Raw genomic sequence first — 122,159 nt, 5'->3', positions numbered from 1 at the left:
GACATTCAGTTCAGTCACTAGGTCGTGTCCGACTCTTTGCAACCCCATGAACCGCAGCAGGCCAGGCCTCCCTGTCCATCACCAATTGCCGGAGTTCACCCAAACTCATGTCCATCGAGTCGGTGATGCCATCCAACCATCTCACCCTCTGTCATCCCCTTCTCCTCCTGCCCTCAATCTTTCCCAGCATCAGGGTCTTTTCAAATGAGTCAGCTCTTCGCATCAGGTGGCCAAAGTATTGGAGTTTCAGCTTCAACATCAGTCCTTCCAATGAACACCCAGGACTGATCTCCTTTAGGATGGACTGGTTAGACCCCCTTGCAGTGGGGATTCTCAAGCGTCTTCTCCAACATCACAGTTCAAAAGCATCAATTCTTCGGTGCTCAGCTTTCTTTATAGTCCAACTCTCATGTCCATACATGACCACTGGAAAAACCATAGCCTTGACTAGACGGACCTTTGTTGGTAATGTCTCTGCTTTTTAATATGCTATCTAGGTTGGTAATAACTTTCCTTCCAAGGAGTAAGCGTCTTTTAATTTCATGGCTTCAGTCACCATCTGCAGTGATTTTGGAGCCCAGAAAAATAAAGTCAGCCACTGTTTTCACTGTTTTCCCATTATTTGCCATGAAGTAAGGTTTAGTAATAAAATGCTTGCGGAAGGATGAGATGATGAAATTAAGGGAATGTTGCTGTTTGGGGTGCCTTCCAGGAATATGAAAGGAAAATGTAAAAGCACAGTAATTCACACAAAATTTTTAAATTATTTTTCAGGATTTAAAAAAGGAGGGTGTTGCAAAAGGTAAAAGCATGCAACTCCTGAAGGCAATAGGATTCCTCCTTGGAAGCATTCTAGTGTTGAGTGCAACAACAGGAGCAGGAATCTTTGTACCTTCCAAACATGTATATGCCTCGCTGACTCAGCTCCATGCTCTATGCCAAGTTAGAGGGGTGGGTTGGAGGTGTGAATGGGAGGGAGACTTAAAGAAAGGGGATATATGTATACTTGTAGCTGATTCACATTGTTGCACAGCAGAAATCAGCACAGCATTGTAAAGCAATTAACTCCCATTTAAAAATTTTTAAATGGGGCTTCCCTCGTGGCTCAGTGGTAAAGAATCCGCCTGCCAAAGCAGAAGACACAATATTGATCCCTGATCTGGGAAGATCTCACATGCCATGTGGGAGTAATGAAGCCCATGCGCCACAACGATAGAACCTGTGCTCTGGAGCCCCGAAACCTCAACAAGAGAAGTCACCAGAGTCAGAACTCCACACACCGCGGGGAGGAGTCCACACACTGCGGGGAGGAGTCCACACACGGCGGGGAGGAGTCCACACACCGCGGGGAGGAGTCCACACACCCCGGGGAGGAGTCCACACACCCCGGGGAGGAGTCCACACACCGCGGGGAGGAGTCCACACACCCCGGGGAGGAGTCCACACACCACAGGGAGGAGTCCACACACCACAGGGGGAAGTCCACACACCGTGGGGAGGAGTCCACACACCGCGGGGAGGAGTCCACACACTGCGGGGAGGAGTCCACACACCGCGGGGAGGAGTCCACACACCGTGGGGAGGAGTCCACACACTGCGGGGAGGAGTCCACACACCATGGGGAGGAGTCCACACACCGCAGGGAGGAGTCCACACACCCCGGGGAGGAGTCCACACACCACGGGGAGGAGTCCACACACCACAGGGAGGAGTCCACACACCACAGGGGGAAGTCCACACACCGCGGGGAGGAGTCCACACACCGCGGGGAAGAGTCCACACACCGCGGGGAGGAGTCCACACACCGTGGGGAGGAGTCCACACACTGCGGGGAGGAGTCCACACACCGCGGGGAGGAGTCCACACACCGCGGGGAGGAGTCCACACACCACGGGGAGGAGTCCACACACCACGGGGGGGAAGTCCACACACCTGGGGGAGGAGTCCACACACCGCAGGGAGGAGTCCACACACCAGGGGGGAGGAGTCCACACAGCACGGGGAGGAGTCCACACACCGCGGGGAGGAGTCCACACACCGCGGGGAGGAGTCCACACACCGCGGGGAGGAGTCCACACACCCCGGGGAGGAGTCCACACACCCCGGGGAGGAGTCCACACACCGCGGGGAGGAGTCCACACACCACAGGGGGAAGTCCACACACCACGGGGAGGAGTCCACACACCGCGGGGAGGAGTCCACACACCGCAGGGAGGAGTCCACACACCGCGGGGAGGAGTCCACACACCGCGGGGAGGAGTCCACACACCACAGGGAGGAGTCCACACACCACAGGGGGAAGTCCACACACCTGGGGGAGGAGTCCACACACCACAGGGGGAAGTCCACACACCAAAGGGGAGGAGTCCACACACCGCGGGGAGGAGTCCACACACCACGGGGAGGAGTCCACACACCACAGGGAGGAGTCCACACACCACAGGGAGGAGTCCACACACCACGGGGAGGAGTCCACACACCACGGGGAGGAGTCCACACACCACAGGGGGAAGTCCACACACCACAGGGGGAAGTCCACACACCGCGGGGAGGAGTCCACACACCGCGGGGAGGAGTCCACACACCGCGGGGAGGAGTCCACACACCCCGGGGAGGAGTCCACACACCGCGGGGAGGAGTCCACACACCGCGGGGAGGAGTCCACACACCGCGGGGAGGAGTCCACACACCCCGGGGAGGAGTCCACACACCGCGGGGAGGAGTCCACACACCACAGGGGGAAGTCCACACACCACGGGGAGGAGTCCACACACCGCGGGGAGGAGTCCACACACCGCGGGGAGGAGTCCACACACCACGGGGAGGAGTCCACACACCGCGGGGAGGAGTCCACACACCGCGGGGAGGAGTCCACACACCGCAGGGAGGAGTCCACACACCACAGGGAGGAGTCCACACACCGCGGGGAGGAGTCCACACACCGCGGGGAGGAGTCCACACACTGCGGGGAGGAGTCCACACACCGCGGGGAGGAGTCCACACACCACAGGGGGAAGTCCACACACCGTGGGGAGGAGTCCACACACCGCAGGGAGGAGTCCACACACGGCGGGGAGGAGTCCACACACCGCGGGGAGGAGTCCACACACCACAGGGGGGGGAAGTCCACACACCGTGGGGGAGGAGTCCACACACCTGGGGGAGGAGTCCACACACCACGGGGGGGAGTCCACACACCGCGGGGAGGAGTCCACACACCGCGGGGAGGAGTCCACACACCACAGGGAGGAGTCCACACACCACAGGGGGAAGTCCACACACCTGGGGGAGGAGTCCACACACCACAGGGGAAGTCCACACACCAAAGGGGGAAGTCCACACACCGCGGGGAGGAGTCCACACACCACGGGGAGGAGTCCACACACCACGGGGAGGAGTCCACACACCACAGGGAGGAGTCCACACACCACGGGGGGAAGTCCACACACCCCGGGGAGGAGTCCACACACCACGGGGAGGAGTCCACACACCACAGGGGTTAGTCCACACACCAAAGGGGGAAGTCCACACACCGCGGGGAGGAGTCCACACACCACAGGGAAGAGTCCACACACCGCGGGGAGGAGTCCACACACCCCGGTGAGGAGTCCACACACCGCAGGGAGGAGTCCACACACCACAGGGAGGAGTCCACACACCGCGGGGAGGAGTCCACACACCGCGGGGAGGAGTCCACACACTGCGGGGAGGAGTCCACACACCCCGGGGAGGAGTCCACACACCGCGGGGAGGAGTCCACACACCACGGGGGGAAGTCCACACACCGTGGGGAGGAGTCCACACACCGCGGGGAGGAGTCCACACACGGCGGGGAGGAGTCCACACACCGCGGGGAGGAGTCCACACACCACAGGGGGGGGAGTCCACACACCGTGGGGGAGGAGTCCACACACCTGGGGGAGGAGTCCACACACCACGGGGGGGAGTCCACACACCGCAGGGGGGAGTCCACACACCGCGGGGAGGAGTCCACACACCCCGGGGAGGAGTCCACACACCGCAGGGAGGAGTCCACACACCACAGGGAGGAGTCCACACACCGCGGGGAGGAGTCCACACACCGCAGGGAGGAGTCCACACACCACAGGGAGGAGTCCACACACCGCGGGGAGGAGTCCACACACCGCAGGGAGGAGTCCACACACCACAGGGAGGAGTCCACACACCGCGGGGAGGAGTCCACACACCACGGGGAGGAGTCCACACACCACAGGGGGAAGTCCACACACCAAAGGGGGAGTCCACACACCGCGGGGAGGAGTCCACACACCTGGGGGAGGAGTCCACACACCACGGGGGGGAGTCCACACACCGCGGGGAGGAGTCCACACACCACAGGGGGGGGAAGTCCACACACCGTGGGGGAGGAGTCCACACACCTGGGGGAGGAGTCCACACACCACAGGGGGAAGTCCACACACCAAAGGGGGAAGTCCACACACCGCGGGGAGGAGTCCACACACCACGGGGAGGAGTCCACACACCACGGGGAGGAGTCCACACACCACAGGGAGGAGTCCACACACCACGGGGGGAAGTCCACACACCCCGGGCAGGAGTCCACACACCACGGGGAGGAGTCCACACACCACAGGGGTTAGTCCACACACCAAAGGGGGAAGTCCACACACCGCGGGGAGGAGTCCACACACCACAGGGAGGAGTCCACACACCACGGGGAGGAGTCCACACACCGCAGGGAGGAGTCCACACACCACAGGGAGGAGTCCACACACCGCGGGGAGGAGTCCACACACCGCGGGGAGGAGTCCACACACCGCGGGGAGGAGTCCACACACCGCGGGGAGGAGTCCACACACCCCGGGGAGGAGTCCACACACCGCGGGGAGGAGTCCACACACCACAGGGGGAAGTCCACACACCGTGGGGAGGAGTCCACACACCGCGGGGAGGAGTCCACACACGGCGGGGAGGAGTCCACACACCACGGGGAGGAGTCCACACACCACAGGGGGGGGAAGTCCACACACCGTGGGGGAGGAGTCCACACACCTGGGGGAGGAGTCCACACACCACGGGGGGGAGTCCACACACCGCGGGGAGGAGTCCACACACCGCGGGGAGGAGTCCACACACCACGGGGAGGAGTCCACACACCACAGGGGGAAGTCCACACACCTGGGGGAGGAGTCCACACACCACAGGGGGAAGTCCACACACCAAAGGGGGAAGTCCACACACCGCGGGGAGGAGTCCACACACCACGGGGAGGAGTCCACACACCACAGGGAGGAGTCCACACACCACAGGGAGGAGTCCACACACCACGGGGGGAAGTCCACACACCCCGGGGAGGAGTCCACACACCACGGGGAGGAGTCCACACACCACAGGGGTTAGTCCACACACCAAAGGGGGAAGTCCACACACCGCGGGGAGGAGTCCACACACCACAGGGAAGAGTCCACACACCGCGGGGAGGAGTCCACACACCCCGGTGAGGAGTCCACACACCGCAGGGAGGAGTCCACACACCACAGGGAGGAGTCCACACACCGCGGGGAGGAGTCCACACACCTCGGGGAGGAGTCCACACACTGCGGGGAGGAGTCCACACACCCCGGGGAGGAGTCCACACACCGCGGGGAGGAGTCCACACACCACGGGGGGAAGTCCACACACCGTGGGGAGGAGTCCACACACCGCGGGGAGGAGTCCACACACGGCGGGGAGGAGTCCACACACCGCGGGGAGGAGTCCACACACCACAGGGGGGGGAAGTCCACACACCGTGGGGGAGGAGTCCACACACCTGGGGGAGGAGTCCACACACCACGGGGGGGAGTCCACACACCGCAGGGGGGAGTCCACACACCGCGGGGAGGAGTCCACACACCCCGGGGAGGAGTCCACACACCGCAGGGAGGAGTCCACACACCACAGGGAGGAGTCCACACACCGCGGGGAGGAGTCCACACACCGCGGGGAGGAGTCCACACACCACAGGGAGGAGTCCACACACCGCGGGGAGGAGTCCACACACCGCAGGGAGGAGTTCACACACCAGGGGGGAGGAGTCCACACACCGCAGGGAGGAGTCCACACACCACAGGGAGGAGTCCACACACCACGGGGAGGAGTCCACACACCACAGGGGGAAGTCCACACACCAAAGGGGGAAGTCCACACACCGCGGGGAGGAGTCCACACACCACGGGGGGGAAGTCCACACACCTGGGGGAGGAGTCCACACACCTGGGGGAGGAGTTCACACACCAGGGGGGAGGAGTCCACACACCGCAGGGAGGAGTCCACACACCACAGGGAGGAGTCCACACACCGCGGGGAGGAGTCCACACACCACGGGGAGGAGTCCACACACCACGGGGGGAAGTCCACACACCTGGGGGAGGAGTCCACACACCACAGGAAGGAGTCCACACACGGTGGGGAGGAGTCCACACTCCGCCAGGAGGAGTCCACACACGGGGGCAGGGAATGAGTCCACACACCTCGGGGAGCAGTCCATCCACCACGGGGAGACGTCCACACACCATGGGGAGACGTGCACACACCATGGGGAGAAGTCTACACACCGTGGCGGGGAGTCCACACACCTCAGCGGGAGGAGTCCACACAGCGCAGTGGTAAGTCCACACACCACAACTAAAAAGTAGCCAGCACTCACCACGAGAGAAAAGCCCAAATAGCAACAAAGACCCAGCACAAAGTTAAATTAATTAATTAAAAATAAATAAAATTTAAATTAAATAAATAAAATTTTTTTAATTTTTTAAAAAGAAGGAAAGTGGAAGAGGAAGGGAAGCAAAACCATTTTTTTCTTTAGTGTACAGGTCTCCTATTCCTACGCCTGTGTGTGGGCTCAGTCGCTTTAGTCGTGTCTCTTTGAGATGCTTCGGATTGTAGCCCACCAGGCTCCTCTGTCCATGGGTATTCTTCAGGCAAGAATACTGGAGTGGGTTGCCAGACCCTCCTCCAGGGGACCTTCCCAATACAGGATTGAACTCGCATCTCCTGTACTGCAGGCAGATTCTTTACCCACTGAACCACCTGGGGAGCCCTCTATTCCTATAGGAACATAAAATACCCTTTTGTTATAGGTGAAAAGTGAAAGTGAAGTCGCTCAGTTGCCATTTCCTTCTCCAGGAGATCTTCCCAACCCAGGGATTGAACCCGGGTCTCCCACCTTATAGGCAGATAGATGCTTTACCATATGAGTCACCAGGGAAGTAAACTGCATTAAATCCAGGTTTCCCAAATTGGAAAAAAAAAAAAAAAAACTTAGTGAAGGTAGCTATCTCCCTGCTTGTGTAGTGTGACTTTGATCTCCACTCTCAGCCATGCAGAGCTGGGGATGGCTTGCCCTAGAAGGGGAACACAGTATTATTCCCTCAAAAGATCTTTTGGACCCTCTGTTACTTTCCTTGGTCATAGGATCAAACTTTTGTTTAGCCCTTAAGAATGGCTGCTCAAACCTTATTACTATCTGCCTATGTACTCCAGTGTCTGTGGCAGGTTCTAGGTGTCCATGGAGCACAGGTAGGGAAGCAGTGAAATGTATAGCAATGGAAGATGGGAAAAAAAATAATTTTGTAAAGTTATTTTATTGTTTCCTCACGTGAGCAAGGTTTCTCATTGATGGTCACTGTTAATAACTTGAAGAGATTACCATTAAACGTTTTTGAATTAAAATGTTAAGTGTGTGTGTTTTGTTGTTCACTTCCGTCCAACTCTTTGAGATCCTTTGGACTGTAGCCCACCAGGCTCCTCTCATGGGACTTCCCAGGCAAGAACACTGGGGTGGGTTGCCATTTCCTTTTCCAGGGGACCTTCCAGACCCAGGGATCGAACCCACATCTCCTGTTCTCCTGTATTGCAAGCAGATTCTTTGCCTGCTCATTTTCAATATGAAAATTCTTTTAGCTTCAAAATTAATTTTTGAAACCATGTCAGTTCAGTTCAGTTCAGTCACTCAGTCGTGTCCAACTCTTTGCGACCCCATGGACTGCAGCATGCTAGGCTTCCCTGTCCATCATCAACTCCCGGAGTTTACTCAAACTCATGTCCATCAAGTCGATGATGCCATCCAACGATCTGATCCTCTGTCGTCCCCTTCTCCTCCCACCTTCAATCCTTCCCAGCATCAGGGTCGTTTCAAATGAGTCAGTTCTTCTCATAAGGTGGCCAAAGTATTGGAGTTTCAGCTTCAGCATCAGTCCTTCCAATGAACATTCAGGACTGATTTCCTTCAGGATTGACTGGTTGGATCTCCTTGCAGTCCCAGGGACTCTCAAGAATCTTATCCAATGCTGCAATTCAAAAGCATCAATTCTTCGGTGCTCAGCTGTCTTTATAGTCCAACTCATGACTACTGGAAAAACCATAACTTTGACTAGACGGACCTTTGTCAGCAATGTCTTTGCTTTTTAATATACTGTCTAGGTTTGGAGAAGGCAATGGCACCCCACTCCAGTACTCTTGTCTGGAAAATCCCATGGATGGAGGAGTCTGGTGGGCTGCAGTCCACGGGGTCTCGAAGAGTCAGACACGACTGAGCGACTTCACTTTCCCTTTTCACTTTCAGGCATTGGAGAAGGAAATGGCAACCCACTCCAGTGTTCTTGCCTAGATAATCCCAGGGATGGGGGAGCCTGGTGGGCTGCCATCTATGGGGTCGCACAGAGTCGGACATGACTGAAGTGACTTAGCAGCAGCAGCTTAGCAGCTAGGTTGGTCATAGTGTTTCTTCTAAGGAGCAAGTGTCTTTTAATTTCATGGCTGCAGTCACCATCTTCAGTGATTTTGGAGCCCAAAAAAATAGTCTGTCACTGCTTCCACTGTTTCCCCATCTATTTTCCATGAAGTGATGGGACCAGATGCCACGATCTTAGTTTTCTGAATGTTGAGTTTTAAGCCAGTTTTTTTCACTCCCCTCTTCCACTTTCATCAAGAGGCTCTTTAGTTGAAACCATATGCATTTTAGAATAATTTTGTCAAATTCCATAAAAGATTCAGCTGGGACTCTCATAATGGAATTTCATTTGAAGTGTATTTAGGGAAAATTGACACCTTTATAGTAATAATTAAAGGTTTCTCTTGATTAAACTTTTTGAGGGAGCAGGGGGAAGCTTTTCTTTAAGCTTCAATTTCTTACACAAAACTTTGCATACTTCCTATTACTTATTTTACAGCTTACAATTTTAGTTGCTATGTTGATTTAGAAAATTCAAGAAAATTATATCTTATGCAAATAAAAGAAGCTTATCTCTTATTTTTAAATTCTTAAAACATATTTTTTTCTTACAGCATAAGTTCTAGTTCATTTCAAAAGAAAAACAGGAATCCTGAATTTGCTCACGACTTCAATGAAAATATTTCTATTGTTTCATATTAAGCATGATATTTGCTATAGGTGTTTAGAAAATGCTGTTTAGTTATCTATACCATTGTCTACTCTTCACTAGCTAAGATTCTAATTATGAAAAAAATATTGAATCTACTAAACAACCCTTGGCTTCCTTAAGATAACTATGGTTTCTTCTTCTTTTTTTTTTTTTTTTGCTTTGTAATCAGTATATTAAAGAGACATTCATACATTTCAAGAATTGCTTAAATTCTGATACCAGATTTAAGCTTGTGAACATATGACTTTAAACATACAATTAAAGCTATTCATCATAATCTGTTATACTACCAACATTAAATTACAGTTACTCTGGAGCATAAGTTAAATGGTTTAAAGTAAGCCTATAACATACCTACAGAAACACCTTCCTATCTCATACATGCAAATTGCTTCTCCATGTAAAGGTCTCATCACTCTAACCTCTAAGTTTCCCTGCTCCAGAAGTCACTACTCTAAGGCTTACTGTGGTCCAAAGGTGGGGGGGCGGGGGGCAAAAAAAGTAACCAGGACCAATAGCTATATTAATAAAAGATGGCACAGCAAAAGAAGGGAATGCAATTCTACAAGTGCAAGCCCTCAATAAGCAGCATATTATGATAAACCCCTTCTTTACAAAGGTATCATTTCTATCACTGATACCACAGGCTAAATTAAATTATACAGCATGCCATCTTCAAGTACAGTTGAGGCAATAGAATAAATGCAGAAGCATCACAATGAATCCCACTTACTACATACAGACCAACACTTCTCTACATTAATTTCTTTGTCTGACTGCCAGTTAAACACAGTTTTAATTTCATAGCTTAACAATTAAGGGTCATACACTGAAGTCAATACTTATACCTGGCATTTCAATCTAAGCTATTCCATGTACATAGCTGAAATCAATTACAAAGTATGGCCTAACAAATGCTAGGGGAAATTTTTTAAAGTCATTTTTACAAGTACTAAACTTATCTTGCACACTGAAGTCATCATACATACAGGGCAAAGTCAGAGCTTTTATATTTGAGTTTATTCTTCATTTAATTTTTAAACACTACTATAGTTGAATATTAAAACAAAAGCAAGTAGTGAGCATATGATTATAGTCCTTCACTCAATCACTACTGCAAATAAAACACCAGCAGTGAGTGTTATTCACAGGCCCTACTGGTTTCTTCTTAATCAACTAATGTAGGATACATTTTGCTCATTTTTGGCTTAATGAATCTTCCCTTTTTTTCTGTTACTCCAACAGTTTCTCCATTTTATCTTAAAAAAAAAAAAAAAAACCCTCTGTTTTGTAGAGTTTTCCTACAGTTTTTCTAGTCTCTAGCTCTCTTTCTTCAGGAGCCCATAGTCTCTTACTCCCTCTGGTGTACGACCTCTGTACTAACGGCCAGGATGGGAAGGCAGTTCCACAGTCCTTACTTTCCTGTAAGAAGCCTCAAGTCCGGGCTTTCTCCCAACCTAGCAGAATTGTGCCTGGATGCTCAACAAGCCTCTAGTCTCTTTTCTTTTGTTCTTAGCTCCCCACCCCATCCCCACCACCCCGCAAAGAATGCCAAAGCCAGCCCCTCTAGCACTCCGTCAAAGGCCAGGATGTTCTGGCACGCTCTGTCCGTTGTTTGGAGGGGTGATGTACACAACTAAGTATAACTGGAATTCATGAGTGATGCAGATTTTTTCAAGGCCACAAGTTACAAAGGAGACTGATCTTCTGTGCCCATGTCATGGACCTGATGTTCTGTACTGGGATCTGAAAGTATCACATCTTCATAACGTTTTGAAAACTTTGGGTTTTATTTTGCAAAAAGCATGTACACATTTTATGTGGTTAAAAAGAAAAATGGTTTTGTATCTTGTCTGAAAAAATTGTCATAAAAGTGCCAGTATAGTCTAACAGAAAAAGATAAATGTAAATTACAGGATGTATAATGCCACCATCACATTTTGGTCTCATAGGTATGGGTAAAACACAAGAGGATATTTTAAAAGTATCAAAATGAAGAAAAAGTCAACAACTATAGTTATCTTACACCCTGCATCCAAATCAGTCAACAAAGCTTGTAACATCTCAGGTATTTTTCTTTCCCATCAGTCCCACACCTAGTGCCTTCGTCCAGGTTTTCATTTTTCTCATCTGGTTTATGCAACTGTATCTTAATTTATGCACCCGCCACCAATATTTTCCCTCCAATCCAGCCTCCACTCAGTTTCTATACATATTATAAAACACAAATCTAATCCTGTCAGCTTCCTGCTTAACTATTCCTCCTTCTCATTTTCTTGCATCTTCTCCCGACCTCACTCTCACAACTGTGGGGCCAGCACAGCATCACCTCATCATCACCTTTCTTCACACAAATACCAACTCCTAAGCTGACAATGGTTGGTTCTCCAAGATCTGATTCAAGCCTAACTTTCTACCTTTCTGTCCTCATCTCTTGCCTTCTCTTGCATGCACACACATACACACACACACAGACACACCCTCACCACACACCAGCCTTTCTACACAACTTACCATTTACAGAATAGATACTATTATCTCTACCTCCTCAACAATACCAGCTCATCAACCTGTCTATCTCATGCTTGATTACACATTGATAAGATTGCTTCCAAATATATTGCCCATTTTGCAACCACAAATACTTCATAGATATCATGTAAAGCAAGTCAAAGACAGACTGAAGTGCAATTCAAAAATGTAAAATATAGGGACTTCCCTGGTGATACAGTGGATGGGAATTGGACTGCCAGTGGGGTTAGGGTTAGGTGTGGATGCAATCCCTGGTCCAAGAGGATCCCACAAGCAGTGGAGCATGCACAGCCAAGTGCCACAACTACTGAGCAGTGCTTTAGAGCCCGCCAGCTGCAACTACCAAGCCCACAAGCCGCAGCTGCCAAGCCTGTGTGCCGCAACTACTGCAGCCTGTGCTCCACAGCAAGAGAAACCAGCGCAATGAGCAGCCGCTGCACCGAGACCAGGAGCGGCCCCAACTCGCCACAACCGGACAAAGCCCATGCACAGCAACCAAGACCTAGCGGAGCCAAAAGTAAACAAATAAATAAACTTTTCCTAAAAGGAATTTTTTTTTCAATGTAAAATACAAAATAAAATTGCAGTGTCATTGCTGAAAGGGCTTGATTACAGATTATTTAGCATGATATTGTTTTTTTTTTATTTTAGAGCTGAGATCTTCTATAGAAACTACTTTAACAATCCTTTTTGCAGATTATTAGAAGCAAAACTTCAGGTTTCTAAGCATTATTGATTTTAACAGCCAAATAATAGAAATATAATTCACCAAATTATCATTCTGAAAAAAACCAATCTTTTGGTACTGAGGCAATTCAGATACAATCTACAAGTTTTAAACTTGACTAACTATAATAAATATTTTGATTAATTAATTTAATGAATTATAATGCACTTAATTTTGGAGAAAAGATCTAGTACATTTAAAATCAAATGATTTATTTCTTATATCAGTTGTTTGTTTAAGGTTAGATTATAATACTTATCCCAATTGAAAAAAATCTCTATTTTAATTAACATTCAGTTATTGTATAAGTGACTTATCTGTCATCTAATCCTATCTCCTCCATAATTTACTGACCTAAAACAAAACTGTTTATTTAGCTTCTATTTCTGTTATTTGGCAATTTGCACTTGTTCAACTAAGTGCTTCCAGACTCATGCATGCATCTGTCTGTCCTTAGCTGGGGTGACTTATTTCTGCTCCATGTAGCTTGCTCAAATAGCAGCTCAGGCAGTCTTCCAAGAGACAGAGCAGAAGCATGCAAGACATCTTGAGGCCCAGCACTACAATTTCAATGAATTCTACTGACCAAAACAAAAAGTCACATATAAACCCAGAATCAAGGAGCTAGTAAAGAGTTCATACCTCCACCTTTTGTTAAAAGGAGCTGCAGACACATGGTAAAGCATGTAACTGTAAGAAACAGTGAATTGTGGCTACAAGCTTTAGAATATAATAGGTACATCTATACAGCATGTGACTAATAACAGTTAAGTCTGTAAATATTTTCCATTTTAGATTAGAAAGTTAGGCCTTTATTTAGATGGCCAATGTTGACACTGTTAATCAATAAACCATTTATAACAAGAATAGGAAAGAGCTTTATTCCAACCAAACTAAGGATTATAGCTCAGTAGGCACAGATTCAAGAAGAACTTAAATAATGTTCTGCTGGGCTGCAAAATGGGGAAAGTCTATATAGGCAAAAACAGCAAAATTATATAAATTCCTTGTCCAGAATTAGGATTGGAGCTGGCAAGAAGTATGGATGCTTATTAAACAAGGATTCGTTGGGGTCTGAAATGGTTGCATAGTTACAAGGGGAGATTTGTGACCATAATGTTGCAGCTGGTGGCCACTAGCAGATACTGTTTTTAAAACAGCTGGTGGTGTCCTAGAGTTTGACAGAGCATAGAAAATTCAAATTCTCAAAGATGCAGAAATGTGTTTGAAACCACATCCACAATGGCCACTCAGCTCCATTTTGAATCAGTTAATCCATTTTGATTTTTAAATGCACTCTCTCATTTAATGGTGAAAGCAGATGTACTCTGCATGTTTGACATAACATAGAAGTTCTAGTTAGCATAAAGACAAATCATATAAAAGCCAGAATGACTTCTGCATGACTTAATATATGAAAATTTCTTCCATCACTAATGAGAAACCACTGAAGATTTTAGTTCAGGACAGTGGCAGGTCCAGGGTTGAGCTACAACTTTTGACTCCATTTAAAGATACTCCCAGTGGCCTTCCCAGGTGGCACGGTGGTAAAGAATCTGCCTGCCAAGGTCGGAGATGCAAGACATGCCGGTTCAATCCCTGAGTTGGAAAGATCCCCTGGAAAAGGGAATGACACCCCACTCCAGTATTCTTGCCTAAAGAATCCCATGGACAGAGGAACCTGGTGGGCTGCAGTCCATGGGGTTGCAGAATTGGACAAAACTGAAGCAGCTACGCACACAGATCAAACTGAAGTGAACTGAACTGAATCTCATGGTTATTTTAGCCACACTATGGTTGTCTAGGGCTTCCCAGGTGGCACAGCGGTAAAGAATCTGCCTGCCAATGCAGGAGACATGAGATGCAGGTTTCATCCCTGGGTTGGGAAGATCCCCTGGAGGAGGGCATGGCAATACACTCCAGTATTTTTGCCTGAGAATCCCATGGACAGAGGAGCCTGGAGGGCTATAGTCCATGGGGTCACAAAGAGTTGGACACGACTGAGTGACTGAACACAACACAACAAAATTTTTCCCATGCCACATAGAATAATCTAACCAGGAGTGTTCTTTGACCTTACCTGGGCCCTGTTTGCTTACCTGGAATGACATTCTACACAGAACACACTGTAACCTAGTAGACCCTGCTCGAGCATCTATTGATGACCTCATTTTAGAAACTTTCCCCACTACCCACAGAACTGTGCAGCTGGCCATAAATGCTATTGTGCTATTCCAAGTAACAGCATTGCTGCACAGCGGTTCTTCATTTCCGCTACTGAACGATGAATGCTTCCACGAACGAAAATGGGCTTGAAGTCCCTGGCACAAATAAGGCATCTCACAAATGTCTGTGGAATCAACAGGAGAGCCAATAGCCCCCCGGAGGAGGGGTGGGGAACAACTTAAAGATACGGAAGCCTATGCTTTGGCCAAAGAAGTGACTCATTGGAAAAGACCCTGATGGCTGGGGAAGATTGAAGGCGAGAGGAGAAGGGGACAACAGAGGATGAGATGGTTGGATGGCATCACCGACTGAACGGACATGAGTCTGAGTCAACTCCCGGAGTTGGTGATGAACAGGGAGACCTGGCGTGCTGCAGGCCATGGGGTCGCAAAGAGTCGGACGCGACTGAACTGACTGAAGTGAAAATCTATACGTCTGTAAGAACAAGCTGCTGTGAAATCACCTTCAGAAGTCAGTCGCCCACAATACAAAAACCATACAGAAGAGGCACACAGGAAAGACCTATTCATTCCCCAAAACCCAACGGCCCGCAAGATGTCTCGCTTTACGGTAAGTCCCGAGCGTTCGCCATAGATGCCGTAAAAGGGAAGGACGCCCTCTGTGGAGAATCTCCGGCTTCCGGCTTCGCGACGCTGTCCGGGCGGGAAAGGGCCCTCCGGCGGTTGGAGGGGGGGGTTTTCGCCCCGCCCCGTCGGGCCGGGCTTCCGCCGACCCGGGAGGCGTGTTCCGGGCTTTCAGGCCCTGCGCTGGGCGCCGGTTACGATCCCGCTCCCCGTCTCCGGTGCCATGGAGGCACCGGGGGAGGCGGAAGTCGAGAATGAGGACGGCGACAGCAACTGCGGGGATTTGTGCTTCATGGACAAAGGCCTGCGGAGGTAAAGGGCGCTCCCGCCGGCGGGAGCGGCCCGCGCAGCCCCGGGCGGGGGTCGTGGGCCTCGGGCGGCCTCGGGGGAGAGCGGAGGTGCGGAGCGGCTTCTCCGAGGCAGCGCCCGAAGGCGTCTGGCTTCGGCCGCCGCTCCGCGCCACAGCCGCGCTGCTGAGGGGCCAGCCCCGTGTCCAGCGGGCCGCCCGCCCTCCGCTCCGGGACTGCCCGCGTGCCTGCCAGCCTTTGCTGGCCCTTTCTTCACCGCTGCTGTTCGTGTGCTCGCTCTGTTGTTCCTGGTCCTCCCGGGTTCTGTCCTCTCTGCTCCTTCCCTGTGACGGAAAGTGGCAGCGGAGTTGTCTCTGGCAGCTGTGAAGTAAGACTTGGTTTTGCCTCGGCTCTTCATTGGTTTTGCCTCGGTTCTCTTTGCCCCCATTCTGATTTCTCCTTTGCAGAGCGCTGTGATACGTGTATTGTTCACGTTTTTTGAAAATGCTACCGATTTCTCTCATGCAGCCCAAATATGTGCACGATACTAGGCCCTTGGTTCTGCGTTGCTGATTGGCCCCTGTGTGCTTTTTTTGTCTCACCCCTCTCCCTTTGTCCAGTTGACACCCTGTGATTAGGCACCCTAAGGCCCCAGGCAGGCAGTTCTGTGCCACCGTAGGCTTGTCTTTGCCTTTCCCTACACATGGTTTCTTTGTTGCCTGCGCTCTGTGCACACCCTGCTGATGATCAAAGCAGCTTGTTCTGGATCTCGATCTAAACTTTGCCAGAAAATGCCACGAAGATGTTTTTTCAAAGGAATATTTACATTTATAATTAATAATAGCTGCCACGTTGAATGCCATCTATGTGTGTGACTGTATTATCATCAGTCCTCAGAATTGTGCAAGGTAGTAATGTTACAGGGGACATATCTGAGACTCAGAAGATCTTTATAATTTTCCCAGCTTCATGAAGCTGGTGGACTAAGTTTGAATTCAAAATCATTTCTGTCTAATTTCACAGTCTGCTTTTTCAGACAGTTAACTATACTACGATATCTGCACAATATTAATTTCTGGAAACAATGTTTCAGAAAATAAATGGCTGTCATTAAGAGGGTGTGTTCCTAGCATAAGGTCTGGCACTAAATAATAGCTCATCCTGGGTCTCCTGCATTGTAGGCAGATTCTTTACTGTCTGAACCATGAGGGAAGCCCCAATAAATGACAAGCTAGATAATTGGAAAATATTAGAAATAATCACATTCAGAGAGTGCTAGTGTGAAATTTCGGAGAAGGCAATGGCACCCCTCTCCAGTACTCTTGCCTGGAAAATCCCATGGACTGAGGAGCCTGGTGGGCTGCAGTCCATGGGGTCGCTAAGAGTTGGACAGGACTGAGTGACTTCACTTTCACTTTTCACTTTCATGCATTGGAGAAGGAAATAGCAACCCACTCCAGTGTTCTTGCCTGGAGAATCCCAGGGACGGGGGAGCCTGCTGGGCTGCCGTCTGTGGGATCACACAGAGTCGTCTATGGGATCACACAGAGTCGGACCCGACTGAAGCAACTTAGCAGCAGCAGCAGCATGAAATTTAGAAAGGCATAACCTTTTTCTGCGAGGGGTTCTCATGAGCTTCGGTCTGAAGAGTAAAGCGTAAACTGAATGATCTGACAACATTTTCAAACTTTATGCGTTTCAATTTTAAATTTGAGATTCTTAATACTAATTTGGAAGCAAACCTGAATTCCTTGTTTTCCCTTTTTACTCCTTGACTGCTAACTCATTTTCCTGCTGTGAGATTTCCTACAGCTTTACTGTAACTGCTACAAAACATGGAAGAGATGCCCCTGATTTTCTGTGTCCCAGTTCCAGCATATCTAAATTATGTACACTGTAGCTTATATTCCTGGAACTCCTGTCTTCCGAAGAGACTCTAGTTTAAAATAGCAGCAGTTCAGAGAATGAAAAGATGAGTTCCATCTAGAGGAGATGCAGTCCAAGTTTCAGCAAGGGAGGACAGAGACTGTTTCACTACAAATGGCAAGAGTTAGTGGCTTATTTTGAAATCAACTACATTCTGAGTTAAACAGACATTGCAGACAGTGATGAGAGTAAGATTGTAAACTCAAGTGTCAGATCCATATTTATCCTGGCTCTATTAGGTGATTTGTTCAAGAACTTGGACAAGTTACCTACTTTCTGTAAATCGTATCCTTAAATACCTACTGCTTGGAGTTGTGAGGATTAAACGAGCAGGGGGAAACAGGTTTAGAGAGACTAATTCATTTACTCAAATAACATAGCAAAAAAAGTGCAGATTTGAACTTTTATAAATAATGCTTTTGCTTTATACTGATGACTGTTTGCATATAAAACCAAGAAATGCCCAGCATCCCTTTCCTTTCTTGACTGAGTTACTTATTTATATAAATGGTACCAAATGCAGGCTGGTTGTAAGAAACATTGCACCTTATGAGACATTTCAAAGCTAGCATAAGTACGAAGAATTTTATTATAGAATGAATAGAGTACCTGCATACTATCTACATGCTCTTTGGTTAATTTTAGTTTTTTTGGTCATGATTTTTAAGAACATTTTTTACTTGTTTTTAATAATATATATTTTCCTTTGTAGCATTTCAGAGTTATCTTTAGATTCAGCTCTTCATGCCATCAATCTTCATTGCAATAACATCTCGAAGATCACATCCATTGATCACGTTTGGAATTTACAACATTTAGATCTGTCATCTAATCAAATAAGTCAAATTGAAGGACTAAACACACTGACAAAACTATGCACTTTAAATTTGTCCTGCAATTTGATCACAAGAATAGAAGGTTTGTAAGTGCTTTTCATGTATTACTTTGGGTAAGGGAGATGATAAATATTCATAAATTTTTCAAAGCTGACTCTAAAAGTCATTATATAAAAAGTTTTTTTCTAAAAAAGTTACCAGTTTTTAAAAAAATTATTTTGCAAAATATCAATAAAATTGATTTCATTGTTATCAGATTGTAGATGTGCTTCAAAGCAATCTGAAATAGTATTGAACCAGTATATAACCCTAATTAGTTGATTATTTGAATCTTATAATGACTTTATTTTATTTTAGGTCTTGAAGCACTAAGTAATCTGACTAGACTGAATTTATCTTACAACCACATAAATGATCTTAGTGGTAAGTAGATAAGCTTCTGTTTTCTATAAAGCTGAGTATTGGTCACATGTAATGAGTGATATAGCTCTGCATGTTGTAGAACTGAATAATCCAATTTTTGACTTAAAATCTCATCTAGAGTGTTTCTCAGTCATATTTTTTTGATGGAGCTAAAGCTATAGCTGAATAAGAACTCAGGAGTGAAAACAAGAGTAACAAGTTACAGGAAAAATTTGGTTAGGAAGGACGTACTTTGGGAGAGACGTACTTTTAATCTTAGAGAATTGATGAGTTATCTGTTATCAATGTATAGAGAGGAATAGTTCCAATAGAACTTTTCACAGTGATGAGAATACTCTGTGTGTGTGCTGTCTGGTATGGCAACTAATAGACGGATGTGCCTTTGAGCTCTTGAAATGTGACTAGTATACGTTGAGGAACTGAATTTGTAATTTTAGTTAATTGTAATTAAATTTTTATTTCAGTTTAAAAAGCCACATGTGGCTAGCGCTGCCACGCTGGGTGCAGCATAGGTGTGTAGCATTCCAAAGGCTACAGCAAATTGACTGTCACAAAAGGTTTTTTCTCTTTGATGTTTCCATGTCTAAGAACATTAAAAACTGTTAATCTTTTAATGACTTACAGTGATACACTAACAGTGAGCAAAATTTTATGATTATTCTTAAAATAATACGTCAGAACCAGGGAAATTCTGTAATTATCTTCATACTGCTGCTTGTCTGTCAGTCAGTCAGTCTCGTCCAGCTCTTTGCAAACCCAGTCTCTGCCAGCCTCCTCTGTCCGTGGGACTCTCCAGGCAAGAACACTGGAATGAGTTGCCATTCCCTCCTCCGGGGGATCTTCCTGACCCAGGGATCGAACCTCTGTCTCTTGCATCTCATGTATTGGCAGGTGGATTCTTTACCATGGAGCTATCTGGGAAGCCCCTAATTATCTTCATCAGATCAGATCAGATCAGATCAGTCGCTCAGTTGTGTCCGACTCTTTGCTACCCCATGAATCACAGCACGCCAGGCCTCCCTGTCCATCACCAACTCCCGGAGTTCACTCAGACTCATGTCCATCGAGTCAGTGATGCCATCCAGCCATCTCATCCTCTGTCGTCCCCTTCTCCTCCTGCCCCCAATCCCTCCCAGCATCAGAGTCTTTTCCAATGAGTCAACTCTTCGCATGAGGTGACCAAAGTACTGGAGTTTCAGCTTTAGCAGCATTCCTTCCAAAGAAATCCCAGGGCTGATCTCCTTCAGAATGGACTGGTTGGATCTCCTTGCAATCCAAGGGACTCTCAAGAGTCTTCTCCAACACCACAGTTCAAAAGCATCAATTCTTTGGCGCTCAGCCTTCTTCACAGTCCAACTTTCACATCCATACGTGACCACTGGAAAAACCATAGCCTTGACTAGACAGACCTTTGTTGGCAAAGTAATGTCTCTGTTTTTGAATATGCTATCTAGGTTGGTCATAACTTTCCTTCCAAGGAGTAAGCGTCATTATCTTCATAATCCTTATCAATACGGTATTTGAATCAGTCTTATTTCATTTGTTAGCTTTTCTCCCCTGCTAGGAAAATACTATCCTATGCCAGGAATTTAGTACACAAAAAATAAAATACAGTGACCTAGTCCCTACCCTTAACCAAAGTAGCAACAGTATTTTAATTTGTAAAAACATTTTTTCCCCAAAAACGTAAAAGTGTTAGAATTGAGTATTAACCATAGCTCTGTCTCTGCTGTATGATGTTGGGCAAAGTATATTGTTCTTTGGATGCAGCTTCCTTAACTGAAAAATGTGAATCTTGGATAAGATAGTTTTACTCAACAGGTATTTATTGAAGATCATTCTATCAAGCACTATTTAATAGTGATGAAAAAATATTATAACAAATAGATAAGTTTCTTGTCACAGGGCTTACATTGTAGTGGGGAAATAAAACAAATGAGATCATGTCAGCTCCCTAAAAAAAATAAGCAAAAGATTTGAGCAGACTCGTTTCCAGAGGCTATCCAAATGACAAGCACCAAAAAAAAGTTTTGCATCCTTAGTAATTAAGGAAGTGCAAATTAAAATCGCAGTGAGATCCATTTCATATCTCTAGACCAGATATAGTTAAAAAAACTTAAAGTACAAAATGTTGATGAGATAGATTAAAGCTTTCATACATTACTAGTAGAATTCAAAATGGTAAAACTACTTTGGAAAATAGTTTGAAGGTAAGCATATAATCATGCATTTCTACTCCTATGTGTTTACCTAGCAGAAATGAAAACATGTCTAATCAAAGACTTGTATATGAATGGTAAAACGATTATATTTCTTTTTAAAATTATCATGTTTATATGGGTATTCATAAACTCCACAATTAGAAAACACCCATATGTCTATCACCTGGTAAATAGATAAACAAATTGTATTACATCCATAGGATGGGTTATTACTTGGCAATAAAAAGGAATGAACTATGGGGTCTTCCTTGGCAGTCCAGTGGTTAAGACTCCATGTTTCCAATGCAGGAGATATGGGTTGGAGCCCTGATCAAGAGTCTAAAACCCCATTTGTACAGCCAAAAACAAAAAGAGAGTGAACTATTGATATATGCAGCAACATAGATAAATCTAAAAATGTTATAGTAAGTTATGCTAAGTGAGGACTTCCCTGGTAGCTCAGTTGGTAAAGAATCTGCCTACAATGCTGGAGACCCCAGTTCAATCCCTGAGTCAGGAAGATCCACTGGAGAAGGGGTAGGCTACCCACTCCAGTATTCTTGAGCTTCCCTGGTGACTCAGCTGGTAAAGAATCCACCTGCAATGAGGGAGACTTGGGTTGGCTTAAAACTCAACATTCAGAAAATGAAGATCATGGCATCTGGTCCCATCACTTCATGGCAAATTGATGGGGAAAAAATGGAAACAGTGGTGGACTTTATTTTCTTGGGCTCCAAAATCACTGCAGCCATGAAAGTAAAGGATGCTCCTTGGAAGAAAAGCTATGACCAACCTAGACAGCATATTAGAAAGCAGAGACATTACTTTGCCAACAAAGGTCCATTCCGTCAAAGCTGTGGTTTTTCCAGCAGTCACGTGTGGATGTGAGAGTTAGACCATAAAAAAAGCTGAGCGCGGAAGAATTGATGCTTTTGATCTGTGGTGTTGGAGAAGACTCTTGAGAATCCCTTGGACAGCACGGAAATCCTAAATCAGTTCTGAATACTCATTGGAAGGATTGATGCTGAAGCTGAAACTCCAATACTTTGGCCACTTGATGCGAAGAACGGACTCATTGGAAAAGACCCTGATGCTGCAAAAGATTGTAGACAGGAGAAGCAGGGGATGACAGAGGATGAGGTGATTGAATGGCATCACCAACTTAGTGAGTTTGAGTAAGCTCCAGAAAGCTGTAGTCCATAGGGTTGCAAAGAGTTGGACACAACTGAGGGACTGAACTGAACTTAGGCTAAGTGAAGGGAGCAAATCACAGAAAATTATATTGTATGATCCTGTTTTGTGTGATATTCTGACAAAGGCAGAGATACAAAGGCAGAAATGAAATTAGTTACCAGGGACTGAAGACAAGAGAAGACTGATTTACATAGGGACACAGTGATTTGAGTGATGAAAATGTTCTTCATCTCCATTGTAAGGGTAACATAACCATATATGTTTGTTAAAGCATATAAATTCTATGTATATATTTTCTATACAGAAAATATATAATTTTGTTGTTGTTCAGTCACTCAGTCATATCCAACTCTTTGTGACCCCATGGACTGCAGCGTATCGGGCTTCCCTGTCCTTCACCATCTCCCAGAACTTGCTCAAACTCATGTCCATCAAGTCAGTGATGCCATCCAATCATCTCATCCTCTATCGTCCCCTTCTGCTCCAGCCTTCAATCTTTCCCAGCATCAGGGTCTTTTCTAATGAGTTGGCTCTTCACATCAAGTGGCCACAATATTGGAGCTTCAGCTTCAACATCATTTCTTCCAGTGAATATTCAGGATTGATTTCCTTTAGGGTTGACTAATTTGATCTGTCTGCAGTCCAAAGGAAAATATAATAAAACTATAAGTTTTAATAGATAATTCTTGTAATGACATTTTATCTGTTTAAAAACACTTTAGTAGGTAATGACAGTTTATATTATTAAGCACATGCAGAGACACGAAGGTGTGATCAAGCTTGCCAGGATAAGGAACAGGAAGAAGGCTCCTGCAACTAGAGCATAGCAAATGATGGATTGATGTGCTAAGAAAAGAGGTGGGAAAGTAGGCAAAGTCAGATCACATAGAGCTTCATAAGCAGGGTGAGAAATTGGCATATTATTCGAAGAACAGTAGGAGGCCATTGAAAGGCTTTAAACCAGTAAATACTTAATCTAATCCATCTGCTTAAAGAATCACTGGCTGCTGAGTGGGTGAAGAAGAATGAAGTTTAGTAGGACAGGAGCTAAAGGCCAGTGGCTAGTTAGAAAGCTGTTTCCGTGGTCTGGGTGTGAGGTTACGGGGCCTTGGACTAGTATGAAAATAGTGTAGAGGGGTAAATACATAAAGTTTACATGTGGAGTTCATAGAATTTGCCGATAGACTGAGATGAGGAAGTGAAGGGAAGAGGAATCAAAAGGCATTTTAAGAGTTTTCTTTCTAATAATGAGTGGATGATGGTGCTATTTCCTGACATGGGAAAGATTGGAGCAGGGGTAAGAATTGTGGATTCTCAAATTTGAGAACCTCGTAAGGTATACGTGTGTGTGTGTATGTGTAGGGATAAGAATTAAGGATTCTGTCTTAAATTTGAAAACCTCATTGGAGGGGGGTGTGTGTGTGATCTGCAGTTTGGGGGTAGGGCATCATGGTGGGTGTTGTAGATTCGGGACTTCAGTGGTGTTTGTTGCCATGACTCTGGGAGTTTCTGAGAGTCTGTGGCTAGAGGAGGAGGACCTGCAATGAGCCCCCAGGGGCACTTTAAAATTGAAACATAAAAGGGACGTGAAGTTGCAACTTAAGAGAAATAACAGGTAACAGGGAACTGGAACTCGGAAATGTGATGGTGAATTGAGAAGAAATGTTGAGTACGCATAAGAATACATGACAGGCAATCTGATCTTGTAGTGAGTGGTCAAAGAAGACTTCTGAGGGTGTGACAGATGAACAGAAGTTAGTGATAAAGCCTATGAAGAAAATAAAAGAGGCAGCTCTGTAAAAAAGATAAGTAGAAGTTAGCAAGAAACAAAGATCATTGAGGAGAAAAGAGTATTCCAGTCAGGTTGAAGAAATGGAAGGAAAAAAAGAAAGGTGAGTCCTTTTACATTATTATCAATAGTGTTAGTATAGTACTGTAATGGTCTTCCAGAATCCCCTGCAATGCGGAAGATCTGGGTTCGATCCCTGGGTCAGGAAGATCCCCTGGAGGAGGGCATGGCAACCTCTCCAGGACTCTTGCCTGGAGAATCCCATGGACAGAGGAACCTGGTAGGCTACAGTCCATGGGGTCACAAAGAGTTGAACACAACTGAGCAATTAAGCATGGTACTATATTGTGTACTTATGCTTTTATTATTATGTTAGGGCAGTTTTTGTATTAATTTTTATATTTTTTCTTCCTATTTGTGTTAATGTTTTCAAATAACTAGAAGTTTGTGTATTTATGAATAGAGAGTACTAAGCCAGGCAAAATTGGAAAACTAAGACCTTCAGTGGAGCAGAGTAGAGAGGTCCTTTTGAAAGAATGGCCCTTCTGAAAGAAGGGAAGCTAGGGCCTGCCGCTGCGGGTGATTCTCCTCTCATTGAGGGGTGCTCCTCCTCTCATTGAGGGGTGCTCCTGGAGGTTTTGACTGCCTCACTGCTGCTGCTACTGCTGCTAAGTTGCTCCAGTTGTGTCCGACTACGTGCGACCCCATAGACAGCAGCCCACCAGGCTCCGCCATCCCTGGGATTCTCCAGGCAAGAACACTGAAGTGGGTTGCCATTTCCTTCTCCAATGCATGAAAGTGAAAAGTGAAAGTGAAGTCGCTCAGTCGATTCCGACTCTCAGTGATCCCATGGACTGCAGCCTACCAGGCTTCTCCGTCCATGGGATTTTCCAGGCAAGAGTACTGGAGTAGGGTGCCATTGCCTTCTCCGTGACTGCCTCACACACTTCGGTTAAACCTTGCTCAGCACACTCAGTTTTGAGTAAAACTCTGACCCCTGTGCACCGCAGCTGAAGTGCAGGCCGGCCAGGAGCTGTGCCGGCACCAGAAGCCTCTACTTCGAACCTAGTTTCTGACATCACGTTGCTCTAGATGAGTTTATGTGAGAAACGTTACCAGGGAACTAAATCAAAGGGATGATATTGGTGTTTATTTTATACTCAACCCAATAAAATTGAAGTATTAGCTTATGTCTGATAATTTAAAAAGGTGTGTTGGTTGAGAACTTGGAAGCCATTGCCTTATTCTTATTCTCATAAAAGTGCATGGGCCTGGGGAGGCCCATTTTTTTGTTGGAGGAGAACCAGAGCCTAGGTACCCCGAGCTCTGGCCTCGAGAGATGCCAAACCCTCGTTTCTTCAAAACAGCAGCTCACTTTGCTAATACCCTGTTCGTTGGCTAGCTCTTTGCAACAGAGTCTTATTAATGCAGCTCCTTTGCCTCTTTAAATAAAATGAATATGAAAGTTATTTTTAATTAGCTGTTAGAAAAATGACTGCTATGACATCACAAGAGCATTGTTTGTATTGCAGGTTTGATGCCTCTTCATGGAATTAAACATAAACTTAGATATATTGACCTGCACAGTAACTGTATCGACAGTATCCATCACCTACTTCAGTGTACGGTAGGATTACACTTCTTGACTAATCTTATTTTGGAAAAAAATGGAGAGGATAATCCTGTCTGTCATTTACCAGGTATGAACGATTCACTTAATACTTTTTATAACAGTGATATTAAAAGCTTCTTTATTTTCTGCACCTACTATCTATGACCTCCTTGAATTTGTCTTAAACTTTGCAGTTTCATATTTTTGGAAGAATATAATTACACATAAATTATTAAGACTAAATTACTGTTAAAAGAGGGATACAAGCTGAAGAGATAAGATTGTATTTAGACAGTTTTATATTTAATAAATGATGCTTCAAAATTAAATTGTGTTAATGATATATCCTTATAGTATAATGCTGCTGCTGCTGCTGTATGTCGCTTCAGTCGTGTCCGACTGTGCGACCCCAAAGATGGCAGCCCACCAGGCTCCCCCGTCTCTGGGATTCTCCAGGCAAGAACACTGGACTGGGTTGCCATTTCCTTCCCCAATGCATGAAAGTGAAAAGTGAAAGTGAAGTCGCTCAGTCGTATCCAACTCTTAGCGACCCCATGGACTGCAGCCTATCAGGCTCCTCCGTCCAATGGATTTTCCAGGCAAGAGTACTGGAGTGGGGTGCCATTGCCTTCTCTGATAGTATAATACTAAGCAACCATAAAAAAAAAAAGAATATAGAATCTCTATAGCTATTGATAGTTATCTCCAAGATATACCACTGTTAAGAGAAAAAAAAGCAAGCAAGTTGCAAAGCAGTGTGTATAATAGACTACTATTTGTGTTCAGAGGATAACTGTGTGTGTTTGCTGACTATACATATAAAATAGCTAGAAGGATTCACAAAAAGCTGATAATAATAATTAGCTTCAGTATTTGGTGGGTAGGGATCAGGAAATATGCAAAGGGCAGCTGAAAATCAGGAAATGTTAGAAAAACTTTTTACTGTCTTCTGAATTTTACACCATGTGAATGTCTTAAATTATTAATAAGTAATGATTTTTTTAAGAAGACAGCTTAAACTTAATATGATGTATAGAAGATGCTACTGAAATGCCATTTGATCTAATTGGAAATCATTGAGATCCGTGAAGATAAAGTGGACCAGACTGCCATTTCTAGAACTCATTTATCTCAAATTGCTTAACCTAACATCTGCTGGATCATGGAAAAAAGCAAGAGAGTTCCAGAAAAACATCTATTTCTGCTTTATTGACTATGCCAAAGCCTTCGACTGTGTGGATCACAATAAACTGTGGAAAATTCTGAAAGAGATGGGAATACCACCTGACCTGCCTCTTGAGAAATCTGTATGCAGGTCAAGAAGCAACAGTTAGAACTGGACATGGAACAACAGACTGGTTCCAAATAGGAAAAGGAGTATGTCAAGGCTGTATATTGTCACCCTGCTTATTTAACTTATATGCAGAGTACATCATGAGAAATGCTGGACTGGAAGAAACACAAGCTGGAATCAAGATTGCTGGGAGAAATATCAATAACCTCAGATATGCAGATGACACCACCCTTATGGCAGAAAGTGAAGAGGAACTCAAAAGCCTCTTGATGAAAGTCAAAGTGGAGAGTGAAAAAGTTGGCTTAAAGCTCAACATTCAGAAAACGAAGATCATGGCATCCGGTCCCATCACTTCATGGGAAATAGATGGGGAAACAGTGGAAACAGTGTCAGACTTTATTTTTGGGGACTCTAAAATCACTGCAGATGGTGACTGCAGCCATGAAATTAAAAGACGCTTATTCCTTGGAAGGAAAGTTATGACCAACCTAGATAGCATATTCAAAAACAGAGACATTACTTTGCCAACAAAGGTTCGTCTAGTCAAGGCTATGGTTTTTCCTGTGGTCATGCATGGATGTGAGAGTTGGACTGTGAAGAAGGCTGAGTGCCAAAGAATTGATGCTTTTGAACTGTGGTGTTGGAGAAGACTCTTGAGAGTCCCTTGGACTGCAAGGAGATCCAACCAGTCCATGCTGAAGGAGATCAGCCCTGGGATTTCTTTGGAAGGAATGATGCTAAAGCTGAAACTCCAGTACTTTGGCCACCTCGTGCGAAGAGTTGACTCATTGGAAAAGACTCTGATGCTGGGAGGGATTGGGGGCAAGAGGAGAAGGGGACGGCAGAGGATGAGATGGCTGGATGGCATCACTGACTTGATGGACATGAGTCTGAGTGAACTCTGGGAGTTGGCAATGGACAGGGAGGCCTGGCGTGCTGTGATTCATGGGGTCACAAAGAGTCAGACACTACTGAGCGACTGAACTGAACTGAACTGAACAATAAGATTCAAACGTAGAATATGAACATACATTCTTAAGATCTTTTTGGATAGAAGTTGGCTGAAGAGGCTCTAGTCTCATTAATATGCAGTTATAAGAAGGCTTTTCCCAGAATGGAAACCTGTTTTGATAGTTTTACTTTGCAGAAGAATATGTTAGGTTTGAGATCACCTGTTTTCCTCAGCCCACATAATAATAGAATCTCCCTGAAAATCAGAACAGATTTCTGTTTGGGAGGGAAATCCTTTTCTTAGAAGAAAACCTTATCCCTAAGACAATTTATTTTCCTTTACTAACCCACAAGCTGGATTTATTTTTTTCTAATAATCTCATCTCAAGAGCCTCTAGTTCCAATAGTTTGAACCCTTGCTTTTCACTTTCTTTCCTAGACAAGGTGTTTCTCTGAACACAGTTGCCCACTCCCCAGAGTTATTTGTTACTGAAATTACTTTTCTTTCCTTAAAATTTCTAATGTTAATTTGCTAGACTTCTTTCTTTTGGAGTTTTTCCCAACCACTTTACTTGCAGTTGAGCAAAATTAATTAAAGCATTTTTGTTAGCCTAAAAACCAAATTAATGTTCATTTGCCAGATTTCTCCTATTTAATTGTACTTAAGGAAGATGATCATATTCTTAAATACTCAATAGATTGACTATTTTCATCCTAGTTATATGTAAGAGGAGAAAGTGGAAATGTTTAAGGTAGTTAATACTTATAGACTCACTAGCAAAATTTTGATCTCTGATTGTTATTCTTAACATCCTGATTTACATGTGTACTAGTTGTATTACAGATAAGGAAGAGGTATGTTTGGCCTCCTGTCTAGAGTACATTGCCACTTGTTTCGTGCATTTATACCTTTAAGGCAGTTTTATGAACAATGCAGAAATGATATTAACTTTCTGATTTCATCAGGATGATTGTTTAGAGGGATTTGGGCATAATGTTTTGTTTGTTCTATATTTAATGATTGCACACTGGAGAAGATGAGTAGATTTTGTTAGTTTATTAGTTCCATTCCAGGACTAATTTTATCATTCAGGTGATATATGTGGTAGCTGATAAGTTTACTTTATTCTAAACGTAACTAACCTTTTTTTTATGCTTGAGTTTTCATTTGAATGATTTGTTTCCAAGGATACAGAGCAGTTATGCTCCAGACTTTGCCACAGCTCAGAATCCTAGATTGTAAGAACATATTTGGTGAGCCAATAAATATGGCAGAAATAAACTCATCGCACCTACAGTGCTTCGAAGGTCTTTTGGATAATTTAGTTTCTTCTGAGTCTCCCCTAAATATAAGTGAAGATGAGGTATAGTACTGTTTTGTTTATTCTAATGTAAAGGGTGTTTTCACATTTTAATAAATATAAATGTGAAGGGTTCTGGTTTGCCTCCGTGTCCCAGATCACTGACGGGATGCCAGTGGCGCCCCCCGTCGGCGACACAGTGCCCTTGGATCAGTTTCCAAGCACACCGACAGACACCGGTTTGACATCGCTCATGTCTGTGTGTCCCTCTTCTGAGCCAGAGAAAGTGAATCATGAAAATGATCTTCAGAATGAGATGAAACTGCAGAAATTAGATGATCAAATTTTACAGCTTCTCAGTGAAGTAAGTATTTTTCCTGCTTTTCTAAGCAGTGTGTTTGTTGAAGAAAGAGATTAAGAAAATGGGCAATAAAATTGCATACAAGCTGACCAACCAGAAACAATCTATATTTCTGGCATTGGTGTGTATATTTATCTTTTTCCTTTAAAATTGTATTGTCTTGTAGTACTAGTAGTAACACACTTTTTTCACTCATTTTCCTCAAGGATCTTCTTCAAATCTTATGTAGTTCATTGGGTGTTCTGCTGTACTTCACATTGGTTCCATCCATCTACCTTTTACTTCAAATAAACAGAACTCTTTGGATTCAGTGCTTACTAACACAGAGGATGTCTGAGCAACTTCTGGCCTCTACTTTCTCGTCAGTTGTTTTTATAATCAAAACCACTTCTAGAATTTACAGCTAAGTGGCAAGTTAAAATTCCTGCTTCGATTCCTGAGAGCGGGTAATAGAAAATGCTTATATGATTATGGTTCACTGGTTTGTAATAATTCTGAACTCTTATCTTTAACACTAGCAATGCTTAATAAACATGAAATCTACCTTAAGTGAGTACGTGTATAAGACTGTAAGGATCCCATGTGCCAGAAATCCCTGGAGGCTTCAGCTTGGGCCAAGAGGTAGATCAGAGGAAAGCTGGGACGGGAGTGCTGGCAGATGCATTCCTTGGCATCACTGGTAACACCCTACTGAGCTAGTAGGACCTTCATCTCCTCAGAGCTCATCTTCCATCTTTTCCAATGGCCAACTCTTCTGCCCGTGTCAGAGCTTAGATTTAAGCTTAACATCCTCATTCGAAGTGAATTTTTCAGCTTCTCTTAGGCCATCCTCATTTCATCCTCACGACACTTCAATCAAGTAGATAAGGATTAATATATTGTTGTTAAATAGAATAGAAACTCAGTTTATTTGAGTCCTTTATTTTAGTGAGGTAGAGTTGAACTTCAAACTCAAATGTCCTAAGATCCACTCTGGTATCCTTTCTGCAGTCATATGTCTCACTCAGTGATAATTCTTCCTACTTTATGACTGAAAATAGGAGTCTAGTTCGTGGGGGCGGGAGAGGATAATTTATTGCTATGCATATGAAAAATGTTTAAGAGAAGGACCTCTTTTGTGCAGTGCTGTGCTTAGTTGCTTAATAATGTCCGACTGTGTGACCCCATGGACTGTAGCCTGCTATGTTCCTCTATCCATGGGGATTCTCCAGGCAGTAATATCGGAGTGGGTTGCCATGCCCTCCAAGGGATCTTCCCAACCCAGGGATCGAGCCCAGGTCTCCCACATTGCAGGTGGATTCTTGACTATCTGAGCCACCAGGGAAGCCCAAAAATACTAGAGTGGGTAGCCTATCCCTTCTCCAGGGGAACTTCTGATCCAGGAATCAAACCCATATCTCCTGCATTGCATGTTGATTCTTTACCAGCTAAGCTGCCAGGGAAGCCCTTCTTTTTTACTACCTTACTGTAAAGGGTAAACATACAATTTGAATTTCAGTTGATATATACACTTAAATTATAAGTAAAGTCATAAAGTTACTGAAAATGTGCTATAATATAGTGATAGTTATTCTTCCTAATTATTGTACTTTAATTATTATACTAATTGTGAGAATTCTTTCTGTGAAAGACTGCTTTGTCTTTAGGTTTTCATTTTTCAACACCATTTTATTATGAATGTTTTAAAACTTAGAGCAATATAAGAGACTTTCTTAGTGAATGCCAGTATATCCACCAATTAGATTCCACTATCAATGTTTTACTGTATTTATTTCATCATATGTCTATCCATTTATCAAACTATTATTCTATGACACATTTCAAAGTGAACTATACATGTCAGTATTCTTCCCACTGTAAATATTTAAGCCTGTGTATCTATAGAGTTCAGTGTTTTTTTTAAAAGTATTTACATTTACTTTTTTTTTTTTTTTTAACTTTTGATGTAAAATAGAGATGTTTGTATTCTCTGAATTGGCTCTACAATTCTCTAAATTGCCTGTTAATGCAGTTAACAGGCAGTCAGTCCGATTTTGGTGTTGACCATTTGGTGATTTCATATGTGGAGGTGTCTCTTGTGTTGTTGGAAAAGGGTGTTTGCTCTGACCAGTGCGTTCTCTTGACAGAACTCCTGTTAGCCTTTGCCCTGCTTCATTTTGTACTCCAGGGACAAGCTTGTGTGTTACTCCAGGTATCTCTTGACTTCGTACTTCTCATTCCAATCCCCTGTGATGAAAAGGACATCTTTTATTAGTGTTAGTTCTAGAAGATCTTGTAGGTCTTCATAGAACAGATCAACTTCAGCTTCTTCAGCATTAGTGGTTGGGGCATAGACCTGGATTATTGTAATGTTGAATGTTTTGCCCTGGAAGTGAACCAAGATCATTCTGTTGTTTTTGAGATCGCACCCAAGTACAGCATTTTGGACTCTTGTTGACTATGAGGACTACTCCATTTCTTCTAAGGAATTCTTGCCCATTCCCTTCCATTTTAGTTCCTAATTCCTAAGATGTTGAGATTCACTCTTGCCATCTCTTGCTTGACTACGTCCAACTTAGTTTGGACCTAACGTGGACCTCAACATGGACCTAACATTCCAGGTTCCTATGAAATACCATTTTTTATAGCATCAGACTTCACTTTGACCCCCAGACACATCCATGACTGAGCATCATTTCCCCTTGGCCCAGCCGCCTCATTCTTTCTGGAGCTGTTAGTAATTGCCCTCCACTCTTCCCAGTAGCATATTGGACACCTTCCGCCTTGGAGGGGCTCGTCATCCAGTGTCATATCTTTTTGGCTTTTCACAGTGTGTCATGGTATTCTCGTGTCAAGAAAACTGGAGTGGTTTGCCCTCCCCTCCTCCAGTGGACCACACTTGTCAGAACTCTTCACTGTGACCCATCCCACTTGGGTGGCCCTGCGCGGCCCAGGGCTTCCTTGAGTTACACCAGGCCCTTTGCCACAGCAGGGCTGTGATCCAGGAAGGGAACTGAGCAGCAGCAGTAACAATGCGTGTTGCCCAGACTTCCAGGGAGGTAAACAGCACTGTTGTCTTAGAATGTTCCCTCACGCTGCTGCTCGCAGGCAGTCCTCTCCTGCATTCCACCCCCATCCCCACTGCACAGTCACTTTTCTCGTGTTTTTTACCATATGTTATTTAATACTTCTTCCGGAACCTAATGTAAATGTAATTTTACAGCGTGTAACACTTTTGTGTAAGGCCTCTTTCACTCAGCATAACCTTGAAATCAGTCTGTTATTATGTGTACCGGTAGTTTGTTTTTATTGCTATGTAGTATTCTGTTGTATGAGTATTCTAAAGTTTATTTTTCCGTTATCTCTATTGATATGCCACTGAATTCCTTCCAGGTTTGTGAATAAAACTGAACAATACAGTGCAAGTCTTTTTGTGAACTTATGTCTCCATTTCTTTTCAGTGAATAGCCTAGAACCAGACTTTCTAGATGACAGGGTAGGTGTTTGTTTAGTTAAATAACACGCTGCCCGTGCTTTCCCAAGGTGGGTGTTCACTTCACGCCCACCAGCAATGTGTGACTGTCCAGTTGTTCCACATACTCAGCAGCATTGTCATATTTGTCATATTGTCAGCATTGATCTTATTTTATCCATTCTAGTGAGCATATACAGGTATTAATTGTAATTTTAATTTGGATTTCACTGATGAATGGTGATGTTAAGCACTTTTTCGTGTGCTTATTGAATTTTTTGTGAAGTGTTCAAAAATCTTGCCCATATTTTTATTGAGTTAGTCTATTACTGGGTTATAAGAATATTTTGTATCTTGAATGCTAATGTTTTGTCAGATACCTGTGAATTGCATGTTCATTTCCTCAATGGTCTATTGGTAAGTAGCAATTTTAATTTTACTGATTTTTGGGGGTCTATTTGTGGATTTGTCTATTTCCTGGCATTCTCTCCACATTTGCTTTTTATATTTTAAAGCTCTATATTTCTAAGCACATACACATTTATGGCTACTTTTTTTTCCTAATGAACTGACCCCTTTTATCATTCTTAAATGTACATTTATGTCTTTCCTCAATTTTGGAATTTTTGGACATCATTGCTTCAAATATTTTCCTGTCCCATTCTCTTTCCTCTTTTTTCAAATTTCACTTAGGCCTTTTGATGTATCCCACCGTCCCCTGCGGCTCTGTACATTTTATTAAATTTTTCCTCTGTGTTCTTCATATTGAATAATTTCACTGAGCTATCTTCAAGTTTACATATTCTTTCTTTTATCATCTCATTCTCTGTAGTGTGGCAGTCAGTTTTTACTTCAGACATTGTATTTTTTCAGTTGTAAAATTTCCATTTTTTAAATAATTTTTACTTTTCTGCTGAATTTTCTTTTCATTCATGATAAGCATTTTTTATATCATTGAGCATAGTTATGATCAGTATTGTAAAGTTCTTCTCTGTTTATTTTAACATTTAGGTCTCTGAGGTTAGGTCTCTGTTGATTGCCATTTCTCTTAAGAATAGGTCATATTTTCCTGGTTCTTCCTGTTGTGAGTAATTTTGGATTTTGTCCTGGACAGAGTGAGTGTCATTTTGTGAAGACTTTAGATGCTGCTATAGGCCTCCAAAGAGTGTTAATAATTTTGTTACAGCAAGCATTTAGTTTGCTTTGATTTAACTGCTGCTCTTTTGAATCCTTTACTGAACTTCCTATTCCATACTTTCTAATTCTTCAGACTCAAAAGTTTGTGGTTTTTCCACTTGAGTTTTAAGACTCCCTACATAGTGCCAATTGTGGTATGTTCATAGGCTAAAAACCATAAGGCAGAAACAATTAATTCTGGTCATTTTTTTAAGGGTCAGCTCTTCTTTAGAATAAGCCTGCTCTTGTTCACTTTCCAGGATCTCTAAGTAGTTTTTGTTTTATTTGTATTTCTGCCCTGGTTTGTAACTGTGATCTTGGGAGAATCAAATCGCATGGGATCATACTTGTCCATACTAGAAGCTGAATCCCTTGTCTTTAGTTGCAAACATACCTATTTTATAAATCCTTAAACTTGTAAAAAGTTTTAACATTTTAGAAAACATCAAATTATATTTTTTTACCAAAATGAACTTTTAAAATACTTTGTTGTTGTTGTTTTTTATTCTAGACTTCTAATTCTATAATAGATAATGTTCCTGAGAAAGATCCCAGACCAAAAAGAGACACAGATGTGACTTCTGAAAGTGACTATGGAAACAGAAAAGAATGTAGTAAGAAAACTTCTCGAAGATCAAAAATCCCCTATTATTCCAAAACTATTCAGACTATTAAACACCACAGTAAAAACAGCAGTACTTTTATAAGGTACTTCTTTTTTTGTTCTAGAAATTCAGATAAGACACACAGACGTTTATACTCCCGACTCCTTCCTTAAAGCTGCCTCGTGGTCTTATTTTTTTTACTTTCCTAATGTCAAAGATTTGACTTTTCAGCCTTGCCAGCTCAGGTTTGGTCAGTATATTCATATACATTTGTATAAAAGGATCTCTTTATGCTAGATTGTCATTACCTAAGTTGTAAAAATTATAAGTGTCATACATTTCTTTGGGTTATTAACTGTGTTTTTTATTCACAGTTGTAATCGTAAAATGAAACCACCTTTCCTTAAAGAATTATATATAAGTTCGTCTTTGCCAAACAATAGTACATTAGAAGAATCAGAAAACCAGAAGACTGAAATAATGAAAGTAAACAATGATGGTCCAGAAGATGCCACTTACCGGGTATAATTTAAGAGATTAAGAAAAATTGAATATGAATAATCTTAGTTTTAAATACAAGTTAGTCCCAGAAAAATAATGCATTTTTTTTTAGCACAAAATATTTTTTTGAGGGGATGAAGTTGGGTTATTTTCCCCATCCTGATTTCCAGATTTTGTGTAATGTCACTATTTTTATAATTTTTAAAGGAATGGAAATTACACATTTTAGATCAGATTTTAATGAAATCATTTTGTCATATGCTTCAGAAGGAGAAAATAGGTCTAAATTTTCAAATTCTTCCTAAAACAGTGATTCCTAACTTAGGAGTCTTAGAGTCTTTTAAGTATCTAAGGAAATCTGTAGTCTTCTCAGAGAAACTTTCTTAGAGAAACTCATAAAGTATTTGAGTAATATTTTGAAAATAATTTCAGGGTTTTCATGGACTCGTTTGAAACCCAATTTTGGATGCATGGTTTCCAGATTTAGAGTCATTTAGGAATTTTTAGTACAGATTGACTTATTTTATAATTTTTACTTACTTTCCCTTATTTTACTTGTGAACAACTGGTTATACTTTTCATTGTAAAGTACACTTCACTTCCAATATTATGCTATTGGTTTTGCCCTTTTGTTCTCAGTTATAAAGGCCTTAGTATTTAGAAAGTAGTAATAGTCATTATGACAGTAATACTAGCAGTTCATGTTTATTGAAGGCTTCCCAGGTGGTGCTAGTGGTAAAGAACCTGCCTGCAAGTACAGGAGATGTAACATACGCTGGTTCGATCCCTGGGTCAGGAAGATCCCCTGGAGGAGGGCATGGCAACCCACTCCAGTATTTCTTGCCTAGAGAATCCCAAGGAGAGGAGCCTCTCGGGTTATAGTCCATAGCGTCACAGAGAGTCAGACACGACTGAAGTGACTTAGCACGCGTTCACACATTCATTGAGTAGTTATTTTATGCCAGGCACTATTCTGCATGCTTTACTTTCATCTTTTGTTTAATTCTCACTGTAGCCCTTTGGGTTAGATACTTTTATTCCCATATTATAAATGAGAAAATTGAGGCAGTGAGAGGCTATGTAACTTTTCTGAGATCACATAACAAATATATTGGTGTATTTTTTAGGCACTTGTCGAGGAACTAGATGAAGAGAGAGAGAAGAGATGGAAAGCTGAACAAACTGAAAAGAAGCTTATGGATTATATTGATGAACTGCATAAACATGCGGATGAAAAAAAAGATATTCGTAGCCAGGCTCTTCTTACTACAGACAGGTAAGGGAAAAGTCTGTACACCTAAGGTTATCTCGGTAGGAGAAAAAAGTGCTGAACTTGGAACTGGAATGCCTTCAATTAGCTGCAGTATGATCGAAAACTATGCATGTAGTTTTAGTTTGAATTGAACTAGTTTTATTTAAAGACTTTGGGCTTTATCAGCTTTTTATATAAACAAAGGATTCAGGATATTAATTTGAGCACTCAAGGTGGGAGATGTCAGATAGATAAAGTATTACAAGTGAAAAACAGGAAAAGCGTAGAGCAGGGATTGGCAAACTTGCTCTGTAAGTGGCAGGTCTGGGCAGACTTTCTCTATAGGTTTTCTGGGTCATAATCAGTCTCTGTGTACTATTCTCCACAATGGACTTTGGTATCAGATAACCTAAGTTTCTTAATTCTAATGTTTTTATGCAGTCTTATTTCATTTCCCATTTTATCTTTTTTTTTCTATATTGTATTATGTAATACAGGAATGTCTTATTCCAATATGTGAGAATACCACACAGTTTTTCTGAAATGACAATAACTTTTTTCTTCGGTTTCCTATAGGCAATTATTTCTAAAGTTATGCTTTTTCTCAAAAGGTTAAAGGTTTTGTCCATGGAGTTTCTTTTGATTTTTATCTCTTCTTACCCTTGAATAAGCACTAGATTTCTAGACTTGGTATTTACCAACAAATAGGCATTAGGAAGTTGCTCTTGGTTCCATTTCCTACCTATGTATACAGTAGATAATCCCCTATCTACAGTCTTCATTGATTAGTAAGTTTGTGTATATGGGCCACAGCCCAATTCCCAGATTCTGTTTATACATATACCTAGTAAAGTTTTGTGGTCCTGATGTGATATTTTCTAGCAGATTCTCTCATTCTTTGTACCTATGGAATATAAGGAAAATTGCAATACACACCATGTGTTCTATGAAAACCTCTGTAATTAGGCAAACTATGATGCTTTATGCTATTACTAGACAATCCACCACTTAGCCATCAATTTCTTACCTTATATGTTGTGGAAGTTGCTATTCCTGATAGAATAGTAACAATAGAATGGGTAACAGTCCTATAACCACTTAGAAGAAACAGCACTTCTATTTGCAGGAGGTGCACAGGTAGCCAGCATAGTTTAATGATAGATATATACAGACTGTGTGACTTGATGAGCCACAATCAAACAATGAAAGAGAGGGATTTATCTTCCTTTTTCATTTAGTTCTCTTTGCTTATTATTGAAATTCCTCCCAGATTTTGGCATTGTGTTTTCTCTTGTTTAGAGTCGTTTGTAGATGCATCTTTGTTTTACTCTGCTTTGTAAGTATTATCTGCTGCTGCTGCTAAGTCATGTCAGTCATGTCTGACTCTGTGCTACCCCATAGACGGCAGCCCACCAGGCTCCCGTCCCTGGGATTCTCCAGGCAAGAACATTGGAGTGGGTTGCCATTTCCTTCTCCAGTGCGTGAAAGTGAAGTCGCTCAGTCGTGTCCAACTCTTAGCGACCCCATAGACTGTAGCTCACCAGGCTCCTCTGCCCATGGGATTTCCCAAGCAAGAGTACTGGAGTGCGGTGCAATTGCCTTCATGGAATATTAAAGGAAGCTGTGCCTGGGATTGCAAGCCAGATTCTGTTTTGATTGGAAAGCTTTGGACATGCCTCGTCTTTATCCTTCTTTAACCTCTCTGTTGTTGTGTCATGTTTCACATGTTACATATTCATTGTTCTCTTGAAAACTTAGCTTCAGTCTGTTCTGATTCATCTATCCCCCAAAATGGGTTTTGGAGATCAGATCCTCACCAGTCTTCATATTCCCTTATGTGACTTGGTAGGGACTCTGTATTCTTCATACCTACCTATACAGGGTCTGACATCTAGGTACCAAGCTATTAGTACATATTATCTCAAAAACTGAGTCTTCTCTATTGTTTCGAGTCCTTAAGTTGTATCTGACTCTTTGTGACCCCATGGACTATAGCCCATCAGGCTCCTCTGTCCATTTGATTTCCTAGGCAAGAATACTGGAGGGGGTTGCCATTTCCTTCTCCAGGGCATCTTCCACGCAAGGATCAATTCATGTCTCCTGCATTGGCAGGCGGATTCTTCACCACTGAGCCACCTGAGAGGCCAAATCTTTGATCTCTACTGTGCTTTTAATGGCAAGCCACTTCAGTATTGCCTTGAGAATCCCATGAACAGTATGAAAAGGCAAAAAGATATGACACTGAAAGATGAACTCCCCAGGTCAGTAGGTGCCAATGTGCTACTGGAGATCAGTGGAGAAATAACTCCAGAAAGAATGAAGGGATGGAGACAAAGTGAAAACAGCACCCAGCTGTGGATGTGACTGGTGATGGAAGTAAAGTCCAGTGCTGTAAAGAGCAATATTGCATAGGAACCTGGAATATTGGGTCCATGAATCTAGGCAAATTTGAAGTGGTCAAATAGGAGATGGCAAGAGTGAACATTGACATTTTAAGAATCAGTGAACTAAAATGGACTGAAAGGGAAAATTTAATTCAGATGACCCTTATATCTACTACTGTGGGCAAGAATCCCTTAGAAGAAATGGAGTAGCCCTCATAGTCAACAGAAGACTCTGAAATGCAGTATGGGGTGTAATCTCAAGAATGACAGAATGATCTCTGTTCATTTCCAAGGCAGACCATTCAATATCACGGTAATCCAAGTCTGCCCCAGCCAGTAATGCTAAAGAAGCTAAAGTTGAACGGTTTTATGAAGACCTATAAAACCTAGAACTAACATGCAAAAAAGATGTCCTTTTCATCATAGGGGAATGGAATGCAAAAGTTGGAAGGCAAGAAACACCTGGAGTAACAGGCAAATTTGACCTTGGAGTACAAAATGAAGCAGGGCAAAGGCTAACACAGTTTTCCCAAGAGAACGCACTGGTCATAGCAAACACCCACTTCCAACAGCACAAGAGAAGACTCTACACGTGGACATTACCAGATGGTCGACACCGAAGTCAGATTGATTATATTCTTTGAAGCCAAAGATGGAGAAGCTCTATACAGTCAGCAAAAACAAGACAGGGAGCTGATTGTGGCTCAGATCATGAACTTCTTATTGTCAAATTCAGGCTTAAATTGAAGAAAGTAGTGAAAACCACTAGACCATTTCAGGTATGACCTAAATCAAATATCTTATGATTTTACAGTGGAAGGGACAAATAGATTCAAGGGATTAGATCTGATAGACAGAGTGCCTGAAGAACTATAGATGGAGGTTCATGACATTGTACAGGAGGCAGTGATCAAGTCCATCCCCAAGAAAAAATAATTCAAGAAAGCAAAATGGTTGTCTGAGGGAGGCCTTACAAATAGCTGGAAAAAAAGAGAAGCTAAAGGAAAATGAGAAAAGGAAAGATATGCCCATTTGAATGCAGAGTTCCAAAGAGTAGCAAGGAGAGACAAGAAAGCCTTCCTCAGTGATCAATGCAAAGAAATAGAGGAAAGCAGTAGAATGGGAAAGACTAGAGATCTCTTCAAGAAAATTAGAGATACCAAGGGAACATTTCATGCAAAGATTGGCTCAATAAAGGACAGAAATGGTATGGACCTAACTGAAGCAGAAGATATTAAGAAGAGGTGGCAAGAATACACAGAATAATTATACAAAAAAGATCTTCATGACCCAGATAACATGATGGTGTGATCACTCACCCAGCACCAGACATCCTGGAATGCGAAGTCACATGGGCCTTAGGAAGCATCACTACGAACAAAGCTGGTGGAGGTGTTGGAATTCCAGCTGAGCTATTTCAAATCCTGAAAGATGATGCTGTGAAAATGCTGCACTTAATATGCCAGTGAATTTGGAAAACTCAGCAGTGGCCACAGGACTGGAAAAGGTCAGTTTTCATTCCAATCCCTAAGAAAGGCAATTCCAAAGAATGTCCAAACTACTGCCCAATTGCACTCATCTCACACACTAGGAAAGTAATGCTCAAAATTCTCTAAGCCATGCTTCAACAGTATGTGAACCGTGAACTTCCAGATGTTCAAGATGGATTTAGAAAAGGCAGAGGAACCAGAGATCAAGTTGCCAACCTCCATTGGATCATAGAAAACGCAAGAGAATTCCAGATACCATCTGCTTCTGCTTTATTGTATAACCAAAGCCTTTGACTGTGTAGATCACAACAAACTGGAAAATTCTTAAAGGGATTGGAATACCAGACCACCTGACCTGCCTCCTCAGAAATCTGTATGCAGGTCAAGAAGCAACAGTTAGAACCAGACATGGAACAACAGACTGGTTCCAAATCGGGAAAGGAGTATGTCAAGGCCGTATATTATCACCCTGCTTATTTAATTTATATGCAGAATATATCATGCGTAATGCTGGGCTGGATAAAGCACAAGCCATAATTAAGATTGCCAAGAGAAGTATTAGTAACGTCAGATATGCGATGATACCACCCTTATGGCAGAAATCAAAGAGGAACTAGAGAGCCTCTTGATGAAAGTGAAAGAGGAGAGTGAAAAAGTTGGCTTAAAACTCAACATATGGAAAACAAAGATCATAGCACCTTGCCCCATCACTTCATGGCAGACAGGTGGGGAAACAATGGAAACAGTGAGAGACTTTATTTTCTTGGGCTCCAAAATCACTGGAGATGGTGACTGCAGCCATGAAATTAAAAGACACTTGCTTCTTGGAAGAAAAGCTAGGACCAACCTAGACAACATATTAAAAAGCAGAGGCATTACTTTACCAACAAAGGTCCGTCTAGTCAAATCTTTGGTTTTTCCAGTAGTCATGTGTGGATGTGAGAGTTGGACCATAAAGAAAGCTGCTGCAGCTAAGTTGCTTCAGTCGTGTCTGACTCTGTGCAACCCCATAGACGGCAGCCCACCAGGCTCCGCCATCCCTGGGACCCTCCAGGCAAGAACACTGGAATGGGTTGCCATTTCCTTCTCCGGTGAATGAAAGTGAAAAGTGAAAGTGAAGTCGCTCAGTTGTATCCGACTCTTCGCGACCCCATGGACTGCAGCCTACCAGGCTCCTCCATCCATGGGATTTTCCAGGCAAGAGTTCTGGAGTGGGTTGCCACTGCCTTCTCCAAAAGAAAGCTGAGCGTGGAAGAATTGATACTTTTGAACTGTGGTGTTGGAGAAGACTCTTGTGAGTCCCTTGGATTGCAAGATCCAGCCAGTCAATCCTCAACGAAATTTAGGATTTCCAATGAATATTCATTGGAAGGACTGATGTTGAAGCTGAAACTCCAATACTTTGGCCACCTGATGCAAAGAACTGACTCATCTGAAAAGACCCTGATGTTGGGAAAGATTGAAGGCAGAAGGAGAAGGGGACAACAGAGGATGATATGGTTGGATGGCATCACTGACTCCCGTGCACATGGGTTTGGGTGGACTCTGGGCATTGGTGATGGACAGGGAAGCCTGCCGTGGTACAGTCCGTGGGTCACAAAGAGTTGGCCACGACTGAGCGACTGAACTGACCTGATGGCTTTAATACCTAATCTATACACTTCCAAATCTCTTATCTATTATCCAGGCCTCCTTGATTAACAGATTGTACATCTAATCATCTACTAAAAATTCCTTGTCTACGTTTCTTTAAGTTCCTAAGATTAACATATCGTTAGGTCAACTTTTCCTGCTCCTTTATTTTATATTCCTTGTTCTAATAATGACGTTTCATATCGTCAGCCACCAAAGCTAGAAATTTCAGAATCATTTTTTTGCTTCCTTCCTCTTTCTCAGACTTCATAACCAGTAGGTATTGATACCCTCTTCATTCTACTTAAAAGGTGTTGAACCATCTTCTTTCTGTCCCCAAATTTTTGCATTAGTTTAGGCCCGTATCTCCTGCTCAGAGGATTACTCTAATTCTTTTTATTTGTAGCTTTTCTGCCCCTTCCACCATATATTTCACAGACTAAAGTCTAATATTCTCTCATGTAACATACCAAACTGGAATGGAAAGACCAGTTTGGAGACCACTCTCAAAGGCAAGAAGAGAGATATTAAGAACAAAAATTGGAGCAGTGACTCTCGTGTAGGAGTTGATAGGTACAGGGATTTTTTCAATTATAACTTAGAGATTACACATTGGAGTGGCTGCCTGGCTCAGAAATTCCTTCATGAGGCTCTGTCTTTGCTATTCATTGTCCCCTTTTTAAACACTCCGGTTCTGTCATGAACTACCTCTCTGCCTATAATATTGGTCAAGAGAGGAACCCCTGACACGATGGGTAAAGGTAAACCTTAGCTATGGCCACAGTGACTGGTGCATGAAGCGGGCATATGAACCAAATTGGACTAACAGGGGCTCTTCCCAGAACTCAGTTCAAAGTTGAGCTAGAGAAAGGTAATCTCTTCTGCTTGGTTCTCACTGCTGTCAGAACATGAGTCTAGAGATGTTTGTAGCCTTCCCTATCTCCCCTGAGTGCATTCTAAAAAACCTGCCGTGGAAAGAATTCAGACCAGCCTGTAGGGAATCAGAGAGACCTTATGGTGTGCATATCCTTGGTTTCAGTGGTCCCTCAGAACAGTGCCATCCCTGCCTCTGAATTGGTTAGTTATATGTTTCACTAAATTCTCTTTTCTTCCTAAAACTGAAAATTTTCAGTCAAAAGACTCTGAGTAACACCGAGCTAGTATAGTACTAGGCTGTGGTACTTAATGTCTGGGGAAGATGCAGGAAGGTCAGAGTTGACTTGCAGGCATCTGTTCAGAGTTACTTCTCTTCTGTAGCTTTATAAATGGATGCGTGTCCTCTGCCAGATGTTAAGCTCCTTGAAGGCTAGGCTGTATCTTAATTATCTTACTTGCTTTTAAGCCCACATCTAGCACAATGCCTGAAACAAATAAGGTGTTTTTAAGTTTTGCTGTCAAATAGTAAAGTTCACAAAAGATAAAGATTCATTAATTTATGTAAAATGTTTTCCCTTTGACACAATGCTAGTTTCAGAGATCAGGGGGATGGCATACTGTTTTTCAGCTGTTTTTTAATCTAATGAGAATTTGGAAGATACTTCAGATCTTCCTCTCTTCTGTGTTCCTGCCTACAAATCTTCCTGTCTACTTCCTCTCTAAGCTTAGTATTTAGTACAGTTTTCATCTTTTTTATATGTATAGTATACTTACAATGTGATTTATGCTGTAGGCTAAAAGAAATTATTTTTAAAGAGAGAAATTCCAAGCTGCAGCTGGAAATTATGGTTCACAGACTTCAAAATGAAATTAAAAAACTAACTATTGAATTAATTAAAGCAAGAGACCAACAAGATGATCACATTAGACACCTGAGAACCCTGGAAAAAGCGCTGGAGAAAATGGAGAGGCAGAAGGGGCAGCAGCAAGCCGCACAGGTACCCTCTGCCATCTGTGCTTCCGCGGGTTACACGCTCATAGCGTCTCTCCTGAAACACGCTACGTCATCATACGCAGACAGAGATGTTAGGTTGGATGCAAAAATTACACATGCCAGTCATTTAACGTGCGGAATTATTTCTTGAATTAAGGCCGCCAGCATTCACAAAGCAATTATAAGAAGAGTTGGTGGATATACTGCTAGTTGCTAGGCTTGTGTTTTATTAGAGCCAGTTTTTAAATGACTCCTTGGGGGTGCTTGAAGGCTTTTAATTTTTGTGTTTTCTGAATAGAAAATTTTTTTAAGGTTCATGGTGCAAATAAGATTTAGTCTAATATGTTTGATGCTTCTACATGCATGCTGAGTCGCTTCAGTTGTGTCCAACTCTTTGTGATCCTGTGGAGTGTAGTCACCAGGCTCCACTGTCCATAGGATTCTCCAGGCAAAAATACTGGAGTGGGCTGCCGTGCCCTTCTCTAGGGGGATCTTCCTGAGCCAGGGATGGAACCCGCGTCTCTTGTGCCTCCTGCATTAGCAGGTGGGTTCCTTACCACTAGCACCACCTGGGAAGCCCTTGATGCTTCTAAGACTTAACTTTATGTACCCACACCGTTATGTAGTTAATTTTGGAAATCAGCTTAGCCACTAGGTCCTGTTACTTAGAAGACACTTTTCTTTGGGTAACTGACATTAAAATAGAAGCAGAGGAGATTATCTAAATACTGTAATTGTGTGCATTTTACTCAGATGCGACTTATCCAAGAGGTGGAACTCAAAGCTGCCGCTGCTGATAGAGAAATAAACTTACTTAGGACTTCTCTTCATCAGGAAAAGGAACAGGTGCAACAACTTCATGAACTGCTTGCATTGAAAGAAAAAGAACACAGGTAACTGAAATATGTATATGTCAGGAAAATACGGACGTTGAAAAACAGAAAAAGTCACTTGGTTCTCTCTGCCCCTCCCCCTAGAACTAGACAGTGACGCAGCAATGTGAAGTCTGACAGAATTAGCTCATGAAAAATAACATGTTTATGTATACTTTAGAATCAGTCTTATTGTAAGAACTTGTAACTTAGAAACAAATCAGTTACTTTGTTAAGGTTGAAGTATGGATTTAGAGCAATGAAGCTCATTTTGCCTTTCTCTAAGCCCAACCAAAAGTTGATCATTATAATATAGAGAAAACTGTTTAATTGACTTCCAAGTAACTACTTGTTAAATTATCAGTATACTTTATTCCTTTGAAGCAGATTCAGCAGACTTTTTCCTGTGGAGGTCCAGATAGAAAATATTTCAGGCTTTTCAGGTCATGCCTAACTGTCTCTTTGTAGCCCAAAAGTAACCATAGACAGTGTGTAAGCAAATGGATGTGCTGTGTTCCAATAAAAGTTTATTTCCCCACAAGAAGGGCACCAGGCCAGATTTGGTCCAAGGGCTGTAGTTTTGCCCGGTAGACTGTATTTACTGTATATTAAAGAGTCAAGCAACATAGAAGATGCAGTGAAGCAGAACCTGACTCCTATGAATACACCCAAAGGATATTAGAAACCATAAAATGACTGTGAACTATCTCAGTGAAGTTAAGACTTGGCATATCCCTGTCACCACTGAATGAACAGTCAAATAAACTTTTGTTCTTCCTGCATATACCATCCTGTCCCTTATTTTGTGTTTGAAAGTAAGGAGCTGATCTTTAACAATAGGGAATATAGAATATTTAGTACCTAAAGGCCTTTAAAGTTTTCTTTCCATGTAAACAGCATCCTTTGATTTTTGTTTTTCATTCCAGGAAAGACATTGAAACAAGGGAGTTTTTTAGTGAAGCTGAGTTCCAGGAAGCCTTAGCTAAAGAAATTGCTAAAGAAGAGAGAAAGCATGAGCAAGTTATAAAAGAATATCAAGACAAAATTGATGCATTAAATCAACAGTATATGGATTTAGAAAATGAATTCCGTATTGCTTTAACTGTTGAAGCCAGAAGATTTAAAGATGTAAGAACTGGCATCTAGCTTTTTATTGAAAACAGAATCAGCAAGTTATGATTTGATAAGAGGACTACATTTTAGAATTCTAGCTCTATTTGCATGCTGCCTATAGGATCGTAAGCAAATTAGGTTCTTAGAGCCTTATTTCTTCACATAAATAATAGCTAATCTTCAGTGCTGTTGCCAAAGCTAAGTGATATTATAAATGGTCAAGTTAAGAGAGCACTCGAATAGGAATTAGGAAACCTGCATTCTCTATTATTTGTACTTTAGAGCAGGGATCGGCACACTAAAGTCTCTGGGCTATTTTTGGCCCACTACCTGTTTCTGTAAAGTTTTATGAGAACAGAGCCATGCTCACTTGTTTACACAGTGTCTGGCTGCTTTTGTGTCAAAATAGCAGGGTCCAGACCTTAAAACACATAAACACATATGGCCTGGCTGACCTGCGAAGCCAGTTATCTGTGAATTTCATGCTATTGCTAAAACTCAGATACTAAAAATGAAAAAAGTAAGCTGTTTCCAAAATCAGATATATTCTAAATATTCCGAGAACTGCTATTTATGATGCAATTTTAAAATATAGGTTAAAGATGGTTTTGAAAATGTTGCAACTGAATTAGCAAAAAGCAAGCATGCTCTTGTTTGGGCTCAACGAAAAGAAAATGAGTCTTCTTCTTTAATTAAAGACCTAACCTGTATGGTGAAGGAACAAAAAACAAAACTTGCAGAAGTTTCTAAATTGAAACAGGAAACAGCAGCAAATTTACAGGTAAGACACTACCATTATATTTCCTTTTTAACTTTTTATGTCATTTTTTTCAAGTATATTGTGATCATTTTAGGAAGTATACAATTGTGAACTAGATAACACCAAGTATATTTTTATGTGTGTGAAGACTAATATAATTAGGAGATAAACCATGGCTACCCAGGTTGTACTACTTACACTAAAATCGTATTTAAATAAGTAAGTGAATTAATTTTAGGCAGCATACTAAGTAAATAGATACCAGTTTTACAGTGATACAGATGGTTGAAGTTTGGAAAATATCCAAGGAATTATTGATACTAATTTTGTGGTAGTGGACGTCTTTACATACTAATATACCTAACTATAATACTTTTTTAATTACTTTATTTCTGTTGTCTCAGTTTTAAATATTAGTGATATTTTGCTCAAAAGGACTCACTTTATATAAGTGACCATTAGACTGTTGATGGAAATCCTTGGTGAGAAATTTTGAGTAATACATGTATAGTTGCTCTTTTAAAATATTAAATAAAATTCAGAGTTTTTACAGAAATAGCCTCTTAAAATTTGACTTTTTATTTAATGACCTACATTTATTTTTAGTCAATAAAATTAAAACATTTTCTATATAAAATTTAGGGACATTACTTTGTATTTGCTTAAATAACATTTTTTCTCACTATAAAATACAGAAAGAAAATAAAGAAGTATTTAAATATAATAATTACTTTGCATTCTTTTCAATGTTTTTTGGTGGTATACAGAATCAAATCAACACACTTGAAATTTTAATTGAAGATGACAAGCAGAAGAGTATTCAAATAGAACTTCTCAAGCAGGAAAAAATGCAGCTTATTTCCGAGCTAGCTGCCAAGGAATCGCTAATTTATGGTTTAAGGACAGAAAGAAAAGTATGGGGACATGAGTTGGCACTACAGGGTAAAATTCTCAAATTTTCAAAAAATAGCCCCTTCTTCTCATCCTGCAAACCAGTGTATTAGAAAAGGGAGGGTTAATTCTTCCTAGACATCCCAGGAAAGAAGGTGACGCTTTATACGGAAGGGTAACTGGTCATTGGTCAGTCAGACAGGAATGAAATTATACTAAGGAATTGAGAAGGAGGTTATTACACCCATTTTATAGTTATAGCTCTGATATTTTGCTGTCTCTGATTTTCTTCCCAGTGTAATTTGGTTACGTTTCTGAACAGGTATACCTTTATCATGCTCCACCTAAATAAGTTATTGAAAAAAATTCTCTCTTATCTGGTGATTTTAAATTGTACATATGCAGCATTCATTTTTTTGCTAAGAAAATAAATGTTGCTAACATTTATCTTGTTACATGTGGAGAAATGTGAAATCAGTTATGAATAAAAACCATTTTAGGTTCAGGTAAATTTATCCTTAGTCTCATTCCCTTTCCAGTCACCATAAAGCAAGAGATATACACTGTTTTAAGGCATTCATGGAGACTTCACAAATTATGAATAGTAGATGTTGACCTAAATGGAACATTGCTTATTTGACCATACCATGTAGGAATCTGTAATATGATTACAAATTAATTTTGTTTGTATGGACAGCATAACATGACCCATTAAATACTTTGTGTCTCAGTTAGTTGTTCACCGGAGAAGGCGATGGCACCCACTCCAGTACTCTTGCCTGGAAAATCCCACAGACACAGGAGCCTGGTGGCCTGCAGTCCATGGGGTCGCGAAGAGTCGGACACGACTGAGCGACTTCACTTTCACTTTTCACTTTCATGCATTGGAGAAGGAACTGGCACCCCACTCCAGTACTCTTGCCTGGAAAATCCCAGGGACGGAGGAGCCTGGTGGGCTGCCGTCCATGGGGTCTCGCAGAGTCGGACACGACTGAGCGACTTCCCTTTCACTTTCACTTAGTTGTTCACAAAAGTAGCTGCTTGCATGGTTACTGTGGTTTTAGGTTCTCAAATACCCACAGCTTTTAAAAGGCCCGTTTCTTCTCTTTCCACTTCATATTATGCTGTTACGTATTTTGTTTCTTTATTCAGCTTCTTTTATTCATTCTATCATACACTATAAAATTAGATGCTCGTTAAAAACAAATCTCTAAGGTATTCTTAAGGTTTTTACTGTGATGTTTGTTTCTTAGGGTCTTCTCTAGTCCAAAATCATGGGAGAGTAGAGGCTCAGCTTGAAAGTTTGTACAGGGAGAATGAATGTCTGCGAAAAGCAAGTGAGCGTGACAGTGACACAATAAGAATCAAATGTAAAATCATAGACGACCAAACCGAAACCATTGGAAAATTAAAAGAGGTAAGTTTGACATTTTATTTTAGGAACGGCTCATAGGGAAAGTTTGAAAATGTGTGGATCGAACTACCTAATAAATATTTGTCTCAATGAATCCCAACTGTTGTGGAATTTAAGACATACTATCGTGTTTTTTTAATACTGTTTGCCACTTTGCTTTTAAAAGTTATATATAACATTTATTAACTTGAAATTACTTTTACCTCAAAATTTTATGGAGGGTGTTATTATGGCCCTCCAGAGTAATTGAAACTAGTGTCCAGAATGGGTGGTGGTTGCTCTTCAGTTGCTGAAGAGTCACGTCCAGCTCTCTGCGACCCCGTGTACTGCATGCAGCACACCAGGCTTCCCTGGGCTTGGCGGCCGGTGGAGTTACGCGCACTCAGCGAGGACCAGCAGTGGGACCACGCGTGGCGGCAGCAGGGCCTGTCCCTGCTAAGTCAGGGCCTGACAAAGCACGGTCCACTGGAGGAGGACAGGGCAAGCCACCTCAGTGTTCTTACCTTCAGAGCCCCATAAAGGGTTAGGAACCAAAAAAGGTAGCATTTTTATTTAAACTTCGTGTTGTTTAGTATCTTCCAGTATTGCTAACTCAGTTCTCAGAATTCTCTGTGACAAAACCTTGTTGTTGTTCAGTTGCCCAGTGGTGTCCCGCTCTTTGCAACCCCACGCACTTCAGCATGCCATGAATAGAATGTAAAAGATTCGTGCTTATTTCCAAGAGACACTGTTTTTACCCTCTTCTTTAATATGGCCTGTCTTAGAGAAAACTAACAGCATCTCTTGTTTCAAAGTATATTACGTGAAAATTCCCAGAGAAATATTCTGAAAGTTAGCATGAACTCCAAAATTTGAATCAAATTTGAACTCCAGAATTTTCTTCTGAAGATTATCTTCAAGGAGTTAAAAAAATAGCCCAAGAAAAGGGATTTTAAGAAACTTCTAAATGGGATTATCACCCACAAAGTTAGGAACTCATTCTCTCTCTTTTTATTTTATTTTTTTAAGGAACTCATTCTTTAATTATAACTACCTAAGATTTGATTTTTCCCCCCTTAGTCATTTGTAAGAAACAGAACTTCATCAAGTACAGAAAATTAAGAAACATTATCACCATGTTGTTATATCCATAATTAGATTTAGACTATGAATGCTTGAACTGTGATTTTTGAACTGTATTTAGATAATATAATTACCCTAAACAATTACATCGTTGTTTTTGCTTTTGGATGAAACCAAAACTTCCATTATATCTGTCATACATGCCAAGCTACACTGAAAATTATTCAAAATTTTTAATCAGTAAGCATTTTTTCTATACTCAGTATAATACCATGTTTGACATAACGACTTCTGCAGTAAGACTACTGCTTATCAGTCTCTGAACAGAGTTTTGGGAGAAAATCACTAGTAATGAATAATACAGTGGAGCCAAAAAGGAAATTAGTTTTTAGATTTTTGGTTTAAAAAAAAAAAAGTTTTCAACTCATCATTTTTCTTTCTTTTCACAATTTAGTACATTTACTTTAAAGACCGTTGTATCAACCTCAAAGATATGAGCATTAATGGTGCATCCCAGCTCATTACAGAACATACAGAGATAACTAGGTATAATTTCTTATAGCGATAAATTCACTGTGTGCTCAGTTGCTCAGTCGTGTCCAACTTTTTGCAACCCTATGCACTGTAGCCCACCAGGCTCCTCTGTCCATGTGATTCTCCAGTACTGGAGTGGGTTGCCATTTCCTCTTCCAGGGCCCTTCCCAACCCAGGAATCAAACCTGTGTCTCCTGCATTGGCAGGAGGATTCTTTACCATTGAGCCACCAGGGAAGCCCAAATATTTCACCATAGCTAATAACTTAAAGGGATAATGAGCTAATCTGCAGAATTTGGAGTTCAATATTTTCAATTAAGTAGATTCTAAAACAGGATTTTTGAGGTTTGGTTTCCTCATATGTATTGTTTTGGTACTTTTAAGTATGGGTCACAAGATTCTCTGATGCTACAATGTTATTTTTATTAGCAGGGTTATTTCATAAGAATCTTCTGTAGTTTTTATGAATTCCTAATAATAATAAGCTTTAAGCTCAACATTCAGAAAACGAAGATCATGGCATTTGGTCCCATCGCTTCATGGGAAATAGATGGGGAAACAGTGGAAATAGTGTCAGACTTTATTTTTGGGGGCTCCAAAATCACTGCAGATGGTGACTGCAGCCATGAAATTAAAAGACACTTACTCCTTGGAAGAAAAGTTATGACCAACCTAGATAGCATATTTAAAAGCAGAGACATTACGTTGCCAACAAAGGTCCTTCTAGTCAAGGCTGTGGTTTTTCCAGTGGTCATATGTGGATGTGAAAGTTGGACTGTGAAGAAGGCTGAGCACCCAAGAATTGATGCTTTTGAACTGTGGTGTTGGAGAAGACTCTTGAGAGTGCCTTGGACTGCAAGGAGATCCAACCAGTCCATTCTGAAGGAGATCAGCCCTGGGATTTCTTTGGAAAGAATGATGCTAATGCTGAAACTCCAGTACTTTGGCCACCTCATGCGAAGAGTTGACTCATTGGAAAAGACTCTGATGCTGGGAGGGATTGAGGGCAGGAGGAGAAGGGGATGACAGAGGATGAGATGGCTGGATGGCATCACTGACTCGATGGACGTGAGTCTGGGTGAACTCCGGGAGTTGGTGATGGACAGGGAGGCCTGGCGTGCTGTGATTCATGGGGTCGCAAAGAGTCGGACATGACTGAGCGACTGAACTGAACTGAATAATATATTAAGACTGCTCTCCCCTAAGTACTTAAGTATGAGAGTTGTGGGGAGAAAATAAATTATGGAAATGTTGGTCAAGACTACCTGATCCATTGCTTAGAATTTTTAGATGTATAACACACGGAGGAATTGAACCACGTTTTCTAAGATACTGATGAATTCATTCCTAAATAAGCCTCATTCAGTATTTGTTTGTTTGCCTCCATCATCTTCCCAAAAGGGAAAAAAAGGCAAGGTGGGACAGGGGAAACAGGATGAAAACAGGAACTGCTAATTTCATTTTTTTCTTACTGGTAGAGACAGTTATCATTAGTTGATGTTACAGGGTTCCAGCATCCAGGCATGCACCTGTAAAGCAGATATGTTCATTGGCATAAATAAGTCAGATGAGGCCTAATACCTGCAAACATTTAACAGATCACTGCAGATGGTAATTGCAGCCATGAAATTAAAAGACGCTTACTCCTTGGAAAGAAAGTTATGACCAACCTAGATAGCATATTCAAAAGCAGAGACAGTACTTTGCCAACAAAGGTCCATCTAGTCAAGGCTATGGTTTTTCCTGTGCTCATGTATGGATGTGAGAGTTGGACTGTGAAGAAAGATGAGCGCCAAAGAATTGATGCTTTTGAACTGTGGTGTTGGAGAAGACTCTTGAGAGTCCCTTGGACTGCAAGGAGATCCAACCAGTCCATTCTAAAGGAGATCAGCCCTGGGATTTCTTGGGAAGGAATGCTGCTAAAGCTGAAACTCCAGTACTTTGGCCACCTCATGCGAAGAGTTGACTCATTGAAAAAGACTCTGATGCTGGGAGGGATTGGGGGCAGGAGGAGAAGGGGACGACGGAGGATGAGATGGCTGGATGGCATCACTGACTCGATGGACATGAGTCTGAGTGAACTCCGGGAGTTGGTGATGGACAGGGAGGCCTGGCGTGCTGCAATTCATGGGTCGCAAAGAGTCGGACACGACTGAGTGACTGAACTGAACTGAACTGATCAAGGTAGTTTTGATCTTTCATTAATCCTCTGATATGTAGTATGCAAATAGAGGATACAGTTGGCCTCACAGGACAGAAGATGAAAGGAAGTTTGGGGGAATGTAGAACCTATTTTCATGTGACATTCAATAGTGATGAAATCATACTTTAAAGTATTTGTTCACTCTAATGCAGAAGACACTTGTTTAGCAGAGTAGAAATAGTACTTTGTGTCATACATGCATCGTGAATATCAATCTTTGCTATATTCCATGTTAAATAAAATTGTCATTGTACTGTTTTTCTTCCCGTGTACTCCTTTTGTGTGGTTGGTAGTAACCTAATGAAATAAAAAGTGTACATAGTGTATCATTCTTAGTGGCATCGAAAACACAGTAATGGTGCTATTCCTTATTGATTGTGATTTTTTAAATGTTCTGTAGAAATCTTTTCTAAAACATTCCCTCAACATTCAATTTATTTTTTAATCTGTAGTTTTTATAATAATTTTAAACCATATTGAGTTTGGAAATAAGACATTTAAGATTAAGAAAAATAATTGTTTTTTTAATAATGATTTATTTTCTGTAAAAATGAAGTGTTTACAGGAAAGAGAGGAACAAATCAAAATATTACATGAAAAAATCACTGAAATACAAAAATGTACTCAGGAACAACTTGAAGAAAAATCTTCACAACTGGATGAAATAGTTGAGAAACTAGAAAGACACAATGAAAGAAAAGAGAAACTAAAACAGCAGCTGAAAGTGAAGGAATTAGAACTTGATGAAATCAGAAAAGCTTACAGGTATTATATAGTATTTCCTATTGAGAAATAACATGTGGCTTAATAATTTCATGTAACCGGTTTTTTTTTTAATTATTTCTTTTCATATTAGTACACTTAATCAGAAGTGGCATGATAAAGGAGAACTTCTATGTCATCTTGAAATGCAAGTAAAAGAAGTGAAAGAAAACTTTGAAAACAAAGAAAGAAAACTTAAAGCGGAAAGAGACAAAAGTATTGAACTACAAAAGTAAGCATTAAGTCCTGAAGTATGTGGGATATCTTTTTTTTTTTGCACATTAAAATGATGTATATCAAACCAAATTTATACCGAAGGTATTCCAATATCAAATGGCAAATTTCAACAATGCAAAAACCACAATTACCTTTGCACCAACCTATAAGATGTTGTTCTAAGTACTGGTGATCCCTGGTCTTATAAAGTTTATTTGCTTTTTTTTTTTTTCCTACGCTTTTTTTTTTTTTTTTTTTTTAATTTAATTTTATTTTTAAACTTTACAATATTAGTTTTGCCAAATATCGAAATGAATCCGCCACAGGTATACCTGTGTTCCCCATCCTGAACCCTCCTCCCTCCTCCCTCCCCATACCCTCCCTCTGGGTCGTCCCAGTGCACCAGCCCCAAGCATCCGGTATCGCGTGGGATATCTTTAAAGAAAACCGAGTATTCTTGCCTGGAAAATCCCATAGGCGGAGGAGCCTGGTAGGCTGCAGTCCATGGGGTCGCTAAGAGTCAGACACGACTGAGCGACTTCACTTTCACTTTTCAGTTTCATGCATTGGAGGAGGAAATGGCAACCCACTCCAGTGTTCTTGCCTGGAGAATCCCAGGGATGCGGGAGCCTGGTGGGCTTCCGTCTATGGGGTCGAACAGAGTCGGACACGACTGAAGTGACTTAGCAGTAGCAGTAGCAGGCATGAGGAAGGTAAAAACATTTTGGACATGGTTATTTGCCAAGCACTTAATTTCCATTCCATCTATAAAATGATTAATTTCCATTCCATCTATAAAATGATTATAATAGTTCCTCCCTTAATATTTGATGGAAGTTTAAACTTTGTGTATGTGTGTATTTATGTATGTGTATGATTTGTATGGGCTGTTTAGCATTTAAATAGTGCTCGATGCATAGTAATTGCTGTATATTTAGTTTTTATTACTAGAATTACTGTTTTCAAATTCTGTTTGAATGGAAACAACTAATATTTTTGGCTGTTGTATGTGGCATTGTGTGTGGAGTTTTGGCTTCCCTGGTGGTTCAGCACTAAAGAATCTGCCTGCCAATGCAGGAGACCAGGGTTCAATCCCTGGGTTGGGAAGATCCCCTGGAGAAGGAAATAACAACCCACTCCTGTAGTCTTGCCTGGGGAATCGCATGGACAGAGGAGCCTGGCAGTTCATGGGGTTGCAAAGAGTTGGACACAACTTAGCGACTAAACAACAACATGTGAAGTTTAGAGGAAAAAAATCACTGACTACCAGGGACAGAGAGCTTCTGAAGAATCTAAAACAGATGTCGGTAGCAGTTAGCCTGCACCAACGAGGATGAGAGCTGATTGTAAAAAGGGGAACAAATCTGTACACATATGCCATTGTTATATGGATTTTATAAAATACTCTAGAGGAAATGAGGGTTTTACCTTATAAACTATATGACTAGACTTGTTAAAATAATTTAAAGTTAACTGACCTAAAAAACAGGTAGCATGGTTTAGTGACCAGTTCTCATGTCAAAATATAGAATGGTGTAGATAATGTGGCATGTAGGTAGCCCCAAAATTTCATATAGAGGTAGGTTCCCCATTATATCAAATCTAATAGAACCTCGAAATTTGATTTTTCATATTTTAACTCAATGTAAATGAAAAGGTGAAAGGTGTTATTATACACCCCAGAAGTTTTAATTGATAATACAGTCCATTGTCTGCTAATGGACCCTGTTATACTTTGCTTTACAACCAAACATTAATGCAACGAAACATTGACTTAGAGCCTGTTTTCTTTCCTGCTGGTCATAGCTTTGCAGTATGAAGTCCTTTTGATCCTAAAAGACACAATCATTTCATATAACTAGAAGTTCCTAAACTAAAACCATAAAGCCTGACAATTTTTAGAATCTCTTATATTGTTTATTGTGTTTTTAAGAGCAAAACAATAAAAAGGCCTGATTTTTACCTTAATGTTCTTATGACTGAGATTGGTAGGTATGATTTTTAATTTAATAGAACTTCAATAAAATAAATAAATCATTGATCATAAGAAAGATTTTATTTGCAAAGGTTTTTATAACATATAAGTTGATTATTTCCTTATATCTTACTTTGAACCCAGCAGTAATTTTGTGAGATTAGCCAAACAGGCAGGATTATTGTGTTATAGTTGACAGACTTTAAATCCAGAGGTTGTGAACTTGCCCTTGGTCACATAGCTACCAAATGTTGCAACTGGAATAAAAGAAAGACTTTTGATTGATGATCCTAATGCTGAAAGTTTAGTCTCCCTCACCTGTGCCCAACGAAGTGTCAGAGACAAGAGTTTTGGGTGATGTAGAAAAGGATCACTTTGTTGCTTTGCCAGACAAAAGGGGACGCAATAGACTTGTGCCTCAAACCCTGTGTCCCAACATGGGAGGATTTGGCAAGTTTATAGCAGTGGTTCAGGGGTGGAGTTGCTGTTAAAGAGTAGGGTATGTGCAGGGCCTGTACTCTTTGGATCGGGCCTAAGGTGGTCTTCTCCCTAATCTCTGCATCCCTTCCCTTCCCTGATAAGTGTCTGTTCACATGTACCCGTTGAAACTCAGGAAGTCTTGGAGGCTGGAATCTATTCCCTGCAAACAAGAAACGGGGGACACAGAAGGGTTTCCGTGCCCAGGAGCACAGTTTCGGTCCTAATGTTCAATCCACTGTTGCAGTGGTCTGTGCCAAAACCAGGAAGCTTGTTCATTATGAGCTTAACGTTTTTAATAAAATTATTAATATTTAATATTAAGAAATGGGTATTTTGCTTATAAGAAACATGTAGCACTGAAATTTTGTAAATACTGTTTATATGTTTATTAACATAGGGTTTTATCTGATAAGCATAAACACAGGAAGATCAGACATACATGCTTATAAACTTGAACCTGCCTATAGTATAGACATTGTAAATTATTATCATACTGCTAATACATGGAGGGAAAAGAAATTGACAGCATCTGTGAAGATGCTTATAAAGCATATCCTTAGACTCACAAGTGAGAACCAGTGTATCCTAACTTTCAGAGGATAATGTAACAAACTTCCACTTATGTTACCCTACTCTAAACTGTTACTAACAGATTCTGTTGGATGATGAACTAATAACTTTAGTTACCCAAGATAGTCTTTTGCTATTCAATGGAGTTATGCTCCCATTAAGACATGAATATGAGTGCTTCCATGTTAAAAAAAAAAATCCTAATTTTTATACATCCAGGTAGATATGTGGTTTTGTTTTGTTTTTAAGGGATGCAATGGAAAAGCTTCAAAGTATGGATGATGCCTTTAAGAAACAAGTTGATGCAATTGTTGAAGCTCATCAAAATGAAATAATACAACTGGCAAATGAAAAACAGAAATGTATTGATTCTGCAAATTTAAAGGTACTGTAAGTAAAATTCACTTTGATAATCAGTATTAAATTGTTATAGCTAAGTAAATTGTTATCTTCAACAGTGATAAGGAGAAAAGGCAGCATGATTTAACGACCAAATAGATACGAAGAATGTTACTAATACACTAATGAAGCCAGACCAACATGTTGGTAATACTTAGATTAGTTGTAGAATAGAATTTTAATGAAACCAAGATTATAAATTTGATCCTGAAATGTACCTGCTCCATGAGCTCTGGATAAAAATTTATATATCCTTCACCAATTTGAGCTGGAAGCCCTTTTGGTTACACATAGGCAAGGTGAGAATGTGAATGTATTAAGTACAATCCATTACTGCCTTGGACAAGTTCTCAAGGATTGTTTTATTATGAATTAGGGTTCAAACTGTCAAGTTTCTCATTGACAAAGGAATGGGTATAGGATGATACTGAATGACAGGGAAACATCAGAATTAACTTATGAAGCTTTACTAATACTTATGTATGAGCTTTCCCCTCATACTTTCATCCACTAAGACTAGGTTCAAACCTGGATATTTTTAAAACTCAACAGGTGATTCTCATGTGACTCCACTGTTAAGATCCACTAAATGAGACAGTTATGAACTTTCATTTTTCCCAGATTTTGAAGTGTTAATAAGAAACACATATCTTTAAGACTGGAAATTCAGAAATCAGCAACTAGAAAAGGAAAAGAGTTAATAGAAAAGGAAAGGTATACTAAATATTTTATAATCAAGGTTGTGTAGTTAAATGACATTAAAGGAGCCTGTATAACCAGAAAGAGGGAGTTAGGTCTTTGAAAATAATCACAATTAATAAAGAAATACAGTTGGTTCAAAATTTAGTTATTTCAGTGCAGTGGCTGTTTCATATATTTAAAATCTACTGAGTGTTGAACAAGAGTACACTAGGTATTATTAAATAAGGTATGATATTAGGCCTTTAACTCAAAGCAAAATACTGTGTTTGATTTTGGACATCTTGCCATTATGATGTAATATCATAGGGAGGTGTTTGTTAGGGAATTAGAAAAATGGCACCAAAGTTTAAATGTGGTAAGACTGAAAAAAGGCATTACATACAGGTGATCACTTAAGTTAGGAGAAATGTTAATTTTTAAAAGGAAAACAATCAGGAAGTCTATATTAGAGATTAGGAAGAGGGAAGTAGACAGATAGGGATGGCCATATTGGTAGTACCCTCAGGAATGTTGTATAAGAGGAGAGAGAGTTTCAAGCAGAAATTAATAGTATCAAATACACTGAATCCTAGGAGAATAAATATGAGTTAACAGTAAATCATAAAATTATCTCTCAAAAAGATAATAATGTGTAACCACCAGCAGCAGTTTTAGAAATGCAGTGTTTAAAGAGTTTCTTTGGGAAGGGAGGTGATTGCAGTTTTGAAAGTTTGTAAGGATAAGTCAAGAGTCATGATTTGACATTCATAAGCAGCATAGGACTGCTTAGGAATGAGAAAGCAATTGAGTCAGAAGATTAAGTCAGAAGACTGAGTTTCATCCAGATATGCTACTGAGAAGTACCACTACCTTGAACAAGTTTTCTGAACTATAAAATAGAGTTAAATTATCATGTGTTCATTACAAGAGCCTATGAGAAATAAATGGATAGTACACATGTGAATATTTTATATATAGTATGACATTGTTTTCCATATTAGTATTTGAATAGGTTAACATTTTATTAACCTCTTGCTTTAAATGAACATCAACATCACAAATTATAAAATATATACAAATCTTTTACTTTCTGCATTTTTAAAAATGCATTTTCACTGAGAAATTTAAATGTTATAAAATGTACATATTGATTTAGGTCCATCGAGTTGAAGAAGAAATGCGTGGACTTCTGGAAGAAACATGCAAGAACAAAAAAGCAATGGAAACAAAAATTAAGCAACTTGCTTTTGCTCTAAGTCAAATTCAGCAAGAAATTTGATGGTTCTGAGAACAAATTTAATTGAAATGGATCGGCAGGCCTATTGTAAAAATGATTAAATATTGTAATAGTAGTAACTGCTGTGACTTTGAAATGTCTCTTTCTACACATTTCATTCTGATTATATTTTAAAAGACTTTTGATCAAGTATTAATTGTATATGTAGGTTTTTTTATAATAAATTGTTGACAATTATGTGTATTAGAAAAACCTATCAAAATAACTAGACTTAAAACACTTTTTCTTGTTTCTGTGCTATACATTGTGTGGTCATTACACATTTGCCTATAAGTATGTTAATGGAAATTTAGTATTTTGACTACATGAGGGAAAGTATTTTAATACTGTTAACCTTACTGTGTTGATGAACTAATTATATTTATTGGTTGTCCTTCAGTTGAGGTAGCTCCATTCTTTTAAAATGCTCATAAGTGTAGCCAAAAAATATTTTAAATCTGTATAAGAGATGTGGTATTTTTAAGAATGCATATATATGTCTCCACATCACTCATAATGACTCCTTTTTAGTTAGTTTATGAGAATTCTTACTTTACAACTTAAAACACTTTTATTCCATTTCATATCAGTTCATTTATTCCTATTTCAGTTTTGTCATCTCTTATGTTCCTGTGTATGCAGAACAAAGATCTGAATACTATTCTCCTTACTATTTCTGAAAGAAAGAGAATATAATACCAAACTCTAACTAATAGCCAGTGAACTATGTTTTTTAAAATTAAATGCAATCAGAAAAAAATGTAAAGAGAGGGCCCCATTTATTACAGGCAAGGTTTATACTGAAATCTGTGGGACATCAAGCATATCAGCACATAATGGGAGCCTATAGGGAGATGGGAGGACATAAGAAATATTGGGGAAAATAATAGCTGGAACCTTCCTTAATTTGATGAAAAAGACAAATCTACATGTTCAAGAACTTCAGTAAAACCCAGGATAAATAAACACAAAGAAAACCACACCTAGACACTTCACAGTCTAACTGTTGGGGGAAATCTTGAAAGTAGCAAGAAAATATGATTTAATGTAAAGGAATAATTAACAGTTGAGAAATTTCTCTTCTCATGAGAAATAATGGAGACTAGAAGGCAGTGAAGGACATATTTTAGGTACAGGAAATAACAATAAGTTGAGAATTCTACATCCAACAAAATTATCCTTCAAAATAAAATGCAAAACACACTAGATGCAGTGGGCTGACAAAGTTTTCAACAACAACAAAAAAATCAGCTAAGAATTCTATATCCAGCAAAACTGTCTTTCAAATGAAGCCAAAATAAAGTCATTCTCAGGTAACAGCTGGGAAATATGTTCCTACCAGACCCACTTAACAAAAAAGGCTGAAGGAAGTTCTTACTTCAGATCCTTTCAGAATGTGACCCTAAAGTAATTTGAATACACATGAGAAGAAGAAAGAAACAGTCATAAAGTGAAATATATAATTATACAAAAATATAAATACATATTTTCCCTTCATCCCTTAACTGATTAAAAAATCAAAAAATATAAAATAATGTATATAATTGTATTATTGGGAGTAAAACAAAATGTAACATTTCTCCATATCAGCACACAGGTGGATGGAAGCAAAGCTGAATTGGGAAGTAAGGAAATAGGAGATAGTAACTTGAAACCCATAGGAACAAGTGACAATAATGAGTTGTAAATATGAAAATTAACTATGAATGTATATTTGCTGTCCTACTTGGACTTTATATAAAACAAACAGTTTCATAACAAAAAGTGGAAGAAAATAGAACTAAATAGAAACATTTCTATATTTCACTGAAATTGGGTTAGTATAAATCTGTTGTGTATATAAATTTGTGACATCATTAAGGATGTAACTCAAAATGTATAACCAAAAAATAGTCAAAGTGAATTAAAATGTTACACTAGAAAATATTTGTGTAATACAAAAGTAGGAAAAAGCAATAAAGTATTAAGCAATTTTTAAATGCAGTAAAGAAAACAAGATAGAAAACAGTAAAATGGCAAAGGTAAATTTTAAAATTTGCATAATTTAACTATATCAATAATTACATTAAGTGTGACTGGATTAAATGATCCAATCAAAAGAATAGATAGGAAAACAAGATCCAACTACATAACACTTTCAAATATGCAAATAGATTGGAAATATCAGTAAAAGGATAGAAAAATAACGTAAACAGTGACCATAAGAAAGACGGAGTGACTATACTAATATCAGACAAAATAGACAAAAATTGTACTAGAAGAAAAGAGATGAAACTATGTCAATTCATCAGGGATAACAAGTATACACATGGATACACCTAACAACATGTTCCCCAAATTCATGAAGAAAAACTAATAAAAGACTTGAAGGCGGGGGGTGGGGTGGGGGACATTATTCAATAGGAACACAGACCCTCCCTGGTGGTCCAGTGGTAAAGAATCGACCTGCCAATACAGGGAGCACAGATTTGATCCCTGGACCAGGAAGATCCCATGTGCCATAGTCACCTAAGCCCACTCGCCAGAGTTGCCAGAGTTACTGAGCCTTGCTCGAGTTGGTGAACCACAGAGTTACCAAGCCTTGCTTGAGTTGGTGAACCACAGCTACTTCAGCCCAAGTGCTGCAACCGCTAAGCCTGTGCACTTTGAGCCCAAGGTCTGCAACAAGAGAAGCCACCACAGTGAGAAGCCCATGCACTGTGACGAAAGTAGACCCCGGTCCCCGCCACTTAAACTCCATGCTCAGCAACAAAGACCTGGTACAGTCAAAGAAACAGTAAGAAAACAGTTTCAACAATAGACAGAACAGTGAAGCAGAAGATGAGCAAGAAAATGGAAGACTTCAACAACACTAAACCTACTAGGCCTAACAGACAACTGTAGAACACTTTAAGAACAGAATCTTCACATCTTCCGAAGCGCACCTGGAACCTTCTGCAGTATAGAGGAGACGCAAGATCAAAAAGCAAGCCTCAGTGGATTTGGGATTATTGAAATCACACAAAGTAATACTTTGGCCACCTGATGAGAAGAGCTGACTCATTTGAAAAGACCCTGATGCTGGGAAAGATTGAGGGCAGGAGGAGAAGGGGACGACAGAGGATAAGCTGGTCGGATGGCATCACCGACTCAATGGACATGGGTTTGGGTGAACTCCGGGAGTTGGTGATGGACAGGGAGGCCTGGCATCCTGCAGCCCATGGGGTTACAAAGAGTTGGACACGACTGAGCGACTGAACTGAACTGATGCTCTCTGAACACAGTGAACTGAAATTAGAAAAGAAAAACAAATTTGGGAAATTTACAGTGTAGAAATGAACACTACTGGATCAAAGAATAAATCACGAAATTAGAAAAATTCTTTGAGGCGAATGGAAATAGAAAATACGAGATGTAGCTAAAGTAATTAGAAGGAAATTTTTATCTGCAAGCAACTATATTAAAAAAGAAGAAATATTTGAAATCAACATCCTAACCCTCCACCTGTAGTGTTAGTCACTCAGTCGTGACCAACTCTGCGATCCCATGTACGATAGCCCAGCAGGCTCCTCTGTCCATAGAATTCTCTAGGCAAGAATTCTGGAGTGGGTAGCCTTTCCCTTCTCCAGAGGATCTTCCCAACCCTGGGATGGAACCTGTGTCTCTTGCATTGCAGGCAGATTCTTTACCATCTGAACCACCAGGGAAGCCCCTCCACCTATAAGATACTGAAAAGGAGGAAACTAAAGCCAAAGCAGGCAAAATGAAAGAAAAAATAGAGCAAAAATTAATGAAAGAATAGAAAAAAATGCATCTAAATTTTTGACTTTGAAATATTGACAAATCTTGAGGTAGATGAATTAAGAAAAAGCTTTAATCACTAGAATCAAGAATGAATATAAGGAAATAACAGTAAGAGTGGGAGGAAACTTTGGAAGCTGATGAATATGTTTACTTCCTTATGGTCATAATTTCATATGTGTATACTTATTCCCACTCATCAAATTGTGTAGATTAAATATGTGCAGCTTTTACATGTCAATCATACCTTAATAAAGTGGTTTAAATTTTTTTTTAATTCCATTGACAATAAATTTTAAACAAAATTCTTGGGTTTATATTTAACAAAAGTTCAAATCTCATACTCTGAAAACTACAAAACATTATTGAAAGACAAATATTCATGGAATAGAAGACTTAATATTGACAAAATGGTAATTCTCCAAATTCATCTACAGATTAAATGCAATCCCCACCAAAATCTCAGCTAGCTCGCTTATTTGCATAAGTTGACAACATGTCTCTGAAATTCATATAGAAATTCAGGGAATATAGGCCAAAACAATCTTCAAAAAGGAAAAGGTGGAAAACTCACACTCATTTAAAAATTTAACTAGAAAACTACAGGGAAAAAGCAGTCAAGATGGTAGAGTTGAGGGAACCTAAGCTCACCTCCTCTCAGGAGCACCCCAGAATCACAACAATCTGCAGAATAACCATCATTTTTTAAAAAGACTGAAACCTACCAGAAAATATCGTCTACAGCTAAAGACATAAGTAAGGAACCAAATGAGACTGGCAAGAGAGGCAGACCCATGATATAATCAAATCTCATACCCACAAGGTGGGCCACCCACAAACTAGAGAATAATTGTATTACAGAGGTTCTCCCACAGGAGGGAGAGCTCTGAACCCCTCATCAGGGCCCCCAGACTGGGAGTCCAGCACCGGGAAGAGAAACCCCCAGAGCATTCAGCTTTGAAGACCAGTGAGGCTTGACTGCAGAAGCTTCACAGGGTTGGGGGGAAATAGAGACTTCATTCTTAAAGGGCACACACAAAATCTCACGTGTACCAGGACCAACAGAGAAAGCAGTAATTTGATAAGTGCCAAGGCTAGGCCTACCTGCTGGTCTTGGCGGGTTTCTTAGGGAGGCAAGGGGCAGCTCTGCCCCGCCCTGGGGACATAAACAGTGATGGCAGAAATACAGGGGAGTGTTCATCTATGTGAGTTCACTGGAGGCAGACATCTTGCTTGGATCATTAGACTTGGCCCCACCCAACAGCCTGTAGGCTCTAGTGATAGAATGCCTCAGGCCAAACAACACAGCCCCTCTGGTCAGCAGACAGGCTCCTCAAGACTTCCTCAGCCCAGAGCCACCTCTAGATATGCCCCTAGTCATGGTCCTGCCCACCATGGAACCAAGACCCAGCTCTACCCCTGAGGGGTAGGCACCAGCCCCTCCTGCCTAGAAGCCAGCACAAGCCTCTCAGTTCAATCACTCAGTTGTGTCCGAATCTTTGCGGCCCCATGAACCACGGCACACCAGGCCTCCCTGTCCATCACCAACTCCCGCAGTTTACTCAAACTCATGTCCATTGAGTCGATGATGCCATCCAACCATCTCATCTTCTGTCGTCCCCTTCTGCCCTCAATCTTTGACAGCATCAGAGTCTTTTCCAATGAATCAGTTCTCTGTATCAAGTGGCCAAAGTATTGGAGTTTCAGCTTCAGCGTCAGTCCTTCCAATGAACACTCAGGACTGATCTCCTTTAGGATGGACTGGTTGGATCTCCTTGCAGTCCAAGGGACTCTTGAGATTCTTCTCCAACACCACAGTTCAAAAGCATCAATTCTTCAGCACCCAGCTTTCTTTATAGTCCAACACTCACATCCATACATAACTACTGGAGAAACCATAGCATTGACTACACAGAACTTTGTTGGTAAAGTATGTCTCTGCTTTTTAATATGCTGTCTAGGTTGGTCATAACTTTTCTTCCAAGGAGCAAGCGTCTTTTAATTTCATGGCTTCAGTCACCATTGGCAGTGATTTTGGAGTCCAAAATAATCAAGTCTGTCACTGTTTCTACTGTTTTCCATGAAGTGATGGGACCAGGTGCCACGATCTTAGTTTTATGAATATTGAGCTTTAAGCCAACTTTTTCACTCTCTCTCACTTTCATCAAGAGGCTCTTTAGTTCTTTTTCACTTTCTGCCATAAGTGTGATGTCATCTACATATCTGAGGTTACTGATATTTCTCCCAGAAATCTTGATTCCAGCTTGTGCTTCTTCCAGCCCAGCATTTCTCATGATGTACTCTGCATACAAGTTAAATAAGCACAAGCCTCTAGACCAGCCTTAACTACCAGGAGACAGATACCAGAAGTAAGAAAACTAAAGTCCCAAAGCCTGCAGGCTGAGTCCGCACATGCAGGCCAGACACTTTCCTGGGACCAGCTGGCCCCTAACCTTTGGATGACGGGAGGAGAGGACATTGGGGCCACACAGGAGGGCCAGCAGGGACAGTCACTTCTCCAAGGTAGAGAAACATAAAAATGACTCCACTGTTAGAGGGTGTGCACAGACTCTCATATACTCGGGACCCAGTGCAGAAGCAGTGGTTTGAAAGGAGCCTGGGTCAGACCTACATGGAGATCTTGGGAGAGTTTCCTGGAGAGGAAGGAGGCAACTGGAGCTCGCCCTAGGGACTTAGACGCTGGCAGAAGCCATTCTAGGGAGTTCATTTCTACCTCATGGACACTGATGCTGGCACGTGCCCATGTGGAATCTTCCCTCAGTTCTTAAGACTCAGGACCCAGCCCTGCCCCTACCCACCAGCCTACCGTCACCAATACTAGTGGGCAGGCACCCGGCCCTGCCCACCAGTGAGCCTGCTCTAGCCTTGAAACCAGCCTCAGAGGCCAGAGGGCTAATCCTAACCCCAGGACAACTGAACCCCCATGGTCTATGAACCCAGCCCACCTACTAACGGTCCAGCACAAGCCCTGGGATGGGTGGGCCTCAGCCTCGCCCACCGGCAGGCCCACCCAAGCTACAGAACACGAGAGGGGTGTCAGGAACCAGTGCTATCCAATATCAGCTCTGGGACTCCACGGGCCCTGCAAGTGGGCCTCAGGATGTGGTTATGCCTATGAAAAGGTTAGCACTAGCCCCAAGTTCACCCACCAGTGGGCAAGAACCAACCTGGAATTTCTTGGAAACTGACCCAGCCCACTGCACTGGTGAGTGAGTATTAGTCCTCTGAGCTTCTGCACCCAGCCACCTCATGACCTGGTCTCAACAACCAATCGTCAGCAGCCTCCACACAAAGCAGGGCCCGGCCACCAGCTGGACCAGGGACTAACCAAGCCTACCAGACTGCTTATAGTAGTCAGCCTGCCATAACAGAAGGACCCTAGCAGCCCACATCGAGGTACCCCTAGAGCATTTACCTCTTGTGACAAGAGGGGAGAAGACTACTGGGACTCATAGCTGTGTCTTCTACAAGAAGCTACTGCTGGGAAATATAAGCAACCTACCAAATACACAGAAATAAAACATCTAGTCAGGCAACATAAAGTGACAGAGGAACATGTTCCAAATGAAGGAACAAGATAAAACTCCAGAAAAAGAAGTGGAGATAGGCAATCTACCTGGAAAGAATTCAGGACGAATAAGTTTTAAAGATGATCAAAGAACTTGGTAAAGAATGGAATTCTTTAGTGCAGAACTAGAAGTATTTAACAGCAGAGTTAGAAAATACAGATAACAACCAAAGATGAATATAATAACTGAAATGAAAAATACACTAGAAGAAATCAACAGTAGACTAAATAATACAGAGGAATGGATCAGCAACCTGGAAGAGAGGGTATTGGAAATCACTGATGCTAAACAGAAAGTTGGACTATAAAGAAAGCTGAGAGTGGAAGAATTGATGCTTTTGAACTGTGGTGCTGGAGAAGACTCTTGAGAGTCCTGTGGACTGCAAGGAGATCCAACCAGTCCATCCTAAATGAGATCAGTCCTGGGTGTTCATTGGAAGGACTGATGCTGAAGCTGAAACTCCAGTACTTTGGCCACTTGATGCAAATAAGACCCTGATGCTGGGAAAGATTGAGGGCAGGAGGAGAAGGGGACGACAGAGGATGAGATGGTTGGATGGCATCACCGACTCAATGGACATGAGTTTGAGTAAACTGCGGGAGTTTGTGATGGACAAGGAGGCCTGGCGTGCTGCAGTCCATGGGGTCGCAAGAGTCGGACACGACTGAGCCACTGAACTGAACTGTACTGAACTGAAGCCCCTTTGCCCAGTCGCAGAATCCACCTCCCGCCCCGCCCCTTCTTGCCCCGCCCATCCTTCTCGCCCCGCCCAGCCTCCCGCCTCGTCCCCTATCGCCCCGCCCCCCATCGTCTCGCCCCGCCTTCAGCGAAGCGCAGCGGGCCGTGCGTCACTTCCGGCCATTTAAAGGCGGGCCCCGCCCCCGGCGCGCCGGCTCGCGCTCGCACCCCGCCCCCGGTCGCGGCCCCCTCATCACGGCCCGGGGCTTGGGGAGGGAAGGGGAGGGGCGGAGGCCTCAGGTGGGTGGGCGCCGCGCACCTGTAGCTGCCGGGAGCCGGCGACCCTTCGTCCCGCCCTTGGCGGGCGGCGACGGCCGCGGCCGCCCGGGGTCCGGCCCGGCAGGTGGCGGAGCGCGGGGACGCGATGGCGGCGGCCGAGCCCGCGAGCTGCGCGCCGCCCGGGGCCGGCAGTAGCCGGCACGAGAAGAGCCTGGGGCTGCTCACCGCCAAGTTCGTGTCGCTGCTGCAGGAGGCCAAGGACGGCGTTCTGGACCTCAAGGCGGTGAGCGCGGGCCGCGGTCTCAGGAGGAGGAAGGGCGGGCCGCGGGGTGAGGGGCGCGGGGCGTGAGCCGGGGCCGCGCCGCCGACAAAGAGCCGCGGCGCCCGCGTGGCGTTCACTTCAGCGCGCGGGGCCTGGGCCGGGCGCCCGGGGGGTCTCCGCTGGTGCGGACTGGCGGCTATTGTAGGAGATTCCTGTGAGGGCGTCCGTCGGTTGTTGAAAACGCAAGCAGGCAAAACCCGAGTTTGCCACCTCTTCTGGATGAAACAAACAAAACGTGAACTCTTCAGTCCTCCTCTTAAAATAAGAACAGTAAATAAAAGCACCTCTCCCTCTTACACTTCTTGTCACAATCCTGGTGACGAAGAGGGATGTTTGATTTGTGAGTTAATTTGGGATCTGAAGCAAGCAAGCAAAACCGGTGTTTGCCACCTCTTCTGGATGAAACAAAAAAGTCAACTCTTCAGTCCTCTTAAAATAATAATAGTAAATAAAAACTCCTCTTTTACACTTTTCACAATCCTGATGACTAAGAGGGATGTTTGATTTGTGAATTAATTTGGTATCTGAAGCAAGCAAACAAAACCCGAGTTTGCCACCTCTTCTGGATGAAACAAAAACGAAGTTTGAACTCTTCAGTCCTCCTCTTAATAATAGTGAATTAAAACACCTCTCGCTCTTACACTTCTTTTCATAACCCTGATGACTAAGGCACGTTTGATTTGCGACTTAATTTGGTATCTGATACACATGTATAAAAGTGAGACTTGCCATCACACGACGAGGGGACGTTTTATAACTTCCACCAAAAGAGATGGAAGTGCCGCGTAAACTCTCCGGTTTCCTGAGACCTTGTGCTTGGTCTGTTACTACAGTTTCAGAATTTTCAAACAACAACATGCATCAAAAGCTGTTCTGTTAAACAAAGTGACTTAACCGTTCCAGGCCGGATTTGGAAGGATTCCACAGCGCCGAGGAGCAAGAGAATGTGATCACTTGTATTAAAATTCAGCCAGCACACCCAGTTTAAGAACTAAAGCTTTAAGAACAAATGAAAATTTAATGAGTCAGTAAGCATTGCAGGCCTTTCCTAGGCATTACCCCTGAATCTGGTCTGACACGGGGGATTGGTCCTAGCCCCTAAGGGAGTGCTGGGACAACCCTACCTCCCTTGAAGGCTGCAGTTATCAAGGCTGTGCTGAAAGTAGGCTGCAGCGTCTGAGCAGAGAGGGTCTTCTAGTTTTCCCTTACCTGAAACTCAAAAAAAGAGGCCAACTTGATGGCCCCTGCTAGGAGCCCTCCTCTCAGGTTACCCCAGGAGGTGAGGTGTGTCTTGGAATGTCCTCTCCATCTCTTGGATATAATAGGTGTTCAGTAAGTGATTGTTGAGTTATCTGAATTGTTCTACTTTTATACAAAGAAGGCGTGATGCACAAATTTTGCATTTTTGAAAGTGATTTCTAGTCTTTTTTTCTGGAAATGTTATTCCTAGAATTTTCCTACACCTTTTGGAAATTCTAGTCCTTTTTTTCCCTGTCCCCTGCCCCCAGCTCTTTCCTCCATACCTCTCTCCCTCCCTAAAAGTGGTTTACAGCATATATAATAGTTATGAACTAAATTGGATTCTGTGTAAAGAATGTCACGGTAAGTTATGAGGTCATCGGTGAAAGCCAGGGATGTTACACAACACAGCTTGCAAACTGCTATTCAGAATCTAGAAATTCAGTTGTATCCTGTGACATCAGTACAGAATCAGGAAAATTTGGGGTTTTCCAGATGAAACTGAGCTCTAAGGGCTGACTGTGAGGGCTTCTACAACTTGCCTGGAATAGGATGGAAGTTTGCCCTTGCTTTTCCCTCGGTTCTTTTGTGTTCTTCCTGTTTCCTCTGTGGTCAGATTTTGCTGTCCAGAAGTGAAAAAGGCAGTGAGCGGGAAGTGGAGTTTTAATATTTCATAACAACTTTGTTTCATTCATCCTGAAACTTTCCTAAAAGTTCAAAGGTTTCTGCAGTAACAGTAGGTCTCATTATATTAATGACTTTTTACTTGTAGAGAGCACTTTGAAAAAACAGTATTCTTTTTTTACATATATATGAATGTAAATTTCATTTATTTGCATTTGCTCATATATGTGTAAAATCTTATATTATAAAAATCTTATACTGAAATCTTTCCAATGATGTTTCTTACTGTGCACCATTGTAAAAGATCATAATGACTTTTGATGATACATGTTGAAGATGGATTAACTCTGATAAGTTTCTCTAATTTGAAATTAATTATAAAATCATTTTCTCTTATGTTCTTACTTGGGAGTAGTGTATTTCTTACATTCTTAATTGGGGGTGGTTTATTTCAACCTTATACACTTGATATTTTTTAAGAGCAATTAATGAAAGATTTCTGTGAATATCATGAATATAAAAAATATTATTTTTACTTGGATGTGTATTTAACCATCACATCCAAGTATCTTCAGTTCAGTTCAGTTCAGTTCAGTCACTCAGTCGTGTCTGACTCTTTGCGACCCCATGAATCGCAGCACGCCAGGCCTCCCTGTCCATCACCAACTCCCGGAGTTCACTCAGACTCACGTCCATCGAGTCAGTGATGCCATCCAGCCATCTCATCCTCTGTCGTCCCCTTCTCCTCCTGCCCCAATCCCTCCCAGCATCAGAGTCTTTTCCAATGAGTCAACTCTTCGCATGAGGTGGCCAAAGTACTGGAGTTTCAGCTTCAGCATCATTCCTTCCAAAGAAATCCTAGGGCTGATCTCCTTCAGAATGGACTGGTTGGATCTCCTAGCAGTCCAAGGGACTCTTAAGAGTCTTCTCCAACACCACAGTTCAAAGGCATCAATTCTTCATCACTCAGCTTTCTTCACAGTCCAACTCTCACATCCATACAGGACCACAGGAAAAACCATAGCCTTAGATATCCATAAAATATCAACACCACGTAGATGCTATTTTTTCCCTAACTTAGGACATATACTACTGAAGAATAACATAATGCTGTATCTTAGAGATAACTTTCTTCTTAGTAATTTAACTAATTGAGGACATAGCTTAACAAAGCAAACACATTCTAATAAAGCTATTCTAGTATAATTTAACCATAAGGAAGGAATGGAAACACTTTTGAAGTAGTTTAAGATGTTTTTATTCAATATGTTCCTCCTACACCCCCACCATATAGCCTCATTTACAACAGTGGGAGTGGGGTAGTTACTGTTTATTCCAGTGAGATGACAAGTTATGTCATGGTCCTCTCCATTTATGTGGTTTGTCAATTTATGCTGTTAGTAGTTGGCATTTATTGGAAGCTTAGTACATGCCAGGCATTTTACATATGCTAACTAATGTTATGTTCCTAACTTTAGAAATTTGGCTGCTGCTGCTGCTAAGTCGCTTCAGTCGTGTCCGACTCTGTGCAGCCCCATAGATGGCAGCCCACCAGGCTCTGCTGTCCCTGGGATTCTCCAGGCAAGAACACTGGAGTGCGTTGCCATTTCCTTCTCCAGTGCATAAAACTGAAAAGTGAAAGTGAAGTCGCTCAGTCGTGTCCGACTCCTAGCGACCCCATGGACTGCAGCCTGCCAGGCTCCTCCGTCCAAGGGATTTTCTACGCAAGAGTACTGGAGTAGGTTGCCATTGCCTTCTCCGAGAAATTTGGGCTAATCATCCCCAATTCACAGATGAGAAAACTGGTATGTTAAGTAACTTGCCTAATGTCACACAGTAGAAAGTGACAGCTGTGACTTGAAACTAGACAATTTTTTCTTATTTTCTGGGCTATACTGCCTTTCAGCACTCTTAAAAAAGTTAATTTCTTATTTAAGTTTTTCATCTCTGTAAGGGCATGGAATCTTTCTTGAAAGAAAGATCAGATCAGTTGGTCAGTCCTGACCAACTCTTTGCAGCCCCATGAATCACAGCACGCCAGGCCTCCTTCTCCATCACCAACTCCCAGAGTTCACTCAGACTCACCTCCATTGAGTCAGTGATGCCATCCAGCCATCTCATCCTCTGTCGTCCTCTTCTCCTCCTGCCCCCAATCCCTCCCAGCATCAGAGTCTTTTCCGATGAGTCAGCTCTTCACATGAGGTGGCCAAAGTACTGGAGTTTCAGCTTTAGCATCATTCCTTCCAAAGAAATCCCAGGGCTGATCTCCTTCAGAATGGACTGGTTGGATCTCCTTGCAGTCCAAGGGACTCTCAAGAGTCTTCTCCAACACCATGGTTCAAAGGCATCAATTCTTTGGCGCTCAGCCTTCTTCACAGTCCAACTCTCACATCCATACATGACCACAGGAAAAACCATAGCCTTGACTAGAGGAACCTTTGTTGGCAAAGTAATGTCTCTGCTTTTGAATATGGTATCTAGGTTGGTCATAGCTTTCCTTCCAAGGAGTAAGCGTCTTTTAATTTCATGGCTGCAGTCACCATCTGCAGTGATTTTGGAGCCCAAAAAAAAGAAAGTCTGACACTGTTTCCACTGTTTCCTCATCTATTTCCCATGAAGTGATGGGACTGGATGCCATGATCTTCGTTTTCTGAATGTTGAGCTTTAAGCCAACTTTTCCACTCTCCACTTTCACTTTCATCAAGAGGCTTTTGAGTTCCTCTTCACTTTCTGCCATAAGGGTGGTGTCATCTGCATATCTGAGGTTATTGATATTTCTCCCAGCAATCTTGATTCCAGCTTGTGTTTCTTCCAGTCCAGCATTTCTCATGATGAACTCTGCATATAAGTTAAACAGGGTGACAGTATACAGCCTTGATGTTACTCCTTTTGCTATTTGGAACCAGTCTGTTGTTCCATGTCCAGTTCTAACTGTTGCTTCCTGACCTGCATACAAATTTATCAAGAGACAGATCAGGTGGTCTGGTATTCCCATCTCTTTCAGAATTTTCCACAGTTTATTGTGATCCACACAGTCAAAGGCTTTGGCACAGTCAATAAAGCAGAAATAGATGTTTTTCTGGAACTCTCTTGCTTTTTCCATGATCCAGCGGATGTTGGCAATTTGATCTCTGGTTCCTCTGCCTTTTCTAAAACCAGCTTGAACATCAGGAAGTTCACGGTTCACATATTGCTGAAGCCTGACTGGAGAATTTTGAGCATTATTTTACTATACTTCTACTCATGATAGAAGAGAAAGTATTAATCTCCTGCATTGAAAATGAAAATATTGATGGCATATTCCATGATACTTCATAAATTAAACTAGTCCTGTTTTTCTAGAACTAAGAATTTAAGTAAGTTAGAGTAGTTATGACTGTTGTTAGTTATATGTTGTTGTAAAAATTCCTATTATAACTAGGTTTTCATATTTCCTATTTTGATGCTATATTCAACTTTTTAAAGTATGCTCGATTGCTTATCTTTTTTATTATAATTGTTCAAGTTATCAATTGCCTGAATGATACCTGGATTCATATGATAAAATATTTATGGTATTTCTTATCTCACAGGTCCTTGACTCACACCCATTTATGATTAGCTGATTAATACACATCCTGCAAGAAATACATAATTTAATCTAAGGCCTTAGTTTGTGACATCGAGCAAAGATGTGATGTTACAGAATAAAGCAAGGATTATCCTAGGGAGAGAGATTTAGGTGGAACAGCCAGAACTTTAGTATGTGCTTAAATCTTCACAGGACAATTTCACTTGTGAGTGTATACCTAAAATAATTGAAAACAGTGTCTTGAACATATACCTGTATACTATGTTCATACAGCATAATTCACAATAGCGGAAACGTGGACACAACCCATCCACAAATGAATTAGATAAGCAAAATGTGGTATTATATATGTATAATAGAAGGTTATGCGATCTTAAAAAGGAAGGAATTTCCGACACACGCATAGATGAACCTTTAATACCTTCAGTTCAGTTCAGTTGCTCAGTCGTGTCTGACTCTTTGTGACCCCATGAATCACAGCATGCCAGGCCTCCCTGTCCATCACCAACTTCGGGAGTTCACGCAAACTCATGTCCATTGAGGCAGTGATGCCATCCAGCCATTTCATCCTTTGTCATCCTCTTCTCCTCCAGCCCCCAGTCCCTCCCAGCATCAGAGTCTTTTCCAATGGGTCAACTCTTCGCATGAGGTGGCCAAAATACTGAAGTTTAAGCTTCAGCATCAGTCCTTCCACAGAACACACAGGACTGATCTCCTTTAGGATGGACTGGTTGGATCTCCTTGTAGTCCAGTGGCCTAGCAAGAGTATTCTCCAACACCACAGTTCAAAAGCATCAATTCTTCGGCACTCAGCTTTCTTCACCGTTCAACTCTCACATCCATACATGACCACTGGAAAAACCTTGACTAGATGGACCTTTGTTGGCAAAGCAATGTCTCTGCTTTTTAAAAAATATGCTATCTAGATTGGTCATAACTTTCTTTTAATACCTTAGATAGTCACAAAAAGACAAATGCTGTATGATTCCATTTATATGAAGTGATCGGAGTAGTCAAGTTCATAGAGACAGAAAGAGTTGTTGTTGCTAGGGGAGGGGAGAATGGGAAGTTGTTGCTTCGTGGGTGTTTTAGGGCTCAGTTGTGCTCCCTCAAAATCTCTATGTAAAAGTCTTCACCCCAGGTACATTAGAATGTGATTGTATTTGGAGACAGGGCCTTCAAAGAGATGATTCCGTTAAAATGAGGCCATTAGAGTGAGTGAAGCCAATCTGGTGTCCCTGTGAGAAGCAGTCTGGACCCATGGGCACCAGGGATGCCCGGACACAGGGAAGCATGGGTGAGGACACGGCGAGGTACAACATCTGCAAGCCAAGGAGAGAGACGTCAGAAGAAATCAGGCCTGCGCACACCTTGATCTTGGACTTCAAGCCTCCGGGACTGTGACAGAATTCTGTGGTATTTTTATTATGCAGCCCTAGCAAACTAGTACTGCGGGTGTAGAGTTTCAGTTGTGTAACGTGAGAAGAAGAACTCTGGAGAACTGGTTGCACAGCAGTGTGAAGGTACTTAAAACTACTAAACTGTACACTTGAAAAAGGGTTAAGATGCTAATTTTCAGTTCAGTTCAGTTCATTTGCTCAGTCATATCCAACTCTGTGACTCCATGAATCGCAGCACGCCAGGCCTCCCTGTCCATCACCAACTCCCGGAGTTTACTCAAACTCATGTCCGTCAAGTTGGTGATGCCATCCAGCCATTTCATCCTCTGTCGTCCCCTTCTCTTCCTGCCCTGAATCCCTCCCAGCATCAGAGTCTTTTCCAATGAGTCAACTCTTCGCATGAGGTGGCCAAAGTACTGGAGTTTCAGCTTTAGCATCAGTCCTTCCAATGAATACCCAGGACTGATGTCCTTTAGGATGGACTGGTTGGACCTCTGTGCAGTCCAAGGCACTCTCAAGAGTCTTCTCCAACACCACAGTTCAAAAGTATCAGTTCTTTGGCACTCAGCTTTCTTCACAGTCCAACTCTCACATCCATACATGACCACTGGAAAAACCATAGCCTTGACTAGATGGACCTTTGTTGGCCAAGTAACGTCTCTACTTTTGAATATGCTGTCTAGGTTGATCATAACTGTCCTTCCAAGGAGCAAGCATCTTTTATTTTCATGGCTGCAGTCACCATCTGCAATGATTTTGGAGCCCAAAAAAAAAGTCTGACACTGTTTCCCCATCTTTTCCCATGAAGTAATGGGACCAGATGCCATAATCTTAGTTTTCTGAATGTTGAGCCTGAAGCCAACTTTTTCACTCTCCTCTTTCACTTTCATCAAGAGGCTCTTTAATTCTTCACTTTCTGCCATAAGGGTGGTGTCATCTGCATTTCAGAGGTTATTCCTATTTCTCCCAGCAATCTTGATTCCAGCTTGTGCTTCTTCCAGCCTAGCATTTCTCATGATGTACTCTGCATATAAGTTAAATAAGCAGGGTGACAATATACAGCCTTGACGTACTCCTTTTTCTATTTGGAAACAGTCTATTGTTCCATGTCTGGTTCTAACTGTTGCTTCTTGACCTGCATATAGGTTTCTCAAGAGGCAGGTCAGGTTGTCTGGTATTCCCATCTCTTTCAGAATTTTCCACAGTTTATTGTGATCCACACAGTCAAAGGCTTTGGCATAGTCAATAAAGCAGAAATAGATGTTTTTCTGGAACTCCCTTGCTTTTTCCATGATCCAGCGGATGTTGGCAATTTGATCTCTGGTTCCTCTGCCTTTTCTAAAACCAGCTTGAACATCTGGAAGTTCACGGTTCACATATTGCTGAAGCCTGGCTTGGAGAATTGTGAGCATTACTTTACTAGCATGTGAGATGAGTACGATTGTGCGGGCAAGTTTGAGCATTCTTTGGCATTGCCTTTCTTTGGGATTGGAATGAAAACTGACCTTTTCCAGTCCTGTGGCCACTGCTGAGTTTTCCAAATTTGCTGGCATACTGAGTGCAGCACTTTCACAGCATCATCTTTCAGGATTTGAAATAGCTCAGCTGGAATTCCATCACCTCCACTAGCTTTGTTCATAGTGATGCTTTCTAAGGCCCACTTGACTTCACATTCCAGGATGTCTGGCTCTAGGTGAGTGATCACACCATCATGATTATCTGGGTCGTGAAGATCTTTTTTGTACAGTTGTTCTGTGTATTCTTTCCACCTCTTCTTAATATCTTCTGCTTCTGTTAGGTCCATATCATTTCTGTCCTTTATCGAGCCCATCTTTGCATGAAATGTTCCCTTGATATCTCTAATTTTCTTGAAGAGATTTCTAGTGTTTTTCATTCTGTTGTTTTGCTCTATTTCTTTGCATTGATCGCTGAGGAAGGCTTTCTTATCTCTCCTTGCTATTCTTTGGAACTCTACATTCAAATGCTTGTATCTTTCCTTGCCTCCTTTGCTTTTCACTTCTCTTCTTTTCACAGCTATTTGTAAGGCCTCCCCAGACAGCCATTTTGCTTTTTTGCATTTCTTTTCTATGGGGATGGTCTTGATCCCTGTCTCCTGTACAATGTCACGAACCTCATTCCATAGTTCATCAGGCACTCCATCTATCAGATCTAGGCCCTCAAATCTATTTCTCACTTCCACTGTATAATCATAAGGGATTTGATTTAGGTCATACCTGAATGGCCTAGTGGTTTTCCCTACTTTCTTCAATTTAAGTCTGAATTTGGCCATAAGGAGTTCATGATCTGAGCCACAGTCAGCTCCCAGTCTTGTTTTTGCTGACTGTATGGAGCTCCATCTTCGTCTGGAAAGAATATAATCAATCTGATTTCAGTGTTGACCATCTGGTGATGTCCATGTGTAGAGTCTTCTCTTGTGTTATATTTTACTGCAGTTAAAAAAAAGTAAAACAATAATACAATAATGCAGTACCACTGTATACCTAATGGAATGGCAGAAATCCAAAACACTAACACCACCAAATGCTGGCAAGAACATGGAGCAATAGGAACTTTCATTTCCTGTCAGAGGAAATGCAGAATGTTACAGAAGTTTCTTACCAAACTGAACATACTTTTACCATGCAATCCACTACTTGGTATTTACGCAAAGGAGTGGAAAACTTCTGTTCACAAAGAAATCTGCACATGGATGTTTATAACAGCTTCATTCATAATTGCTAAAACTCGGAAGCATTCAAGATGTCTTTGTGTATGCAAACTAATGAATAAACTGTGGTACATCCAGACAACAGAATAGTATTCAGTGCTAGAAAACAGTGAGTTGTGACCATGAAAAGACATGGAGGAATTCTAAGTGCATATTACGAAGTGAGAGAAGCCAATCTGAAAAGGCTGCCCTATAAAACTCCTACCATGTAAGTGTCTGGAAAAGACAAAACTATGGAGACAGGAAAAGACCCGGGGTTCAGGGAGTGAGATGAACAGGTGGAACACAGAGGACTTTTGGGGCAGTGAAACTCTGGTGTCCTGTACCCAGAGAAGGCACCACACCAACAGGGACCCTAATGTGAGCTGTGGACTTTGGGTCCCTGTGGTGGATCAATGTAGGTTCACCAGTTGGGACGTACCATTCTGGTGAGGATGTGGATCGTGGGGGCAGCTCTGCATGTGTGTGGGTAGGGCGTATAGGGGAGACCTCTGTATTTTTTACGTTTTGCCGTGAACCTCAAACTACTCTAAAAAAATATTAAAATGCATATGTAAAACTTCTCTGGATACGTCTATTTGAGGGTCTAATTATTAAGCATCTGTTGAATACAAGATGCATGACCAAATGGGAGAAGGGAGTCCTTAGGAGACTAAAGCTCTACAGCACTAATACACATGGTTCAGTTCAGTTCAGTTTAGTCGCTCAGTCCTGTGCGACTCTTTGCGACCCCATGAATTGCAGCACGCCAGGCCTCCCTGTCCATCACCAACTCCCAGAGTTCACCCAAACTCATGTCCATCGAGTCAGTGATGCCATCCAGCCATCTCATCCTGTGTCGTCTCCTTCTGCTCCTGCCCCCAATCCCTCCCAGCATCAGGGTCTTTTCCAGTGAGTCAGTCTTCATATCAGGTGGCCAAAGTATTGAAGTTTCAGCTTCAACATCAGTCCTTCCAGTGAACATTCAGGAGTCCTTTAGAATGGACTGGTTGGATCTCCTTGCAGTCCAAGGGACTCTTAAGAGTCTTCTCCAACACCACAGTTCAAAAGCATCAGTTCTTCGGCACTCAGCTTTCTTTACAGACCAACTTTCACATCCATACATGACTACTGGAAAAACCATAGCTTTGACTAGACAGAGCTTTGGCAGATTTATTTTTGTGCAGAACTATAGGCTCTACACCCCAACGCTTCAAGAAAGCTGGAGGCCTTGAAAGGGATTATACCAACTTTCTCAGTGTGTAGACCAAAGGTCAAATGCATCTGCATCTCCTGGATCTTTAAAGAAAAAAGAAGAGATTCTAACATCGGACCTGGGAAATCGGTTCTGTAGGGCTAGGGAAGGAGCCTAGGAATTGGTATTTTTAAATAGATACTCCCAGGTGGTTTTGATATATACTGACATCTGAGAACCATGGAATGAACTCTCATGCCGCCTCTTTTCTGCCTTATTCATGAATCAAAAAGCACTGTTCTGGTAGTAGAAGGAGTTAAATGTTGGAACAGAATTGACCATTTAGGAGCTCACTAAGACTGATGATGAGCGGAGAAGGCAATGGCACCCCACTCTAGTACTCTTGCCTGGAAAATCGCATGGACAGAGGAGCCTGGTAGGCTCCAGTCCATGGGGTTGCTAAGAGTCGGACACGACTGAGTGACTTCACTTTCACTTTTCACTTTCATGCATTGGAGACAGAAATGGCAACCCACTCCAGTGTTCTTGCCTGGAGAATCCCAGGTACAGAGGAGCCTAGTGGGCTGCTGTCTATGGGGTTGCACAGAGTCGGACACGACTGAAGCGACTTAGCAGCAACAGCAGCAAGACTGATGAGAGCTACTCTTGCGGAAATGTTGGAGGCTACAGATGGAAGAAATTCCTCTTTTATATGCTCTGGAATAGTTGCTTATGTCTGAGTAGCAGCATATTGTAGCCAGGTTTGATCCCTGGGTTGGTTTGCTATGCCCTGGAGGAGGGCATAGCATCGATCCCCTGGAGAGGGAGGGCATCCCACTCCAGTATTCTTGCCTGGAGAATCCTATGGACAGAGGAGCCTGGTGGGTTACAGTCCATGGGGTCACAAAGTCAACTGAAGCGGCTGATCAGGCACACACACATGGCATTTAAATCTTACATTACTAATTTGAAAGTTATTTCTATAATGGAATAAATTAAAAATGTACTTTTACAGTAAAATTTCTTTCTATTTTACTTACAGGGGAATAGGAAAATTACAAGATTTAAAGTTTCATATTGTTAAAAAGAACAAGATTGGCATTACTGTAGCTGATCATCATTTGTGTTCCAGGGGACTGAGCAGTGAGCGAAATGATGCTCACATGATGCTAGGCCCTCCATCACTGGGGAAGATTCTCTCCTTGACTGGAAACTATGTAGGCACAACTGGAGACATGATAGGTATATTCTCATCTAGGGAAGAGTAAGGAGGATTTAGTTGAGACCCACAGTTAACAGATTTCATTAGCAGAGTGCCCAAGTATAGAGCTTTTGCTAATTTTATGCATCATTTTCTTTTTAGAAATATCTTGTTAAATTTTTAAAGGTAGAATTACTGTTGTTCAGTTGCTCAGTTGTGTCCAACTCTTTTGTGGCCCCATAGACTGTAGCCTGCCAGGCTTCTCTGTCCATAGGATTTTTCCAGGCCAAGAATACTGGAGTGGGTTGCCATTTCCTTCTTCAAAAGGTAACTTAACAGGCTAGAAACACACTTTAAATTACTAGCTCACAGGGAAAAAAATAACAGAGAAAGCCTAACAAATCTGTTAAACGGATCAAAAGATAAAATACATGAAAGCATAATACACAGAAAACATCAAATGAGTAATAATTGAAACCTACTAGTTTCTCCAGGATGTGAATGTATCCAGTTGCTTTCTCCTTAGTAAGGTAGTTAAAAATTCAGGCATCTGTTGTCTACAAGAAAAGCACCAACAAAGGAAAGGAATCAAAAGTTTTTAATTGTGGTATACCAGGCAAAGAGAAATCAGGAGTGAAAGTACTGATTTCCAGAGAAAGTCTGCCTTAATATCAGGTGCACTCAATGGCATAAACTGATGGAGATCATAATTCAAAGGTGAATCGTAAAAGTCACTGTTTAAATAGTGCATAGCAACATGGATCACACGTGCATTTGTCTGGACGTGTGTTCTACATTATTATTATGATAAATATGTCTTATAAATACATTTCTTTTAGATTTTGCCATTTAAGACTGAATTTCCATAATTATTAGTTCATGGATCTCCCTTTCTGTCTTAAACTTAATATGTTTGTACAAGGGAGGTTTACCTTTTTAAAGTTAAAGTATATCTGTTGAAATAGCATTCAAATAGTAGAAAACTTGGGGAAAATGAATATAGTCTGGAATAAAAACTACCCAGTACACCACTACCCCAAGAGCCACTATTTTCAATTTTCAATGTTTTCCCCAATTTGTCACACCTTTTTATAGCTGAGGTGGTAACTTTTATTTTCTCAAATTGTAAACATAAATTTTGAGAGCCTCAATTTAGAGTTATCATCAAGAACTCACCATTCTTATAGATAGGTATATAAGTTGATTCTAGCTTTTTTCCATTTCATTAAGTAAGTATGAGTTAACCAGTGTGTACCCTGGCCCTTTCCTCAGTAGCTTGGAGCTTACAGCTGTGGGGCAGAGGGAGGGAGACGGGACCCTTCTCAGGGCTCAGAGGGGTGTGGCCTCCCTGCTCAGCCCGGGACCCACAGACGGGAGAGCCCCAGAGCTCCAGGGGGCAGTGAGGGGCGAGCCGGCTCCACGGGCCTCAGAGACTCCGGTGCTGTTGTCACATATGAAGTGTGAGCATTTAAGGTCAGGTGGTTCTCCTTAGGGACTTCCCTGGTGGCTTAGACAGTAAAAGCATCTGCCTACAATGCGGGAGACCTGGGTTCGATCCCTGGGTTGGGAAGATCCACTGGAGAAGGAAATGGCAACACACTCCAGTATTCTTGCCTGGAAAATCCCATGGATGGAGGAGCCTGGCAGGCTACAGTCCATGGGGTCGCAAAGAGTCAGACACGACTGAGTGACTTCACTTCTTCACTTCTGTCTACCATCACTGGCCTGAAATCACAGACGTGAAAGAATGTTATTATAGTCAACATAAGCATCTAACAGATGGTTCTCTTCTTAGAGCAGCACCCAGCGCCTCAAGGACCCAGGACCCTCCGTGTGTCCTTCCCCCTCCTCTTCCAGCACCCAGCCCTCCAGCCGTAGTCCTTCTGGGGCCTCCACCTCTACTTCTGCCTTAGGGATGCCGGAGCAGACCTTCCCTTCTGCCTGGAGCAAATGTTTACACACACACACTGCCCCCCACTTCCCTTCTGCCTGGAGCGCATTTTGACACACATACACAAATACACACCGCACCCCACCCCCACCCCGCCCCACCTTGGCCAGTTCTCTAAACCCTGTGGTCTCAGTGTAAATGTTTTCTTAGATGCTGTGATAGATAGAATATGACTCCTGAAAGATACCCATGGCCTAATGCCTGGGACCTGTGACTGTGTTATGTACTTACCCGCTTCAGTTGTGTCTGACTGTTGGACCCCGTGGACTATAGCCACCAGGTTCCTCTGTCCATGGGATTCTCCAGGCAAGAATATGGAGTGGGTTGCCGTTTCTTTTTCCAGGGGATCTTCCAGACCCAGGGATTGAACCCGATTCTCCTGCACTGCAGGCAGACTCTTTACCATCTGAGTCCCCAGGGAAGCCCTGGAGGAGAGAAGCCACTGGCCAAGGAGTGCCGCAGACTGGAAGCCGAGGCAGGGTCTGCGCTAGAGCACCCCGAAGAAGCACAGCCTCGCCGTGACTCGAACTCAGGGGGTCATGTTTGGACTTCTGTTTATAGAACTGTACGATAATACATCTGTGTTGGGTTTAGTTCAGTTCAGTCGTGTCCGACTCTTTGCGACCCCTTGAATCGTGGCACGCCAGGCCTCCTTGTCCATCACCAACTCTTGGACTTTACCCACACTCATATCCATCAAGTCGGTGATACCATCCAGCCATCTCATCCTTTGTCCCCTTCTCCTCCTGCCCCCAATCCGTCCCAGTGTCAGGGTCTTTTCCAATGAGTCAACTCTTTGCATGAAGTGGCCAAAGTATTGGAGTTTCAGCCTCAGCATCAGTCCTTCCAATGAACACCCAGGACTGATCTCCTTTAGGATGGACTGGTTGAATCTCCTTGCAGTCCAAGGAAAACTCTCAAGAGTCTTCTCCAACACCACAGTTCAAAAGCATCAGCGTTCAGGTTTCTTCACAGTCCCAACTCTCACATCCATACATGACCACTGGAAGAACCATAGCCTTGGCTAGACGGACCTTTGTTGGCAAAGTAACGTCTCTGCTTTTGAATATGCTATCTAGGTTGGTCATAACTTTCCTTCCAAGGAGTAAGTGTCTTTTAATTTCATGGCTGCAATCACCATCTGTAGTGCTTTTGGAGCCCCCAAAAATTAAGTCTGACATTAGTGGTAATTTGGGATAGCAGCAATAGGAGACTGGCTCAGATGCACTTTCTGACTCTTCTCCCTTAATCTGAAGTGGCTGAAGTTGGTTCCCATTTATTCTCTTTCTCAATTACCTGTTCTTTTTCTTAATACCCTTTATCACAAACGGGATTGATCTTCCTTTATTTGTTTGCCTGTGGTTCCCCTCCAGACCAAGTGCTCTGTGAGGTGAGGGTCTGTGTACACACAGTACATGGACCGATTCAGCCAGTCTGTCATCATTTCAGTTCAGTTCAGTCGCTCAGTCGTGTCCGACTCTCTGTGACCCCGTGAAGTGCAGCACGCCAGGCCTCCCTGTCCATCACCAACTCCCGGAGTTCACTCAGACTCACGTCCATCGAGTCAGTGATGCCATCCAGCCATCTCATCCTCTGTCGTCCCCTTCTCCTCCTGCCCCCAATCCCTCCCAGCATCAGAGTCTTTTCCAATGAGTCAACTCTTCCCATGAGGTGGCCAAAGTACTGGAGTTTCAGCTTCAGCATCATTCCTTCCAAAGAAATCCCAGGGCTGATCTCCTTCAGCATGGACTGGTTGGATCTCCTTGCAGTCCAAGGGACTCTCAAGAGTCTTCTCCAACACCATGGTTCAAAGGCATCAATTCTTCGGCGCTCAGCCTTCTTCACAGTCCAACTCTCACATCCATACATGACCATAGGAAAAACCATAGCCTTGACTAGAGGAACCTTTGTTGGCAAAGTAATGTCTCTGCTTTTGAATATGCTATCTAGGTTGGTCATAACTTTCCTTCCAAGGAGTAAGCGTCTTTTAATTTCATGGCTGCAGTCACCATCTGCAGTGATTTTGGAGCCCAAAAAAAGAAAGTCTGACACTGTTTCCACTGTTTCCCCATCTATTTCCCATGAACTGATGGGACTGGATGCCATGATCTTTGTTTTCTGAATGTTGAGCTTTAAGCCAACTTTTCCACTCTCCACTTTCACTTTCATCAAGAGGCTTTTGAGTTCCTCTTCACTTTCTGCCATAAGGGTGGTGTCATCTGCATATCTGAGGTTATTGATATTTCTCCCAGCAATCTTGATTCCAGCTTGTGTTTCTTCCAGTCCAGCATTTCTCATGATGAACTCTGCATATAAGTTAAACAGGGTGACAGTATACAGCCTTGATGTTACTCCTTTTGCTATTTGGAACCAGTCTGTTGTTCCATGTCCAGTTCTAACTGTTGCTTCCTGACCTGCATACAGATTTCTCAAGAGACAGATCAGGTGGTCTGGTATTCCCATCTCTCAGAATTTTCCACAGTTTATTGTGATCCACACAGTCAAAGGCTTTGGCATAGTCAATAAAGCAGAAATAGATGTTTTTCTGGAACTCTCTTGCTTTTTCCATGATCCAGCGGATGTTGGCAATTTGATCTCTGGTTCCTCTGCCTTTTCTAAAACCAGCTTGAACATCTGGAAGTTCACGGTTCACATATTGCTGAAGCCTGGCTTGGAGAATTTTGAGCATTGCTTTACTAGCGTGTGAGATGAGTACAATTGTGCGGTAGTTTGAGCATTCTTTGGCATTGTCATCAGCTTCTAACAAATAGAATGGATGTGATCAAATTTGACTTAGATGAAAAGGCATTCCCAGCAGGGTAGCAAGTGCCAGAGGCTAGAGAAAGAGATGGTACATTTAAGAAGCTATAAATCAAATGACTATTGAATTTAGAGAATGTGATTGTCATTTAGATATGATTATAGGCCTGAACTAAGGTAGTTCAGTTAAATTCAATTGCTCAGTCATGTCCGACTCTTTGCGACCCCCTGAACCTCAGCACGCCAGGCCTCCTTGTCCATCACCAATTCCTGGAATTTGTCCAAACTCATGTCCATTGAGTCGGTGATGCCATCCAACCATCTCATCCTCTGTTATCCCCTTTTCCCCCTGCCTTCAGTCTTTCCCAACATCAGGGTCTTTTCAAATGAGTCAGCTCTAGAGGCAGTGGAAATATAAAGAAGTGAAGAAATATTTAGTTGTAGAAGGGACAGAACTTGGATACTGAGTCTAGGCAAAGGATTGCCGAGTAATGGCGTGGTCATCTGAGTGGATGGTGGTCATTTTCACTTAGATGTTACAAAAAGAGAAAAGGAATTTGAAGCAAAGGGAAGTTCAGTTCTAGATATGTGTGAGATGCCTGCAGGCCATCCTTGAGTGAATATTTAGCAACCTGTGGGATTTATGAATCTGGAGCCCAAGAAGAGACCAGGGTTACCAGTTTGATTTGGAAATGATTGGTTTATGAGGTTTAGAGTGGACAGAGGACTAAGTGGAATTCTGCAAAACACAGCCCAGGAGCAGCAAAGAAAAAGGAGACTTGGAAACAGCCCGAGACCGAGTAGGAAATAAACCTGTGAACTGGTGGCAGCAAGGCCAGGGAACAGTGTTTGAGGAAAGAGGGAACCAGAGTCAAGTGCTTCGGAGGATACAAGACTTTGTAGTATCCGTTGGATTTAGCAACAGATGTCCAGGAAACATTTTTGGCATTTAGACATTTTGAATGATTTCTGCTTCTGATAATCTAAACAATGACTAGATCAAAGGATATTAAAAATGCAAAAAACTTTGATGGCTGTTGCCAAACTGCTTTACAAAAAAAATGATACTTATAGTCTACTAGAAGCATATAATCATGACCAGGAACCCTCACCACATCAGGACCAGCCTAGTGGCTAAAAGGTCAGCCCACCAGGCTCCTCTGTCCATGGGGATTCTCCAGGCAAGAATACTGCAGTGGGTTGCCATGCCTCCTCCAGGGAATCTTCCCGACCCAGGGATCGAACACAGGTCTCCTGCACTGCAGGCACATTCTTTACCGTCTGAGCCACCAGGGAGCCTACATCCTGACTCTATTTACCATGTTAAGTGGCCTTGGGCAAGTTACTGAGTTTACTTTCTGCTTTTACAAAATTGGTGACAATGGTTGTTATTATACAAATGGCTAAAGGGAGTTCTACGTTTAAAACACTGAAAGTGCCCGGCACATTGTAAGTGCTGTTTCCAAGTAGATAACTGGGTATTCTGATGTTTTCATATTCTGGAGATTTGAAAGGTGATGAATAATAATATCTCTTTTTTTTTTTAGTCAGCTTTATAAAGGTGTGATTTGTTCAGTTCAGTCACTCCGTCGTGTCTGACTCTTTGCTCCCATTCTAAGTGTACGATACAGTGAGTCTGACAAAGGCTTGTACCTGTAACCACCACCACAGCCAAGTGTAGAGCATGTCCATCACCCCAAACAGCTCCCTTTTGCCTTCTCCCAGCCACCCCCCGACCTCCACACCCCGCTGAGGACCATCGCTCTGTTTTCTTTTCCATGGATTAAAACTCAGAGCTTCACGGGAGTGTGCTCATACAGAATGCACTCCAGCTTGAGCTGCTTTCCCTCAGCAGGACATTTTGGAGACTCACGCCTTTTGTTACCTATATTAGTAGTTCATTTCTTTCTGTCCCTGATTGGTATTTCGTTTTGTGGCTGTACTTCACTTTGCTTACCCATTCACCTGCTGCTCCCAAATTTGGGCTTTTATTCAGGTACAAGTCTTTGTATAGAGGTGTATTTTCATTGTTTCAATTTGCATTTCTTTATTCTTTTGTTGACTCTTTAAAAGTTTGAAAACTTTTTTAAGGCTGTGAATTTTGGGGTGTGAAATGTGTCTTTTGTCTGTTTTAATTTGTGGTTTTAATGCTTTCTTATATGTGAGTTTTAATTATTGAAATACTCAAATCTTTATCTTTTCATTTTAATTTCTTCTGTAGATTTGACATTTAGAAGTTTTTGGTGAAGGAAATTTTTGATATTTTGATGCATATACATGTGTGTGTGCGAGACAGATCGCAGTTATTTGGGGGTGGGGGTTAATCAGTCTTCGGAATAGGCTGCCAGTCACAGTTACGAAGGAAACTGACATGGAAATGGGGTGTAACTCAGCCATCGGGCACATGCACTGTAATCCCTTTGAGATTTTTAGGTTCATTTTAAAATCTGACTACTGTATCCTTGTATGTGACAAGTCCAGGTATTCTGAAACCATTGTTTATCCTTTAGATAATAAGATTTTTGTCCATAGCAGGAGTTTTCTGATTAGCTAAGGGTTTATGTCTATTAATAACATTTCTTACAGAAGAACATTTAAACCATTTTGGTTTGAAAAATTTCCAAAATCCATTACGTGTCTGCAGTTTAAAGCTGAAAAGACTGCACTTGGTTTTGGTGTAACTCAGATTAGTCATGATGAACATTATTCTTTGTATCCTTTAGGTGATAACCTAAGGATTATCACCTTAGGTTTTGAGGTGATAACCCCAAAGCTTTTCTAAGTGTGGTGGATTATTGCTGTGTCCAGTGGCCTCAGTGTCGTCTGCTTTGTGAGTTTTTATCCTTCCTATAATCTCTGCCACATCCTTTGATGGTTGTTGCGGTTCCTCACCAGTGTCCTAGATGGTACTTCCAGTTTTCTTGTGCACATTGACATTAAATAGCCCCACCATTAGGAATCATAGAAAAGGAATAAATAGGATCCAAATGAGCGAACTCTTTTTGAGTAGTAAAATATAGTTTTTGGCATCTATTTTTGCTTTTCCACAAGCCCTTTCTTCTACTTCATTGTGCTTGACTGTGTTCTGAAGTATTAAAGTTGCAGATAAATAAAGATGGTCCTTACATTCCATAATACATTTTTCAAAGGTGGGTGTTTTCTTACTATAAGTGAGAAACTGAATCAATAATAGTCATAATGACTAACACGATGTAATACTTGTGCAAGGCACTCTGCTCAGTGTTTTGGATATACTCATTTAATCTCAACATCTTAACTGCTATCTCACAGCCTAGCCCATGGCCCTGACTTCTTTGCCACTTCTACGGTTCCTAACTTCTAACCATTAGTTCAGTCACTCAGTCATGTCCGACTCTGCAGCCCCATGGACTGCAGCACGCCAGACCTCCCTGTCCATCACCGACTCCCGGAGCTTACTCAAACTCATGTCCATCAAGTTGGTGATGCCATCCAACCATCTCATCCTCTGTCCTCCCCTCTCCTCCCGCCTTCAATCTTTCCCAGCATCAGGATCTTTTCAGATGAGTCAGCTCTTCGCGTCAGGTGGCCAGGGTACTGGAGTTTCAGCTTCAGCATCAGTCCTTCCAATGAACACTCAGGACTGATCTCCTTTAGGATGGACTGGTTGGATCTCCTTGCAGTCCAAGGGACTCTCAAGAGTCTTCTCCAACACCACAGTTCAAAAGCATCAATTCTTTGGCGCTCATCTTACTTTATAGTCCAGCTGTCACATCCATACATGACTAACCATCAGGGTTATAAAAAATGTGCAGACGGAGAGCCGGGTGGTAGAATAGCAGATGCTGCCTAGTTTGGTTCCTGGTATAACAACATAACATACATGAGAATTTCAAAGCATGCAGCTGGGGACTCGGGCGAGCAGTCTCTAGAACTGAGTCTTAGCAGGCTTTTCCTACTTAAATAGATATTTTATCAACTGTCTTCTTTTTCCTTTTGAGAACTCTTTGGTGACTTGCGTAAGACAGTACAATTAAGCTTCTTTTGAAAAGCTTATGCAGAGTCTGTTCAAACATTTTAAGAATTAGAACAAAGTTAAAGCTTGTGCACTTGAAAATATCATATACAGTAGCAGTTAGTTTGGGGTAGCGAAAGCACCGCAGACTTTTAAGGAGAGATTCCTTCAGGAAAAGGTCACTGATTGAAAACACTTGGATGCTTAGTGCTGGTTCTGGAGGGAGCGGTTTGTATCCTTAAAGTAAGTAAGTTATTTTGTGGTGTTTAATTTCCTTATTGATTTAACAGCTACAGATGCCTTGAAAGCAGAAAAGCAGCCTCCTCCAGGAACTCTGTCCTTTTTGCCCCCACCTTCAGTAATCTCTCTTTTTTCAGTCTCTTATAACACTTCACTTTCCAGAACTGTTTCATTTTTTCAGCCTCATTCTAGAAGGTGGTAGCCATGGTCTCGAAGTCTTGAATATGTTTACAATTTTTTTTCTGGTCATCATTTTTAAATAAATAAATACATGGGAATGAAGATCTTTTGGCTTTTTCAGACCATTTTTATACTCTCAGTGAAACCATCAGTGGTACTTGAATTGCTATTCAGTGCATCTGTATAGCTTGGGAACTTTTGACTGTCCACCACATGTATTTAAAGTCTTTTAAAATGATAGCCCATTTGAAAATATTTTGCCACGAATTTGTTTCATAAATGTATAATTAATGCCAAATTTCATCTGACTGTTCATTAGCCTTCTGAATCTGCTTCCTAAAAAAACAGGGAGAATGATACCTACTTTACAAAGCAGTTGTCAGCATTAAATTAGATAATATCTGTGAACGATCCTATTACACAATTACCCCATTACTGGCTTATAAATGGTTCTTAACTGTGGGTTGAAATCAAACATTTTACATCTCAATTATCTTTAACAGTGTTTGAAATGAGTAATCTTATCATGAGATAAAGCAAAATAATTATCGAATACAGTTGAAAATGAATTTGCTCAGGTTTTTAAAAAATTCTCATTAAAATATTTTATAAGCCGTCTTGACGCATCACTTGAGGTCCTCCTACCTTATTTTCAGGATCCCATCACTTGTGCATGTTTGTGTGTGTGTGTGTAGCTAATTGATGTTTTGTAGTGTTCCTGCTGCACGGTTTTGGTTTCTGGATCTGGACCTCCTCGCTGTAATGCTAGTCTCGGAAGCACAGCAGCCAAGACGCTGAGTGCACGCGTGGTAACAATTGTGGTCCTGGAGAGTGAAGTTCCTGCTTTGCAGATGGAGAACCTGAGAGACAGGACGTTTCCGTAGTTACCGTGTTTATGTCAGCCCTTCTGAACGCAGCGTCAGGCTCCATGGGGATAACATCCTTGAGCAAATGAGCTGCAACTAATCCTAACCCAAATAAAGCTAGCCCCCATCTCTCCGACCCGAGTTAGCAGGGGTCTTACTGGAGTCATCTGCTAAAGTGAGGGGGCGGGGCCAGAACGTCCGTGAAGCCCTGTTAGCACTTACTCGTGATCTCTGTCAGCTCTCCGGGTTGTTTGACTTGTCCACCTCTTAAAAGCATCACAAGCTCTTATTTTGTTCAAACTATGGATATCACTTTGTTCACTGGTGGTGAGATTTTTAGAAAAAGATCTCATATTTGGAGGGGAAATCTGTGTCAAAGGGTTCTGTCTATCTGTCTGTTCTGTAAACTCAAGCATCTAGTAGATGCTTCCTTTATGGCTTATGCTCCCCTTACGGGTCAGGTGTTACAATAGTAAATGTAAACTTTCAAAGTAAATTTAATGCGTTTGACACATGGGTGTTTATTCAGTGCTACAGGGCAGCATGGGATGAAGCCGCCCCTGTTTTGTTCTCTGCCTGCCCCTGTCAACATCCTGGCATTCTGCGGGGCCTCAGGGACATGCCCAGAAATGCCAGTGGCTGAGCCCAGCGGGGCCTTAGTGGGGCCCAGCATTGCTGCTCCAAGGCTTGCCTACCTTGGGCTCTCCTAGACAAGGATCACACTTTCTCCTCTCAGCCACCTCTCTCCTCTCTCTGCTGGAGGAAAAGCACCCAGAAGGAGGTGCCTAACCTCTCACCTTATCTTCCGTCGTACAACCTCTCATCATATCTACTAGCATATAACCGTTATCTGTTGCCATATAACCGCTCACCATATCTACCGTCGTGTAATGGCTCACCGTATCTACTGTAGTGTAACCTCTCAACATGTCACTGTCATAATTTCTCACTGTATGTACTATCGTGTGACCTCTCACCGTGTCTACCGCCGTGTGACCTCTCACCCTATCTTGTGTCGTGTAACCTCTCACCGTATCTACCGTCGTGTAATCTCTCACCTCATTTACTGTCATGTAACCTTTCACCGCGTCTGCCTCCCTGTAACCTCTCACCACATCTACCGTCCTGCACACGCGCGCTCCTGCAGAGCTCCGGTTGGTAGTGTGCCCTCTTACTGTCTAAGGCTGATTGCCTCCGCTCATCTGGTCACGTCCCCCGCTGCCCACCTTCCACTGTCTCTTTGGTGGCTGTCCCTTCTCTCTCCTGCATCACAAATTATCCCTCTCCCCCCTTGACCAGGTCATTCCTTTCAGCATCCTCACGTGTGGAAATTGTTCCCTTTTTAAAAGGAAAGAGAGATGAAGGAAAGTGGAAACTTCCTGGGGAGGCCCCATAGTTTCCTGCAGCCGCTGCCCCCTTCTGTTCCTCTTCCCAATAAATGTCCTCAGAAGAGCTGTCCACTCCAACTTTCCTTTACTCTTGTCTTAATCTCTCCAAGAAGGCTTTTGACTCTGCTGCTGTCAAAACTGGCTGCAAGGTCACCACGATGTCTCCATAGTCAAATCCAGGGATGCAGGCTCGGTGAACTGGCTCCCCCTGCCAGCAGCCCTTAACACACTCACTGTTTCTTGGCTCTTGGCTTTCAAGACCCCACTCTCCCTGCTTTTCTTACTTCAGTGGCAGCCTGCTCCTCATTCCCTGGATCTTTAACACTGCCAAACCCAAGGGTTGGCCCTCAGACGTCTTCCGTGTCTATGCTCACCTCCTAGGCGAATCCAGTGGGTGCCAGGCTGTGTCCTAAAATGTCTTACTTACTGATGACTCCTGATACTGTACCTCCACTGGGACTTCTCCCTTAACCCACACACTTCTCATATCCAGTGGTCTTGATTTCTCCCCTGGGGTGTCAAAATGGCCAGAGCAGAGTTCCTGATTTCCAGCGCCCCAAACCTGCCCCTCCTGCAGCCTTCCTGTCTCCAGCTGCCTGCGTCAAAAAGGGAAGAGTCGCTGTCAATTGCTTTCTCAGTATCACCTGCTTACCGTACCTTCAAAACAGATCCTGGATGTCACCATTTCTCAGTCTCCACGGCCATCTCTTGAATGGATTGTCACCGCTGCCTTCTCACTGGTTTCCTTGCTTCCACCAGAGAACCTTTTAAAACATTGAGTCAAGTTCCCGTGTGCTCAGAGCTTTCCAGTGGCTTTCTGTTTCAGTGGGGGGGAAAGCCGGTCTTCACAGTGGCTGCACGAAGGCCCGGTGACATGGCCCCTGCTGCCTTTTCTTCCTTGTCATCTCTGTCTCCCTCTCCCTGTCTCTCCCCTCCCTCCTCCTCTCTCCCTGCCCCACCTCCCGCCCGCCCCCCCCCCCCCCCCCCCGCTACTATTCCACCTGTCCTCCCCCGCACCTCTTCCAGGTGTTCCTGGGGTCACTGTCTTCAGTCCAGACTACTTTATCAGGGAGCCCTTCTCTGAAAAGTCTGTCAAATGCAGTACCGGCCTACATGCGTTCCTCCTACGAGAATACTTACATTAATACATGTTCACTGCCTCCCTCTTTTGAGGGCAGGGCTGTTGTTCTGTCACCACTGTATCCTCAAGACCCAGAACAAGCCTGGCACCCCGTGGGAGCTGAAGAAATGAATGAAGTTGGTGATGATTCGTGGTATGGGGTTATGAATACAAAGGTCTTGGGTTACTTAATAAAATTAAGAATTTAATGCAACTTTTTAAAACCCTGCATAAAAAATATGATAGGTCCATATCCACGCCAACTCTTACCCTTGATCCCTTGTTTCCACCTGTATTTGATGATGAGGCTGTTACCAACATTTAAGTATAAATTACCTAGAGGACAGTGTGCTAAGATTATCCTGCATAGCCCCCACAATTCAGCATATGTTATCCCATTTTATGAAAAGGAAATGAGGTTTAAAAAGCCTGAAGCCAGTTGAAGACAGGAAGTGGCAGGGCTGGGTTGCATCTGGAGCTGGTGTGCCCAGCTCCAGAACCAGACTTCAGCTGATGCAGCTGCTAAAATAAAAGCCTCCTGGAGATCCTCTTTAAGTTTGGTCATTTGTATGTTTATATGCTTTAATAGATTTTTAAGAAATGATACTTCGTTTTGGGAATCAGGGATTCAATTTTGTAATTGTTCAGTCAGTCGTGTCCGACTCCTTGCAACCCCATGGACTGCAGCACGCCAGGCTTCCTTGTCCATTACCAACTCCCGGAGTTGTAATTGTTAAGCAGTGATAAATAATAATGGAGAAGGAAATGGCAACCTACTCCAGTCTTCTTGCCTGGGAAATCCCATGGACAGAGGAGCCTGGCAGGGTACAGTCCACGGGGTCACAAAGAGTTGGACATGACTTAGTGCCTGAACAACAACAAATAAACTGTAAATGAGATACTTTTCACAAATTTTGAACTAAACTTGAGATCTCCTGAGAGCACAGAGTCCATGCATGGGGTTCCTTGACCTAATCACCCGAAGCCACAGCACCAAATACCATCACGCCACAGTTAAGTTACAGTATATCGACTCTGGGTACACAGGCATTCAGCCCACTGTGGACAGTTGGAGCAGGACAGCCCCATTTTATGCTGACAAGTATTGTCCCAGACTTAACCCAAAATATGGAGAAAAGGAGTATTTCTGAACATCTATGTAGCTGGCAGGCTTCTTCTGTAGTCTCTGACAACTGTTTCTCAGTGTAAACAATATTTAATAAATGTCTTTCTATCCAGACAAAAAGAAAAGTTTTCAGCAAACTCCGGGATACAGTGAAGGAGAAGGAAGCCTGGTGTGCTGTAGTCCATAAAGTCAGAGAGAGTCAGAGGAGACTGAGCGACTGAACCACAATGCAGACATTAGGTAGATATTAATAAGTATATTATATGTGAGGTAATCCACCAAAATGGATAGATTTTATGTTAATTATAGAATGAATTCTTATACTATTTTATGAATAGACAATACAGATCATGGGAACCCATGTAGTCAATGTAAGATGAAATAAGAATGATAAGGATGATTTTATTTAATAGATAAATAATAACTCACTAAATAAATACATAATTTATTATTAATAATAATAAATCACCATTTTAAAGAAAAAAAAAAATAAACGAGATCTCATGGCTCTTTGCCTAGTGACCGAGAGTAGCTCTGTGACCTGGTTCATACCTGGTGAGCTGTTGCTTTGGTGTGTGAGTCCGTAGCTACGGATGACGCAGAGCTGAGAGTGCTCTGGCTACTTCTCAAGAGGGAAATGAGACATGAATTCACAACTTAAGATTCTTACAGTTAGCTCTGCGGCAGACGGTTACTCTTGAGAAAGACAGCCTCACACCTCAGAACAGAAACTCTGCTGGTAGATGAGACAGGGAGGGAACCGCCTAGTACAGTGAAGAGGGTATGGGCGAAACTGTGGCGAGTCCTCTTCGTTTTCTTGTCTTCCAGAAGAGATGAGCCAAGTAGTCAGAGCTGGGGATTCAAACAGCCTCAGGCCCTGCTTCTTCCTTCTTTCTCTCTGCCACACCCAGTCACCCTCCTGGTCCGCTGTCTGAGGCACGAAACCCCTGCTGAAGACCTCAGCGGTTGGCAGCAGGCATTTGGTGTTTCTGGTGATACAACCACCAGATCTCACTTAGAGGTTCCAGAGGCCTGCGGAGTGAGCCGTTGTTGGTCACACTTGCTCTCCGTGGAAGGAAACAAAAATGCTTCCCTGGTTTTTGTAGGAGGAACTTTATATATATAGAATGAAGCAGTTAGTGACACCCTGGGGTAGCCAGTAACTAATCATCTGAGACTAAATTCTGTAGATAATGTACTGAACATTGTCAGTAAGGACATACATGTATTTTTTTGTTACTACCATGAATCTTAAATGTGACTCCACGTTCAAAATAGTCTTGACTAATCTACTCTGAAAAAAGAGCTTTCAGGTAACCTCTGAGGTTCTGTTTATACTGGTGAGGAACAAATGTCAGAAATGTGAGTGAGAACCAATTAGAGGAACTATAACAGCATTCCTCAATTCATTCATGACATGGTAGCATGAAGTATTTTTGTTGGTCTTACCTAATGTAAGTGAAACTACCAAACTTCTCTATTTGCTAGTACCACAACCTTGTGCAATAGGTTTTTATTTCTTGTCAATTTTATGCTTTGTTTTGGGATGGCATGATTCATTCCTCTATTTTCATTGAATTTAGAAAATGCAGATTGTGCATTTCAAGGTATTATACAATGTGTGTATAATTTAGAATTTTCTACTAAGTATCTTGACTTCATTGTTTAAAAATCGCTGAGATACAATTAAAAAAAAAAGTAACTAAGGCTGTCTTTAAACAAGACTGTTCTTGAACAGAGAAATAAGATAGGAAGTGACAAGGGCAGACAATTAGCAGCGCCTCTTAAGGATTAGCCCATAAGGTGATATGAAATATTCTCATTGTGTTCTTTTATTTTTGTGGGCTTTGTGTCATGACCTTTTCATTTTTTTTCCTCCATTCCAACATCTGCTGGCTTTTAAATGAAATCATTTCTTTGGTATTTTCAGTGTTTGATGGTTGCTTTGCACATACCCTGCTATTGTTCCCAAGCAACTGACCAGGTCAAATTTAAGACTGGGCTCTCATGCTGTGACCTTAATAACCAAAGCCTTTTTGGCCTTAAAATATGAGTTGTAATTTATTTCTTTGTTCACCTCCCCCCCTTTTTAAACAGGCTGCAGATACTTTGGCTGTGAGGCAAAAAAGAAGAATTTATGATATCACCAATGTCTTGGAAGGAATTGACTTAATTGAAAAAAAGTCAAAAAACAGTATACAATGGAAGTAAGTTACAAACCGCTCTAGTCTACCTTTTTCTTCTCAATGCTCTGTGAACGCTGACCTTTCTGCTATGTATGTCTCCTGAGTCCTCTGTCCCAGCCATCTACACTGGTCACACAGCCCCTCGCATGTCCCTGCCACACCTCTGGGCTTCTGTGTCCCTCCTATGTGACACGGGATGGCCCCTGGCTCACTCCGCTGTTTAAGTTACACTCTCACAGTTCAAGTCTTCTCCCTCCAGCTGCTCACTTGGTGCACACTGCATCCTGCTCTGTATCATTAATCCTTCTTTGCCCGGGTGTTCTATGTACTCACCTAATATAAACTCCTTGAAAACAGGAACTAAGTCTCATACATACAAGAATATGTACTTTGTAAATAATGATTAGTTGAAATGCATGTTGTCATTTGTTAACTGTTGTATGTTTGACTGTGACAAACATGTTCTTTTCCACAAATTTGCCCCCCTTATCCTTCGCTTTTCAGTTTATTTTAGCCAAAAATCCCAACAAAAGACTAAAAGATGGTAATCTGTTTTACCCGAATCCGAGTCCACATAATGAGACTACCAGTGTGACCATTCAACTCCGGCATCCTTTGGTGCCTCAGTTACCAGTCGACCTTCTAGAGACAAAGAGCACACTAGGACAGACTGAGAATTTTGTAATTTGGGTGTTTGTTTAGACAATGGTATGGTGTTTACGTTTTCTCAAGATTTTAATGGTTAATGATTTTAGAAGAGTGTAAAGATTTTTGTTTTAAATATATTTGGTGAGTTTTAACAATTTTTACTATAAAAATTAAGTGATGTTAACCTGGGTCTAATACTGGGGATATTAATTTTCATATGTTTTTAAGAGGTGTAGGTGCTGGCTGTAATACTAAAGAAGTCATAGATAGATTAAAATATCTCAAAGCTGAAATTGAAGATCTAGAACTGAAGGAAAGAGAACTTGATCAGCAGAAGTTGTGGCTACAGCAAAGCATCAAAAATGTGATGGACGACTCCATTAATAATAGATATCCTTTTGAATAGAAATCCTTTTAAATCTTTAAATACAGAGATATAATATGTATTTATATATTCTTTCAGTCTGAACATCAGTTACTTTATTCTAGTGTTTTTAGAGACTTCAGTTTTGCAAGTGATTATAACATTCTTCTAATAATTTATATGAATATTTTAAAATGGTTACTTTTTCAAGTCGTATAGTACATCTATTAGCAAACAGGTGCGTCTCTGGCAGATTCCCCTATATGCGGTCTGCCCATTGACAGGACACACGACACCAGCTAACATGTGCTTACAGGGCGTCTGCAAATGTGGAAGTCATTGTTAAACCATTGTTCTGAACCTAAATCATTCAGTGTTTCAGAGTTTTTTAAAAAAGTAATTTTGGTTTGAAAATGAACTATCACAGGCCTGCAATCAGTCCAGGATACATTCTGCCTAATATTAACCCAAAGATAGTACTTTAGTAGAGGGTAGGGTTCCAAGGCTGGTTGGGATATCTACCATATTTGGGGAAAAGCATTAGTGATATACTCCATGTGTTCCTTATGACCACTGTGTTCTTTCAGATATGTGACTGTTGATTTGTGACTTACCCATACTCATGTGGAACATTTGAACTACATTTATCTTGTACCACCTCTCATGAACTTCTGTGTGTGTATATAATTTTTCACTGTGTCTTGTCTTTTGTGAACAAGTCCATGATGTTATTTGTTATTTTCTTTCTAGAATCAGAACTCCTTAACAGTTTGATAATAATGGGGGTCTTCAGCTGTGCCTTGTGGATCCCCGAGATTCCAAAAAGCATTGAACTAGTTGATCACGCACTTTGCTGCACTGCTTGCCAAGATCGCGGGCACGCCTAGTTCCCCAAACCATGACCCAAGAAGAGTCTCGATGCAGCGACTTCTGTAGTTGACTCTTCACTCCCACCGACAGCATCCTTCCCCCATCAGTGTCCTTGCCCAGAAGCTCCTGTCTGCATGGAATGCGCTTCCTTCCCTCTCCCTAGAGTCCTCAGATGACACAGAAACACAGAGTGGCTCCTTCTTAGAGCGAAGGATGGATACTTCTCTCACGGACCTTTGATTGCCTTTTCAGACAAGACTTGTGTTCTTTTTGATCTGACCATGTGTGACAGTCCCTTCATGCATTTGGTCACTTTGGCCTTCAGATTTATTATCTTAATTTATATATCCAGGCCTTGATATAAATGTTGTTCCTTAACTCTCTGACAGTACATTTTCCTATGTAACTCATGAAGACATCTGTAATTGTTTTAATGGTAAGTACTGTTAGTAAATTTTTTATGATGTTCTTCCTTTGATCAACGTATTTAGTGTAATGTGATTTAAAATTCCCCATGCAGTCACCTCAAGTCATTATTTTCTGTATTTGTGGACATTTTTTAGTCTCCCTCTATAGTGCTATGTGTTGATAGGCTGCTTTCATTTCTGTTCTCATGACAATAACTGCTTTTCCCAGGTTTCACTTCATTTTCTGCCCTGGTAGATATAAATTCTGTGTGGGAGAGGCAGCTAAGACAGAGAGGAATTAAATAACAGTCTCAGAGTCAGAGAATCACAGAGTCAATGACTAAACTTGAGCTAGAACATGGTTATCATTGATGTGCCGGAGAAGGCAATGGCACCCCACTCCAGTACTCTTGCCTGGAAAATCCCATGGACGGAGGAGCCTAGTAGGCTGCAGTTCATGGCGTCGCTACAGTCAGACACGATTGAGTGTCTTCACTTTCACGCATTGGAGAAGGAAATGGCAACCCACTCCAGTGTTCTTGCCTGGAGAATCCCAGGGACGGGGGAGCCTGGTGGGCTGCCGTCACCAGGGTCATGGGTCACACAGAGTCAGACACGACTGAAGCGACTTAGCAGCAGCAGATGTGCTGTTAAATCTGGAAAATTATTCCTCACCTTATTCCATCCCCGGCTTCCATGTTTTCCCTTTAAGATGATATGCTCAGTTGCTCAGTCGTGTCCAGCTCTTTGCAGCCCGTGGACTGTAGCCCGCCAGGCTCCTCTGTCCATGGAAATTTTCAGGCAAGAATACTGGAGTGGGTTGCCACTTCCTACTGCAGAGGATCTTCTGACCCAGGCATCGAACCTGCATCTCTTGCGTCGGCAGGCAGGATCTTTGCCACTATGAATAACTAAAATGGAGGTGGGGGCTGAATTCCCATAATATATATAACACAAGTAAAATATGCATGGGCTATTAAAAGGACAGTCTTGTATCATGCACATACCAAAAAAAAAAAGTTTGCGGAACGCTTTGCCAAGTAGAATCTGACTCTTAAGACTATGCTGGTTTTATATGTGGCCTTACTGCTCTATTTTGTTACCGTATTTCCCAAGCTTTCAAAAAAAGTTTGGGGAAATATTCTTAATGTTCAGCCCAGCAGATATTACTGTAGATGCTGGCTTCAAAAGTTCATGTAAGCTTAAGATTTCACTGTATCATACCTATTTAAGCAGTATAAATACTTAACTAGTGTTATTTAACTAAGGCTAAAAGGAAGTTCTGAGAGTCTCAGACATGATATGAGCCTGAATGAAAGCAAAATTAACTTGAGCAGAATTTGTTAATGAGAATAGAGTGAATACATTTACCCTGTTGTAAGATCTACTAACACACGTGTTTAGTTGCTCACTCGCGTCTGACTCTCTGTGGCCCTATGGACTGTAGCCCACCAGGCTCCTCTGTGCATGTAATTCTCCAGGCAAGAATACTGGAGTGGGTTGCCATTCCCTTCTTTAAGGGGTCTTCTTGACCCAGGAGTGAAACCAGGTCTCCTGCATTGCAGGCAGATTCTTGACCATCTAAGCCACCAGGAAAGCCCTTGAGGATTAAATGATGTTATATATATCTGTATCTCTGTATATAAAACTGATAGATATATTACCTCATTTAATCCTCAAAAACCCTGTGCAGTAAGTTATGTCACCTCCATTTTACAGAATAAGAACCAGAGCCCAAGGTCACCAAGTCCCAGCATTCTGACTCCACAGCCCACTCTCTTGGCTGCTGTATTGCAAGATCAGTAGTGTTCCTAAAATGTAAAAATCTTTATTTCTTAATTTTTTTTGACCAGGTGATACACTTTTGGCCATTCAAGCACCTTCTGGTACACAACTGGAGGTACCTATTCCAGAAATGGTACGTACGTAGGATAGCTTTTGTTAAAATGGATCTGCTGTTTCACGAGGGACAAACATTTTCTGGAGCTGAACATGAGCTAATTGTAAACACTTTCAAGTTACTGCTTTTAAGTTGTCTGTAAGTATTCATATCTGAAGTTAGATGTCTTCAGTACTTTTGCAAAATTATGGATGTGACTTAACATATTAGTTTTTGAAAAATCTTATTTGAGCTAGAAGACATCAAGGAATGAGTGATGATACAGTCAATAACCTTAAAAAATCAGCTTGACCAATCTACAGCCAATATAACAATCCTGAGGAAAAAGTTCACTTTAAATATCAACAATAATATACTGCTTTAAATTAGGTTTTTTAAAAAACATTTTCTGGCTTATTGAGTCAAAGATATCTGTTGACTCTATGCTAATATAAATTTCACGATTTTCATTTTCAAATTTCCTAAAACAGATTTGAAAACTAACAATTTAAAAAGGTGGAAAAAAATTACTGTTACTTCCTATTACCTCCTTTGCTTCTCCCAGCCATCCTAGAAGTTCCTATTTAGGCATTTATAGCTCCTGAAGCCTCGATACAAATTACCTTTTTGAAATGGAGGGGATTTACATTTATATCTCTGTAGGAAAAATCAGTTGTCTTTGTGCTTTGCTGAATGGAAAAAAGTTTTGCCTTGTGAAACCTGCTGTTTAAGACCCCATGCTGAGATGACCACCATAAGCATGGCCGCCGCCAAAGAGAGAGCATCCACAGCTGAGGGAAATGCTCTGAGCACTGCTCAGCACAGTGGGTCATTACAGCAAAAATAGGTGCCTTCCAGCATTCTACAGCTGGGAGTTCTTGATGACCAGTATTTGAGAAAAGCTTACTTTCTAGGGTCAAGAGCTTTGTAATCCTCAATGTCCCATTCTACTCCTGGTCGCTATACTATTTTGATTTAACGACTTACTTTTGTTGTATTTAGTTAGTCCCTATAGCTTTGCCTTTCTTTAAATGAAAATATGGTAACACATTTATAGTAGACTTGGAAAAAACAGAACAAGGTTAGAGAGAGTTCCCTCATGTACGGATGTTCCATTAGTTATTTTTTTAAGTAGATAAAGATTTTTAGTTGGAATTTCAACATGAAACTCTCAAGAATAGAATGCACACACAGAGAAGTAGAAGGATACGTAGTTGCCTGTCTCATTTTTAATGTTTCACGTTGGTTAGAGGTGTTAACCTTTGTTCATTTGTTTATGCCCAATAACTTCAAAGGGTCAGAATGGACAAAAGAAATACCAGATCAATCTAAAGAGTCATTCAGGACCTATCCACGTGCTGCTTATAAATAAAGAGTCCAGCTCATCTAAGCCCGTGGTTTTCCCAGTGCCCCCCCCAGACGACCTCGCGCAGCCTCCCTCTCAGCCTCCTACCCCAGTGCCTCCACACAAGCCCAGCTCGGCCGTCCAGAGCCTGCCTGAGCCACCTGTCTCTGAACGAAGCCAGCCTCTCCAGCACACGCCAGCCACAGACTTGTCTTCAGGTGAGTTCACAGCCATTGTTTTCAAAAGCAGAGAAGAAAATATGAAGACTGCATTGGACAAGTTACAGAGCATTTTTGACTCTCTCAGTTGTGATGTTATTCTCTTGTCTAGTATAGGAGACAAAATAGTAAACCTAATCAACAAGTCATAATTTTGTGTCTCCTATGTGCCCAGCACTGGAATATGTATTATGAGGAAAATTTAAAAACAGATCCTGTCTTTAATTATATTCTGTTGTTTAGTCGCTAAGTCGTGTCTGAGACGCCTTGCTACCCCATGGACTGTAGCCGCCAAGTTCCTCTGTCCATGGGATTTTCCAGGCAAGAATACTGGAGTGGGTTGCCCGTTCCCTCTCCGTTTAATTGTATTACTACTACTTGTTTCATAGACTGTGTAAATATATATGTATTTACAGTTTTCCTTAGGATTCCATTTTGGAATTAAACCATATTTGTTCTTTTTGCTGTCAAAATATATAAAAAGAAACGTAAAAAAACTTTTATCACATTTGTTTCCAGCAGGATCTATTAGTGGAGATATCATTGATGAGTTAATGTCTTCTGATGGTAAGTAGTTCAAAAAAAATAACTAAACTTACATATTAATAATGCTTTTCTAGAATTTATGAGTGGCCTTATGATTTAAAAGACATGAAGAACCTGTATTTTTTAACTGCTTAATGTACTGTGATGGTTCATGAAAGTTACAGTTAAGTTATAGGCATCATGAAGCATTTCTTTGCCTGCATTTTTATGAAAAATAACTCATAAGGGGATACTTAACCACGTTTACAGAATAAACTTCTATACTGTTGGCACACTAGCCCTTTTCACACCTGAAGAATCTGGCCAAGAAGAGCAAAACAATATATCTGAGTCAACAAGAAATCTGAAAACTTAGTTTTGTAAATATGCCCATCATGGCCAATTTCTGTGTTAGCCACATCATCTAACCAGAAATAATTCCTAAAAATCAGCTAATTTTAAAATTGTAGTTACTTTTAACAGTTACTCTCTGGGCCTCTGCTTCCTGTAAGTTCTTGGATTCCTAACACATACCCACGGCAGCTGTTAAATTAGCAAGCATTCTGCTGCTGCTGCTGCTGCTAAGTTGCTTCAGTCGTGTCCGACTCTGTTCGACCCCATAGACGGCAGCCTACCAGGCTCCCCCATCCCTGGGATTCTCCAGGCAAGAACACTGGAGTGGGTTGCCATTTCCTTCTCCAGTGCATGAAGTGAAAAGTGAAAGTGAAGTCGCTCAGTTGTGTCCGACTCTTAGCAACCCCATAGACGGCAGCCTGCCAGGCTCCTCTGCCCACGGGATTTTCCAGGCAAGAGTACTGGAGTTGGGTGCCATCGCCTTCTCTGAACAAGCTTTCCTAGTAACCACTTAAGAGACTTATCAAACATTTCTGTAAAAGCAGAGAATTTCAGCATATTTATTAATTTATGTCTGATTCCTTTCTCTGTTTTCAAAGTGGTAGCTTATTTAGCAGATCAGAGAAAATACTCTAATGTTTCTGAATCATTTTAGTGATGAATTCAACCAATAAAATTTCTAACTTCTGTTTCCCAAGCTAAACCTATAATCAGTGCATAAAATGTTTTTAAATAAGAATCTTTGAAGATACACACAAAACACAAATTATTAATTTGATCATTACATTTCCTATTGTATTTTTTTAATTTCCTGTATAACATGGGAAGCATAATTTGGTTTGATGTTTTTGATAGTGTTTTATCTAAGACATCATTACCTGTATGCAGAAACCATCTTTAACACTGCATTTGTGTTTTTGCTTGCAGTGTTTCCGCTCTTACGGCTTTCTCCGACCCCAGCAGATGACTACAACTTTAATTTAGATGATAATGAAGGCGTTTGTGATCTGTTTGATGTTCAGATACTAAATTATTAGATTCCATGGAAACTTGGGACTGTTATCTACCTCTAACTGTGTAACATTTTAGACTTCTTAATAACCTAAGTATTTAAAATAATGAATGTAACACCTTTTTAGTTCACTGATTATGAAATGTTCTTCCCTAATACTTTATTTTTGCTTCACAAAACTTCAACCATAAAAACAAAGGATTCTGACTGTTTCAGGAGAAAAAATGATTTCATATCCACCAACCCTCCACACCCTCAAGTAATTACTTTCTGAAATTTCAACTTTTCTTCCCATTCTGAACCCTTCTGTTTTCTTCCCCTTATATGAGAAGAAAGTTAAAGTAGACTTCAGGTCATGAGAAACAAGAAAGTTGGCCAAGGGCTCACCACTTGTTCTGTCTTCCACTTGTACTGCCACAAGACTGTCCATGTTCCTTTGTGTCCTCCAATCCAGACATTCACTGCCACTTATAACGTGAAGGGTGTAAATTAGGATATATTAACTGTTTCAGTGAACAGAGTTTGTGAAGTGCCTTCTGTTTTAGCACTTTAAGTTTATCACATTTTGTTGACTTCTGACATTCCACTTTCCTAGGTTATAGGAAAGATCTGTTTATGTAGTTTGTTTTTAAAATGTGCCAATGCCTGTACATTAACAAGATTTTTTAAATAAAATTGTATAAAAGATTAAATTTATTGGTCTTTTTGGGGAATTTGATGCATCATTGGTATATTACAACTGAGCCATTAATCTGGTAGCTTCATCAACATTAACTGGTACATTTTCATGACACTGCTGAGGTATCTAGAGAGAAGAAATTACATTTTAAAATTGAGATAACAACTGTAAACAAAAATGACAGTCTACTGACATATATTCCAATATAATTTCTTCCAGTTGTACTTTTGGAAGTAGAACAGTAAATTCCCATATTTAGACTCAATGTTTTAAAGTCTGAATGTGCTATACATACTACAGAGCCAAGTACTAAAAATTACAATCAATATGGGCTTTGAAAATTCGGAATTTAATTTATTAGCCAGAACAAAAGCAAGTGATTTCTACTCACCAGTTGTTTCTGCAGAGGTTCAAGGGAAAGGCCTTTTGAGAAGTTTGCCAGTTCCTTCTGTATATCTATAAAAGCTTTATTCACTCTGTTAACTTTTTCATCATTCACAATGTTTATCTTTTAAAAAAAGAAAAGAGCAGTAATTCATGATCTTAAATCCATTACAGATAAAATATAGGCAACTTTAATCTTATTAAACCCCCAAATCTATAAACTCTTGTCCATCCTACCAATTTGTGCAGATAATTCACACTAAAATTTTTAGTCTTATTGAGACACTTTAGACAAAAAGGTTCTGTTTAAAAAAAAAAAAAAGAATTATGTAGCTATACCTTCTACCTTGACTTTTCCTGGTATAAGCAGGCCAAAACATGTGCCTATAATCTTTCCAGGCTATGACGCTACCATCTCTTATCTGTGAAACGAGGACCCTGGATAGAACCCTTCGAGAGTCCCAGCAGCACCTCTCCGAATCCTCCTTGACGGCAGCACCTGGCCGTCTCCTGAGAACAGTGGCCCGTGCAGCCCTCCGTGCTTGAGTCTACAAGGCTGGGGGAGGGGGGGGGGGCATTCTGTTCACTGCTGCGCCCCAACCGTTTCTCCTTCAAACTCCCAGCTGCTCTGCACCTTACGCGCCAGGACATTCTGACATCCTTCTCACTACTGTCACCTACCTAAACCATGATTACTTACTCCTTTGTGAAAGATCTCAAACGTTGGCTCACTGACCCCCCACATGCCTGGCATCACTGCTTAGTGGCTTCAACAAGAACCTACCCGATGGCCACTTAATCTTTTCAGGTCCTCGACTCCAGGGATCTTTCCCACGACTTAACCTTGCCATCACTGCCATGTGGTACCTTAGGCTGCACCACCTCCTGTCCCTCTAGTTCACTTAGTTTATTAGTAATTCTTAAATCTCACTGAAACCTTTTCTAAGTTCACTACTGTTCACATGTTCCACCTCCACTTCTTTAGCCTACACAGATCCCATGACCACTCGTCAGTCACTCCTTACACCCTCTTAACTGTCCGCCTTTCCCTTGATCAGACTTGTGTGGCAACTTGGTTAAACTCAACCATCAGCCTTTTCTGAGCCTGAAACGGAAGCTGTAGCAAGTCACAACTGGCTGCCTGGCTTCACTTAAGTTCATTTCCACCAACTTCAATTTACCTTTTTTACGTGCTGCCTGGCAATCTTACCCTAGTAAGTTAGGCTACTTTCTGAGAAAATTATTTGATACTTTCTCCAACCAGGCTGCCTACCCACAGGTCTTTTCCAGTAGCGTCCACGAAGCTTCTGGGACTTCCTGTCTAAACAAAGTAATCTTTCCCAAATACACCAAGCTCTTCCCCAACTGGAGGCCTTTGCACTCACTATTCTCCCTGCCTAAAACATGCTGCTGCTCCCAATGCTTCACTGCTCTTGGCGTCACTAGCTCCTGTCACTCAGGTCTTGGCTTCAGCATCAACCTTGAAGTCAATTCTATCTACAGTTGTCACCCCAAACTCCAGTCATATCATTCAGCTTTATTTCCCTTTTAGCATTTCCAAAGACAAGAAACTGCTCCACCAAAAAGTTTAATTCAGCTAGTTCATGAAGACTGAAAGATAAAATGTTACATTTCTATGGCCCATTATGATAATTAGTAAGTCCTTGAGAGCTGACTCCATCTAGTACTTAAGCTTGAAAACATTTCCTTGAATCATCTTCTTAAGGTGTCTACTTGAAATTTCGCATTCCCCAAATATTTTGAAAAGAAGATAAAGCAACTCTTTTCATTTTGTATTTTAAGAAACAAAATATTTTATCTCCTATTTTCAGGTTTTTATTTGAGCTCTAGGTATCTCCAGAGAAATAAGAATTAACTGAGGAGAAAAAGAATGGGTGCTGACTGACATTCCATGTCTTGGCTCTGTTAAGAGCTTCTTGAATATATATAAATTTACAGAGAACTTTTCCATAACATTTTTTTTTTTTTTATGATTTCCAGGCTCGGAGAATTAACTGTTACTTGGAGCCTCATACATTTGCAGTTAAAATGTTTTCCTTTTGCACATTTGGATTCAAGAAAGGGAGGTTATTTTTCTTCATCATTTTTCTTTTTAAAACAAATACTTAAAATCATCTTGCTTTTTTGTAGGAAAGGCTAAGAACCTGTTTTAAATATTAACATTCAGCTTTTCAGTAGCTTTACAATTATGCTTTGCTTGTAAACAGTAAAGTCAGAGTGCTTAAGTGATACTCACCTTCTTAAGATTAGTGGTAACTGGTTTTGCTTTATTTTTAACCTTAAAGCTTTTTTGGCTGGCTATGTGGAATACATTCCTGGACTTCTGCCCTCTTAGTTTGTTCTTGGCCATTGTCTAGGAAAAAAAGAAAGAGCTCAATTAAGTTGCCCACACTTATGAACTGTAAATCAATTAAAATTTAGGAAGGTACCGATTAAATTTAAGAAGATCCACCTTGCTCCTGATTATTTTTAAAACTGCTACTTGTATTAAATTCCATGTCTTTTGGTCCTACAGATTTTCCTGTTTGAGTGCAGAGAGTATCTAATTCTTTTCTGCATCTCTGGCACCTGGACTGTAAGAGGTTCCACATTAATTTCTGCCAGTTAGATACATTAAGTAATATTACTTGCCCCATTTTCACTCCTGTGTGCACCTCCTCAAAGTTAGTCGCTAGTCATGTCTTTGCAACCCCATGGACTGCAGCCCTCCAGACTCCTCTATCCATGGGATGCTCCAGGCAAGAATACTGGAGTTGGTTGCCATGCCCTCCTCCAGGGGATCTTCCCAACCCAGAAATTGAACTCTGGTCCCCTGCATTGCAGGAAGATTATTTACCTCTGAATTACCAGAGAAGCCCCAGCTCCTCAAAATCAGTACTTAATCTTGCACATCCAAATCCCAGCCTTACTTTCATGACTTCCATATCACTTCTGTGTGAATGGTTCTTGCCTAAAAACTTTAGATGTTATCTTTGTTCTACAGCTAAACACACTAAGCCTATAAATTCTACTTTTGATGTTGAGAAACATCTCTCAAACCTGTCTTTAACAATGCACATGAGGAACAATTTCAAAAATATTAACAGTTAAGATTTATTAAGCTTTGACTACATGTACAAGCACTATGCTAACATTTTATGTGCTTTACTTCTTACAAAAATACTTTGTGGGAGGTACTATTTCATCCTCATTTTATGGATTAAAAAACTGATGCAAAGAGAAGTTAATCTACCCATTGTCACACTGTTAGTAGTCAGGGGATGCCACGATTCAAAGCCAGGAAGACTAGATCCTGAGCTCTCGTTATGTGATATGGCCTCACATATACATAAAAATGCAACACAAAACCATGATTTAGTACTGCCTAGTTCAGGACTAGGTTATTGCTTTAGTCCCTGGGACTATTTGGTTAGACTCTAGGTTGGACAAACTTTAATCACAGACCAAATCAGGTCAGGCACCTGCCTCTGTAAATGACTTTATTAGAACGCAGCTCTGTCCACTTAATTATGTATGTATTGTCTGTGGCTGCTTTCCTGCTACAACTGTGGCTTGCAAAGCCAAAAATCCTTACTATTTGGCCCTTTAAAGAAAAGACTGTCAAGCCCTGGCTTAAACCATATGCATTCAAGTCTGTCCTGCACGGTGGTACACAATGAACAGTCCCAATGTTAAAATCCTTCAATGGCTTCTCCAGCCCACAAAAAGCAATATTCTCCGTCCTGACATGTTGCAGGAAACCTCATTCTAGCATAAATGTGTCAAAGGTATCTTCTGCTATATCTCTGTAGCCACCTTAGAATACTAATTAATCTCTGAAGACTCTGCACATTCTTCCTTTCTTCCCTTTGCTCACATCGTATCTCTTTCAATGTCAAACTTTAGGAAACAGAAACGGCAAAGCTTTCTGAATCCTAATAGTACTCCTAATAAAAAAAAAAAAAAAGAACACAGTAGAAAATACGTATTATAGAAGCAGAAAATACACATAGAAAGTCACCCCAAATTAAAGTCCTTCCAATAAGTAACCAGAATCCGATCATTCATTAACCAATTACTACGTGCCAAGTGCGGTACAGAACTCATATGCATCATATGAAACATATACAAACACAAGACACATAGACAGGGGCTGAGACTGGCAGCATAAAGCGGAGTGAGCAGACGGAAAGATCCAACGGGCCTGGGGACTCGAGGAAGGCTCGTGCAGAAGGTGACAGCTAGCGGGGTACAGGGCGGGGACAGGGGTCGCCCGTGACGACCCCGTGGAAACGAATGACAAAACAAAGACTGTACACTGGTCCCCCGCCCCGGGCTGAGGGCCCAGGACTCGGCCTTCCGGCCTGAGCCCGTGGGCCGGCGGCCGAGGACAGCCGCCCAAGGCAGCAAGCGACCGAGCCGACCTCCGGACGGCAGCGGCCCGCAAGGCCCGCCCCCGCCCCGCGAAGCTTCGCGCTAGCGCCCGGGAAGTGTCCTTTACTAACCTCTCACCAGGCCTCCGACACCCTCGTAGAGCCTCTCAGGTTCCAAGTAACGCCATCTGCATGCGCGAGACCCGGAAGTTCCGGGATGAGAGGGCCTGTCAAAGGGCCTCCTCAGGGCCGCGGTTCCGCCCCCGAGCGAAGCCCCGCCCGCAGAGCGTGGTCCCGTCCCAGAGCTTGGGGGCGGGAACAGGGGTAAGCCCCGCCCACAGAGCGTGGTTCCGCCCCAGAGCTCGGTGGGTAGACAGCGGTACGGCCCGCCCACAGAGCGTGGTTCCGTCCAGGAGCTCGGGGGCTGGACACAGGTAAGCCCCGCCCCTAGGGCGCGGTCCGGCCCAGGAGCTCGGTGGCTGGACAAGGGTAAGCCCCGCCCACAGAGCGTAATCCCATCCCAGAGCTCGGTGGGTGGACAGAAGTAAGCCCCGCCCACAGAGCGCGGTCCCGTCCCAGAGCTCGGTCCGTAGACGGCTATAAGCCCCGCCCTTTCCGCCCACGCTGGTTCCCAGCCACTCGACGTAGGGCCGCCCACAGGGCCGTCTCCGCCGCGGAGCTCCCGCCCCTGAACGCTGCGCAGCCCCGCTCGCAGCGCGGAGTCCCGCACGTTAGCGCGTCTGGCCCGGTGCTACCTTGAGGCGCTCTACTTGGGGGAGACGCCGAAGACGGGAGCGCCTCGAGCTCCTCGCGCGGGCTCGCTTACAGAAGCCAGGTGGCGCGTCTTGGTCACCGCGCGGGCCGTCTCACAGCGGTCGCCCCTCGGCCGCGTCCTGCGGGCTGGCCGGGACGCGCTCCCGGGACGCGGCGCCGCGCGCCGCTGGGGGCGCCCCAGGCTCGCTGGGCGGCCCAGAGCGCCTAGGGGCTGAGCGGATCCAGGGCTAGCGCTGGGACTTCTAGGGGAGGACTGTAATGAGACGGAGCTGAAGTGCTTTCCTCAGTCAGATGAGAACTTCTGACAGCGCGGCAGACGCACAGCAAAGTAAACAAGCCGCGCAGCAAGAATGAAGTGAGAGCCGCCCAGTCGTGTCCGTGGGATTCTCCAGGCCGGAACACTGGAGTGGATATTTCCCTCTCCAGTACTGAAAGCTACCCTTCAATGAAATATGCGTTTCTTGTGAGGAGCCAATTATCGTGAAAAGTTTCATGATTTATTATAGGAGTGCAGAGTCTTTTCTTCCTTTAACCCCTCAGTGACAGAAGAATTTGTTTTCAGACTAAGAAGAAACATCTATAACATATTCTGTATAATAAAGTAGGGCAGACAGGACCTTCCATCTTTTTGGCTAGGTCAGATTCCTGGAAATATCTGTAGAATAAGAATAAGTAACACTGCAGTGAAGGAAAAACGACACTTTCTCAGGATATTCTAAAGCTGTAGGAGGTGGATCACAGACTTTATATTGTTATTATTTATTTTCTATAACTTAAATATCATATTACTGGTATGTATGTTTGTTTCTCAACTAGTCCATGTACTTTTCAGGGGCCAGGTTCACTACTCACCTTTATATTTCCATCCAAGATTCCATATTTCCAGTGCATGGAAGGTGTGGCATAAATGAAATAAAATTTCCTTAAGTATAAGAAGCAGAGAAGAGATTGTAGCCAACACACTAAAAAGAACTTTAAAGCTCTATCAACTTTAGCAAGACTGAAAAATACCCAGAACACTTCTTTTTCGCTTCTTGTAGTACTATTCCTTGGAAGTGATAGGTGTTTGACAAATATGTTTTTAATTTAATTAAGCAGATTTTATTCAGAGTAATCTCCTGGCCAAATGCCTAGAAATCCTGCTACTGCTGCTACTGCTAAGTCGCTTCAGTCATGTCCGACTCTGTGCGACCGCAGCCCACCAGGAAATCCTGAACCTGAACTAATTACAGTCGCAAAGGATGGCTTGCGTATGAAATACCTGAAGGTGAGGAACAGTGAAATCCCTATCACAAAGACAATAAAGATAGTCAAAGAGTACATGAAGTCCTTTCACATTTTTTGTGATGCTAGGTTAAAATGCAAGCAATGGTTAAAACTTATAGGAATTGGGAAATACTTAGCAAATGCATGTTTAAAACAGAAAATTGGTAACTGCAAAGGAGGCAGTGAGCTATTATCATTTGGCACTCCAAATTTCAACAGTGTTTAAAGCAAAATTAAAGGCTGCTGTGATTTGTAATTACCATGTTTAGTTGATAATGTAAACACTCAAGTTGTCTAAAGCTCAGCAATGATTTTGAGATTTTTTTTCTGTTGATATTGTTCTGTTCAGCGTCTATATGAGGCAGGAAGCAGATGGGCCCCCTAGGGTAAAGCGACCAAAGGGAAGAGATTGGACCCTGCACAGACCACATATTTCTCGTCCCAAAGTCAGGAGACCCTCCCTGGCCGCATATGCACAAAAGAGGCTCCTTTGCTGTTCTACCCAGATGCCTTTTCGGTGGAATTCATCTTGGCTAAGATGCGTGCACACACGGGAAGATCCTGAGATATACAGAATATGGACTGTGAGCCCAGGCAAGTCAAAATGAGCAGCCAGAGGAAATCTGGAAGAAATGCGCCACATAAGTGATTTAAACTGCCACCAGGGCGCAACTCGGGGCCTCTGTCTCTGAGTCTGCCCATGTGTCTACCCATATGTACTGTACTTTTCCTCCTAATAAATACTGTACTTGCTTCACCACTCCTGTCTTTGTGGAAGTTCTTTTCTGCAGCGCCAAAGGGCCAGGGCCCTTGTCACTAACTGCCAGTCTAGTCACTGGGATCTGGTGATTTTGCTGTTGTGACCCAGCCTCCATCTCTGGTTGGGAACCCCAGCCCTGCTCCAAGGCGCTGCAGGCCCAGGCCACCCAAGATTATATCTAGACTAAAGTTGACAGTTTCTGACTCTCTTTTTGTGTGGTGTTTGTTCAGAACTATGTTGTTCTGAAATCCTACTAAGAATTACGTAATTGTCTATATTTTGTTAAATAAGATAGAAATTACTGAGGACTATAAAGATTTCATGAACATCTTTTTATCCTTTTGGATTAGAAAAGTCATGAAGAGTGCTTGTAGAAATTAGGGAAATTCAGAAAAACATAAAGAAGGAAGTGAACAGCCAGAAGTTACTGCATTCTGCTTAACTCACCACAGTCTTTCTCTCATTTCGATTAATAGCTTCCTAACTGGTTCCCCTGCTGTAATCTCTACCCACCCCAGGAGGAATCCCACTAAGATATTAATCAGATCATGTCATTCCTCAGCTCAGAAGTTCCAGTATTTCCCACATCACTCGGGATAAAGGCCAAAGTCCTTACAATAGCCTGTGAAGCCCTATTTGACAACCTTCCTCCCCCAACCTTCTCACCCCATCCCTGAACCCTGAATGCTTTCTTACTTTTCTGCCTGGAGCGCTCGCCCACTAAATATCTGCAAAGCTCCTCCCTCTCCTCTTTGAGTGTGTGTTCAGTCGATCAGTGCTCCTCTGTGCATGGGATTTTCCAAGCAAGAATACTGGAGTTGGTTCCTATTTCTTCCTCCAAGGGATCTTCCTGACCCAGAGAGCGAAACACGCACCCCCCACCCCCACCCCCCCCCCCCGCCCGCCGCAACTCCCACCCAAATCCTGTGTCTCCTGGATTGGCAGGCGGATTTTTTGCCTCTGTGCCACCTGGGAACCTCTTTCCTGTCTTCTCTCATACACCCTTGTTTTCAGTGAGGGCTTCACGACTACCTCTGTAAAATCCCAAGGCCTCCCACATCCCTGCCCTCCTTCTCCACCATCTATTATTACCACATAGCATCCCATGTATTTATTTACTTTGCCTATTACCTGTCTCCTCCTGCTAGAATGTGAGCTCCATAAAGGCAAAGCATTTTATCTGGTTTTGTGTGCTGCTGTATTAGTTCTCTAATGCATAATGAATCACTCCAAAATTGAGTTTCTCAAAATAAGAGTCTTCATTTATTTTCTCATGATTTCAGTGGGCTTGGAATTTGTGAGAGGCTTGGCTTGATGGTTCTGGCCCAGGGTTTTTCACGAGATTCAGTTAGATATTGGCCGAGGCTGCAGGCATCTGAGGGCTTGGCTGAGACTGGAGGGTTTTCTTGCAAAGCAACTCACATGGCTGCAAGCTGATGCCGGCTATTACCAGGTTGCCCCAAATCCCCTCCTGAACTTCTCTGCTGGACTACTTGAGTGTCCTCTGCTGTGGAAGCGGGCTGGTCCCAGACTGAATGACCCAAGAAAGCAAAGGAGAAACTGCAATATCTTTTATGCCCTAGACTCAAAAGTTGTACACCTTTGCTTCCACTGAATTTTTACAGTTACACCTGCTGGCCCTATTAGGTGGAGGAGACCACAAAAGGAGCTGAACACTAGGTGAGGATCATTGAAGACTGTCTTGGAAGCTGGTTAGTGCAGCAGCTGTATCCCCTGTGCCTGTAACAGTGCCTGGCACGCAAAGGGAGCCCAACAGGTATTTTTGAACAATGAATAAATTCCACCACTTAACTTTCTAAAAATATGTTTCTTTGCAGCCTTTTTTTCTAAACAGATAAACTATGTTGTTTCTCAAAAATTGGAATTTTTCTTTAGATAATTTATAATTGATAAATATAAACATACATACTTACTAAGCATATTTAAAAATATACTTAGTATCTTTCTAAAGTTACATCTTGTTGATGTTTGATATTATTTCAATCATCTTATCATTTCCATTGTTTCTAGATTTCTTGTTATGAATATGTTGTAATGAACACCCTTCTACATAAACCTTTGAGCAATCTAACTTTCTTGGAGAGCATGACAAGGAATAAGATCTAAGATTATAAATACTTCATATACTTAAGTTACCAAATTGTTTCCAGAAATAGAAACATATATTTCTACCAACAGTGTATGAACATGCCTATTTCATTGCATCCTTATGAATATGGAATGTTGGTGCCTTTTAAGTAACTGAAGTTTTGGTTAGGAAGAAAGAGCATAAAGACCTTTATAGAATTATACGTCTTTTGAACTTCGTTATATGTTTAAAGTGCAGTTTTCTTTCTTTTCTGTTTTTGTCATATCAACAGGTTGTTTAGGAGTGAAAATTGATAAAATTTAGAGGTGAGGGGAGAGAGCCAAGTTGGAAATATGAGTAGCAAGATTCTGACTTGTGCAGCTGAGTGTGTGGAAGTGCCACTTAATGAGAGAGAAATTTGTGAGAAGGAGAATGGGGCGGAGGAGGGGGAGAAGTCACTCCTTTCTGGACCCCTGAACTTGCAGCAGTTGAGTACAGTCCAGGGGATCTAGAACTGTGCTGCCCAGTATAGTAGCCACTGACGCCTACAGCCATCAGTCACTTACAATAAGGCGGGGTGAACAGACAGTCCGTAAGAGTAAAATACAAAACTGATTTAGAAGACTTCCTAAGAAAAGAGAATGTAGAAGATATATTGTTTCACTTAAGATCCAACCAGGAGACAGAAATCACACAATAACTTGAACAGGAAACGTTTACTGTAAAGAATTATTAACTCTAAAAGGGAGTAAGAACACTCTAAAAGTCAGAGAACACTCAGGAACACCCTTTGGCTAAGGGAGAGTTTCCAAGGAAGGACAAGCTTGGCGGTTGGCCTCCTTTCCGAAGTTAGGACTCAGATCAATGGAGAAGCCTGGTTGCAGCCCATTGGGTGGAAGAGAAGTTTCAAGGGTGGCCCAGATCGGAGCTGGTCCATGGTTGCCAGGCAAGCAGAAACACCCTTCCAGGGTACAGAGGAATACATCTGGCGTGCAGGTTGCAAAAGGGACTCAGGGATGGGAAATCAGCTCTGGGCAGGGCGATACACAGCCTAGAGTGTACGGTACGGGTCCTGGTCACGAGGACCGTGGTGGATGCTGTCCGTGGGGCAGACCGCCTGAGGCTGGTGAGCAGCTGGGCACAGCGAGTGGGGGTGTTTCTGTGCCAACAGGGTGGCATGGCAGCTGGACCATGTGGGGTCCACCCTAGGAGGGGCAGAGAGACAATCGCTGGGCTGGGGCTGAGGCTGTGAACTTGCCGAGTGACTGCACACGCTTGGTGTGAGGCTGTGGCAAGGCACCCCTGCAAGCGCACTCACACCAGGGACCCAAGAGGAGCAAGAAGAAAACAGAAGAAAACGCAGCACGCCAGAACCAGGAAGACAGCCTCCCCCCTTACAGAGTCCCTCCACGGAGAAAACATCCTTGTGCTTGCTGCAAAGAGATTCTTAAAGCTCTGTTATCACAGAGCAGGTAGTTCAATGCTGAATTTCATAATGACATTTAATCTAATATTAATCAATCTAATAATAAACTGATAATTGGCACGCTCAATATTTTTTCTATTCATGTTGAAACAATAAGGTTTTGGATATATCAGGTTAAATAAGACACATTACTTAAACAAACATCACTTTTATTTTCACTTTTCTAAAAAAAATGCAAACAGTTGAGAATGTAAAATGTGGATATCCAGCAAAAGTGGATATCTGATCTCTGGAAATTATATCCTAGAAATTGATAGAGGGACTTAGAAGAGCATACAGAGAGAGGAGAGATCTAGGGGGAGGCCCAGTCCCCCCAAATTTAAAGGTTTGTGTGATGGTTAGTTTCTTCTGTCAACCTGACTGGGTTGCCAGGATGTTTGGTCAAGCACTACCCTGGGTGTTTCTGTGGGGCTGTTTTTGCATGAAATTGGCATTGGAATCAGTGGATGGAGTGAAGCAAATTGTCCTCCTTAATGCGTGTGGCTCTTCCCCTTCAACTGAAGGCCTGAATGAAACAAAAAGACTGAGTCTTTCCCAAGTAAGGCAAACTTCCTCCTGCCTGACCACCTATGAACCAGGACAGAAGCTTTTCACGTCCCTCGGACTGGGACTGAAACACTGGCTCTTCCTGGGTCACTGCCTGCCAGCCTTCAGACTGGGTCTGCACCATTGACTCTTCAGGGTCCTCAGCTTGCTGGTTCATCCTGCAGATCTGGGGACTTGTCAGCTTCCATAATTGTGTGAACCAGTTCCTTATAATAAACGTCTTTACAACACAGACAGCCCACACTGTGTGCGCCTGTATCTCTGGATAAAACTTACTAATATAGTTGAATAGAGAGAGAAAAGGGCTTCCCAGGTGGTACCGCAGTAAAGAATCTGCCTGCCAATACAGGAGATGCAAGAGATACAGTTTTGATCGCTGGATCAGGAAGATCCCCTGGAGAAGGAAATGTCAACCCACTCTAGTGTTCTTGACTGGAAAATTCCAAGGATGGAGGAGCCTGGTGGGAGTCAGACACGACTGAGTCAGACACGACTGAGTGACTGAATACACATGGAGAGAAAAACCCAAGAAACACCAGAGACGATGGGTGGGTAGCCAATGGGAGCTGTAGGAATGTACTGGGAGAAACTTCCCCCTAAGAGAGAAAATTCTAGAACACATTCTTAGTATGCTGATGGCAATGATGGCAGGGGGTTGGTAACGTCGGTTATAAAGGAGATAATGGTATGTGGAGTGGGAGGTTTTGTTAGGTGTGCAAGGGTGGTGCATCAGACCTTCAGTAGTGGAATGGTGGGATCCACGTGAGGCGGCATCAAGCCTTGCTTGGTACTGAGATAGAGATATGGGTGCCGTTCTTGATAGAATAGACTGCCCTTTCCTAGAGGACAGAACAGGATAAATAAGCTTTAGAAGAGCTGATGACAGAATGTCTGTTAGCACCTGAATTTATCTCTGGCATTATGTTTCAAAATGTTGGCAGGAATAGAGTGACATTGACTTACTCATTCCAAGTCAGGGAATAACTAAATTCTTTGGCACTTGAATTATTTTGGCGTCAATTATCTGGACTTTTCAACACCATTCTGATGTTTACACAACTTCCTTTTCTTTTAAGTAATCTTGGCTCTCCTTTGTCACACTTTATCTGCTTTTATACTACGTTCAAATAAGACACAAAATACTATAAAATAGGGTATGGATACATATTTCTACTGCTTTACAAAGCAATGTGAGATTAAAGAACAGACTAAAAATGTAGAAGGCAGGGTTTTAGCAATGTGCTCTTCTCTGATCCTAAGGGACAAAGTTTAGCTTCTGAAAGTTGTAATCTGGGAAGTGATTTAAGAGCTGACTCTTGATAGACACCTTTCCAGTTCTGGTCTGAGAGTTCTCATCCAGGTGTGAAATCTCAGTCCCTTGAACAAGACCTTTAGGCCCTTTGGGCCTCAGTGTAATCTCCTGGAGAGCCTGCCTTACGCAATTCTAACCTCAGGATGACCTTAGGAATAGAAAATTAAAGACAGCGAAACTGGCATACCGTATCAGCTCCATAAAATCAACACTTTATGCAAGACATTAAACAAAGCAAATGATAAGACAGTCTCTCGGTTAATCAGTCTCAGTGGCGCAAATCACAGGACTTGGTGACTAAAGGAAATGGGTGCAAAGTGAGAGCACTTGGACTTGGGACTCTGCAGACTGAGGCAGTGTTCCTGCCTGTGGGGCTTGCCCCTCTAGGTAAGCGAGGAATAGGGAACCTTGCTTGTGTCGGTTTCCTGATCAGTAACTCCTAGCTCACCTGGTAAAGAATCTGCCTGCAGTGCAGGAGACTTGGGTTCAGTCCCTGGGTCGGGAAGATCCCCTGGAGGAGGGCATGGCAACCCACTCCAGTATTCTTGCCTGGAGAATCCCCTGGACAGAGGAGCCTGGTGGGCTTCAGTCCTTGGGGTCACAAGAGTTGGACACGACTTAGTGACTAAACTGCTGCCAAAAGTCAGATGGAAATAGCCACTTCAGTTGACATTTAGACTTTCTAAAAAGAATCCCTGAAGAAAAATGTGTATTTCAGAGAAAGAGTCTGTGTATGTCCCCTAACAAAAGAATTTTAATTCATACTTTGATATTTCTTTAATATGCTGCTATGTTTAATCAAATATTTGCATGGCTAGGGTGGTAACTTAGGTAGGAGTGCCTCACATGCGTACAGTATTTGATTCAATGAGGAGAGGTGAGTTGAGCGTACTTTTCTGCAAAGGAAGCGTGTATTGGATTAACTCATTCAAGGGTGAAGTAGAGGGCATGAGCATGTCCTTGGTCAGGATTTCTGGCTTCTCTGGCGAGTGCAAACCTCACTGTACTTGAGGATTGTGATCTCAGACAGAGGCTTCTTGTTAATGAAAGTCCACACAGAGTTATACAATTACTTAGCAAGTTAACAGGTTCATTGCTTTGAGGAAGTAGAAGGTTTTTGTCCCCACAGATTCTTTTGGAAAGCTAAAACCCACAGAAAAATGGCAAGGATGGCATCACTAGCATCCAAACATCTCTCAATGAATGTCCCAGTTATTGACTGAGACTCAGTTAATAACTGAGGTAGCATCAGGCGGTTCAGCCTTATGAACATTCATTTCCTAAAGTGCTCCCAGTACCAGCATCTCACCTATGAAAATTAACGTCATTTCAATAATATCACACAGCATCTGTGCTTATATTTCTCCATTCGTCCCCAAAGCATCTGTGACAGCTTTCCCCCGAGTCTACAATGTAACTGAGGTCACACATTGTGGGTTTTTTAAGCATTTACACATTGTGTTTTGTTGATATGTACCTTTTGTCTCTTAATCCTAGATAGTGTGAATATCTTATTCACCAGTAATGAAATCTTCCACCCAGAAGTTTTAGCACCCGCTACTGATCCTTGCCAGAAATAGGCATAACATTGGCCTTCCAAAAATGGTTGCTTAAAAGTCTATCATTTCATCTGTAGGAGTTGCTATTCTCTCATAAGGAAGTTCGTGCTCTCTCACTGTCTCTCTCGTTCTGTATCACTATGGACCCCTGGACATGTGAAGGAGAGGTTTAATATATTAGTATTTTTCTTTCTGATGGCCAAATTGTCCCAAATTTGGCAGTGGGACCTCCTGCAAGCTAGACCATATGCTGGGGGTGGGGTGGGGGAGGCATATGTGTTTTACATGACCCTATTAGTTTTTTATGGGTCCATTTTATAATGATTTATTTTGGGGTGGCAGTTTTAGGTCACAGCAAAATTGAGAGGAAGGTGCAGAGAGTTTCCAAACACCTTTTACCCCTACACGTGCATAACCTCAACCATTTTCAACGGTCTCCCACCAGAGGGTATCTTTGATGAGCCTACCTTGCCACATCATCATCACCTAAGGACCACCGCTTATGTTAGGGCTCATTCTTGGTGTTATGTTCTGTGGATTAGAACAATTCATAATAACATGTGTTCATCATAGCAGTATCACACACTGTTTCACTGGTGGTGATACTGCATGGATATTGCACTGTTCCAGGTGATTTCACTGCCCTGAAAATGGTCTGTGCTCTGCCTGTTCATCTTGGCGCCCCTTCGGAACCTTTTTACTGTCTCCATAGTTTTTTCATTTTCAGAACGTCATATAGTTGGAATCATACAGTATGTAGACATTTCAGATTGGCCTCGTCCACTTAGCAGTATGCAGTTCAGGTGCCTCTCTGTCTTTTCATGACGACAGCTTATCTCTTCTTACTCCTAAATATTATCTGCTCACCTACTAAAGGACATCTTGGGTGCTTCCACATCCTGGTAATTATCAATCAAGCCGCTATAAACATCCATGTGTAGACTTCTGTGAAGACACACGTTTCCACTCATTCAGGTAAATCCCAAACAAGTAGTGTAGTAGCTGGATTGTACAGTAAGAGAATGCTTAGTTTTGTAAGAAACTGCCAAACTGTGTCCTGAAATGGCTGTACATTTTGCATCCCCACCAACAATGAATGAGAGTTCCTTTTGCTCTACATTGTGGCCAGCGTTTGGTCTTGTCAGTGTTCTGGGTTTTCACCAGTTCTAATAGGTGGTATCTTGTTTTTATCTGCATTTCCCTGATGACGTGTTGATGTGCAGCCTCTTTTATGTGCCTATTTGCCATCCATACAGGGCTTCCCAGATGGTGTTAGTGGTGAAGAACCTTAGACAATCCCGTGGACAGAGGAGCCTGCAGGGCTAGAGTCCATAGGCTCATAAAGAGTCAGACGTCAGACGTGGCTTAGCCAGTATGCCATTTGTATATCTTCTTTGGTGAGGTGCCTGTTAAGCTCTTTAGCACATTTGAAAAATCAAGTGATTTTCTTCCTGTTAAGTTTTAAGAGTATTGTGTCTGTCTTGGACAGCAGCCCTTTGAAAGCCTTTTCTCCAGTTGTGTGGCTTGTCTCATTCTCTTGACTCAGTTTTTAAACACTTTCTAGGTTTCTGGCATAATAATAGGTTCTAGGCTCACCTCAATCTTTCCTGGTTCTGTTTCTGAAAGCAGCCACTTCTCCAAGGGACTCTGAGTCCTTGTAAAGAGCAATCTGGGTACCCGGTGCTCCACAGCAAGAGGGAGGTGCAGATTTGCGGAGTCTGAAGCTAATATACTGAGTTGGCCGAAAGTTTCCTGCCTTTTTTTTTAAAGCCAAAATGAAAGACACATTTTTCATTTTCACCAAGAACTTTATTGAACAATGTATTCATCATTTTGTTCCATGACCTTCTGCCATTTTTCAGGCAACCTCATAATTCCATCTTCCCAAAACTTATCTTTTTGAGCAAATAGTTGTTCTGGTGCTTTCTGCAGTCTTCCAGGGAACTGACATTTTTTCATTAAAAGAATTTTGCAAATACTGAAATAAATAGACATCTGAAAGTACAGTGTCTGGTGGATATGGCAGATGAATCAGAAATTCCCAGCCAAGCTGGTCGTCAAAGAAACACAGAGTATCTTATTATCTGGATGGGGGATTGTGCTTTCTCTGTTAACTAATTCCAGACACTTCATTGAGAGCAGCTTTCAATTGGTCTAACTGGGAGCAGTACGTGCTGGAATTAATCATTTGGTTTTCCAGAAGGAGCTTATAATAGAAGACCCCCTTCCAATCCCACTATATACACAACATTACCTTCTTTGGATGAAAACTGGCTTTTGGTGTGGTTGGTGGTGGTTCATTTAGATCTTTTCCTTTTCACATTATTGTACAGTATCCACTTTTCATCACCCATCACAATTTGTTTTAAAAATGGAATGTTTTCTTTCTTTTGTCATATAATCTTATTTTATTTATTTTTAAAATTAATTTATTTTAATTGGAGTCTAATTACTTTACAATATTGTGGTGGTGTTTTGCCATACATGGACAAGAATCCACCACGGGTGTACATGTGTTCCCCATCCTGAAACCCCCTCCCACCTCCCTCCCCATCCCATCCTCTGGGTCATCCCAGTGCACCAGCCCCGAGCACCCTGTCTCATGCATCAGACGTGGACTGGTCATCTATTTCACATATGATAATATACATGTTTCAATGCTATTCTCTCAAATCATCCCACCCTCGCCTTCTCCCACAGAGTCCAAAAGTCTGTTCTTTACATCTGTGTCTCTTTTGCTGTCTTACATATAGGGTCATTGTTACCATCTTTCTAAATTCCATATATATGCGTTAATATACTGTATTGGTATTTTTCTTTCTGACTTACTTCCCTCTGTATAATTGGCTCCAGTTTCACCCACCTCATTAGAACTGACTCAAATATTCTCTTATTTATAGCGGAGTAATACTCCATTGTGTATATGTACCACAGCTTCTTTATCCATTCATCTGCCAATGGACATCTAGGTTGCTTCCATGTCCTGGCTATTGTAAACAGTGATGTGATGAACATTGGGGTACACGTGTCTCTTTCAATTCTGGTTTCCTCAGTGTGTATACCCAGCAGTGGGATTGCTGGGTCGTATGGCAGTTCTGTTACCAGTTTTTTAAGGGATCTCCACACTGTTCTCTGCCGGGGTCCAGCCCCGGCTGATCCAGGGTATTCGAAGGAGAGATGGCATAGGTGACCTATTTATTTAAATATTTATCAAAGATATAAAGAGTAATAGAATGAGGATAGCTCAGTGAGGAAATTCAGTGGAGAAAAGAGGCTGAATAATTCAGCCAGAAGGTAAGAGAAAGAACGACATGGGGAGACCAAGTTTCGGTGAACAAGGCCCGTACTTTATTTTCCAAAGTAGTTTTTATACCTTAAGTTATGCATAGAGGATAATGGGGGAAGGGGTGGAGTCATGCAAGGACAGCAGTTCCTGGTTCTAATCGAAGCCAGGCTTTCAAACTTATCATATGCAAAAGTTCAGGTGATTTACATCATCTTCTGGCCAGAAGGCCTGTTAACATTTTAAGAAACTTATTTTTCTCTAAATGTGATTATTCCAAAGTCAGGCACCAGCCTCCAAAATAGCATTGGACAAAGCTGCATTCCTATAGGGCAAAGGTGAGGTGGGCTCAATCAAGAAAATAATTAACTCAAGAGTCCAAGGTTACAAACATTGAGGCTACTACTTA

The 122,159-nt window shown here is 42.2% G+C and overlaps 3 protein-coding genes and 1 long non-coding RNA gene across 9 annotated transcripts; 3 read left to right on the top strand and 1 right to left on the bottom strand.

Moving 5' to 3' along the window:
- Window positions 1–15,586: 15,586 nt before the first annotated feature.
- LRRCC1 (leucine rich repeat and coiled-coil centrosomal protein 1) lies at window positions 15,587–59,933 on the top strand. 3 transcript variants are annotated; one of them, XM_027561637.1, is made up of 19 exons: window positions 15,587–15,788; window positions 18,402–18,607; window positions 18,883–18,948; window positions 25,665–25,832; window positions 29,178–29,353; window positions 29,448–29,654; window positions 34,790–34,986; window positions 35,258–35,405; window positions 36,512–36,660; window positions 43,812–44,016; window positions 44,766–44,905; window positions 45,811–46,012; window positions 46,593–46,778; window positions 47,525–47,699; window positions 48,902–49,065; window positions 53,418–53,626; window positions 53,718–53,855; window positions 57,114–57,249; window positions 59,101–59,933. In XM_027561637.1, exons 1-19 carry the CDS (start codon window positions 15,700–15,702, stop codon window positions 59,221–59,223), a joined length of 3,084 nt encoding a protein of 1,027 aa, XP_027417438.1. In that variant the 5' UTR covers window positions 15,587–15,699; the 3' UTR covers window positions 59,224–59,933. The 3 variants fall into 3 exon arrangements, with proteins under 3 accessions (XP_027417438.1, XP_027417439.1, XP_027417440.1); XM_027561638.1 differs by lacking the exon at window positions 15,587–15,788 and adding an exon at window positions 15,900–16,151; XM_027561639.1 differs by lacking the exon at window positions 15,587–15,788 and having other exon boundaries at window positions 18,520–18,611.
- Window positions 59,934–67,599: 7,666 nt separating this feature from the next.
- On the top strand, window positions 67,600–103,494 carry E2F5 (E2F transcription factor 5). Of its 2 annotated transcripts, none has more exons than XM_027561633.1 (8): window positions 67,600–67,830; window positions 95,529–95,638; window positions 96,494–96,655; window positions 97,892–97,935; window positions 99,760–99,824; window positions 101,081–101,348; window positions 101,868–101,915; window positions 103,155–103,370. In XM_027561633.1, exons 1-8 carry the CDS (start codon window positions 67,693–67,695, stop codon window positions 103,262–103,264), a joined length of 945 nt encoding a protein of 314 aa, XP_027417434.1. In that variant the 5' UTR covers window positions 67,600–67,692; the 3' UTR covers window positions 103,265–103,370. The 2 variants fall into 2 exon arrangements, with proteins under 2 accessions (XP_027417434.1, XP_027417433.1); XM_027561632.1 differs by having other exon boundaries at window positions 67,613–67,830; window positions 101,871–101,915; window positions 103,155–103,494.
- Window positions 103,495–103,909: 415 nt separating this feature from the next.
- Window positions 103,910–109,080, bottom strand: C14H8orf59 (chromosome 14 C8orf59 homolog). 2 transcript variants are annotated; one of them, XM_027561636.1, is made up of 5 exons: window positions 108,808–108,906; window positions 108,119–108,249; window positions 106,560–106,676; window positions 104,310–104,426; window positions 103,910–104,044 (listed from the first exon to the last, which is right to left on the bottom strand). In XM_027561636.1, the coding sequence occupies exons 3-5, from the start codon at window positions 106,671–106,673 to the stop codon at window positions 103,973–103,975; spliced, it is 303 nt and encodes a 100-aa protein (XP_027417437.1). In that variant the 5' UTR covers window positions 106,674–106,676; window positions 108,119–108,249; window positions 108,808–108,906; the 3' UTR covers window positions 103,910–103,972. The 2 variants fall into 2 exon arrangements, with proteins under 2 accessions (XP_027417437.1, XP_027417435.1); XM_027561634.1 differs by lacking the exon at window positions 108,119–108,249 and having other exon boundaries at window positions 108,808–109,080.
- A 77-nt stretch (window positions 109,081–109,157) lies between these two features.
- On the top strand, window positions 109,158–111,475 carry LOC113904459. Of its 2 annotated transcripts, XR_003514519.1 has the most exons (3): window positions 109,158–109,912; window positions 110,548–110,716; window positions 111,065–111,475. It is a non-coding gene; the product is annotated as an uncharacterized LOC113904459 (long non-coding RNA). The 2 variants fall into 2 exon arrangements; XR_003514518.1 differs by having other exon boundaries at window positions 109,158–110,716.
- The last annotated feature ends 10,684 nt before the right edge of the window (window positions 111,476–122,159 follow it).

Source organism: Bos indicus x Bos taurus, chromosome 14 (assembly GCF_003369695.1).
Source record: "Bos indicus x Bos taurus breed Angus x Brahman F1 hybrid chromosome 14, Bos_hybrid_MaternalHap_v2.0, whole genome shotgun sequence".
In the NCBI taxonomy this organism is placed as follows: Eukaryota; Metazoa; Chordata; class Mammalia; order Artiodactyla; family Bovidae; genus Bos; species Bos indicus x Bos taurus.
This window is presented reverse-complemented; position numbering and strand designations above follow the sequence as displayed.

Coding starts and splice junctions, on each gene's coding strand:
- LRRCC1 (XM_027561637.1), top strand. CDS start 15,700: ATGGAGGCACCGGGGGAGGCGGAAGTCGAGAATGAGGACGGCGACAGC. Junction 15,789..18,401: donor ATGGACAAAGGCCTGCGGAG/GTAAAGGGCGCT, acceptor TTTCCTTTGTAG/CATTTCAGAGTTATCTTTAG. Junction 46,013..46,592: donor AAGCCAGAAGATTTAAAGAT/GTAAGAACTGGC, acceptor TTTAAAATATAG/GTTAAAGATGGTTTTGAAAA.
- E2F5 (XM_027561633.1), top strand. CDS start 67,693: ATGGCGGCGGCCGAGCCCGCGAGCTGCGCGCCGCCCGGGGCCGGCAGT. Junction 67,831..95,528: donor GCGTTCTGGACCTCAAGGCG/GTGAGCGCGGGC, acceptor CTTTTTAAACAG/GCTGCAGATACTTTGGCTGT. Junction 95,639..96,493: donor AAAAACAGTATACAATGGAA/GTAAGTTACAAA, acceptor TATGTTTTTAAG/AGGTGTAGGTGCTGGCTGTA.
- C14H8orf59 (XM_027561634.1), bottom strand. CDS start 106,673: ATGGCCAAGAACAAACTAAGAGGGCAGAAGTCCAGGAATGTATTCCAC. Junction 104,427..106,559: donor TTACCACTAATCTTAAGAAG/GTGAGTATCACT, acceptor TTTTTTTAAAAG/ATAAACATTGTGAATGATGA. Junction 104,045..104,309: donor AACCTCTGCAGAAACAACTG/GTGAGTAGAAAT, acceptor TCTTCTCTCTAG/ATACCTCAGCAGTGTCATGA.